This window comes from Phyllobates terribilis, unplaced genomic scaffold (genome assembly GCF_046119375.1).
Source record: "Phyllobates terribilis strain yellow unplaced genomic scaffold, ASM4611937v1 Scaffold_11__3_contigs__length_659146591, whole genome shotgun sequence".
Taxonomy (NCBI): Eukaryota; Metazoa; Chordata; class Amphibia; order Anura; family Dendrobatidae; genus Phyllobates; species Phyllobates terribilis.
The window spans coordinates 179,296,196-179,440,374 of NW_027362771.1; positions in this window are offsets into that span (position 1 = coordinate 179,296,196).

A 144,179-nucleotide genomic window follows, 5' to 3' on the forward strand; every position below is an offset into this window, starting at 1 on the left:
AGAGAGGCTGATCACAAAGCACAGGCTCAAGGGTTCAAACCCAGAGGCACGAGATTAGGCTTAACAGAATTGTACAGCACACAATTGTAAGAAAATATGTTTTTGTTGAAATAGACTTGTCAGGAAAACTGAAATGTCCTCTTTAAATATGTTAATTTATTTTTATTATTCCAAAATAGCAATATATTCTTATTCATAAATGACTCTCATTACATGTTTCTGTATTCTGAAAATGTAATTTGGAAATCTCAATACATCTATGGGTGCAATTTGATAAGCCTAATCTGTTACTAGGCTTCAGGAGAAGTTAACAATTCTACTTTACCCTTGCAGTCGATTCCATTATGCCATTTATAGGTCATGTATGTCATTTGTAATTAGTAACTATTATAATTATTGAACCTTATTGACCCAGCCACATTTTTTGTATACTACAGTAGTTGATTTCCCTGTTTTGCTTTTGGTAATTTAACAATAATTTAATAGGTGTTTTCTACAGTAAGTGAGCCCTGAGTTTTGCTGGCAGAAAAGAATGAACCTTTGAACTTTTGTATCATGTGTCAGAAAATTGTTTATTGTTCTATACAGTTTTTGACAGCTGCTTAAAGCAAGTCATTCGCTGTGAAATACATTCTATAGCCCTGTGGATATGTCTATTTCTTAATAACTTATTTTTACCCTTAAACAAGAAACCTGATAAACACCAAGTTAGATATTTTATAGAGGATCTTGTCTTAGACCTCTTCATAGTATGTAACATAAGAAAATGTCATAAAAATAGCAAAATGTCAAGCGTAGTAATTACCAAAAATGAGATGATTAAAGGGATATTCTCAAGTTGTTTCTTGAGCAGACCAGAGCTATGCAGTCCCCCTACTTCCTTGGGTGGTGGTTTCTCCTTCTTAGGTGACAGTTGTTGTGACTAGCATCGTCCTGCCACAAAACATTAAAGGTCTATATTAACACATAGTTATAACATGGCATTTGAACAGGCACACGGTTCAGGAAAGAGAGAGCTATGATTAGGAGAACTGCTCTGGAAACTGTTGATTCTGGGTACTGGAAATTGTGACTATGAAGGACTGATAAAAGCCCTGTCAGGAACTGAGAGGGAGGGGGAGAGAGGTAAGCAACTAACTGCTATATATGAATCAATGGCTAAAGAGAGCTGACTAGGATGTTAGGAGTTAACTCCTCTCCTGGAATATAACTACTGCGCACACTTGGCCAGACTCTTTTGGCCAAGGTCCTTGGAAACCAGCAGTATACTATTTAAAATAAAAGCTCACATAGCAGGAGAATGAAAGAAGATAGAAAAAGCAAGTTAATGCAAACTTGCTTATTTTCATACTGTCTACTAACTTTAAAAATTGCATAACATGAGAATTTCCCTTTAAAGGGAGTCTGTCCACATAGAATGACTGTACAAACCAAGCAAAGGTACTTAGTACACCCGTTGCGTACACTTTCCCACCTACACTGACCGCCTGTACTTGGTTTGAATACTCATTCTGTGCTGACAGACTTTTAGCTGAATAAGAAAGAGCCCAGCTGCACAAAAACCTGTGAATATGTAACTAGGAATCAGGACTACTTTAGGCTGTGTGCCCACGATGCGTTTTTTAAGCGTTTCTGCAGCGGCAAAAACGCTGCAGAAACGCTTAAAAAATGCATGGTAGAAGGCCTGCCATGTTCCCCAATGATAATCCGCATGTGCTGAGCACATGCTGCGGAAATTTCCGCTGCGGATTATCATTGCAGAAAAAAACGCAGCATATCCATTAATTTTGCGGAAGCGCTGTGTTTTCGCCGCCATTGACTTGCATTGGAACGCATGGATTCCGCATCACTCCATATGTAGAGGCGCATTCCATGCGTTCCAATGTGCGGATGGTACCCGGGTGTGGAGGACAGGAGACTCTCCTCCGGACCCGGGTACCATAGAACCTGTGAAAAAAAGAATAAAATAAAAAATAAGTGTTATATTTACCTTCTGATGGCCCCCGCTGCGCACGTCCTCCCATGCCGGCAGCTCGCAATGGACTGAAGGACCTGCGCTGACATCATAGTTTCCCATCTGAAAACACTGGTGGCAGAGGTCACAGTTCGTTGGACAAACAAGGAGTACAGGCGAGAGAGACACAACTCCAATCCAGGAAAACACTGTCAAAATTCTGGGAGAGTTTTCTCAGCCCCTCTCATTGCACAGGCCCTGAGGCGCGGGGTTCTCTCATAAGAAGTGCAAAGTTTGGGAAGATGCTGAGGGAGTACCTTGCTGACCGTACCAACATCCTCCATGATTCCTCTGTGCCTTATAATTATTGAGTATCCAAACTGGACATGTGGAATGAACTGGCTCTCTACACCTTGGATGTCCTGGCCTGCCTGCCCTACCGCTAGCATTTTATCAGAACGTGTTTTTACTGCTGCTGGTGGAATTATAACTGAAAAGCGCATCCGCCTGTCAACTGAAAATACTGACAGGCTGACTCTTATAAAAAATGAACAAGGGCTGGATTGGGCCAGACTTCTCAACATCACCGAATGATGTGTCTTTTTTTGGAGGTGCATTCCCATGCACCTCTTCACACCCACACATGGGTATACACTTCCTGATTTTAGCTATTTGCTCTTGTCCTCCTCCTTCTCCTCATCCTCATCCTCCACCACCATATCTGCAGTGTGACCGTGGTCCATGATGCAACACCCACATAATTTTTTTAAAGGGTTTTTATGATGCCCGTAAAAAAAAAAAATGATACAGTATGTTCATGTATAACCCCCAGGGGTAAATGTTTGTCAGCCCATACACTTAGTGCATGGACATTACAAGTATAGTAGACCCGCTCCTTTCTAATGGGAACATTTATTTATGAGGCCCTCCTCCACATCTTTTCCAAGGGACATTGGAGTGACTCCCAATTTTTGGCAGCCCTTGCATTCACTGCATAGGCAAACACAAAGGAAGACCCACTTCCTAATAATGGGAACATTTTTTCATGAGGTCTTTTACGTCTCTTCCAAGGGGCATTGGAGTGCCTCACAATTTTTGGCAGCCCTTGCATTCACTGCAAAGGCCAACACTATGGGAGACCCACTTCCTAATAATGGTAACATTGTTTTCAGGAGGCCATCTGACCTCCATGTCTCTTCCAAGGGGCATTGGACTGCCTCCAAATGTTTGGCAACCCTTGCATTCATTGCATAGGCAAACACAATGGGAGACCCACTTCCTAATAAAGGGAACATTGTTTTCAGGAGGCCCTCTGACCTCCACGTCTCTTCCAAGGGGCATTGGAGTGCCTCCAAATTTTTGGCAACCCTTGAATTCACTGCATAGGCAAACACAATGGGAGACCCACTTCCTAATAATGAGAACATTGTTTTCAGGAGGCCCTCTGATCTCCACGTCTCTTCCAAGGGGCATTGGAGTGCCTCCCAATTTTTTGCAGCCCTTGCATTCACTGCATAGGCCAACACTATGGGAGACCCACTTCCTAATAATGGGAACATTGTTTTCAGGAGGCTCTCTGACCTCTGCATCTCTTCCAAGGGGCATTGGAGTGCCTCCAAATTTTTGACAACCCTTGAATTCACTGCATAGGCAAACACAATGGGAGACCCACTTCCTAATAATAGGAACATTGTTTTCAGGAGGCCCTCTGACCTCCACGTCTCTTCCAAGGGGCATTGGAGTGCCTCCAAATTTTTGGTAACCCTTGAATTCACTGCATAGGCAAACACAATGGGAGACCCACTTCCTAATAATGAGAACATTGTTTTCAGGAGGCCCTCTGATCTCCACGTCTCTTCCAAGGGGCATTGGAGTGCCTCCCAATTTTTTGCAGCCCTTGCATTCACTGCATAGGCCAACACTATGGGAGACCCACTTCCTAATAATGGGAACATTGTTTTCAGGAGGCTCTCTGACCTCTGCATCTCTTCCAAGGGGCATTGGAGTGCCTCCAAATTTTTGACAACCCTTGAATTCACTGCATAGGCAAACACAATGGGAGACCCACTTCCTAATAATAGGAACATTGTTTTCAGGAGGCCCTCTGACCTCCACGTCTCTTCCAAGGGGCATTGGAGTGCCTCCAAATTTTTGGTAACCCTTAAATTCACTGCATAGGCAAACACAATGGGAGACCCACTTCCTAATAATGGGAACATTGTTTTCAGGAGGCCCTCTGACCTCCAGGTCTCTGCCAAGGGGCATTGGAGTGGCTCCCAATTTTTGGTAACCCTTGCATTCACTGCATAGGCAAACACAATGGAAGACCCACTTCCTAATCATGGGAACATTTTTTCATGAGGCCCTCTCCATCTCTTCCCAGTGGCATTGGAGTGCCTCCCATTTTTTTGCAGCCCTTGCATTCACTGCATAGGCCAACACTATGGGAGACCCACTTCCTAATAAGGGGAACATTGTTTTCAGGAGGCCCTCCTCTAAGTCTCTTTAAAGGGGTATTGTGGTGCATCCAAATTTTGGGCAGCCCTGCCACTCACTGCATACGCAATAACAGTATAGGAGACTCACTTGTTAATAATGGGAACAACAAAGCACCTGATGGCCCTATAAAAATAGGCTTTGTGACTTGTAGAGACCCTCCTTCATAAATGAAACAGGATGCGTTTGATTATGTCTCACACACCACATGGCCAGATAAGGTTGTAAAATGTTAAAATTACATTTCCCGGTGAATACATTTGTCATGGTTGAAAGCAATGCAAAAGTGCAAAAACGCATCAAAAACGCTACGTGTGAACATAGCCCAAGGTGTGGAGGAGTATTTTTGTTTTTGGTTATTTATTTTGCCTTATATACAAGTCATTACCCTGGAAAGGATGCTCCTTAACATATTTCCCAGGAAAATCCATTTTGGTTTTGTTTTTGTATGTTTTATTGTGAGTCCGTAAAAGTGGCGTAATACCTCTGACAACATTGTTCACAGCAGTGACCTGGGAGTCAGAAATGCTTCCAGGGGTCTTCCCCATGCTGTTCCCATGTCATTTAAGCACTGTTCCCATCGATTTGGGCAATTTTTAGTATTTCAATGTGCTTGACCCGAGCAACGAGCACCCGAGCATTTTAGTGCTCGCCCATCACTAGTCTTCACACAACCACCCAAGGTGAGCAAACCTATTGTTTTCACTCTTTCCTATATTAGTGTTTTACCCTATTATGTGCTTCTCCCTTCACAGTCACTGTTTATTCACACTTTGCAGGGAGGCATGGTACACCACTTCTGAAGCCGGAGCAGTGCAGACAGGTGGTCGGTTGAATAGCTGATAATGCTTCCAGCAGGCTTGGCAGCATCAGTAAGTCTTCCACATGGCCCAGTCTCACCAGCCTAAAATCTGGATCACTTAATCCTCACCCTGATCTTCCTCCCTCCCACCATATTGAGTCCCAGGAGACTAGTGATCCCACACTAGGACACTCCAAGGAGCTCTTAACCACATTTTCTTGATTGTGGCCTCTCAACCTGCATGCTCCAAGAAGGACAAGAGGACATACTGTTTAGTGATGAACAAACCTTAGAGCAGTCACGGCCACAAGAACATGATGGTGGAAAATGGCATATTTTTGGCTAAGGAGGAAGATGATGTTGAGACACAGTAGCTGCTAAGTCTTGCTGTTGCTAAGTCACGAAGTTAAGAGGAACAGAGTGTGGTGGTGGAAGACGAGGTGGTGTATGACGAAATGACCAACCCAACCTGGGAAGCTATCATTCAGAGCGAGGCCAGCAGTGCTGAGGGGGAGAGATCGGCAGCACCAAAACATATAGGAAGAGGCAGTGTAGTGACCAGAGGGAGAAGGCGGGAAACTGTTCTGCAGAGCAGCGATACTAGTGAAAATATCCATCAAAGAGTTAGGTGTTCCCCAGTCTGGGACTTTTTTAAAGACAGTTCAGAGAGTTGGCCATTTTCAACCTGTTCCATGCCAAGATTAGCAGGTGCCTGACTACTAAGAACCTAACCACCATTAATATGATCAGGCACATGTCATCTAAGCACTTGACTCAATGGGCCGAACGCCTAGGTCCACAACTGGTGCCTGTGGGTGACACTACTGCTTTTTCCCCTGTGTGTTGTCCCTATCCAAGACCTTGGAATAAAAAAGAAAGTTCCCAGCCACCGATCCACAGGCCCGAATGCTAAACAGGCACATTTCCAGGCTGCTTGCTGTGGAAATATTGCCTCGGTACTTGGTCACCAGCCGCCACTTTTTCTCCCGGTGTGGTGTCCACACCTTGTACCAGCACATGTCCAGGAACATCACCTGTGCCCTTACCAGCACAGTTACTAGCATTGTCCACTTAACGACTGACACGTGGACAAGAGCTTGTTGCCAAGGATGCTACATTTCCCTGACAGCACACTGGGTGAACATTGTGGAGGCTCAGTCCCACCCTAGCCCTACTTCTATCAGGGTTTCCTCCACTTCCTACACTAGTTCCGGCACCCCTTCTTGCTTCTCCTCATCCTCAATCTCAGATGTGCTATCTCAGAGCACGTCGTTCACATCAGCTGGAAGCTCTGCAGCACTGCATCTGCAAAGCGGCAACAGGCTCTGCTGAAGCTAATTTGTCTAGGAGATAAACCGCACACAGCGGTAAAAGGAATAAAGGAATAACAGACCAAACAGATCTGTGGTTTTTGCCGTTGAACCTCCAACCAGGCATGGTTGTGTGTGATAATGGGGATAACCTAGTGGCAGCTTTACAGCTTGGCAAGCACACACATGTACCATGCTTGGCACATGTGCTCAACTTTGTAGTTCAGCAGTTTCTTAAAACTTACCCAGATTTGCCAGAGCTTCTGGTCAAGGTATGCCACGTCAGTGCCCATTTCCACAAGTTGGCTACAGCTGCTGCCGCCACTCTGGCAGTGCTACAGCAGTGCACGCAACTGCCAGCTCACCACTGGAACTCCACACCGCACATTATTATTATTATTATTATTACCTATTTATATAGCGCTATTGATTCCATGGTGCTGTACATAAGAAGGGGTTGCATACCAAATACAAATATCACTTACAGTAAGCAAGCTAACAATGATAGACTGGTACACAGAGAAAAGGACCCTGCCCATACGGGCTTACATTCTACTGGAACGTGGAAGGAGACAGTAGGTTGTGGGGATTGCAGTAGCTCCAGTATTGTTGAGGTGGCAGCAAGCAAGGTCATTGCAGGCTGTAAGATTGTTTGAAGAGATGGGTTTTCAGGTTCAGTCTGAAGGATCCAAATGTGGCGGATAATCGGATGTATTGAGGCACAGAATTTCATAGGATGGGGAATATTCGGGAGAAATCTTGGAGGTGATTGGGTGAGGAACGAATAATTGTGGAGGAGAGAAAGAGGTCTTGGGAGGACCAGAGATTACTTAAGGGAATGTTTCGGGAGATTAGTTCAGAGATGTACAGAGGAGAGAGGTTATGGATGGCTTTGTAGGTCAATGTTAGTAGTTTGAACTGGATACACTGGGCAAATGGGAGCCAGTGGACGGATTTGCAACGGGGGTAGCAGAGGAGTAGCGAGGTGAGAGATGAAACAGTTGCAGAGTTAAGTATGGACTGGAGGGGTGCGAGAGTGTTAGCAGATAGGCCACATAGAAGGATGTTGCAGTAGTCGAGGCGGGAGATGATGAGGGCATGCACAAGCAGTTTAGTAGAGTGAGGGTTGAGGAAAGGACGGATTCTGGAAATATTTTTGAGCTGGAGGCGATAGGAGGTGGCGAGAGCTTGGATGTGGAATTTGAAGGACAGGGCAGAGTCAAGGGTTACTCCGAAGCAGCGGATTGCCAGCACAGGGGAAAGTGTGATGTCCTTTATTGTGATAGAAAGATCAGGTGGGGAAGATATGTGAGATGGGGGAAATATGATGAGCTCAGTTTTGTCCACATTGAGCTTGAGGAAGTGGGAGAAGAAGAAGGAGGAGGATATGGCTGCTAGACATGCTGGGATTCTGGACAGCAGAGAGGTGACGTCTGGGCCAGAGAGGTAGATCTGGGTGTCATCAGCGTACAGATGGTACTGGGAGCCATGGGATTTTATGAGCTGTCCCAGGCCAAGGGTATAGATTGAGAAGAGTAGGGGTCCTAGGACAGAGCCTTGAGGGACTCCAACAGAGAGGGGGCGGAGTGAGGAGGTAGTGTGGGAGTGTGAGAGGCTAAATGTGCGGTTAGAAAGGTATGAGGAGATCCAAGACAGGGCAAGGGTTTTGACGCCAAAGGAAGAGAGGATCTGTAGTAGGAGGCAGTGGTCAACCATGTCAAAAGCAGAGGACTGGTCAAGAAGAAGGAGTACAGAGAATTGTCTGTTAGCTTTGGCTGTAAGTAAGTCATTGGTGATTTTGGTAAGGGCAGTTCTGGTGGAATGGTGGTGGTGGAAGCTGGATTGTCGATTGTCGAAGAGAGAGTTAGATGAGAAGTGAGAGGAAAGTTCAGCGTGAAGGTGTTGCTCAAGGAGTTTGGAGGCAAATGGGAGCAGTGATATGGGGTGGTAGCTGGACAAGGCAGTTGGGTCTAGGGATGGCTTTTTGAGGATGGGCGTGATTGTGGCATGTTTGAAGGCAGCGGGGAAAATACCATAAGTTAGTGATAGGTTGAAGAGATGGGTTAGGGATGGGATGAATGTGGGGGTGAGGTTGGGGAGGAGGTGGGATGGTATGGGGTCGAGTGCACAAGTGGTGAGGTGTGATTTGGAGGGGAGACGAGTGAGGTCTATTTCCGTGATGTTGAGAAGTGAGGTTATGGGGGAAGGGCAATGGTCTGGAAAACAAAGGGGTTGTGGTGGTTGGACAGTAAAGATTTGCCTTGTTTGGCCAATCTTGTTTTTGAATGTGTGGCAAACTCCTCAGCAGAGATGACGGAGGTCGGAGGGGTCAGTGGAGGGAGGAGGAGAGAGTTAAAAGTAGAGATGCGCAGTGTTTGACTCGAACTGTTCGCCAATCTCAAATTCAAGCTGTTTTGAGCGGTGTTCGAGCCGTTCGGCGAACATGAACGATTTGAAAAAAATCCAGCTGTTCGAGGTTATGTTCGATAACTGTTCGTGCACCAAAATCATAACTGGATTTTTTCACAGTAATGCTGATAATCAATGTTAATACGCAGTTTGAGTGTACAGCGGGGCGGGGGGGGGGCAGGGGATGGATCTCTGCATAAATAATGAAGATCTCCATTTTTTTTTCTCTTTCCCGCATTTACAGTGGGGAGGTGCAATCTGTCAGCCTATCAGCAGCGCACACACGGAGCGAACTGCTTTTTTTCACACAAGCAAGGGCATGTGTCATTGGCTGTGTATGTCACATGTCCTTGCCCTATAAGACCCAGCCATTTTCCCCGTCACCACCATTTTCTCACTGCTGCAGCTGCGTGTTAGACGGCACCGCTGTTGCTGTGTGTGCTATACTTTCAGTGTTAATTTCAAGCCAATTTTCCCAGAAATATACAGATAGCTTGGGAGTAGGGAATAGTTGTGATTGCAGTCCTTTTGAGGACTAGGTTACTGCATTTCCTATGACTTTTAGCAGGCACGTCTGTTCTCTTAAATAGACAGTTTGGGAGTAGGGACTAGTTGTAATTGCAGTCCTTTTAAGGGCTAGATTACAGCATTTCCTAGGACTTTTTGCCCAGCAGGTCTGTGCCAGTGCTGTGCAAGTGTTTTTCACAGCATTTGGCTAAATCTAGCTAAGCAAATCCTTTTTGGCCTCTTACAGTGCGTGTTAGTCAGTGGAGTAGCGTATCTGTGTTGCAAGCTACACCACCTGTGTATAGAATAAATTTTTTTTTACTGCACCTAGCCAAGTAAGACCTTTTGGGCATAGCATCATTCTATTAGGCCATCTATACTAAGCTCCACCAGCTTGCAAATTACTAATAATTTTTATCTGCATCTAGCTCGGAAAATAATTTTGAGCTTGTAGCAGTGTGTGGGACTTATTCTATTAGTCCATCTATACTAAGCTCCACCAGCTTGCAAATTACAAATAATTTTTAGCTGCATCTTGTCTGGAAAATAATTTTGGGCATAGTAGTAGTGTGTGGTACTCATTCTATTAGGCCATCTATACTAAGCTCCACCAGCTTGCCAATTACAAATAATTTTTAGCTGCATCTTGTCTGGAAAATAATTTTTGGCATAGTAGCAGTGTGTGGTACTCATTCTATTAGGCCATCTATACTAAGCTCCACCAGCTTGCAAATTACTAATAATTTTTAGCTGCATCTTGTCTGGAAAATAATTTTGTGCATAGTAGCAGTGTGTGGTACTCATTCTAACCAACCGTTTTAAGCAACTCTTGGGCAATTGATGCCACTTAAGTGGTGTCTGTGCCACAATTTTTTGGAAAAAATGGAGACTCTTTTTGGAGTCCCCTTGCTTTGTTTGACGTGACGTTGCCATCGTCAATTAGAGGTGGGTTGGGTCTCTCCCCCCCCCTTTTAACCGTAAGAAAATACATACACTATGGCTTGGGGTAACACAGATGGTTGAGTCTGAAGAGCTGTTTACTCAGAGGTCTGCTCCAAAGCTTCAGTGTCTGCTAGTCAGGGTAGTAACCCAGCTGCGAAGCAATCTGCACCGCCTGTGTATCTAATAATGATTTTTAAATGCATCTAGCCTAGGCCAACTGTGGGGACCCGTAACCAAACCCATACGCTCAGCCCCCTTAACGCCCCCCTTTCATTGACAATACAATCATGTAACTCTTACAACTTAATGGGTGAGGATCGGTCACAGCTTTATTAACTGTTTATACTCATTCCATTAGAAATGCATTTTATTTCTAAAATAATTCAGCTTGTTGCAGCATGCCATGTGTCTCCAGTCTCCACAACGGCAAGTTGGCCAACAAGTGTAACTCTCCAACATGTCCTTTCTATTTCCAGGCCACTGAGGATCCTGCTTACTCGTATGCAGGACTCCGACCCCCATCCATCACTCTTAACGCTTGTTCCACTCCGTCCTGGAGTCTTAACAGTAATATGTCCAGTCCAATATCCATGTGAACACCGTCGGGCCGTATGAGGCCTGCTTTATCTCCTTCCAGTTGTCGGTGTCTTATCACTACACAGCCTCTGTCGCTTATAAATTTTGCCATCTGAATATTTATTACCTGCCTTGTCCATTCGATGGCCGTGATGTCTCACGCACCTTGCCATACCGTTCTCGGCACAATCTCTGACCATACTATAGTTAGTTTTGTGAAAAATTCTCTGAAGCACTCAGTGTCTAGTTTCATTATTGCCATTAGTTATGCGCTCTTATGATAAGCTATGTTGTTTCCTGCGGCCTGTATAACTAAGATGACCGGACCTCTTGCCTCTCTCCCTACCTTGATTACCTCCATTAGAACCTGTGGCCATTGCAGGCCTCTAATACCTCTCCAGTTCAAATATGTGTTAAGAAACTCCAATTCCCTCCCGCCTGGGCGGACTTTCACCCTTCTTTCTGCACAATATATATACAAGTTCTTAATCATTGCATAGCAAAAAAACAGCAAGGAAGTGGTATTTATATGTCATGTCCTGCTATGCAACTGTTCAAGGCTGAGTTAATCAGAAATTTAAACACACATACCATGTTAAAATCGTATAGCATAGAAACAATGCATATAAATGTAAATAATCAAAAAGAAAAAGAAAAGAAGAAAAAAGGAACATATATATAATAATAATCTATAAATGATCACTCATAATGATACATCAAATCATGTCTGATGTTTAAACCTGCTGGTACACGTGTATTTAAAGTATAAATCCACCAACTTTCTCTATTAAGGAGCTTTCTCCTACAATCATCCACCAAATCTCCACCAATCGCCACGGCCCACGGAGGGGCCACCACAGTAAGTGAATGCTTCCTTATTTAGTATAGAGTCTACCAATACTTTGGGCGTATTAGCCCAGCTGCGAAGCAAGCTGCACCGCCTGTGTATCTAATGAGAATTTTTAACTGCATCTAGCCTAGGCAGACTGTGAGGACCCCCCACCAAACCCAGATGCTCTGCATCTAACCCAGCCAATCATTTGATAGTATTGCTAGTAGCAGAGTCGCATAGGCTCTAAACCTTGCATAGCCTGTGCATTTTTTCAGATCGCTAAGGATGACCCAACTCGTGTTATCTGTAACATTTGTCACCAAAAGCTAAGTAGAGGCCAAAAAATACATAGTTTGAGTACTTCATGCATGAACCGTCACATGGATATGAAGCATAAGTTGCAGTGCGAAGCTCACTGTGCTACAATGCGGCCTAGCGGGCCGGGACAACCACCATCAGCCCCACCTGTGTCATCCTGGGGAGACTAAAAGCTACTGCGTAGTCTTTTCAAAAAATTTGAGGGAATTACAACGTGAATGGTTTGGAAGAGGTATAAGAGTTTAGGTAGGACGTTCATTTTTAGTATACTTATTCTGCCGAACCAGGAAAAATCCTTCACCCTCCAAGAAGTAAGATCTTTATGGAGTTGTTCAATAAAGGGCCCAAAAGTAAGATAAAATAGGCGGGAGAGGTCTCTATGAATACGAATTCCTAAGTATTTGATACCCTGTGAGGGCCAGGCAAAGGGAAAATTGGACTGGATGGAATCCTGTATGGATTTGGGGAGGGAGGCATCGAGGGCCTTAGACTTCGCTGCATTGATTTTAAAATTTGACCATGTAACAAAGTGATCTATTTCAGCCATAACAGCAGGGATGGATATATGTGATTGAGTGATATATACTAGGACATCATCAGCAAATGCAGAGCACTTGTACTCGGTGCCTCCCACCTCAATCCACCTAATATTGGGGTTATCGCGAATTGATGAGAGCAGGTGCTCCATCACTAGGATGTATAAGAGAGGGGACAGAGGACATCCCTGCCTTGTCCCATTGGTGATTATGAAAGGTGATGAAAATGTTCCATTTATCTTCAGCCTAGCTGACGGATTGCGATACAGGGCCATGATTTTGGCTATAAAAGGGTCCCCTAGACCCCTACCCCAAGCTTTTTAAGAGAATTATAAATGGCATGCCAGGAGACTCTATGGAATGCTTTCTCAGCATCCAACGAGAGTATCTAATTGCAAATTTTTAACTGCATCTAGCTCAGGCAATACTTTGGGCCTAGTAGCAGTGTCTGCTAGTCAGCGGAGTAGCCACCGCCTGTAGATCTAATTACAAATTTTTAACTGCATCTAGCCCAGGAAATACTTTGGACCTATGAACAACAAAAGACAGGAATGGAGCTTTACAAAATGCAAATAGAAAAGAAATTTTATTACTGGTATAAATGCATTAAAAGATACATATAGGATCCATAAGAGGAAACATGAATCATGATGTGTGCAAAAGGAGCAGAAAACCCCCCCAAAAACAACAGGCCTCAGGTAGGCATCATTAAAATGCAAGATATGATGTACAGCAAGTAGTAAACACTAAGCACACCCAACCACTCAAGACATGAACAGGGGAGCAAAAAATATTGCTACAGTACCCCATAATCTATACAAAATCTAGAAGCAATAGTGGACAAAAGGCAATGCAAGTAGATACACATAAGGCTGAATAATAAAACATCAAAAAAGTAGTAAAGGCACTAACCCAAGGGCTGAAAGTTCCCCGAATGGGGAAAGGGAGAGTACAAAAAGTGCAAAAAACACCTACCCAACGCGCGTTTCGCGTGGACAATGCGTTGCTTTCTCAAGGGAGAAAGTTTTTTGCACTTTTTGTACTCTCCCTTTCCCCATTCGGGGAACTTTCAGCCCTTGGGTTAGTGCCTTTACTACTTTTTTGATGTTTTATTATTCAGCCTTATGTGTATCCACTTGCATTGCCTTTTGTCCACTATTGCTTCTAGATTTTGTATAGATTATGGGGTACTGTAGCAATATTTTTTGCTCCCCTGTTCATGTCTTGAGTGGTTGGGTGTGCTTAGTGTTTACTACTTGCTGTACATCATATCTTGCATTTTAATGATGCCTACCTGAGGCCTGTTGTTTTTGGGGGGGTTTTCTGCTCCTTTTGCACACATCATGATTCATGTTTCCTCTTATGGATCCTATATGTATCTTTTAATGTATTTATACCAATAATAAAATTTCTTTTCTATTTGCATTTTGTAAAGCTCCATTCCTGTCTTTTGTTGTTCATGTGTTCTGGAGCTATGTTGCTGGTTTGACACGTGTGTGCTTGTGGATTTCCATGGGCACTGGCGTGCCTCCAGCAATAATGTTTTTGGGTTTGATTTTGCTAATACTTTGGACCTAGTAGCAGTTTCTGCTAGTCAGCGGATTATCCCAGCTGTTAAGCAAGCTACACCACCTGTAGTTTGGACACTTAATTTTTTTGAAGGAAATGCTTCGGGCCCCAGGGACACTCAGTGAAGAGCATCGGGGAGGCACCCCAAGGCACTGGGGCTGGGACTGGCGGTAGGACGCCTTGTGGTGGACCGCCAAGCTCGATTCTTATAAAAGCGTTTTAACTGCAGCAGCTTTAGTGGACGCTACTGGAGCTGGAATTCCCGCGGCTGCTGGCATCAGACTTGCCCTCCAATAGATCCTTGTAAAAGGATTTAAAGTGTACTCATTCAAATTACAGAGACAATTTAAATTAAAAAGCTTAGACCTGCCTCCACCGCAGGGGGGCTCGCTCGACCCACCAGCGGACAGGCACCAGTATTGGGAGGGGGGGCTGGCCGTCAGAGTTCACTGCAGCTCTGGCACAAACCCGGCGACACGGAGGTCGCACGGGCAGGAACGGACTGGCCGTGTCAGCTTCGCACTTTTTTGGTTTTAGAAGGGCATGACATGCATATATCTGTGTCTCCCCCTCCTTTTACTCCTCCACCTCTTTTCTTTTCGCATGACTATATGTACTTGTCACTTTTCCATGTGTTAGTTGTGTCTTCTGAGCAGTTTGCCAGGTTTTGGACACCTTTGAAGGTGTTTTCTATGTGTTTCTATGTGTTTTTGTTTGCCTGCCATTGGTTTTAACGGTGTTCGAAGGTGTTCGACGAACAGTTCGGCGAACATACGGGTGTTCGACGAACCGAACCGAACTCGAACACTACGGGGGTGGCTCAACTCTAGTTAAAAGTGTTGAAAAGCTGTTTGATGTTGTAGGATAGGGATGATATGAGTGTTGTGAAGTAAGGTTGTTTAGCAGAAATGAGGGCTGATTTGAATGTGAGTGCTGCTTGTTTGAATGCAGTGAAGTCATCTTGAGAATGTGTTTTCTTCCAACGCTGCTCTGCAACCCTGGACGCTTGTCGAAGCTGTTTAGTGAGGTTGTTGTGCCAGGGTTGCCTATTGACTCATCACGCTCTGCCATGCACAAGAGGGGCAGCCGAGTCAATAGCTGATGTGAGAGTGGCATTGTAGAAAGCAGTGGCGCGGTCTGTGTTGTGGTGTGAAGATATGGATGTCAGTGGTAGAATAGAATCAGAGAGTGTGTGGGTGTCTAGATGTGCATGCTTTCTGTGGGTGTGTGCTAGTTACTGGACATGGGTGACAGGTGAGGAAGACAGGGATGAGAAGGTGAGTAGATGTGGTCAGATAAGAGTAGGGGGGAGGTTGTGAGGTTAGATAAAGAGCAGAGTCGGGTGAAGATGAGGTATAGTGTGTCCATCTTTGTGGGTGGCTGAGGAGGACCACTGAGTAAGTCCAAAGGATGAAGTAAGCGACAGGAGTTTGAATGCTGTTCACTGGTGAGTGTCAGTGGGGATGTTGAAATCGCCCATGATGATTGTGGGAATGTCAGCAGAAAGAAAGTGAAGAAGCCAGGTGGAGAATTGGTCAATAAAGGCAGTGACCGGGCCTGGAGGTCGGTATATGACAGCCACTTGGAGGTTGGAGGGAGAGTAGATGCCGACAGAGTGGACTTCAAAAGAAGGGAGAAAAAGGGAGGGTAGAGGTGGGGTAGGGCTAAGGCTATGTGCCCACGATGCAGAAATGAAGCAGAAAATTTCTGCATCATTTCTGCATCTCCCTGGCAGAAAAAACGCATGCGGATTGTACATGCGTTTTTCCTGCGGAATACATGCGGATTCACATGCGTTTCCACATGCGTTTCCGCATGCAGATTGACAAGCGCTTTCCAGGCGATTTTAGCATCACCTGGAAAGTGCTTGACAACTAGGTCACACTATATAAATCCATGCAACTGGCATGGATTTATATAGTGTGACCGTAAAAGAATGTTTAAAAATAAAAAAATAAAGCTATACTTACCCTCCAATGGCCCGGCGTGTGCTGCCGCGTTCGTTCCTGGCTTGTTCCTGGCTGCCGGGATATCGCGAGACACTGCGCTGAAGGGCCTGCGGTCACATGACTGTGACGTCACCTCAGGTCCTTCAGTCTTGCACGCAAGCAGAGGGAAGGAGACCGGGGGCCGTCGGAAGGTGAATATAATCTTTATTTTTTATTTTATTCTTTTTTTTACAGGTACAATGGTACCCAGGTCTGGATGAGAGTCTCCTCCCCTCCAGACTTGGGTACCATCCGCACATTGAAATGCATATAATCTGTGAGTACAAATGTACTGACACGGATTATGTGCGTCTCAATGCAGGTCAATGGCGGCGATTACGCCGCGCTTCCGCAAAATTAATGGACATGCTTTTTGAGCGCAGCATAAACGCTGCGGAAAAATTCGCAGCATGGGCATTGAAAGTGCGGAATTGCATAGGGGACCATGGCAGAAGGCTTACCATGCGTTTATCATGCTTTTACGCTGCGGAAATTTCCGCACCAAAAACGCATGAAATACGCATCGTGGGCACACAGCCTAAAGGTGCAGTTGTTAGAAAGGAGAAGACCCTCTCCTCCACCATGTCTTACCAGGGCGAGGAGTGTGGGTGAAGTGCAAGCCACCGTAACCCAGCACAGCAGGGGAGGCTGTGTTGGAAGGTGTCAGCCATGCATCTGTGATGCCCAGGAAGTAGAAATTGAGAGAGGTAAAGAGGTTGTGGAAAAAATGGAGCTTGTTGCAGACAGAGCGGGCATTCCAAAGTGTTCCAGAGAGAGGGAGCAGGGGGGAGGGCATCTGGGGCACAGGTTTTATGTAGGAGAGGTTGCGGTAGTTTGCAGTTGGTTTGAAGCGATAGGTGGGGGAATTGGTGGAAGGTGCAAGCTGTGGGGGACCAGGATTGGGAGATATGTCGCCAGCAGTGAAGAGAAGCAAAGAGAGGGAGAGCAGGTTGGAGAAGGAGAGTGTCTGGCTTGTGTTATGTTTTGGTAGGATAGATCTGAGATTGAGGAGCAGGTCTGTAGATGAGGTCATGTGGGGAGGTAAGAGGGAAAGAGAGATGATGCTTTGGTTAGAGGGTGCTGGGGTTTGGGGATAGCGAAGGAGAGTGAGGATTAGTGGGGCAAAAACAGAAAGGGCATATGTAAGCATAATGAAAGTTAAGTGTGAATGAGAAAGAGAAACTAAGTACAAATACTATATAGTTACTTGTACCTTCTGGTCACTTCTGGCCTATTTCTGGCATATTTCATTTTTAGACCCTTAAAAGTGACCCAACATCGCCAGACCAGTCTTTGTCAGACCTGGCTCGCTTGATTTATGGAGCTCTGAACAGCACATGAGGTGGGTCAGGTGTGTGCAGGAGGGGAGGAGCCGCATGAAGACTGCTCACAAAAGCATGGGTGGAGGGGAGGATTAATTAGGACACAGAGGCTAAATGTATTCAGGAAACAGACAGATAGGGACCAGTGTGTATTGGGATCAAAGGATTGAGGTGATAAACGTGTAGATGGGATCAAACATACCAAGAACAGATAGAATGAAATTAGCAGGGATCAGTGGATACACAGCAGATATTGGATGCAGGAAACATACTGGGAGACAGATAGATACAGTTTGGAAAAGACGGTCAGATATGCTGCGTGGGGTTTGCAGATTGGGTCAGATGACGTCCCAGGAGACAGATAGATACAGTTTGGAAAAGACAGTCAGATATGCAGCGTGGGGTTTGCATATGGGGTCAGATGTGGGTGAAGCAGAACAGGCTGTTGAAGCCACTTTCACTGCCAATAGAGCATCACACAGTTCGTGCCTGACATTTGTGTTCTATATTGTTATACTGTACTGATGCTAAGAATCCTACACTGTAAGGATAAATAAAAAAAGTCTGAAACTGTTGCCAAAAAAGGGATAATTTTTGGATGGCCTTTTAAAAAGCTATTGCTTCTTCACTGCCTAAACACACTATAGCTGAGCTCAAAAAAGGGTACATTTTTGAATGGCTATAATAATAATTTTATTTAGATAGAGCCAATATATTCCGCAGCACTTTACAATTGAGCAGGGACATGTACAGAGAATAAAGACATTACAAAGTGTCACATAGTTTAACAGTTACAGGAGGAGTGAGGGCCTGTTAAAAGACTTTATTTCTTCATGGCTGGGCCATACTGTCTTTGTGCAGTGGATAATAAATTTTACTATATTTATAACACAAATGTTTTTGCTCTAAAAAATTTTGAACTTGTTGTTATGACTGAAATAAGTTTCTTCATCCTTTTGTCCATTTCAGTGTGAAACGCGCGTCAGGTGTGGTGGGTCACCGGAGCAATAATTGAGGTAAAGTGTGCTGTACTCTTATGTAAGTTTACTTAGACGTTATTTATTACTTGTATCCATCCTATACTGTCTATATGGAGGATACTATGTAATTTTGTTTTCTATTCCTGTTTACAACAGGTAGATAAACTGTACTTAGTAAATGAAATTGATATGTTGTAAATCAGCTACATAGCACAAATTTTACATTGTATTACATTGTACTATTATCCAGCTACACCCACCCTGTGCCTTACGTGTGTTATGTCTCACATTCTTTTATATAGTTTTACAATGTTAATTTTTAAAAATATTTATCAATAAAATGTGTTTTATCAAGGAATATTTTTGGCCTTCTATAAAGCTTTCTCTTTTGGTGATGCTTATGCTATTCTTGCCTTATGACCCCATATTTTGGATAATTTTTGGTGTATTTATTGTTGTGTTAATGTTTGGTTACAGGCAAGATTGAGGAGAATTTTGTCTGCAGTAACTGCCATGAGAAGAAGGAAGGAAAAAAAATCAACATATTAAAATAATAAAAAAACAACAAACAAACAATGAGGGATTTCTTTTTCACTAGGAGACAAACATAGTACAATGAAGTACAAGATATTGTTATGCAAAATTTTTCATTGGCATAACAGTATGTGATTAAATACAGTAAACTTGCATAGAAGAATGGTATTGATACTGAGGCTTTTTAAATGAAAGGTAAGCAAAGTAAAATAAAAAGCAAAGTAAAGTAAAAAGAAGCTGGATACAAGGAATGTAAATAAACAGAGTTGCAAAAGAAATCAAACCCCTGTCCACAAGCTTGCTTTCCACAGAAATTTGCTGCATGAACACTGATTAAAAACAGCTAGAGAATTATAGACAATATGGGGCTGATGTACAGTATTGTCATGGATAAATGACACATGTAGGAGTTTAATTATCCAAATATAATGTAAAATATGATATGTGCATTTTTATACTATTTAGCATATGACATGCCGTGATGAATAGATACAATGCAAACGCTTTATAACATAGGCTTGTAGTGTATATTTATCTCTGAGCATCGGGGTTCTACATTCAATGTACATTTATTTCTTCAAAGAAATTATAGAAGTGAAGCATACGAGGGAATATGGTTTAACTGAAAAAAATTGACTGCATTTGACAATTGCCTCAGGCTTTCATTATAGCTGGAAGATTCTGAAGAGCCTTACTAAGGTAAAAAGAGATGCTCCATTATATCGTAAAAAGAAATTATTACTATGGTGGAAAGCCGAAGCATAGTAAATATATATTAAGCAAGCTTAATCCTACTCTGTGCTCTAAATCATCATAATCACATAAATCAGATTATAGTCATTATTCCTATGTGTGTACAGGAAATTAACTAAACTGTGTTGCTTCCTATAGGATACATTCTTAAGAATATTGGTAGACTTTACTCTGAGTTTACACTTTGAATTTTCCGTTGAAACGAACATCCTAATGAAAATGATCAAAGTGTCATTCCGAGATCTCACATGCAATATATTTCTGACATGGGTAGTTTTTTTTCCACCATAGCAGCATCAATGCAAAAGAAGAACAAAATACTGCTTCTGCTCTACTTGTCATCTGTAAGATAGCTTTTTATGGACACTGATCGCTGCTCCAGTGCTGCACCCCTGATCTTTGTTGAGACGCAGTGGTGTACCGCCAATGGCGGCAGGCCACGCAACTGCTATGGGGCCCGTGAGCCGGGGGGACCTGGAGTCAGTCCCCACCTCCGACCAACTAGCACCATTCCCCCCCGCAGATGCTGGTACAGTTGAAAGCAATGATGAAGGAGGGAGCGTCATGTGACACTCCCTCTCCCATCATTCCCCCTCTGTGTCTAATGCAGCATGCGTGATGACGTCACTTCATCGCGCTCCACGATGTGTCAGACAATGCAGCTGCTGAGGTTAGTAGGCGCACTTCAGAGACTGAAGCAGCGGGGGAATAAGGAGCAGTGAGTATTGTATTTATTTATTTTTTAAATCAGTGAATACATGGTGGCCATAATACTGGAGGACTCAGGGTTGCATTTTACCCTATGGGGGCTGCATTTTACCCCATGGGGGCTGCATTATACTGTGTGGAGGACCATGGGGAATGTATTATACTGTGTGGAGGACCATGGGGAGTGCATTATACAGTGAGGAGGACCATGTGGAGTGCATTATACTGTGTGGAGGACAATGGGGAGTGCATTATACTATATGGGAGGACAATGGGAAGTGCATTATACTATATGGGAGGACCATAGGGAGTGTATTATACTATATAGGAGGACCATAGTGAGTGCCTTATACTATATGGGAGGACCATGGGGAGAGCATTATACTGTATCTGAGGCCCATTGGGAGTGTACTATACTGTATAATAGAACCATGGGGAGTGCATTTTAATGTATGGGAGGACCATGGGGAGTGCATTATACTATATGGGATGACCGTGGGGAGTGCATTAAACTGTATGGGAGGACTATGGGGAGAGCATTACACTATATGGGGGACCATGGGGAGTGCATTACACTGTATGGGAGGACCATGGGGAGTGCATTATACTGTATGGGAGGACCAAAAGGAGTACATTATACTATATGGGAGAACCATGGGGAGTGCATTATACTATATGGGGGGACCTTGGTGAGTGCATTATACTGTATGGGAGGACCATGGGAAGTGCATTATATTATACGGGAGGACCATGAAGAGTGCATTATATTATATGCAAGCAATTATACAGTATGAAGGTTTGTGTGGGGTCCATCATACTGTATGGAGGGCTAGTGGGGGGCCATTATATAGTGTGGTATGGTGTGGGACCATTATACAGCATGGAGGGCTGTGTGGGGGTCACATTTGGGGGATCATATTGTGATGGATCAGCATACTTTGCTGGGGGGTGTACAGTAGGGCCATTATACTGTACATGTGGAGGCTAATGTGGAGGAATTCACCATGTGGGTATCATACTGTTTTTGGGGGGCACTTTTGTTGGCATCATACTTTATGGGGGCAATGAAAGAGGAATCTAGGACTTCAGCAAGAGGAAAATTAATATGTAAAGGCCGGAAAGTTGTGGAATATGCTCTTATGTGACTCCGACAAATATTTAATTTTTTAATAAAAAAATTGGGGGATGGGGGGGTCCAAATTAGAACTTCTGCTATGGGGCCCCATGATTTCTATGTATGCCCCTGTTGAGACAGCTGCAGTGCTGTTGTCCTGTCTGCAGCCTGTGTTCAAAGCAGACAACCACTTGGATCAGCATGATACCAAGATAAACATCATAAGAACGTTTAATCCAGTGATTGGCTGCAGTAGCCACAAGCTGTAGGCAAGACATCACTGTTACAGCCATGTCAACAAAGTCCGGGGGAGTAGCAAAGAGGCAGCATTGGGAGGACAGATTGTGGATAACGCTATTTTGTTATTTTTCAACAGGGACTTAAAAAATGTAAATATAGACAGCCCCTATAACACGTTGGTGACATTCGCCATACTTTTACAGTGGATATGTGCAGGGCCCCGGGCGAAAGAGTTTCAGTGGGCCCCTTTAACACATACCACGATTCATGATGAACAGATACCGCAGAGAAGTATAGGTATAGTACAATGCAAAGATTTCACTTCTTACATTACATGAGATATATCTATTGTAAATTCCACAATCACTCTACACAGTATACTGGCCCCCATAAAATGCTCCATACAGAATACTGGCCCCCAAATAACGCTCCATACGGAACACTGGCCCCCATATAACGCTCCATACGGAATACTGACCCCCATATAATGCTCCATACAGAATACTGGCCCCCATATAATGCTCCATACAGAATATTGGCCCCCATTAAATGATCCATGCAGGATACTGGCCCCCATATAATGCTCCATGCAGGCTGTTCCCCCCACATAATGTCCTTTGCAGGCTGTTCCCCCTTTATAATGCCCCATGCAGGATTTTACCCCCCATAAAATGCCCCATGCAGGATGTCACTCCCCCCATATAATGCCCCATGCAGGATATCACTTCACCCCCCATATAATGACCTATGCAGGATGTCCCCCCCATATAATGCCCCATGCAGGATGTCCCTCCCCCCTATATAATGCCCCATGCAGGATGTTACCCCTCATATAATGCCCCGTGCAGGTTGTCACCCCCCCCATATAATGCCCATGCAGGATGTCCCTTTCCCCCCCATATAATGCCCCATGCAGGATGTTCCTTTACCCCACCATATAATGCCCCATGCAGGATGTCACCCCCCTCTTTGTAATGCCCCATGCAGGATGTCACCTCCCATATAATGCCCCATGCAGGATGTCATCCCCCCTCTTTATAATGCCCCATGCAGGATGTCACCCCCCCATATAATGCGCAATTCAAGATGTCACCCCTCCTCTTTATAATGCCCCATGCAGGATGTCACCCCCCATCTAATGCCCCATTCAGTATGTCACCCCCCCATATAATGCCCCATGCCTCCATACATGAAAAAAAAAAAATCAATTACTCACCTCACTCCTCCTCACCTGCTGCCGCTGCTCAGGTCCGGACTAAAGCGTCGCCGGCGTCTTCCCACTCTGCGCTGCCTATGACGGCTCAGGGGAAAAGTCACAGGGAGCGCACAGCAGGAAGACAGCGGATCTGCGGAGGAATGGGGAGAGGTAAGTATCCGGCTGCCAGGGCCCTGAACAAGCGGAGGGGAAGGCCGGGAGCTGGGCTCTCCTCTGCCCATAGCCCGGCGGGGTGCCTGACCGCCTTTTCAGGGCCCCGGCACCTGCCCGGGTGCACCGGGTGCTGACACCGGCCCTGGATATGTGCACTTACTGCATGGAGTAAGCTCAAGAGATGAGCCTACCCCAGAGCAGGTGCTGTGGCACCCCTGAGGGTCCGACCACCACAGGGATGCTGCACTTCTTTAATGGAGTGTAGTGTTCCTCCTCTGAGGTAAGGCCAGTGTGATAGTCGTGACCTAACCTTTTGCATCCAACACCACACTTCTCCACCAGAGGGAGCTAATATGCACTAGGTGCTGCTCTCCTGGTTACAGGGAGACTGAGGAACACAAAGTGGTAGGAACCAGTTAGTGGGTGAGGGTGGAGGACTTACAAGTTAGTTGCACTTTAGAATTCATATTTAATAAAAAGCCATCTTGGTTCTTGGTCCTTCTGCTAATTCTCCCTAGTTAATTAGTTGGTCTTACTGTGCTGTCAAATTACTGTGTGTAATGTGACCTCCCTCCGGGAGCGCAGATCCTGTGTGGGCCTGCGCCGGTAAGGGACACAGCCCTCGTACCCTGGCCTTGGAACGAGAGGTAGGTTGCAGACAAGGAATGTCTCAACCCGGCCGAGGACCAGGATCAAGGAGGCCCGGGAGCTTTAGAGTGTGGCTCCCCAGCAAATGGGTCCCGGGGAGGATGCAGACGGAGCGGAGTACGCCACCTGTCCTTGCCTACCTGATCTATTCAGAGGGATTCCGGCTGCAAGAGGGGTACCGGCCCCCGACACCCGACCTGGTACTTCATGTCCTGGACGGGAAAGCCCGGTTAGACCCTGAGGATCCCACCGGGCATCGGATGGAGAGGAATTGCCACCCGTGCTCTAGTCCTGAGGGGAGCTCAGAGGGAGACCTGGCCTATCTACACATGCACAGACGGGAAAGGGTGAAGTCTGTAGTGTAGGAACACTCTGGTGTAGGGTCGCTACCGAACACTGGACTTTCTCGGAGGTAGTCGGACCCCCGTACCTGGTGGCCGCAGGACTCCGTGGGGAGCAGGGAGTCGCCTTCCCGCTGTCATCTCTAAGTGAGTAAAGCCTTGGAAGTACACCCCTATGGCCTCCAGACTGTTCATTATGCGCCATACCATGCGACGCGGTGCCCGTACTCAGCCATATACAACAGTTTATGTTTCTGTCAATTTTGGCAGCAACATTTAAAAGGTTAGGAATGGAGAAGGGAGGGCGATTAGAGGATGCCAATGGGTTGTCATTGCAGCCAGCGGCTTATTGAAGGCCCCTGTGTCTACGATTATACCACAACTAATAAGCCTGGATACAGGAAAAAAAATTTAAAAATATAAAAATCAACATATTTAATTTCACTGCACACATAATTGTCTGAACTATTGATTTTTTTAATCCCAAACGGTAAACACCAAAACAGCAAAAAATCAAAAAGATAAATATACCTCTTGTTGGTCATGTCTCCAGTAAATTATAGATTAAGGGAAAAAAAATCAGCTTTCTAACTAATATTAGGGAGCAACATGTCGATTGGACTATTCAGTTATATTATGTAAGAGGACAGCCGGAGTTCTGGAAAGACAGAGCTTCTGCTGACGTGTGTCTCAGTAAATACTCGTATTCCACATGAACTAACAATGCTGGATCATATTTTTAGAACTTTGTGCTGTGCGGTTCCTCTATTTTTCCTGTTGAAAATTTAAGAATACTCCCCAACCAAACAAAATGATATTGATTCATTCCTTTCATCCACCAATCTTCCCAAAATTAACCCTAATGACTTAGATAAATTAACCGCCCCGTTCTCCGAAAAAGAAATCGAAGATACCATCCAAAATCTAAAAGACCATAAAGCTCCTGGCCCTGATGGTTTTACTATCGAGTACTTTAAAATTTTTAACAAACACTTGATCCCAAAAATGACCCAAATATTCAACTTAGCCTCTTCCCAAGGATCTTTCCCTGCAGAAATGCTCAAAGCCAACATTATATTAATCCCCAAATCTAAAGACAAATTAGATCAGGTCAAAAGCTTCAGGCCAATTTCACTGATTAATACAGTCCTTAAAATTTACTCTAAAATTTTAGCAAATAGATTAAAAAATTCCCTCCCATACCATATAAACAACGACCAAATTGGTTTTATTGGTGGCAGACAGGCCATGGAAGGAACAAGGAGAATTATAAATATTGTTAAATTGATCAATTCCTCGAAGCTTGCAGCAATTTTCCTTACCCTTGATGCCAAAACGGCTTTTGACAGACTGAACTGGAGCTATTTAAATTCAACACTCCTTAAATTCGGCTTTAACGACAAGTCACTTCTTTTTATTTCATCTCTCTACTCAAATCCTAGTGCTAGTATCTACGTAAACAATCATCTCTCAAAACCATTTAAGCTATCCAACGGCACCAGACAAGGGTGTCCGTTATCCCCTCTCCTTTTTGCTCTTCCAATGGAGCCTCTAGCTCAAACAATAAGGGCCAATCCAAAAATATCTGGAATCTCGATTCCTTCTCGTCAATATAAAATTGGTCTCTTTGCGGGTGACCTTTTTTTGGCTCTCTCTGATCCTGTCAATTCTATTTCTGAATTCACCAAAATACTCAACACATTTTCAAAAATCTTATATTTCAAGAACAATGAAAACAAATCTAAAATTCTACATTTCAATCTCAATGGCCACTCCATAGATAAAATTAAAAACCTCTCATCTTTTTCTTGGTCAGAAAATGAACTCCCGTATTTAGGTATCTCAATTACCAAAAATATTAACTCTATGATCTCTCTCAACATTGATAACTTAAGCACTACCATAGCTAAGGATTTACTGGTCTTGGGTAATCATGATCTTTCGTGGCTGGATAAAGTATTAATAATTAAATGTATTATCCTTCCCAAAATTCTATATCTTTTTAGAACACTTCCTCTTACAATTCCCTCCTCCTCCTTATTGAGACTACAAAACCAAATTAATTCCTCTATCTGGAATTATAAAAAAGCTAGAGTTCCTACCAACATCCTATACAAAAAAACAAACAAAATGGCGGCGCCAGTCTCCCTAACATTACAGCTTATTATTTGGCCAACTTGATCAAACTGAGCTCTTACTGGTTCGCTCCTGATAACCCTCCTGCCTGGTACAACCTGGAATTACACCAAAACAATAACCAAAACAATAACTCCCCTCCTTGTGACTTATTATATAAACAATTATTTAAAAACTCTTCCAACTACTCTAATAACCCTATTTTCCAAGCTACTATTTCTGCTTGGGATAAAATTTCAAAGCCCAGAAGGAAAGCAAAAAAACTCGACATCATTAAAACTCTTCCCTTATCATTCATAGCCTCTCTTAACAACTCCCTAATCCCCTCTCATTGGTCGAATCTTGGCCTTAAAAAATAAAAGATTTATATAACGGTGATAATATCTGTTTATATACTGAGTTAAAAGCCAGATTTAGCCTACCAACATCTGACTTTCTTCATTTTGTGATCCTAAAACAATTCTTAATCAATAAACCAAAAATCTCCGAACATTCAGTTAAACTCCTCTGCAATATTAACCACAACCTGTTTTGGGGCACAAAAAATTTATATTCCTGGTTTAACAACGACATTGAATTCGTTGAAAATTCATACTTCGCCAAATGGGAATCTGACTTAAAAATTTCTCCAGATTTAGACCAATGGGAAGACGCTATAAATTACTCCTACTCAGCTACTATATCAACATCTCTTCAAGAGTCTTATTATAAAATTTTGACTAGATGGTATTACACCCCCTCTAGATTACCTCATATTAGTTCTGAATCATCTCCATTGTGTTGGAGAAATTGCGGTAATAAAGCCGACCTACTACACATCTTCTTGTCCTGTCTGAAAATCAAAACCTTATGGGATCAAATCTCTTCCCTCATAAACCGATTACTCAACAGGTCACTAAAAATCACCCCACAGATGGCCCTACTATCTATTGATTTAGAATCGCTGGAACCTCATTGCAGGTGTCTCCTCATACACATATTTCTTGTTGTCAAAAACTCATTGGCCTTCTTCTGGAAGAAAACAGACATTCCCAAATTATCAGATATTATCAACAAAATCTCTACACACAGGGAATTTGAACTTAGATTTGCTATTATAAATAATTGTCTGCCTAAACATACCAAGAAATGGTATCTTTGGTCTGACACTCTTAAAACTCCTTTGCTTGTAAAAGAAGATTTGTACTCTGTTTTTGGGTGAATATTGATTGTTTACTATTTGTAATTGTTCTTTAATGATTACTACTAATGTACTAAGGTATGTTTTGGATACTACACCTTCATTTTATCATCTCTGTTTGCTTTATTGTCCTCCCTTATTTCCCCCCCATCCCCACCCCTTTTTCTTCCCAACAGCCCCCCCCCCCATTCTCCCACCTCTCCCTCACTCCTTTATCCTTTCCCCTGTTTTATAAAAAAATTACCAATAAAAATTATTGGAAAATAAAATTTAAGAATAAAATGAAAACTAGGTTTTACCCATATAGCAAGGAGAATAGTAACACCCAGTTGTTATTTTATTCATACATTTCTAGAAGGAATAATATATCATTTAAATAGTACCTATATTTTCTTTTTCAACATCTTCACACCTCCCTACAAGTCCTGCAGATCAATTGGTGAATCAAGCTCCTAGACACCTCCTGATTGAACAAAAAAACACTTTGAGGGCTCGTTCACACTGGCGTATAACATGGCCAAGTGCTGTTCGATGTTTTATTGGATTACACTTGACCAGTGTTATTCTATGGGAGAGTGCAGATCAGCAATATTTTTCTCATGCCGATTTGGCATGAGAAAACTATTACAGCATGCTGTGAGTGCACTTGATAATCGGATTATGCACATCCGTACAAGTTTATGGGTGCGTGTGAAACACCGGACTGCACTCAGATGTCATCTGAGTGCAGTCTAACATCCACGGACACAGAGAATGGAGAAGATGCTGAAATTAAGTTCTTCGTCTTCATTGCACCTGTGTTGTGATTTTCCCATTAGAGAGAATCGGATCACACTAAGATAACACTCGACTCAAACTCTGACAGAGCGGTGTAAAGGCACACTGAGCCCATAAACCACTGTAGCATGTGCTAACGCAGGAGCTCAGCACTTCTGCCTGCTGGATAGTGCACTTTACAGAGTGTTTCTTTTTGAGAGAGAGATCAGTTGAGTCTCGAGACTGGAACTGATTTGCAGGATATGTTTACTGAAGGATAATGATACATGTATGAAAAGATAAGATACTTCAAAATTATTATATTATTGCTCCATGATCAGACATTTGGAGGCTATTCAGTTTGTGCTATTGTACCATCTCACAAAGTATTATCAAGCCATCTATTAGATGCCATAATTTCCAGGGATCTATCACTATGACACATCCTCTTTAATCATAGTTATGGACTATTGGGGACATATTGACTATGAACACCAGCAGCATTTGCTGATTATTCGCCTTTTTACTCACTTAATGGAAACATCATACGATTCAGCGCATTGATATAGAATCATTACAATGAATGAAACTTTAATCCTGATTCATCATTTTCAGTTATTTTGAAATTACTCTTTTTGTCTCGTTGTATTCATTTCCCTTTTTTTGCACCATATTCTTCAAAAAGGTTGAAAAATTTTGCACAAAATCATAAATGCTGTTTTTTTTGTCTTTTACTTTTTGGGGTAAAAGTCACATGATTCTTTTAAAATGTCGCACATTAGTCTTCAACTGCACAAAAATAAAATCAAACAGTACTGGAGTACAACTGCACAAAAAATTGCAACATTTCAAAAAGTCACAAATTAATTACACTAAAACATGGATAATAAAACCAAGCATAGAGTGCCAATAAAAAATAAATACAAAACAGACAAAACCAATGTTAACTTAAAAAAGGTGTGAATTAAATAATTACTAAGGCTAAAAAAAGCATTGTTAGAACCATTTTTCACTCCAGAAAAAAGGTGCAAAGTCATTTATGAATTGGGGTTTTAGGGCTTTAATATATACACTGTACAATGCTTTCTAAATAACAGTATTCTATACAGTGCATTATAATTACTTAATGATACTTTTTGGAAATGGAGTGCAAACAAAATATTATTGTCCTTTTATGAAGTCATAAACACCATATAAATGGATGGATTCACCATCTAATAGAGAGCAGAATATGATCTGAAAGAAGATCCACAGGCCTAGAAATTGAATTTCTCCTGCCTGAGTTCTATCTCATTATGTTATCCATCTGCACAATGTTTACCAATATTAAAGGCCGTGACTAGGACAGAAGCCAATTAGATGTTTTCGTTCCCATGTGCGTAAGTTGCAACCTGGGTAACTGGAGATTATATCCTCTGTTATTTTTTATTTGATTTTTGAATTACAAAGAATATAGATGCATTATTGATATGATATTATTGATCTTAACCTGTGTGAGCAGCTGAAGGGTGTTAAGCTACACAGTCCATGTGTTATACACTGCTCAAAAAAATAAAGGGAACACTCAAATAACACATCCTTGATCTGAATGAATGAAATATTCTCATTGAATACTTTGTTTTGTGCAAAGTTGAATGTGCTGACAACAGAATCACACAAAAATCATCAATGGAAATCAAATTTATTACCCAATGGAGGCCTGGATTTGGAATCATCCCCAAAGTTAAAGTGGACAAACACACTACAGGCTGATCCAACTTTGATATCATGTCCTTAAAACAAGTCAAAATGAGGCTCAGTATTGTGTGTGGCCTCCATGTGCCTGTATGACCTCCCTACAACGGCTGGGCATGCTCCTGATGAGGTTGCGGATCGTCTCCTGTGGGATCTCCTACCAGACCTGGACTAAAGCATCCACCAACTCCTGGACAGTCTGTGGTGCAACGTGACGTTGGTGGATGGAGCAAGACATGATGTCCCAGATGTGCTCAATCGGATTCAGGTCTGGGGAATGGGCGGGCCAGTCCATAGCTTCAATGCCTTCATCTTGCAGGAACTACTGACACACTCCAGCCACATGAGGTCTGGCATTGTCCTGCATTAGGAGGAACCCAGGGCCAACCGCACCAGCATATGGTCTCACAAGGGGTCTGAGGATATCATCTCAGTACCTAATGGCAGTCAGGCTACCTCTGGTGAGCACATGGAGGGCTGTGCGGCCCTCCAAACATTCTGTCTATTGCAATCCCCATTAGGAAATGAGCTCCATTATTGACAATGCTATCCAGTGTACATCTTGCCACATGTATGCATTCCTTGAACAGCCGGTCGGGGTTGCTTACTGCTGCGCGAGATGTGTGCACGTTGTGCGTTTGGATGCCCAGGTACTGGATCTAAATGAGCAGCTGGCAACACTGAGATCCATTGACAATCTGGAAAGGAGTCTGCTGCTCACTGAGCAGCAGCTCACTGGGGTAGATGTGGGGGAGGGTGGTAGTCGGGAGCTGCAGGACAGTGAGGCCGCTAGTTGGGTGACAGTTAGAAGGGGGGGTAGAGGGAAGAGTGCCTGGGAGGCTAGTCCTGATCTGGCACACCCCAATAAGTTTGCAAAGTTGGCAGATGGGGGGAGTGACGGTACAGGGGTAGCACTTCTGCAGCAAGGCATGTCCCCTGAAAGTCGGATGAGTGTCAGCTCCAGTAAAGAGGGAAATAGGAGAGCAGGGCAGGCCAGGCAGGTGCTGGTAGTGGGGGACTCAATTATTAGGGGAACAGATAGGGCAATCTGTCACAAAGACAGGGATCGTCGAACAGTGTGCTGCCTACCTGGCTTTCGAGTCCGGCACATCGCTGATCGGGTTGACAGATTACTGGGAGGGGCTGGTGAGGACCCAGCGGTCATGGTGCAGATTGGCACAAATGACAAAGTTAGAGGTAGGTGGAAGGTCCTTAACGATGATTAGGCTGTAAGCTGAAAGCAAGGACCTCCAAGGTGGTATTCTCTGAAATACTACCGGTACCACGTGCCACGCCAGAGAGGCAACGGGAGATTAGGGAGATAAATAAGTGGCTCAAGAACTGGTGTAGGAAGGAGGGATTTGGGTTACTGGAGAACTGGGCCGACTTCTCAGTTGGCTACAGACTCTATGCTAGGGACCAGCTGCACCTCAATGGGGAGGGTGCAGCTGTGCTGGGGGAGAAAATGGCTAGAAGATTGGAGGAGTGTTTAAACTAGGGATTGGGAGGGAGGGTATTCATTTTATAGGTGGGTAAGATAATGCAGATAGTGACCTGGGCACAAATAAAGAAATTGGGGGTGGGGTTAGAACAGTCAATAAAGTAAGAAGGAATAGAGGTACAGAGAGATACATAAAATGCATGTACACTAATGCCAGAAGCCTCACCAACAAAATGGAGGAATTAGAATTAATTTTGTTGGAAAATAATTATGACATGGTAGGGATATCTGAGACGTGGCTGGACGAGAGCCATGACTGGGCAGTTAATTTACAGGGCTATAGTGTGTTCAGAAATGACCGTACAAACAAGCGAGGGGGGGGTGTTTATTTGTAAAATCATCCTTAAAACCCGTCTTGCGGGAGGATATATGTGAATCTAATGAAAATGTAGAGTCCCTGTGGGTGGAGATAAGGGGAAAGGGAAAAATAATAAATTACTGATAGGGGTTTGTTATAAGTCTCAAAAAATAATGGAAGTAGCGGAGAATATCCTCTTAAAGCAAATAGATGAAGCAGCGACTCAAGGAGAAGTCATTATTATGGGAGACTTCAACTACCCTGAAATACATTGGGGGACAGAAACATGTAGTTCAAGCAAAGGTAATAGGTTTTTGACAACTATGAGAGACAATTACCTTTCACAACTGGTTCAGGACCCAACAAGAAGGGGGGCACTGCTAGACCTAATATTAACCAATAGGCCAGACCTCATATCAAATATACGAGTTGGGGGTCACTTGGGTAATAGTGATCACAAAATAATACGTTTTCATGTAACCTTTAATAAGATGTGTAGTAGAAGGGTTACAAGGACACTAAACTTCAGGAAGGCAAATTTCCAACGGTTGAGAGATGATCTTAGTGCAATAAACTGGGACGATATCCTGAGGCATAAAGCTACACAAAGCAAATGGGAGACATTTATTAACATCCTGAATAGGACCTGTGTACAATATATACCCTTTGGGAATAAACATGCTAGAAATAGGAGGAAACCACTATGGCTAAATAGAGCTGTAAGGGGCGCAATAAGTGACAAAAAGAAAGCATTTAGAGAACTAAAGCAAGTAGGTAGTGATGAGGCATTAAATAAATATAGAAAATTAAATAAATTATGTAAAAAACAAATCAGGGCAGCAAAGATTGAAGCAGAGAGAATCATTGCCAGAGAAAGTAAAAATAACCCCAAAATATTCTTTAACAACATAAATAGTAAAAAACTAAAAAATGATAGTGTTGGCCCCCTTAAAAATAGTCTGGGTGAAATGGTGGATGAGGATGAGGAAAAAGCCAATATGCTAAATGATTTTTTTTCAACCGTATTTACACAAGAAAATCGCATGACAGGAAACATGATTAGTGATAACAAAAATTCTCCATTAAATGTCACTTGCTTAACCCAGCAGGAAGTACGTCGGCGTCTAAAAATCACTAAAATTGACAAATCCCCGGGCCCGGATGGGATACACCCGCGAGTACTGCAGGAATTAAGTAACGTCATAGATAGACCATTATTTTTAATCTTTAAAGATTCCATAATAACAGGGTTTGTACCGAACGACTGGCGTATAGCAAATGTGGTACCAATATTCAAAAAGGGGACAAAAACTGAACTTGGAAATTATAGGCCAGTAAGCTTAACCTCTACTGTGGGTAAAATCCTGGAGGGTTTCCTAAGAGATGCTATAATAGAGTATCTGAAGAAGAATAACCTCATGACCCAATATCAACATGGGTTTACGAGGGACCGTTCATGTCAAACTAATCTGATCAGTTTTTATGAGGAGGCAAGTTCTGGACTGGACCAAGGAAATGCAGTGGATGTTGTGTATATGGACTTTTCAAAAGCTTTTGATACAGTTCCACACAAAAGGTTAATACATAAAATGAGAACAATGGGGATAGGGGAAAATATATGTATGTGGGTAAATAATTGGCTCAGTGATAGGAAACAAAGGGTGGTTATTAAGGGAATACACTGAGACTGGGTCTCAGTTAACAGTGGGGTACCACAGGGGTCAGAATTGGGCCCCCTTCTTTTTAACATATTTATTAATGACCTTGTAGGGGGCATACAGAGTAATATTTCAATATTTGCAGATGACACTAAACTCTGCAGGGTAATCAATACAGAGGAGGACAATTTTATATTACAAGAGGATCTATGTAAACTAGAAGCTTGGGCTGATAAATGGCAAATGAGCTTTATTGGGGATAAATGTAAGGTAATGCACTTGGGCAGAGGAAACAAAATGTATAATTATATGCTGAATTGTAAAACACTGGGCAAAACTGTAACTGAAAAAGACCTGGGTGTATTGGTGGACGACAAGCTCACGTTTAGTGGCCAGTGTCAGGCAGCTGCTGCAAAGGCAAATAAAATAATGGGATGCATTAAAAGAGGCATAGATGCTCATGAGGAGAACATAATTTTACCTCTATACAAGTCATTAGTGTGACCACACTTAGAATACTGTGTACAGTTTTGGTCTCCGGTGTATAAGAAAGACATAGCTGAACTAGAGAGGGTGCAGAGAAGAGCGACCAAGGTTATTAGAGGACTGGGGGGTCTGCAATACCAAGACATGTTATTACACTTGGGGTTATTTACTGTGGAAAAAAGGCTTAGGGGTGATCTTATTACTATGTACAAGTATATGAGGGGACAGTACAAAGACCTTTCTACTGATCTTTTTACTCTGAGGCCAGAGACGGGGACAAGGGGGCATCTTCTACGTCTGGAGGAAAGAAGGTTTAATCATAATCACAGACGGGGATTCTAAACTGTAAGAGCAGTGAGACTATGGAACTCTCTGCCGCATGATGTTGTAATGAGTGATTCACTATTAAAATTTAAGAAGGGCATGGATGCCTTTCTTGAAAAGTATAATATTACAGGTTATATATACTAGATTCCTTGATAGGGCGTTAATCCAGGGAACTAGTCTGATTGTCGTATGGAGTCGGGAAGGAATTCTTTTCCCCAACGTGGAGCTTATTGTTTGCCACATGTTTTTTTTTGCCTTCCTCTGGATCAACATGTTAGACTATGGGTTGAACTGGATGGACTTAGTCTTCCTTCAACCTTAAAGACTATGTTACTATGTTACTATGTAATATGTATGCTTCTTTTAGTAAGGCTGTGTGCCCACTATGCGTTTTTTAAGCGTTTCCACAGCGGCAATTCCGTTGCAGAAACGCTTAAAAAACGCTTGGTAGAAGGCCTGCCATGCTCCCCAATGATAATCCGCATGTGCTGTGCACATGCTGCGGAAATTTCCGCTGCGGATTATCATTGTGGAAAAATCCGCAGCACTACCAATTATTTTGCAGAACTACGGCGTTTTTTCCGCCATTGACTTGCATTGGACCGCATGGAATCCGCATCATTGCATCTGCAGATGTGTATTCCATGAGTTTCAATGTGCGGATGGTACCGGGGTTTGGAGAAGAGGAGACTCTCCTCCGGACCCGGGTACCATAGTACCTGTAAAAAAAAGAATAAAATAAAAAATATACATTATACTTACCTTCTGATGCCCCCCAGTGTCCTTAGCGATGTGTCTTGGCTTGCCGGCAGCTCGCGACCGCTGACGTCGGCGGTCGCGTGACCCGTCACATGACTAAATGATGTCATGGCAGGTCCTTTTCAGACCATCGCGAGCTGCCGGCAAGCCAAGACGCATCGCTAAGGACACGGGGGGCCATCAGAAGGTAAGTATAATGTATATTTTATTCTTTTTTTTACAGGTACTATGGTACCCGGGTCCGGAGGAGAGTGTCCTCTTCTCCAAACCCGGGTACCATTCTTTTACGGTCACACTATATAAATCCATGCCGGTTGCATGGATTTATGTAGTGTGACCAAGTTGTCAAGCAGTTTCCAAGTGATGCTAAAATCGCTTGGAAAGCGCTTGCCAACCCGCATGTGGAAATGCAAGCAAAAATGCTTCACTTCCACTTGTCCCTGGCAGGAAAAACGCATGTAAAATCCGCATGCGTTTTTTCTGCCAGGGAGATGCAGAAACGCTCAGGAAAAATCCGGAGCATTTCTGCATCGTGGGCACATAGCCTAAATTTAGTTTTTAGTTTAAGTTAAAGGAGATGTCTCACTGTTATATGGTGCGTTCCTACTTGATTGACAGTTTGGACCTGTGGCGAGGTCTCACAGTTGGTCCATAGCGTGTGCCCCTTGATGATGCAAGCACCAGCAGCTTAGCCTCTGCAGTATCAAAGAATCACAGTGGGATTGAAGCTGTTGGATTCAGAAATCTGGTCATCTGCAAGCAGCACTTACCAACTCATCGCCCACCGCTAGTACTCTGCAGAGGTGGACGGTAACTTAAGTATCAAGTAGCAAACATTGAAATAAAAAAGCACTCCCGTGAAACTTTTTGTGCTCTAAAGCTGTGTAAATGTATACATAATATAGTTAAAGTGTTTTAATATTCTTACCAATCCTCATGTTCCCCAATTTCCAGTGACCTACCAGTCCTCTTCTCACTCACAAGACTGCAATTTTGTATATCTGAATCACATAGAGGTTTATGTATGAATTAGAAGTTGCTTTTACAATGCGAGTCTATTGAGCGTCAGAATGAGGCTCTATATACTTAGATTGAAAAAATGATTTCCGGGTCACACATAGGTCCTGATTCATAGGCCTTGTAATGAATCAGGAGCGCCTGACAAGTGTCCTCCTAGCACCTCACCACAATAATTACTCCAGTCTGGGCCTTCACTAAGAATCCTGGCATAAGGAACACGACAGCTCATCAAAAATTAGACAAGATGTGAGGTCATCCCCCCAGCAATGCTCATTTTGATGGAATTGGGCAACACTGTGGAGAAAAGGCCTCCTACGTTTTTGAGCAACTTTGAATTGCGCAAACATTTTTTGATTTTTCCAAGCAATTTATGTTTTTGGAGTAGTGCTTTGAAAAATCAGAGCCATAGGCCCAAATGTGAGCTGGTATGTCGAAATACAAGTTACAGAAGAAGACTGGATAGGCGCTAGAAACTGGAGAAGACAGTGATTAATCAGTTTGTTACCAGACTTACTGTTACAGAAGATATATTTTTACTGGTTTAGGAAATAAAAAGTTTTGTGGGAATGCTTCCTTAAAAGTCTTTCCATTCTTTAGAATTAAGGAGAGATTTGTAATAAGAAATAAGCGCTTTGCAATTTTAATTATTTATGATGACAATAACACTCTAAAAGAACATAATTAGTGATGAGCGAAAGTGCTCGCCACTGCTCGGTACTTGCCCGATCATCACTGTGCTCGACAAGCTTAGAGCTCGGCGAGTATTTCCAGGTTGCTCGGGCGGGAACTCGGATCCCTGCCCTGCATGTTTGGTGCTCTTTAGAGAGCCAATGAACATGCAGGGATTGCCTGCCACACACTGTAATGCCTTAGCCATGATGGTTGTGGGCATTACAGTAATTGGCTGGCCGCACAGCGTCATCAGATCTATATAAGACCTGGCGCCGCTATGCTCATCACAGTGTACCCCAGAATCAGGCAGAGTAGGGAGATGTGCTGCCGCGTCAGGGAGAGATTTGCTTCTTTATAGTTAGTATAGGTATTCCACAACATATATACAGTGGGGAAAAAAAGTATTTAGTCAGCCACCAATTGTGCAAGTTCTCCCACTTAAAAAGATAAGAGAGGCCTGTAATTGACATCATAGGTAGACCTCAACTATGAGAGACAAAATGAGAAAACAAATCCTGAAAATCACATTGTCTGATTTGGAAAGAATTTTTTTTCAAATTTTGGTGAAAAATAAGTATTTGGTCAATTACAAACAAGCAAGCTTTCTGGTTCTCACAGACCTGTAACTTCTTCTTTAAGAGGCTCCTCTGTCCTCCACTCATTACCTGTAGTACTGGCACCTGTTTGAACTTGTTATCAGTATAAAAGACACCTGTCCGCAACCTCAAACAGTCACACTCCAAACTCCACTATGATGAAGACCAAAGAGCAGTCGAAGGACACCAGAAACAAAATTGTAGCCCAGCACCAGGCTGGGAAGATTGAATCTGCAATAAGCAAGCAGCTTGGTGTGAAGAAATCAACGGTGGGAGCAATAATTAGAAAATGGAAGACATACAAGACCACTGATAATCTCCCTCGATCTGGGGCTCCACACAAGATTTCACCCCGTGTGGTCAAAATGATCTCATGATCAGTGTGCAAAAATCCCAGAACCACATGGGGGGACCTAGTGAATGACCTGCAGAGAGCTGGGATCAAGGTTAAACAGGCTACCATCAGTAACACACTACGCCGCCAGGGACTCAGATCCTGCAGTGCCAGACTTGTCTCCCTGCTTAAGCCATTACATGTCCGGGCCCGTCTGAAGTTTGCTAGAGAGCAATTGGATGATCCAGAGGAGTATTGGGAGAATGTCATAGGGTCAGATGAAACCAAAGTAGAACTGTTTGGTAGAAGCACAATTCATCGTGTTTGGAGGAGAAAAAATGCTGCGTTGCATCCAAAGAACACCATACCTACTGTGAAGCATGGGATGGCAACATCATTCTTTGGGGCTGTTTCACTGCCAAGGGACCAGGATGACTGATCCATGTACATGAAAGAATGAATGGGGCCATGTATCGCGAGATTTTGAGTGCAAACCACCTTCCATCAGCAAGGGCATTGAAGATGAAACGTGGCTTGGTCTTTCAGCATGACAATGATACCAAGCACACTGCCAGGGCAACGAAGGAGTGGCTTCGTAAGAAGCATTTCAAGGTCCTGGAGTGGCCTAACAAGTCTCCAGATCTAAACCCTATAGAAAACCTTTGGAGGGAGTTGAAAGTCCGTGTTGCCCAGCGGCAGCCCCAAAACATCACTGCTCTAGAGAAGATCTGCATGGAGGAATAGGCCAACATATCAGCAACAGTGTGTGCCAACCTTGTGAAGACTTACAGAAAATGTTTGACCTCTGTCATTGCCAACAAAGGATATATAACAAAGTATTGAGATTAACTTTTGTAATTGACCAAATACTCATTTTCCACCAAAATTTGAAAAAAAAATTCTTTCCAAATCAGACAATGTGATTTTCAGGATTTGTTTTCTCATTTTGTCTCTCATAGTTGAGGTCTACCTATGATGTCAATTACAGGACTTTCTCATCTTTTTAAGTGGGAGAACTTGCACAATTGGTGGCTGACTTTTTTTCCTCACTGTATATATCCAAGTGAACTAACAGTCCTTTTGAGGACTAATTCAGCTGCATATATTCAATGGTGATAGCAGGAGTTAGGCAGGGTATGTGGCAAACTGCAGTGCATGATACAGCGCAAGAGGGTCCATTGAACGTCCTGTTAGTATAGGTATTCCACAACATATATATATATCCATCTGAACTAACCGTCCTTCTGAGGACTAATCCAGCTGCATATAATCAGTGCTAGGCAGGCAGGCAGTGTATGTGGCAGACTGCAGTGTATGATACAGCACAAGAGGGTCCATTGAACTTCCTGTCTGCTGCTGCTATAATAATTACAGATATTTGTTGACATAGCCCCCAGATATCAGGGGCAGGGCAATTTTTTTTTATCTTAATCCTGGTTATTTGCTGAAAAAGCAATCCAAAGTACACCATTTTTCTGCTCCATTTGCTTGTTCTCACTGCAGAATAAAGCCAGATCTGTTCCATATTTCAGTGATAAAAATCCAGAAATTTAAACTGGACGTGGAAAATATTGGCCTCCTTTTCCATTCTGTTGCAGTATGTCTCTGTTAGACATATCACCTATAAGACTGTTCCAAAATCAGACATTTCTTCCATTTTCATTCCGTTGCAGTGTGTTGGTCAAGCTATTCACACTAGGTGTCTGTGAAGAATAGTATTAGCAAATTACAGGCCTGCTATTTAAAACCGTGGCTCTCTGTCAGACATAACACCTATGAGTATTCCAAAATCAGCCATGTCTTCCATTTTCATTTTGTTGCAGTGTGTCGATCAAGCTATTCACACTAAGTGTCAGTGAAGAATAGTATTAGTAAATTACAGGCTTGCTATTTAAAACCGTGGTTCTCTGTCAGACATATCACCTATAAGACTGTTCCAAAATCAGACATTTCTTCCATTTTCATTCTGTTGCAGTATGTCGGTCAAGTTATTCAAACTAGGTGTCTGTGAAGAATAGTATTAGTAAATTACACTCCTTGACGAAGCGGAAGCGAAACGCGCGCAGGTGGAGGGAGATGTGGTGAGCCACACAGGTTGGTTTTTTACCGGTGCATGGGCTGATCTTGCACATCTGACTAGTGGACTATTAGTAGTATGCTTCCCTGTTTGCCTGGTTATAGCAATGAGCACATATGAGTATATGGTCACATACTGCTCTGCATGTAATGACCTGCTTTGGATATGTGTAATGGTAATTTGATCTCACTGTGAGGCATTAATTCATCATTTTGAGTATATTTAAAACAGTATTGCACATATGCACTTTAACCTGATGTATTGGTATTAATATACAGGGATATACTGCTTTAAATGCAATGGTCTGCTTTGGGATATGTGCAATAGTGTATATCTTGGGTGGTTTATTGATTATTAGCCATCAATTTAATTATATTTAAATGGTATTGCACATATGCACTTTAAACCAGATAAACTGATTATGAAATGGTATCTTGAATATTATATCGGCTGTTTTTTCCTGTTGAATTTATGTATGTACATTATCTAAAAAAGGAAAAAATTCCCATCACAGTCCAGCATGTAGGTGTGCATTTCATTAGCTCAGCATGAATTATTTTTGTGGCACGCTCATCCCTCTCCATTAATGTGTTTTATGTCACTTTTTCCTTCTTGTCACCATTCTGTTCTTTTACATGTTTTTAGTGAGTATTTAATATTTATATATCACGTAAGGCTTTCTATGTGCCTAATTTAGAATAATTGTATATGAGGTTTTTAGAAAATTACAGGCCTGCTATTTAAAACCGTGGTTTTCTGTCAGACATAACACCTATAAGACTGTTCCAAAATCAGACATTTCTTCCATTTTCATTCCATTGCAGTGTGTCGGTCAAGCTATTCACACTAGGTGTCTGTGAAGAATAGTATTAGCAAATTACAGGCTGCTATTTAAAATCGTGGTTATCTGTCAGACATATCACATATAAGGCTGTTCCAAAATCAGACATTTCTTCCATTTTCATTCTGTTGCAGTGTTTCAGTCAAGCTATTCACACTAGGTCTTTGCGTGGAATAATATTAGTAAGGGGCATTGAAGTTCCTCCAAATTTTTGGCAGCCGATGCATTCACTGCATAGGCAAACAGCATTGGAGACCTACTTCCTAATAATGGGAACATTGTTTCCAGGAGGCCCTCTGACCTCTACGACTCTTACAAGGGGCATTGGAGCCCCTCCAAATTTTTTGGCAGCCATTGCTACACTGCATAGGCAAACAGCATTGGAGACCCACTTCCTAATAATGGAAACATTGTTTTCAGGAGGTCTTCTGACCTCTACGTCTCTTGGAGTGCTTTTTGACAGCGATTTCAGTCACTGCATAGACAAACAGTATGGGAGAACCTCTCCTTTTTAATGGGAATATGTCATTGCTGAGGCCCAGCTCTATGTGTCTTTAAATTGTTAGTGGGGTTTTTCCTAAATTTTGGCAGCCATTGGACTCACTGCATATCCTATAACTGAATAGCAGACCCTCTCCTTTCTAATGGGAACATGTCGTTACTATGGAACAGCTCTATGTGTCTTCAAATTGTTAGTGGGGTTTTTCCCAAATTTTGGCAGCCCTTGCAGTCACAGCATGGGCATTATCACTATAGGAGACCCGCTCCTTTTTAATGGCAGCATTTTTTTTACTGAGACCCTCCTCTATGTCTCTTCAAAGGGGTATTGGGTTGCATCAAAATTTTTGACAGCCCTTGCAGTCACTGCATACAGCATCAAACACGCTACGTGTGAACATAGCCCAAGATGAGGAGGAGAATTTTTGTCATTACCCTGGAAAGGATGTCCCTTCACATATTTCCCAGGAAAATCCATTTTGGTTTTGTTTTTGCATGTTTTATTGTGAGTCTGCAAAAGTGGTGTAATACCTCTGACAACATTGTTGACAGCATTGCCCTTGGAGTCAGAAATGCTTCCAGGAGTCTTCCCCATGCTGTTCCCGTGTCATTTTAGCACTGTTCCCATTGATTTGTCTGAAAAATGCTTGAGTTTCCCATAGACTTACACTGAGCACTCGAGCATTCAAATTTCCTCGACTCGAACAACGAGTACCCAAGCATTTTAGCGTTGTTCATCACTAAACATAATATCTTATCATCTACAAGAAGAATGTCCTTTTGGCATGCAAGTGGTTGGTATATACCTTTTATAAAAGTGGAATCAAAAGAGTATTCTATGTGGCTTACTTTTCTTACAATATGAGGTAATGGCACACGCATGCAATTGTACAACAGTTGCTTTGGTCTTGTGAATTGTAACACTAGAGTGCAGCATAAAGTAGAGTAAATGGATGGCCTCTTTCTAGGCGTACATAAAACTGCCAAATGTGTAATGGAACAAATAATAGGTTTGCAGTTTTCTTTAAAGGTGTTTTGTTATAAATTACACAATAGGCCTACCTTATAGTTCAGCATTTTAAAAGGAATAATATTCTTTATGTTGGTTGCCACATACTTTTAACACAGGAAGAAAGCTTATAAAGGCATTATTATATATTACTTTGACAAAATTGCAACCTGTATTAAGGTTTTTTGTTTTCTTTCTTGAAAGCCAACAAAGAGAAGACACAGCACCATGAACATGATAGGCTCACATTGTTGTGTAGCTATTGTACATAGCCACTTCCCTCACAGCCGGTGATTTTTATCCTCTCTTCCTGAATGAATGGGATATTTAAAACTACAATTGAAACATAATAAATGAAATCCTGTGTGGTACATTGATTCATCTAGAAAAAAAAAACTATTTTTTATTCCTTAGTCCCAGAAACAAAGCATTAGCCCTGTCAATGTCTATACCTTCTAATTAACATTTCCACCATATGGTTGTCAGTTGTGGGAGATCAAAACTGTTGTTTGGCTGCTTCAACATTTCCACTTCTCAGTTCTTTATTTTATCAGATGAATTGGATAACCACTGCCACATAACAGCAGCAATCTTTAACAAAAAAAAATTCAATAAATTGATTGCATTCAATATTAATTATAACTCTCCATATTGTAATGTGCTTGCATGCATTGTTTCTCTCTTATTATTGTTTACTATTTTTCCGTAACTCACTTATTGTTAAAAAAAACAAAGAAGACAAAGAAGAACAAATGTTTTCTTGTAATGATTTTACCAAAATATCCTTTCTTTTGCTAAACATAACATCATTTCTATTCAAAGCAACTGGTATGTATTTGTGCATGAATATATCACCATATAATTAATTGTTCTGATCGAGCACTGAAATGCTTGAGTGCTCGGTACTCGAAACGAGCACGCCGGATGCTTGGAATTGCTCGACTTGCGTAACCAGCATAATAGAAGTGAATCTGATACTTGAGCATTATTCCGGATGACAGTCTCTCTCTCTCTCCCTCTCTCTGTCCCCAGAGTTCTAAAACTTGCAAAGAGTCCAGGTGACAGAGGAGTCCCTGCACTCCAAGTAGGGGAATACCCCGCTTCAGTGTAGTTCAGATTATTCAGATGAGCTTCTTACGGGGACCCACGGTACTCAATGGCAAAATCCACCACGCGATACTCGGCTCTGCTCAATACTGTATACGATATATACAGTTCTAATAATATATTATCACATAAATAATATATATGTATACTATATATATATTATAAATGATAAATTGAATAATAAATGCACTTCATAATGTTATGTTTAAAATCTACCATTCTGTTACGGATGCAATTAAAGGGAATCTGTCAGGATGTTTATTGTAACTAAACAGAATGCATGACTGTATATGTCATAGAAATACAAGTTCATGCATACCTGTATGTCCTTACATAGTTACATAGTTAAAATGGTTGAAAAAAAAGAAAAATGTGCATCAAGTTCAACCGAGGGATGGGAAAGGACAAAAGGAAGGGACACTTGCACAACCACAATGTATGATCCAGTCTGCCCGAAAAGAGCTAATTAGTGTTGAGCGAACATGCTCGACACTGCTCGGTACTCGCCCGAGCATCACGCTACTCGGGATGTTCGGCGAGCACCGAGCATTTCCGGGTTACTCGGGCGGGAGCTCTGGTCTCCGCCCAGCATGTTTGGCGCTCTTTACAGAGCCAAAGAACATGCAGGGATTGCCAGCCAGTCACTGTAATGCTGCAGCCATGTTGGTTGTGGGCATTACAGTGATTGGCTGGCCGCACAGCGTCACCTCGAGTATTTAAAACCGGGCGCCGCCATCTTGGACACAGTCGCTCCGGATTAGACAGTGTAGGGACAGCGCTGCTGATTTAGGGAGAGATATAAACTGCAAAATAGTTAGTGTAGGGTCTGTAAAGGCTGCCAGAACAAACAAGCAGTCCTTTTCAGGACTAATATCCATCCCAGATACCAGGCAGGCAGGCTGTATAGGAGACACAGTGGTTATACCAGCAAACGCTGCATTACAGTCCTGTGTGCTCCTATTGCTGAAATTGCTGGACTTAGCACCAGGTATCGGGGGCCAGGAAAAATCCTTTTTTTTTCATCTAAATCCTCCTTTTTTTTCCCTCCTTCACATTGTGCAAATACCCATCTTATTAACCTTTTGGTGTGTCCCCCCCCCCCAAAAAAAAAAGCGTGTCTTTGATTTTTCAGACACAAATATAACTGTTGAAAATAGTCTGGTGTAGGCTAGAGAAACAGTAGTGTTGTTTTGCACTTCCACGGTTCAAACCTCTGTATTATCCATTTTGGGCCATTTGTATCTAAAAAAAAACAGTTTGAGTGTGTCGCTCACTGTTCAGCCGCAAATCTATATATTTAAAAAAGTCTGGTATACCCTAGTAAACAATAACTGTGGTTTTGCCATCCCACGGTAAAAAATCTCTATTATTCAGGTTTTGGTATATTTTCCGTAAAGAAAAACAGTAGTGTCTCCTGACTGTTGTGACACAAAAATATATCTGTTGAAAATAGTCTTGTGTAGGCCCGACATCCCAGTGTGGTTTCGCAGTTCCATGGGTCAAATCGCTGTACTATCCAGTTTTGGGCCTTTGGTATCTAAAAAAAAAGCTGTTTGAGTGTGTCGCTCACTGTTCAGCCACAAATATCTCTATTTAAAAAAGTGTGGTATACCCCAGTAAACAATAACTGTGGTTTTGCCATCCCACGGTAAAAAATCTCTATTATTCGGGTTTTGGTATATTTTCCGTAAAGAAAAACAGTAGTGTCTCCTGACTGTTGTGACACAAAAATATATCTGTTGAAAATAGTCTTGTGTAGGCCCGACATCCCAGTGTGGTTTCGCAGTTCCACGGGTCAAATCGCTGTACTATCCAGTTTTGGGCCTTTGGTATCTAAAAAAAAAGCAGTTTGAGTGTGTCGCTCACTGTTCAGCCGCAAATAACTCTATTTAAAAAAGTGTGGTATACCCCAGTAAACAATAACTGTGGTTTTCCTCTTCCACGGTTCTAATCTACTCTTTATTACCCTTTTTCCATTGATAGTGCAAGTGTAAGCTATTTTACTTCATTTACAATGGGCAAGGCGCGTGGCAAGGGACGTGGAAGTGAACGTTCTGGTGATGGTTCGTGCAGAGGACGGGGCCGTGGCCAAGGTGAAAATGTGCCACAACCAACAGCCACATCTTCTCGCTCCCACTTCTTGACCGAATTACTAGGGAAGCACAGAACAACACCAGTATTGAGAAATGATCAGTGTGAACAGGTTATTAATTGGATAGCAGATAATACTTCCAGTTACCTGGGCACCACCACCTCCGGTCTGTCTTCCACACGGTCAACTCTTAGTAGCCGTGAGTCTCGACCGCATACTCCTCCTCACCCTGATGCTCCTTCCTCCCATCATGCCGAGTGTCGTCAAACAGCAAGTGATCCCACACTTGGACACTCTGAAGAGCTGTTCACTGGTCCATTTCCATATTTGGGCCCCTCGCCTGATACCCTTGAAGTGGTGGAAGAGGAGATCCCATGTTGCGATGCCCAAATATTTGAACAGCCACGGCCACAGGAAGTTGACATTGGCAATCTGTCACAAGAGGTGGGCGATGACGAGACACAATTGCCAGGAAGTGAGGAGGAGGATCGTGGTGCGCAAGTGGAAGAAGAGGAGATGGTGGATGATCTAGTAACTGACCCAACGTGGAAGGAGGACATGCAGAGTGAGGCCAGCAGCACACAGGGGGAGGGAGGCAGAGTACCCCAACAGGCAAGAAGAAGCAGTGTGGTGGCCGCTGACAGAAGGCAGGCAACCGTTCTCCGTAACACCAACACGAGGGACGTTGCCAGTACAAGAGGTAGGTCTTCCAGAGTCTGGAATTTTTTTAAAGACTCTGCTGATAACCCCAAAAAGGCCATATGTTCCACCTGCCATGCCAGCATCAGCAGGGGTGACAAAACTACCAGCCTGACCACCACCAGCATGATCAGGCACATGGCAGCAAAGCACCCGACTTTGTGGGGCGAAACCCAGGGTCCACGACCAGTGTCAGCGGGTGTCACCACTGCCTCTTCCACTGTTGTGCGTGCAATAGAACCCCCTGTTGTGTGTGCAAGGCAATCCCCTGTCCATACTGCATGCAAAGATGCCCCCTCCTCTCAGTCTTCACTTGTTATGGCAGTTTCTCAAGAAACAGCATCAACGTCCACGTCCACGTCCCACCGCAGCGTTCAATTGTCCATATCCCAGACCTTTGAACGAAAGCGGAAATTCGCAGCTAACGCCCCACAGGCCACAGTCCTAAATTCGCACATTTCACGACTGCTTGCGTTGGAAATGCTGCCTTTTAGGCTGGTGGAGACGGAATCCTTCCGCAATCTTATGGCGGTGGCCGACCCTCGGTACTCGGTCCCCAGCAGACACTATTTTGCCCGGTGTGCCATCCCCGCACTACATAAGCACGTGTCCCAAAGCATCTGCCATGCCCTCAACAACGCAGTTACTGGGAGAGTCCACCTGACAACGGACACGTGGACAAGTGCTTGTGGCCAGGGACGGTACATCTCTCTGACGGCACCCTGGGTAAACATAGTGGAAGCCAGGACCCAGTCGGACCTTGGGACGGAACACATTCTCCCCACACCGAGGATTGCGGGCCCTATGTCAGTCAGAGTTGCCCCCACAGTGTACAGCTCCTGCGCATCCTCCTCCTCCTCCTCCTCCTCATGTTCAGCCTCCATCTCAGATATCACCACTAGAGATGAGCGGTGTTCGACTAGAACTGTTCGCCAATCTCAAATTCGAGCTGTTTTGGGCGGTGTTCGAGTTGTTCGACGAACCCGAACGATTTGCAAAAAATTCGGCTGTTCAAGGTTATGTTCGATAACTGTTCGTGCACCAAAAGCGTGTCCTGCATGTCTGGTGCTATTTAGAGCACCAATCATGCAGGGATTGTCTGCCACTCACTGTAATGCCACAGCCATGGTGGTTGTGGCATTACAGTGATTGCCCAAATCGATGGGAACAGTGCCAACAGTGAAACATGAAAAGCCGGCAATTCAGCAGCGGCATACACCGGTACCCGACAATTTAGAACCGAAAGAATAGAGCTTCACACATAGATTAGATAGATATAAACATGTCAGCCATATATATACGAAGTACAGTGAAAGTGCTGCTTACTGTACTTGTCATTTAGCGTAAAGGATTTATCAAAAAAAATATTAGTGTTTTCATGCACCGTCTCTTTAAAAAAGCCGGCCGGCAATTCAGCATCTGTACCCGACAATTTATAATAGAAAGAATAGAGAATCACACATAGATAAGATAGATAGAAACATGTCAGTCACATATATATGAAGTACAGTGAAAGTGCTGCTTACTGTACTTGTCATTTAGCGTAAAGGATTTATCAAAAAAAATAATAGTGTTTTCATGCACTGTCTCTTTAAAAAAGCCGGCCGGCAATTCAGCATCTGTACCCGACAATTTATAATAGAAAGAATAGAGCATCACACATAGATAAGATAGATAGAAACATGTCAGTCACATATATATGAAGTACAGTGACAGTGTTGATTACTGTACTTGTCATTTAGTGTAAAGGATTTATCAAAAAAAATAATAGTGTTTTCATGCACCGTCTCTTTAAGAAAGCCGGCCGGCAATTCAGCATCTGTACCCGACAATTTATAACAGACAGAATAGAGCTTCACACATAGATTAGATAGATAGAAACATGTCAGTCACATATATATGAAGTACAGTGATAGTGTTGGTTACTGTACTTGTCATTCAGTATTAAAATAAAGGATTTATTATTAAAAAAATTGGCGTGGTGTTCCCCTTAATTTTAGGCTCTAGCGGAGGTTAAGCAGACAGCTGGGGCAGATGTTTGAAGCCTGGGAAGGGGGTAATACCCACGGAGCTTCCCAGGCTACTAATATCAGCCCCCAGCTGAATACATAGCCTTTACTAGCTATTAAAATGGGGGACCCCCCCAAAAAAATGACGTGGGGTCCCCCCTAATTTAATAGCTAGCAAAGGCTAGGCAGACAGCTGGGGGCTGATATTAATAGCCCAGGAAGGGAGCCATGAATATTGGCCCCCTCCCAGGCTAGAAACACCAGCCGTCAGCCGCCCCAGAAATGGCGCATTCATAGGATGCGCCAATTCTGGCACTTAGCCTCGCTCTTCCACGCTGCCCTGGTGCGGTGGCAGGGGGTAATAGGGTTGGGGTTGATGTCAGCTTATAATGCCAGCTGACATCAAGCCCAGGTTAGTAATGGAGAGGCGTCTATAAGACACCCCCATTACTAACCCCATAGTCAAAGTTAAAAAAACACAAACACCCAGAATAAAGTCCTTTAATTGAAATAAAGACACAATTCTTTATTGTTCTAAATTAAACCATACTTACCATCACGCCCATTCCAGCTGAAGCCAACGATCTCCTGCAATAAAAGAAAAATAATAAAGCAACCTCATCCTTATCTTTCCATGGTTCCCACGACAGCTTCAGCTCTGCTACATCGAGATGACAGGCTGGACCGCAGCAGAACGCTGCCATCCAGCCTGTCATCCCGCAGACACTGAGAAGAGAAGGCTTGCTTGCGCTCCACATTGTCTCTCTGTGACGGCATAAAGATGAGCCGAGGTCATGTCCAATGAACTCGGCTCACCTCATGCATGTCACTTACAGCGTGGGAGAATTCTCACGCTGAAGCGCTGAGTGCAGGAGAATTTTCCCACGCTGTCAGTGAGGTGCATGAGGTGAGCTGAGTTCATTGGACATGCGCTCACCTCATGCACGTCACTGACAGCGTGGGAGAATTCTCCTGCACTCAGCACTTCAGCGTGAGAATTTTCCCACGCTGTCAGTGACGTGCATGAGGTGAGCCGAGTTCATTGGACATGACCTCGGCTCATCTTTATGCCGTCACAGAGAGACACTGAGGAGCGCAAGCATGCCTGCGCTTCTCAGTGTCTGTGGGATGACAGGCTGGATGGCAGCGTTCTGCTGCGGTCCAGCCTGTCATCTCGATGTAGCAGAGCTGAAGCTGTCGTGGGAACCATGGGAAGGTATGGATGAGGTTGGTTTATTATTTTTCTTTTATTGCAGGAGATCGTTGGCTTCAGCTGGAATGGGCGTGACGGTAAGTATAGTTTAATTTAGAACAATAAAGAATTGTGTGTTTATTTCAATTAAAGGACTTTATTCTGGGTGTTGTGTTTTTTTTAAATACTTTACTAGAACTTCATGGCGGTCATGTCTAATACTGGCGTGACCCCATGAATTTTGGGCTTGGGGCCAGCTGATAATACCAAGCTGGCCCTAACCCCTTTATTACCCAGTGAGCCACCGCACCAGGGCCCTGGATGAGTTGGGTACAGCGCCAGAAGATGGCGCTTCTATGAACGCGCCATTTTCCGGGGTGGCTGCGGACTGCAATTTGCAGCGGTGGGGGCCCAGAAAGCTTGGGCCTCCCTGCGCTGCAGATTCCAGCCCCCAGCTGCCTAGTTGTACCTGGCTGGACACAAAAATAGGGCGAAGCCCCACGTATTTTTTTTTTAATTATTTCATGAAATTCATGAAATAATTAAGAAAAAAAGGCCTTCCCTATATTGTTGTGTCCGGCCAGGTACAAATAGTCAGCTGGTGGTTGGGGGCAGCCCGTTCCTGCCTGCTGTACCTGGCTGGACACAAATATAGTGCGAAGCCCCACTTCAATTTTTTTTAATTATTTCATGAAATTCATGAAATAATTAAGAAAAAAAGGCCTTCCCTATATTGTTGTGTCCGGCCAGGTACAAATAGTCAGCTGGTGGTTGGGGGCAGCCCGTTCCTGCCTGCTGTACCTGGCTGGACACAAATATAGTGCGAAGCCCCACTTCAATTTTTTTTAATTATTTCAAGAAATTCATGAAATAATTAAGAAAAAAAGGCCTTCCCTATATTGTTGTGTCCGGCCAGGTACAAATAGGCAGCTGGTGGTTGGGGGCAGCCCATTCCTGCCTGCTGTACCTGGCTGGACACAAATATAGTGCGAAGCCCCACTTCAATTTTTTTAAATTATTTCAGGAAATTCATGAAATAATTAAAAAAAAATTGACGTGGGGCTTCGCACTATATTTGTGTCCAGTCAGGTGCAGCAGGCAGGAACGGGCTGCCCCCAACCACCAGCTGCCTATTTGTACTTGGCCGGACACAACAATATAGAGAAGCCCTTTTTTTCTTAATTATTTCATGAAATAATTTAAAGAAAATTGACGTGGGGCTTCGCCCTGTTTTTGTGTCCAGCCAGGTACAACTAGGCAGCTGGGGGCTGGAATCCGCAGCGCAGGGAGGCCCAAGCTTTCTGGGCCCCCCCCGCTGCAAATTGCAGTCCGCAGCCACCCCGGAAAATGGCGTGTTCATAGAAGCGCCATCTTCTGGCGCTGTACCCAACTCATCCAGGGCCCTGATGCGGTGGCTCACTGGGTAATAAAGGGGTTAGGGCCAGCTTGGCATTATCAGCTGGCCCTAAGCCCAAAATTCATGGGGTCACGCCAATATTAGACATGACCACCATGAATTTCTAGTAAAGTATTTAAAAAAAACACAACACCCAGAAAAAAGTCCTTTAATTGAAATAAACACACAATTCTTTATTGTTCTAAATTAAACCATACTTACCATCACGCCCATTCCAGCTGAAGCCAACGATCTCCTGAAATAAAAGAAAAATAATAAAGCAACATCATCCTTACCTTTCCATGGTTCCCATGACAGCTTCAGCTCTGCTACATCGAGATGACAGGCTGGACCGCAGCAGAACGCTGCCATCCAGCCTGTCATGCCGCAGACACTGAGAAGCGCAGGCATGCTTGCGCTCCACAGTGTCTCTCTGTGAGGGCATCCAGATGAGCCGAGTTAATGTCCAATGAACTCGGCTCACCTCATGCACGTCACTGACAGCGTGGGAAAATTCTCCTGCACTCAGCGCTTCAGCGTGGGAGAATTCTCACACTGAAGCGCTGAGTGCAGGAGAATTCTCCCACGCTGTCAGTGACGTGCAGGAGGTGAGCTGAGTTCATTGGACATGAGCTCACCTTATGAACGTCACTGACAGCGTGGGAAAATTCTCCTGCACTCAGCGCTTCAGCGTGGGAGAATTCTCACGCTGAAGCGCTGAGTGCAGGAGAATTCTCCCACGCTGTCAGTGACGTGCAGGAGGTGAGCTGAGTTCATTGGACATGAGCTCACCTTATGCACGTCACTGACAGCGTGGGAGAATTCTCCTGCATTCAGCGCTTCAGCGTGAGAATTTTCCCACGCTGTCAGTGACGTGCATGAGGTGCGCCGAGTTCATTGGACATGAACTCGTCTCATCTTTATGCCGTCACAGGCAGACACTGCAGAGCGCAAGCAAGCCTGCGCTTCTCAGTGTCCGCGGGATGACAGGCTGGATGGCGGCGTTCTGCTGCGGTCCAGCCTGTCATCTCGATGTAGCAGAGCTGGAGCTGTCGTGGGACCCATGGAAAGGTAAGGATGATGTTGCTTTATTATTTTTCTTTTATTGCAGGAGATCGTTGGCTTCAGCTGGAATGGGCGTGATGGTAAGTATGGTTTAATTTAGAACAATAAAGGATTGTGTCTTTATTTCAATTAAAGGACTTTATTCTGGGTGTTTGTGTTTTCTTTTAACTTTGACTATGGGGTTAGTAATGGGGGTGTCTTATAGACGCCTCTCCATTACTAACCTGGGCTTGATGTCAGCTGGCATTATAAGCTGACATCAACCCCAGCCCTATTACCCCCTGCCACCGCACCAGGGCAGCGTGGAAAAGCGAGGCTAAGTGCCAGAATTGGCGCATCCTATGAATGCGCCATTTCTGGGGCGGCTGACGGCTGGTGTTTCTTGCCTGGGAGGGGGCCAATATTCATGGCTCCCTTCCTGGGCTATTAATATCAGCCCCCAGCTGTCTGCCTAGCCTTTGCTAGCTATTAAATTAGGGGGGACCCCACGTCATTTTTTTGGGGGGGTCCCCCATTTTAATAGCTAGTAAAGGCTATGTATTCAGATGGGGGCTCATATTAGTAGCCTGGGAAGCTCCGTGGGTATTACCCCCTTCCCAGGCTTCAAACATCTGCCCCAGCTGTCTGCTTAACCTCCGCTAGAGCCTAAAATTAAGGGGAACCCCACGCCAATTTTCTTTAATAATAAATCCATTATTTTAATACTAAATGACAAGTACAGTAAGCAACACTATCACTGTACTTCATATATATGTGACTGACATGTTTCTATCTATCTAATCTATTTGTGAAGCTCTATTCTGTCTGTTATAAATTGTCGGGTACCGATGCTGAATTGCCGGCCGGCTTTTTTAAAGAGACAGTGCATGAAAACACTATTATATTTTTTAATAAATCCTTTACACTAAATGACAAGTACAGTAAGCAACACTGTCACTGTACTTCATATATATGTGACTGACATGTTTCTATCTATCTAATCTATGTGTGAGGCTCTGTTCCTTCTTGTCTAAATTGTCGGGTACCGGTGTATGCCGCTGCTGAATTGCCGGCCGGCTTTTTTAAAGAAAGCGTCTTCTGAGCAGTTTGTCAGCTTTTGGACACCTTTGAAGGTGTTTTCTATGTGTTTCTATGTGTTTTTGTTTGCCTGCCATTGGTTTTAACGGTGTTCGACGGTGTTCTAAGGTGTTCGACGAACAGTTCGACGAACAGTTCCTCGAACATCCCGGTGTTCGACGAACCGAACCGAACCCGAACACTACGGGGGTGGCTCAACACTAATCACCACATCAGTTACAAGCTGGAAGCATTGCAGTACTGCCTCCGCCAAGCGTCAACAGGCTGTGCTGAAACTCATAAGCTTAGGTGATAAACCTCACACTGCTTGTGAGTTGTGGACAGCTGTGAAAGAGCAGGCAGATCTGTGGCTGAGACCGCTGAACCTACATCCCGGCATGGTCGTGTGTGACAATGGCCGTAACCTGGTGGCGGCTCTGAGATCACACACGTACCATGCCTGGCTCATGTGCTTAACCTCGTGGTTCAGCGGTTTCTTAAATCATACCCCGAGTTGCCAGATCTGCTCGTGAAAGTACGCCGCCTGTCAGCTCATTTTCGTAAGTCGGCTACAGCTTCCGCCGCCCTTGCTGTGTTGCTGCCGCGTTTGCAGCTTTCGGCACACCGACTGGTGTGTGATGTCCCCACACGTTGGAACTCTACCCTCCACATGTTGCAAAGGATTTGTGAGCAGAAGAGAGCAGTTGTGGAGTACCAGCTGCAACAAGGCCGTCGATATTCAGGTCAGACTCCACACATAAGACCTCAGGAGTGGACATGGATGTCTGACATATGTACCATCCTGACAAACTTTGAGGAGGCCACCAAGATGGTGAGTGGCGATGACGCCATCATTAGTGTCAGCATCCCACTTGTCTGTCTTTTGCAACGCTCTCTGCAGAGAATTAAAGAGGAGGCATTGCAGCCAGAGTATGATGAGATGGATCAAGAAGCCATAGCGGGCGATTGCACACAGCCCAGCCTCATCTCATCCCAACTTGCATTGGGGGACAATGAGGGAGAGGAGGAGGAGGTGGAGGAAGAATAGGAGCTGCTGTCATGCGTTGTAGACGGTAGTACCTGTACAAGTGTCATACCGTCGGTTCAGCGTGGGTGGCCTGAGGACAGGGGGGAGGAGGAAGAGGAGGAGGAGGAGGAGAGCATGGTCAGTCGTCATCTTGGTGAGGACACGGAAATCTTGCCCGTTACCAGTTTGGCACGCATGGCTGACTTTATGTTACGCTGCCTTAACCGTGACCCTCGCGTTGTCAAAATGTTGGGTGACAGTCATTACTGGTTGGTGACACTTGTAGACCCTTGCTACAAGGAGAACTTTCACTCTCTTATTCCTGAGGTGGAGAGATCTACAAAAATGGGGCAGTACCAGAAGTCCCTTGCTGCAGAACTCTTAAAAAAATTCCCATCTGAACAAGCTAGCGGCAGAGGTCACAGTTCGTTGCCCAACCAAGGCGTACAGGCGAGAGAGATGCAACTCCAATCCAGCAGAGGCAGGGGAAGACTGTCAACGTTCTGGGACAGTTTTCTGACTCCCGCCCAGCTTACAGGCCCTGAGGCGCGGGGTACTCTCACAAGGAGTGGAAAGTTTCAAAAGATGGTGAGGGAGTACCTTGCCGACCGTACCAGCGTCCTCCATGATTCCTCTGTGCCTTTTAATTATTGGGTATCCAAGCTGGACACTTGGAATGAACTCGCTCTGTACGCCTTGGAGGTCCTGGCCTGCCCTGCCGCTAGCGTGTTATCGGAGCATGTTTTTAGTGCCGCTGGGGGAATTATAACTGATAAGCGCACTCGCCTGTCAACTGACAATGCTGACAAGCTGACCCTTATCAAAATGAACAAGGGCTGGATTGGGCCAGACTTCTCATCACCACCAAATGACAGCAGAGTAACATAAAGTCAAATCCACTGTGTTATTTCGGTTGGTGTATTCACATGCACCGCTTCACACCCACACATGGGTATACGCTTCCTCGTTTTGGCTGTTTTAACTTCTTCTCCTTATCCTCAGCCTCCACCACCACTATACCACCAGGGTGCCAGCATTGCAAGTTCCTCCGTCCTTATTTTTGGCAGCTTTTGCTTGCAAGGCATAAGCAAATACTATGGGACACCCACTCTCCAATACTGGGACTTATGTTTGTAATATGCTGTACTGCATGGCTCTTGTAAGGGGCATTGCAAGTTGCTCCATCCTAATTTATGGCAGCTTTTGCTTGCAAGGCATAAGCAAATAGTATGGGACACCCACTCCCCAATAATGGGACTTATGTTTGTAATATGCTGTACTGCATGTGACGCGCCCCCTGGGCCGTGTGTACACGTGTGTGGGATACCCGGTGCCGGGTCTCTGGGGTCTGTAGTCTCCGTGGCGGTGACCCGGTCCCATGTCTCAGGCTGGTCAAACCAGTGGCAGTCTTTCTTAGATTTTGAGGTTAATTGTCCGACTGCGCCACCCGTGGATTGCGGTTAGGGAGTACCACCGCTGCGAGGCAGACCGCTGAGGCTGGTGTTGTGTGCGCAGCAGAGAATGGGATAACTCCCCACGGGAGGAGTATAGCCTCAGGGCAGTGAGTGTGGATGATGGGGGTGATGGTGCACGAGCGCACCAGGAACGACTCAGAATCTTTGCAGTGCAGTTCAGGGTCTTTACTGATGATTATAAGATAGACCCTCCCGGGAGTACTGGCTAGCATAAGAGGCCTGGTCAGTCTGTGAGTAAGCAAGAGTTCCCTTGGCCAGATGGAGTTGTAGGCCTCCCCGTCTGTCTGCACTCTTCCTGGCTACCTTGCTGTAAGCGGGTAGAAGTAGCCCACGTCCCTGAGTGTACCGTGTAGTGCTCACCCGTATGGCTGGTGACTTGGGGCCTTCTGTTAGCCTCCGCTCCACGACGACGGTGCTGGTCCCTTGCTTGTGACTGAGCCTCCGGGCTTCTATGGCCAGAGGACCTGAAATCCCCTGCCGGCTGTTTTCTGCTGCTGGATATATAAGTCCTCACAGCCTCAGACTCCTGTGTCCGGTTCCTATTGTCTTCTGCCAGGGCGAGCTCTGCTCAGCTTCCAGCCCCTGGTCTTTAGCTCCTAGCTCCTACAGAGCTCCTTGCTGTTACTTTCCCTTGCTCTCACTCTGACTCTGACTGTGCTCTGTTCTCTGACTCACTCAACCCCGCCCCAGATCCAGTTTATAAGGGCAGAATTCTCCCCTCCCAAGACTGGGGCAGGAGGATGTTGCATGTTTAAGGGATCCTGACCAGGAAACCTCCCACTTGCTCTCCGACGTAATATCTCTATTACTGTGGTGACCAGACTCATGGGGTGCAACACATGGCTCTTGTAAGGGGCATTGCAGTTCCTCATAATTTTTGGAAAGCCTTCCATTCACTGCTTAGGCCAACAGTGCACAGGAGACCCAGTTGCTATAAATGGAAAAAAAGGTTTAGTTAACGCCCTCTGACCTCCATGTCATTTCCAAGGGGCATTGGAGTGCCTCGAAACTTTTGGTAGGCATTGCACTCACTGTATGCCCTATAACTGTGTAGCCGAACCGCTCCTTTTGTTACAGAAACATATCCTACAAGACATATCTGGTTGACTGGCCTGATATTGATGTGAATGGTCCCGGTTCCTCCTGCTCTTTCTCCTTTGCCACTACCTCATCCATCATTTATCACCTGAAGCTTTGTTTTAACGGGAGTCATAGAACTTGGATAGTAGCAGGAAAACATCCAGCAATCCTCGGAGGAGGTAGGATATGCGCCAAAACGCTGACCACCTTAGGCCTAGCCGCTACTGCATACATGCCCTTGCATTACAACAAAACAAAGCAGATACTAACTTCTATCATCCTCATTATGCTCCTCACCTTGGCACTCTCAACTCCCCTGATGTAGAAGCCAGGGCCCACCGGAGGAGTCTGATAGTCCGGTGGGCTCGGCCAATGCTGCCCTAAAGCAGGCCAGGCTAAGAAAAGTGTGGGAAAGGTTACCGGGACAAATAGGGGTGGCTGGGGACCGAGTATGGACACCCGGCCACCCCCTGGAGGCTGGGGAGCAAGCGGGGACACCCGGCCACCAGGCGGCTGGGGACTGAGTATGGATACCTGGCCGCCGACACAGCCATGGCGTGGTGGCCAGATTCCGCCTCCACATGCCTAAAAGGCCCAATTTAAAGTGCAAGCAAGCAAGCAGTATGGTATTGCAGCCTGGGGGTGGGTGGGTGGCAGGCTGCATACTTGCGCTTGCATTGCAAGGAATGGGAGAGGTACAATTGAACACTGCCCTGGGACAAGGACTTGAATGGGGATAGTTGCAAGTCTGCAACGACAGGTGCAAGGTGGGAGGCATCTTCGCATGTACCATGAACAGGGGTTTGGCATGCACACACTACAGCGGAATAGGCTCTCCTTCCCACTAAATGCACTGGGGAGGGCACAGGTAATGTTTTGGTATGCGCGCTTAATCTTATGTATAAGGCACACCAGGACAAATAGGGGCGGCTAGGGACTGAGTATGGATACCTCGCTGCCGAAGCAGCCATGAGGTAGTGGCCAGCTTCGGCCTCCTCCAAACTAAAAGGCCCCATTTCAAGAGCAAACTAGCAGTATGGAATTGCAGTCTGGGGGTGGGTGGGTGGCAGGCTGCACACTTGCACTTGCATTAAAAGAAAACATAGCAGATGCTAACTTCTGTCATCATCATCATGCTCCTCACCTTGGCACTCTCAACTCCACCGATGGAGAAGTCAGGGCCCACCGGAGGAGTCTGGTTCTCTGGTGGGCTCGTCCAATGCTGCCTAAAGCAGGCTGGGCTAAGAAAAGTGTGTGGGGGGATGTTCCAAGGAGAAATAGGGGTGGCTGGGGACCGTTTATGGACACCCGGCTGCCCCCAGGCGGCTGGGGACCGTGTGTGGACACCCGGCCGCGGGGCGGCTGGGGACCGAGTATGGACACCCGGCCGCCGGGCGGCTGGGGACTGAGTATGGATTCCAGGCCACCAACACAGCCATGACGTGGTGGCCAGATTCCGCCTCCACATGCCTAAAAGGCCCAATTTCAAGTTCAAGCAAGCAAGCAGTATGGTATTGCAGCCTGGGGGTGGGTGGGTAGCAGGCTGCATACTTGCGCTTGTATTGCAAGGAATGGTGGAGGTACAATTGAACACTGCCCTGGGACTAGAACTTGCATGGGGATAGTTGCAAGTCTGCATCTTCTGATGCGGCAAGGATCACTTATGATGGGCACACATTTAGACAGTGACCTGGGAGTCAGAGATGCTTCCAGGGGTCTTCCCCATGCTGTTCCCATGTCTTTTCAGCACTTTATGCATGTGTCACACAGCACATAGCCAGATAAGGTTGTAAAATGTTAAAATGACATTACCCGGTGAATGCATTTGTCATAGTTGAAAGCAATACAAAAGTGCTAAAAGGCATAAAAAATGCTACTTGTGAACATAGCCGAAGGTGTGGAGGAGTATTTTTGCTTTTGGTCATTTATTTTAACTTATACACAAGTCTTTTCCCTGGAAAGGATGTTCCTTAACATATTTCACAGGAAAAAAGTTTCACTTTCGTTTTTGAACGTTTTATTGTGAGCCCGTAAAAGTGGCTTAATACCTCTGACCACGTTGTTGACAGCAGTGACCTGGGGGTCAGAAATGCTTCCTGGGGCTATCCCCATGCTGTCCCCATGTCATTTGAGCACTGTCACTATCGTTTTGGGCACTTGTTAGGCTTTTAAAAGACTGCCGGGGGTGCCACCGCAAAAATGCTCGAGTCTCCCATAGACTAACATTGGGCTCGTTGCTCAGGTCGAGCACCCGAGTATCACGGCGAGCTCGGCCTGAGCTTCGAGCACCCGAGCATTTTAGTGCTCGCTCAACACTAGAGCTAATCTTTATCTCCTGATCCCAATTGTTGATCCACTGGACCAAACATTCAGAAAATAACTTTATTCTTTTACATATGTAGTTATGTTATTTTCTTCTTTAAAAAAAAATAAAAATAAATAAAAAGTATCCCAAGATTTTTTGAAACCATCATGAAGAACCTAGCTAGTAATTCTACTTTCTTTTTATTTTCAATGACCAATTCCCCGTTAACAATATTTAGGGGACACACCGATGCGAATCTTGGCTTTTGTGTATTTAGATACAAGCAGCCCATGTTCCGAAACAAACAAATTTCAGAAACTAGAAAAGTGTGCTCTACATAATAAAAACTAACTCAATTACCCAATTCTATTTACTTTCAGCATTTTTACATGATAAACAACAAAGTTGTCATAATTAATAAATTAGTAAATGGCATTACGGAAAACAAAAATAAAATTTAGAAGATTACAGAGACGTTGACCAATTCAAAAAGTAAATTGCCCAGGGCAGATCGCGTGGAAATCTCTCTGTATGCTGCTCCTCTGGCTTACTGAAGTATGTGCAGCTGATGTTTTTCTCGGACTCACCTCAACATTAAGCTCTTTATATAGTAAGATTGAAATAATTTCTTGGGATTTGTCTTTTCTTGGCTACCTGCTGTTCATGTTCTACTTTAGGTGATTTGTACAAATTCTATGCAGCTTTTTATAGTTTATAAATGCTAGAGCTGACCCCTTAGATTTATATATTATCAATGCCAATTTTTTGTCATTAATATCCTTCCCAACCGTATGTGTAAGCCATGTTGGGTTTAATTTTTGTCATCTATACTTGTTTCCTATAGGAATACTTTGTGCAGTCTGATTGACCAATATACAGTAGACTTAATGTACTCCATTCTATTATTTTGTTGTATCACTATCACTATCTGATAGTAGCTACTTCAAGACAATGTTCTGAAATGTAACCTTCATCCTGTGAAAATTGGTCTTTTAAAGTGAAGAGTTTTTTCCCTACCCAACCAAGTATGTTTTAATAGTGTAAGCAAAAGCAAATTATATTGTAGCCATTGGTTCCAAGGGTTTCGTGCATAGTGTCATTTCAACCAAGCTTTGCATTGTTAGAAATGACCAGATCCAACAAAGCCTCACCTCTTGTGTCTTCCATGAACTGGCCCATAAAAGTACCCTAAAACAAGCTGATTTTTTCTACTTTGCAGTTGAAGCAGAACAATGACTCAAATCAATATCTGAGTAATTAACTCCTTCCAGACATAAGACATAATAGTATGATTTGTGTCAGGACCTCATTTATTGAGCGAGTAAGTGCTCAAGAGCTGAGCCCACACCATACATTTCAAATGCTAGCTGTAATACACAGCTGGCATTTCCCTGTAGATACATCAGCCAAAGCATGCTCCGATCATTGCAGTTTCACCGCTTAAATGCAGCTTTCAATCTCTGACAGTGTCACTATAATGGCCTGGTCCTCAAGGCTTTCAGTCACTGGCTTCCACAACGCGATTGCAGGGAACTGATGTGCTGTAAGCCTACTGAAGGCCCCATCATCACCATCTTGGTCCTCTTATAAAGCCCAATCTATGGCTGGACTTCATAAAATAATGTATTTTTCACTACAAATTGTAATACTTCAGGTTCCAGTCCCCTAATGGAGCTAAAAAATAAAGTAAAAACAAAAATTAAAAAAAAAAAAAAATTAAAAAAAAAAATAAAAATAAAAATTCAAATCACCCCTTTTTTCCCCCAATAAAAATAGTGAAATAAAAAAACATATTTGCTTTCAACATGTCTGCAACATGGCTCTCGAAAGAAGGGATGAAAAAGAAACAAAAGCGCAATAACGGAAAATCACCACTGTAGCAGACTGTGCAGCCTATACCATCTGATTATTCTGCCAAACGCCAATTCCTCAGTGATGCTGTGGGGTCTATAGTCTACACCAAAAATTTCTCTGCAGTGTTTACCCTTGTTTTTCCAATATGGGAGATTTTTGGCACATGCACTGCACAACTAGTATTTTTCATAAATGTATGCATTTCCTTTACTGTTAGATCAGCCAAAAGGACATGGAATCATATATCCACCATCTATAGTAATCAATGAAATTTTATTAAAAAATATAAAAACAACAAAATACATACAGAGAATATTGAAAGATTCAAGGTGAAGACTCAGGTGTACAGAGGCTGGGGTCTAATCACATAAAGTAAGGCAGGGCAGCATAGGACCAACATATATAGTATGTATATAATGTATATACTATCCAATGATAATAAACACAAAGCTCAAGTAATCCTGTGCCTAGGAATCAATGTATCATGGGCAAGGGTACAGAATCACCATAAATAAGGTGAAATTACAAAGTAGATAGTATAAAAAACATCCAAAGGTGCTATAATAATGTAAAGTATCATGGCTTATCCATATCCCTTTGTCAGATGTCGTGCCTGCAACCCTAACACACGTTTTGCATGGGCTTCCTTAGGGGGTTGAAATAGATTGTGTGTGGACTAACAATATATATGATCCTCCACAGGTATAATGAGTTAAGGCACATAAAGTGGCGCATGAATGCTAATACACACGCTGGGGAGCGAATCGCTTCCTGTCATCTGTGCGGCACTGAGTTTGTAGAGTTTACCTCTGTTTGTAATTCCACCTGTCTTTCCAAACGAGTGTAAAACCAGTAAGATTTTCTGTTCAGCCTGAGTCCAACCATGTCTCAGTAACACCAACTACGTGTATGTGTTCCTCCAGTATCAAAGACTAGATTCCTGCCATTTGTCAACATACACTTTGGGTTTCCATCCATTTTCCCTCATTTACTTTCAGAAATGCTAATTCCTGACATTTTGTGGGTATATTTGGTTGCAGTATTGATAACACATGGATATCCTTATTTACTGACCTAATCGTCCCTCCACCATACTGTTTTTCCAATATTGTAGAATTTTGGCATATACACTGTGTTCCAAATTATTATGCAAATAATATTTTCTCAGATTTTCCCAAATTACCTATATGAATTGCAGTCATTGTAATTTTCCAGTCAAATAACTATTAGAGTACAATAGAAAGGTTTTTGTACAAACTGCCTATGATAACAGTATATTTTTTAAAAAATAAAACACTCAAACTGCACTCAAAATGCATGTTCCAAATTATTATGCACAGCAGAGTTTTCAACCTTTTCATTTTAATAAAGAACAAAAAAATGGTCATTTTTGAAATTATAAGCATTAGCAGGTTATTACAAACTGAAATCAAACAGTTTTCAACTCAAAACTTTATTCTAGGTGATGTAACATTTTCAAGATGCATTTTCATGCATGATAATGCCCCGTCTCATGCTGCACATAACACATCTGCATCTCTGGCTGCTGTGGGCATAAAAGGGGACAAACTTATGGTGTGGCCCCCATGCTCCCCTGACCTCAACCCCATTAAGAACCTCTGGAGCATCATCAAAAAGAATGTCTATGATGGCGGGAGGCAGTTCACATCTAAGCAACAGCTCTGGGAGGGTATTCTGTCCTCATGCAAAACAATTGAAGCAGAAACCATCCAAAACCTGACAAATTCAATGAATGAGAGAGTTCAGAAGCTCCTTTCGAACAAGGGGTTCTATGTGCAAATGTTACATCACCTAGAATAAAGTTTTGAGTTGAAAACTGTTTGATTTCAGTTTGTAATAACCTGCTAATGCATATAATTTCAAAAATGACCATTTTTTGTTCTTTATTAAAATGAAAAGGTTGAAAACTCTGCTGTGCATAATAATTTGGAACATGCATTTTGAGTGCAGTTTGAGTGTTTTATTTTTTTAAAAATATACTGTTATCATAGGCAGTTTGTACAAAAACCTTTCAATTGTACTCTAATAGTTATTTGACTGGAAAATTACAATGACTGCAATTCATATAGGTAATTTGGGAAAATCTGAGAAAATATTATTTGCATAATAATTTGGAACACAGTGTAGACATGCACTGCACAATTTTCAGAAATTCCTGAAGCTCCTTTATTGTTGCGGTATGCCTATTGACAGCCTCTGGGAACAATTTTATTCTTGTCTTTTCAACAATTTTTGAGGGACATCCAGTTCTATGTAATGTCATTGCTGTGCCAAATTTACGCCGCTTCTTGATGACCATCTTCACAGTGATCCATGATGTATCTAATGTCATGGAATTGCTTTTGTATCCTTCTATTTTGCCCAGTACTGTATACCTCCAACATACAGAACAAATACAATCTGAATACACCTGAATGCGAGTCCATCTTAGTTAGATCTCAGTTCACTGTTTTATATGTATAGCAGTTCACTGTGAAAAGAGATTGAGCTTTGTGTTGATATGAATGAGAAAAAGTTTATATAATCTATAATAAATACAAATCTAATTGACGATTTGTTTGTGGCTCTTAAAGATTGTTGTGTTAAACAAATGGATCCAAGTTATCATATTCAGTCTTACGTTCTTATTTATTGAAAGCTCAAATATTCCCTGCTGTGTTCATTTTGCAGAGAATTGTCTTGATAAAACAGCATGGTTTTAATGAGCATATATGGCAAGCTATATATACCTGATTAGCTTTCTAACAGTGCATGGAATAATCCTCATGTGTCTGTCTGTCCATTACATGCTCAAATAATGATGGCTTATCTTTCCTTTAATGAATGGTGGAAAAAGTTTGCCTCCAGCAGACAATTAGGAAACTTCAGCAGTATTTCAATAGCAACAAAAGTGACCTAAGTACATTAAAAAGTATAAAAGTAGATGTACAGTAGACTTCTGTTTCCAATTATAATGGGTTTAGCCACTTTCACGTATTTTATATGTTTTGGCAATTTTTTTTTCTGTTTTTTAGTTTGCCACTGTTGGCAGAGTTTACGATTTCCAAATGTTTTTTGTCCAATTCATCATTTGCGACATTTTGAATGTAACAAAATTTGCCACAAATGTAATCCAGCCATCGCTCATCCTGGAGTAATTTTATGTACGTCTGATATTTTGGGGATTTTTTTTATGAGAAATGCTTCTTATTGCCCTAGAACAGATCAAAGAAAATAATAAAGACCATTTTTTACTTTGTGCAAAATTCATGAATCTTATACACCAGTTTGAAGAAGGCTAAAGGGTGACTCCAGGAAAATGTCTGTTATCTATAAAGAGGGGAAAGCATCCACAGGTTCACAGAATCCATGAAAAAATAGCTACCGGAGTAGCGTTTCCCTTCTACAGACCTCAAAAGAGCCACAGCTACTGCTTCTGTGATACGGACATATGGTATATATACTCACTCTACAACATACACACACCATCTACGCTATATATACATAATCTATACCATATACATATTGTTTACTCTATATACAGTAGAAGAATGTAGAGAGCTCTCCAGTCTCTCTCCTTCTCTTCAATTTTTACAGACTCCAAAGGGGCCAGGACCCTTGGTCACATGACCAAGATGTCACCAAATGTCATTCAACCCTTCTAAACTCAGAAACTACACTGATATTGCAGTACAGGCGTTATCTGTCATGGGGGTACCGTGACAAAGAGGGGCCAGAAGATTGTGGATTCTGGTTACACAAAAAACCCTGCACGTATTAGTTCTGCTTCACCTTCCTTTTAGCAGTGAAAATCTTCCTTGCTCTGTTAATGCAAGGGTTAATCAGTTCTGTCATCTCCTGGAGCTCTCTGTCCTGAATTGTCTCAGCTCTTCTATGTTTGCCACTCCTCTCAGGTATATATGCTCAGTTTGCTCATCCCTTGCACTAGGGAATTGTTGGTGATAGTTTACAACTTCCTGGCTCGGTGAAGAAGGAGAGTTCTGAATAGAGATGAGCATTGTTCTACTCGAACTGTTCGCCAATCTCAAATTCGAGCTGTTTTGGGCGGTGTTCGAGCCGTTCGGCGAACACGAACAATTTGAGAAAAATTCGGCTGTTCGAGGTTATGTTCGATAACTGTTCATGCACCAAAATCATAACTGGATTTTTTCTCAGTAATGATGAAAATTAATGTTAATACGCAGTTTGAGTGTACAGCGGGGCGGGGGGAGGGGCAGGGGATGGATCTCTGCAGGAACAATGAAGATCTCCATTTTTTTTTCTCTTTCCCGCATTTACAGTGGGGAGGTGCAATCTGTCAGCCTATCAGCAGCGCACACACGGAGCGAAGTGCTTTTTTTCACACAAGCAAGGGCATGAGTCATTGGCAGTGTATGTCACATGTCCTTGCCCTATAAGACCAAGCCATTTTCCCCGTCGCCACCATTTTCTCACTGCTGCAGCTGCGTGTTAGACGGCACCGCTGTTGCTGTGTGCGCTATACCTTGTTAATTTCAAGCCAATTTTCGCACAAATCTACAGATAGCTTGGGAGTAGGGAATAGTTGTGATTGCAGTCCTTTTAAGGACTAGGTTACAGCATTTCCTATGACTTTTATCAGGCAGGTCTGTGCTCTTAAATAGATAGGTTGGGAGTAAAGACTAATTGTAATTGCAGTCCTTTTCAGGACTAGGTTACATCAGTTCCTATCAATTTTTGCCAGGCAGGTCTGTGCCAGTGCTGTGCAAGTTTTTTTCACAGCATTTGGCTGAATCTAGCAAAGCTAATCCTTTTTGGCCTATTGCAGAGTGTGTTAGTCAGTGGAGTAGCCTATCTGTGTTGCAAGATATACCACCTGTATATAGAATACCAATTTTTTTACTGCACCTAGTGAAGTAAAATCTTTTGGGAATAGCATCATTCTATTAGTCCATCTATACTGACCTCCATCAGGTTGCAAATTGAATATAATTTTTTTCTGCATCTAGCTCTGAAAAAATATTGGGCTTCTAGCTGTGTGTGGGACTTGTTGTATTAGTCCATCTATACTGACCTCCATCAGGTTGCAAACTGAATATATTTATTTCTGCATCTACCTCTGAAAAAATATTGGGCTTCTAGCTGTGTGTGGGACTTGTTCTATTAATCCATCTATACAGACCTCCATCAGGTTGCAAACTGAATATATTTTTTTCTGCATCTACCTCTGAAAAAATATTGGGCTTCTAGCTGTGTGTGGGACTTGCTGTATTAGTCCATCTATACTGACCTCCATCAGGTTGCAAACTGAATATATTTTTTTCTGCATCTACCTCTGAAAAAATATTGGGCTTCTAGCTGTGTGTGGGACTTGTTCTATTAATCCATCTATACAGACCTCCATCAGGTTGCAAACTGAATATATTTTTTTCTGCATCTACCTCTGAAAAAATATGTGGCCTTCTAGCAGTGTGTGGGACTTTCTCTATTAGTCCATCTATACTGACCTCCATCAGGTTGCAAACTGAATATAATTTTTTTCTGCATCTAGCTCTGAAAAAATATTTGGCCTTCTAGCAGTGTGTGGGACTTTCTCTATTAGTCCATCTATACTGACCTCCATCAGGTTGCAAACTGAATATATTTTTTTTCTGCATCTACCTCTGAAAAAATATTGGGCTTGTAGCTGTGTGTGGGACTTGTTCTATTAATCCATCTATACAGACCTCCATCAGGTTGCAAACTGAATAAAAAATTTTTCTGCATCTACCTCTGAAAAAATATTTGGGCTTCTAGCTGTGTGTGGGACTTGTTCTATTAGTCCATCTATACTGACCTCCATCAGGTTGCAAATTGAATATAATTTTTTTCTGCATCTAACCCAGCCAATAGTTTTGGCCTAATACCACAGTTTGGCCACTCAGCTCTGCTCGGTTCCCATCCATTGTTTTTTTGTGCAAACAACTCCAGAGTTGTGAATTAGTTAACCACCAAAATGAGTGGAAAAAGGCCTGCTGCTGGTGGAAAGGGGAATAGGCGTGTTGGGAAGGGGAAAAAAGGTTGTGTCCGTGGGGTATGTGTTAAAGCAACAGTAACATCTGCAGAAGAAAGACCATCTTCCAGCCAAACTAAAATGTCTACTTCTTTTAGCGGACAATGTGATAAGATCCCTTTCTTACGGCCACGCCAATCGCTACAAATTCCAGATGAGGCACAAAAACAGCAGGTGTTTCAACGGATATCAAGTGCTCCTTTAAGTGGGCTCTCCTCCACATCAACTTCAACATCACAAATACTCCAGTCCTCAAAGGTGTCACCCCAATCACACTTGCTTCCTCACAGCTCCCAAATCTCCAGCTGCCCGTCTGAGTATGAGGTAGAACAGATGGTTGAGTCTGCAGAGCTGTTTACTCATACTATAGCCTGGGAATCAGAGGTCGACTCCAGCGCTTCTGTGAATCCAGACGAGGAAATGATCTGCACTGATGCCCAGAATCTTTATGAGTCGGATCCAGGACCAGACGCAGAAGGTTCTGACCATAATGTAGACCCTCATTCCCAAACTGTAACTCCTGTTGGTGGAGACAATGAGGAAGACGATGATAAGACTCAAATACCTGATTGGAGCGACAACTTTAGTTTTTTGTCAGGGCAGGAACAGGTTGGCTCTGAGGACGACGGGTGTGATAACGCACAGGGTGATGATGATGAGGTTGGAGATCCCACTTACTGTCAACCCACAGTCAGCCAAGAGATGAGGTCAGCAGAGGAGGTGGAGGAAGATGCTAGTGACGACGAGGTCAGGTTGCGCCTTCCTGGACAGAGACGTAGTACTGGAAGCACGTCAACAACTGCATCCTCAAACACAACTCTGCCTCTCACCACAAGTCGTGGTGGCTCTTCAGGTCTCATGGGTGCTAAGCCTTGCATAGCCTGGGCATTTTTTCAGATCGATAAAGATGACCCAACTCGTGTTATCTGTAACATTTGTCAGCAAAAGCTAAGTAGAGGCCAAAAAATACATAGTTTGAGTACTTCATGCATGAACCGGCACATGGACATGAAGCATAAGTTGCAGTGGGAAGCTCAGTGTGCTACAATGCGGCCTAGCCGGCCGGGCCAACCACCGTCTGCCATATCTTGTGCATCCGCGGCCTCTTCATCCTCTGTGACTGGGGGGACAGCAGTCACACCTGTTTTGGGGCGCAGACCTGCCACCTCTTTACCCGCAACAGCCAGCGTGATTGGCAGGTCATCATTTTCTTTGGAGGTGGTAACACCAGCTGGTGTTGAGCGCTGTCCGACATCGATAGCACCACCTTTGGATCAAGGCAACCTAACATGTCCGCCTGCATCTTCCTCACAGACCGGCAGTTTGCCGGGGACACCCTTATCAACCCCGTCTAAGCACAATAGCCAGACCTCGGTCCCTCAGATGTGGACAAGTAAAAGACCATTTCCTCCTAGCCATGAGAAAGCTAAGAGGTTGAATTTCACCATCTGCAAGCTCTTGGCTACAGAAATGCTGCCTTTCCGCCTGGTGGACACAGAGGATTTTCGAGACCTTATGTCCGTCGCAGTGCCCCAGTACCAGATGCCCAGTCGGCACTACTTCTCAAAGAAAGGTGTGCCTGCGCTCCACCAGCATGTCGCACACAACATCACCGCTTCTTTGAGAAACTCTGTGTGTGACAGGGTGCATTTCACCACAGACACTTGGGCGAGTAGGCATGGACAGGGGCGTTACATGTCGCTGACTGGGCACTGGGTAACTATGGTGACAGCAGGACAAGGGGCTGCTGTCCAAGTCTTGCCGTCCCCACGAGTTGTGCGTCAATCCTCTTTATGTCAAAGTTCCTCCACTGCTTCTGCCTCCTCAACCTCCTCTCGGTCTTCCACCTGCACCCAAAGCCTGTCTGGTCATGCCACAAGCTTTCTAACTGCGCAGAAGGGATCCTGCACACCTCCTTACTATGCTGGCAGTAGGGCTCAACGTCATCAGGCGGTTTTTACATTGAAATGTCTGGGAAATGTGAGTCACACTGCTGAGGAGTTGTGGTCAGCTCTGGAGAACCAATTTCATGAATGGTTGTCTCCACTGGACCTGAAACCAGGGAAGGCCGTGTGCGACAATGCTGCAAACCTGGGTGCGGCCCTTCGCCGGGGCAATGTCACACACGTGCCTTGTATGGCTCACGTGTTGAACCTGGTTGTCCAGCAATTTTTAGCCCACTATCCCAGACTAGATGGCCTTCTGCAGAGGGCACGGTCGCTGTGTGCTCACTTCCGCCGTTCGCATCCCGCAGCTCAGCGACATACATCTCTACAGAAGTCGTTGGGCCTGCCACTTCACCGGCTAAAATGCGATGTGCCTACCCGGTGGAATTCAACTCTGCACATGTTGCAGCGACTGTGGCAGCACCGACAAGCCCTGGTGCAATACGTTCTGACGTATAGCCTGGGCCAACGAGATCCAGAGGTGGGGCAAATCACGCTGGAGGAGTGGTCTCAGATCAGGGACCTATGCACCCTTCTGCACAGTTTTGAAATGGCGACGAAGATGTTTAGTGCTGACGATGCCATTATCAGCATGACTATTCCGGTGATTTACATGCTGGAGCACATGTTAAACAGAATTCGGAGTCAGGTGGTGGCACAAGAGGAGGTGGAGGAAGTAGAGGAGGAGGAGTTGTATGCGGAAGGGCTAACATCTGCAAGGTCCAGACGGTCGGCAGCACCAAGGCGGCAGGCATGTGAGGGTGGGGGAGATGGTTTTACCAGGGCGCATGGTAGCAGCCAAACTAGTGAGGAAGGTGCAGGAGCCCAGGAAGAAGTGGAGGACGAACTAATGGAAGACTCATCAGATGAGGGAGACCTTGATCACATTTCTGTTGTGCGAGGTTGGGGGGGAGAGGACAGAGGAAGGAAGCATGATTGTTACCTCGCCACCAACACAACAGGGACTTGGTGCTCCTGGATGCGCAACACACATGAGTGCCTTCTTGCTGCACTACCTGCAACATGACCCTCGAATTGTGAGAATTAGAAATAATCCTGACTACTGGGTTGCCACACTGTTAGATCCCCGGTACAAAAGTAAATTTGCAGAAATTATTCCTGCCATAGAAAGGGATGCACGCATGCAGGAGTATCAGCAGAGACTGTTGCAGAATCTTACATGTGCTTTTCCACAAAATACCAGTGGTGCACGTAGTGAATCTCACAGTTCCAACTTGCCAACCGTGGGACCGTCAAGTGTTCAGCACTCAAACCGTAACAGAACCACAGTATCTGCTGGTAACATCAATTTTGCGGAATCATTTCACCACTTTTTTAGCCCATCCTTTGCAAGGCCACAGGAGACAAGAAGTCTGACACATAGTCAACGCCTAGAGATGATGGTACAGGAGTATCTCCAAGTAAACATTGAAGCCATGACTGTGTCACTGGACCCTTGCTCTTTTTGGGCTTCCAATCTGGATAAATGGCCGGAGCTAGCCACTTACGCCTTGGAGATCTTGTCATGCCCCGCAGCCAGCGTTCTGTCTGAACGTGTGCTCAGCGCTGCTGGTGGTGTGCTGACAGATAAGCACACGCGGCTCTCCACTGATAATGTAGACAGACTCACGTTCATAAAGATGAACAAATCATGGATCCGAAACGACTTTTCTACCCCTGTGTCATCCTGGGGAGAGTAAAAGCTTGATGATTGGTTAAAATCACCCTACCAACCGTTTTAAGCTTTCAAATTACTAATCATGTTTATCTGTATCTTGGCTGGAAAATAATTTGGGCTTTGTAACAGTGTGCAGCACTGATTCTATTAGGCCATCTATAATAAGCTCCACCAGATTTAAAATTACTAATCATGTTTATCTGTATCTTGACTGGAAAATAATTTGGGCTTTGTAGCAGTGTGCAGCACTGATCCTATTAGGCCATCTATACTAAAGCTTCACCAGATTTAAAATTAATAATAATTTTTAGCTGCATCTAGCCCGGAAAATAATTTTGGGGCTCCGAGATGCGCAAGACACATAAGTGCCTTCTTGCTGCACTACCTGCAGCATGACCCTCATATTGTCAGAATTCGAAGTAATCATGACTACTGGGTTGCCACACTCTTAGATCCCCCAAACTTTTCGATCAACCTTTTCATTTTAATAAAGACCAAAAAAATGGTCATTTTTGAAATTATAAGCATTAGCAGGTTGTTAGAAACTGAAATCAAACAGTTTTCAACTCAAAACTTTATTCTAGGTGATGTTACATTTTCACATAGGACCCCTTGTTCGAAAGGAGCTTCTGAACTCTCTCGTCCATTGAATTTGTCAGGTTTTGGATGGTTTCTGCTTCAATTGTTTTGCATGAGAACAGAATACCCTCCCAGAGCTGTTGCTTAGATGTGAACTGCCTCCCGCCATCATAGACACTCCTTTTAATGATGCTCCAAAGGTTCTGAATGGGGTAGAGGTCAGGGGAGCATGGGGGTCACACCATAAGTTTGTCCCCTTTTATGCCCATATCAGCCAGAGATGCAGATGTTTTATGTGCAGCATGAGATGGTGCATTATCATGCTAAAAAATGATCTTGCTGTGAAATACACGGTTCTTCTTCTTGAACCATGGCAGGAAGTGCTGTTTGAGAAAATCCACATACATTATGGAGTTCATCTTTAGCGCCTTCAGGGATCCTAAAGGGGCCGACAATCTCTCTCCCCATGATTCCAGCCCAAAACATTACTCCACCTCCTCCTTGTTGGCGCTGTAGCCGTGTTTGCGTGTGGTGTCCATCAACCAGCCATCCTCCACTCCATCCATCTGGACCATCGAGCGCTGCACGGCACTCATCCGTGAACAAAACAGTTTTGAAATCAGTCTTCATGTAATGTTTGGCCCACTGGAGCCGTTTCTGCTTGTGTGAAGTGGATAGAGGAGGTCGACAGGATGGCGTATGCACAGCTGCAAACCTCTGAAGGACCCTGCATCTTGTTGTTCGGGGGACGTTGGAGGCACCAGCAGCTTCAAAAACTTGTCTGCTGCTATGAAAAGGCTTTTTTGCCGCTGCTCTTTCAACCTGACGTAATTGCCTGTAGGAAAGAGTCCTCAATTTGACCTTATCAGCACGCACACGTGTGTACTGTGAATCAGCTACATACTTCTTGATTGTCAAGACACTTCATCCTGATCATCGCACAATGTTGATTGTAGTCATGCCTTGACCTAAACACTCCACAATTTGTTGCTTCTCAGCAGCCGACACATCCTTTTTCTTTCCCATTTTGGCAGAAAATGTAGGCTGCTTAATAATGTGAGACAGCCTTCTTAAGTAGTCTTGCCTTTCATTGGACACACCTGCCAAACTAATTAGCACAGGTGTCTGCAATTGCTTACAGTGATATAAAGAGCCCTGACACACATCACCATCAATGAGTTTAACTGACAAACAAACAAATTCTTCCCTTATCACTCCTAAACACTTTTTGCATAATAATTTGGAACACAGTGTACATGTGCTTTTCCACAAAACACCAGTGGTACACGTAGTGAATCTTACAGTTCTAACTTGCCAACCGTGGTCTGTATGGAGTTGTTCAATAAAGGGCCCAAAATTAAGATAACATAGATGGGAGAGGTCTCTATGAATAGGAATTCCTAAGTATTTGATACCCTGTGAGGGCCAGGCAAAGGGAAAGTTGGACTGGATGGAATCCTATATGGATTTGGGGAGGGAGACATCGAGGGCCTCAGACTTCGCTGCATTGATTTTAAAATTTGACCATGTAACAAAGTGATCTATTTCAGCCATAACAGCATGGATGGATATATGTGATTGAGTGATATATACTAGGACATCATCAGCAAATAGAGAGCACTTGTACTCGGTGCCTCCCACCTCAATCCACCTAATATTGGGGTTATGGTGAATTGATGAGAGCAGGTGCTCCGTCACTAGGATGTATAAGAGAGGGGACAGAGAACATCCCTGTCTTGTCCCATCGGTGATTGTGAAAGGTGATGAAAATGTTCTGACGCGCCCCCTTGGCCTTTGGACACCCGGAGCCGGACCCTTTTTGGTGGATGCTGGTAGTTGTAATCTCCGTGGCGGCGACCCGGTTCCGTGGCTCAGGGCGGTCAAACCAGTGGCGGAACTATTTATGTGGTTTTGATGTTTAAATGTCCGACTACGCCACCCGTGGATTGCGGTCAGAGTGAACCGCCGCTCCAGGGCAGACCGCTGAGGCTGGTGTTGTGGGTGCAGCAGAGCGTAGCATAACTCCCCACGGGAGGAGTATAGCCTCAGGGCAGTGTATGCGGAGGATGGGTGTGATGGTGCAGGGCAGCAGCAGTAACGACACGGAGTCAGTGATGCAGTCCAGGGCCTTTACTCACAGTTCTTATTATCCAGACCACGTCTGCAGGTAACGGCTGCCCACGTCGTACTGTGCTCACCAGGTGAGGGGCTCAGACAACTCCCAGATAACTTTGGAGCGCTTCACAGGACCCCCTTTGTGTGTCCTTTGTCTGGCCTTTCTTACCAACCCTTCTGTCTGGCTGCCTCGGGCCTCCTCTTGGTAAACTTGGCGCCAGTTTCCCTGACCCTATGTGGTGCCTTCCTAGCGGGTGTAGCGAGGGGCTGCGCCACATAAAATGTCACAGCCTCCTGTTTCTAGCTGAGGGTCGTTTCCTGCCTCCACTAGTTTCGGGGACCGGTCTCCCCCTTTGGCCTGACCCCTCCACGCAGGTGGATTCGGGCGTGCGGTGGCGACTCGCCCGTCCGCACCCCTGGGATCCCTTCGTTCCTCGTTCCTGGAGCCTTCTCCGCTCCTCTTCCTTCCTTCTCCCTCTTCCAGGCCTGGGCCTCTGTTACTAGGCCCGCCTCCGGAGCAGAGCTCATGCAGAGCCCCTGCTCCCTGCCACTTCTGCTCAGACTTCTCTGCACTGAACTAAGATGGTGCCCACCTTTTATACTCCCTTCTCAATGCACCCAGGAACTGCTTCCTCCCTGCTCCTGCACTACAGGGTTCCCCTTCCTCAGTGTTCCCTCCCCCCACTCCAGCCAGGGACAGGGACTGTCGTGCCCATCTCAGGGGCATATTGGTCGCCCTGCCCAATGGCAATGTGGTGTAATGCATGCAGGTGTCGGGTCCTGATCCACACTACATCCTTACCTGAGAGTGAGATATCACACCTCTGGGTGAGGTGCAATACCTCTGTAGCAACCGAGCCCTCAGGGTGCTACAGTTCCATTTATCTTCAGCCTAGGTCACGTATTGCGATACACTGCCGTGATTTTGGCTATAAAAGGGTCCCCTAGACCCCTACCCCAAGCTTTTTAAGAGAATCATATATGGCGTGCCAGGAGACTCTATGGAATGCTTTCTCAGCATCCAACGAGAGTATCTAATTACAAATTTTTAACTGCATCTAGCCCAGGAAATACTTTGTGCCTAGTAGCAGTGTCTGCTAGTCAGCGGATTATCCCGGCTGTTAAGCAAGCTACACCACCTGTAGTTTGGACACTTAATTTTTTCAAAGGAAATGCTTCGGGACCACGGGATACTCAGTGAAGAGCATCAGGAGGCACCCCAAGGCATAGGGGCTGGGACTGGCAGTAGGATGCCTTGCGGTGGACAGCCGAGCTCGATCCTTATAAAAGCTTTTTAACTGCAGCAGCTTTAGTGGACGCTACTGGAGCTGGAATTACGCGGCTGCTGGCATGAGACTTGCCCTCCAATAGATCCTTGTAAATGGATTTAAAGTGTATTCATTCAAATTAGAGAGACAATTTAAATTAAAAAGCTTAGAGCTGCCTCCACCACAGGGGGGCTCGCTCGACCCACCAGCGGACAGGCACCAGTATTGGGAGAGGGGGGCTGGCCGTCAGGGTTCACCGCGGCTCTGGCACAAACCCGGCGACGCGGAGGTGGCACGGGCAGGAGCGAACTGAACGTGTCGGCTTCTCACTTTTTGGATTTTAGAAGGGCATGACATGCCTATATCTGTGTCTCCCCCTCCTTTTTCTCCTCCACCTCTTTTCTTTTCGCATGACTATATGTACTTGTCACTTTTCCATGTGTTAATTGTGTCTTCTGAGCAGTTGAAGGTGTTTTCTATGTGTTTCTATGTGTTTTTGTTTGCCTGCCATTGGTTTTAACGGTGTTCGAAGGTGTTCGACGAACAGTTCGACGAACAGTTCGGCGAACACACGGGTGTTCGACGAACAGTTCGGCGAACACACGGGTGTTCGACGAACCGAACCGAACTCGAACACTACGGGGGTGGCTCAACACTAGTTCTGAATTAGTAGCAGTTAGTTGGTGTAGTTTACAGGAGATATCTACGTGGATCTGGTATTGTGTGTGTATTCTAATCCTCTTTCCCATTTGTTTTATCCCTCCTTCTGTTCCCTTGATTTCCACTCATTTTTTTTGTGAAAGTGTTTGTATGATTTTAGTATTCTTTTATCCCTGTCTGTTTCCCCTGTCTGTCAGATTTGTATACCCTATACACTTCTGTTTCTGCAGTTTCTGTTTTTTTCAAAGCAAGCATTCCCTCCAAAACTGCAGCTGTGCAATGTCTGGCTGTGCGGGGTTGTTAACTGCAGCTCCAATTTTTTTCTTGACAATTGAATCAAAAATCACAGACATCTCAAATTTTTTCCAAACATACACTCTACCATTTTTTATAGGCCACGGTCCCCCAAACCATGCCCTTTTGGGTTGTATTAACATGTGCATTCTTTGATGCAGTTTTTGAGCCAAAGTCAAAAGTGTATGTAAAAGGAAAGAAAAATAAAAGGCAAAGACTTATACTTCTCCTTCCTGCTGGATCTACGTCTAGCTTTGACTAAGAAAGCAGCATAAAAAACCTGCTTCTTTTCAGCCTAGTACAATAGGCTATTGTAAAAAGATAAATAAATAAATAAAATCATATACAGTCATGGCCAAAAGTTTTGAGAATGACACCAAAATTATATTTTCACATGATCTGCTGGCCTCTGGTTTTTATTAGTGTTTGTCTGATGTTTATATCACATACAGAAATATAATTGCAATCATATTATGAGCACCAATAGGTTATATTGACAGTTAGAATGAGTTAATGCAGCAAGTCAATATTTGCAGTGTTGCCCCTTCTTCTTCAAGACCTCTGTAATTCTCCCTGGCATGCTCTCAATCAACTTTTGGACCAAATCCTGACTGATAGCAGTCCATTCTTGCATAATCAATGCTTGCATTTTGCCAGAATTTGTTGGTCTTTGTTTGTCCACCCGTCTCTTGATTGACCACAAGTTCTCAATGGGATTAAGATCTGGGGAGTTTCCAGGCCATGGACCCAAAATCTCTATGTTTTGTTCCATGAGCCATTTAGTTATCACCTTTGCTTTATGGCAAGGTGCTCCATCATGCTGGAAAAGGCATTGTTGGGCGCCAAACTGCTCTTGGACGGTTGGGAGAAGTTGCTCTTGGAGGACATTCTGGTACCATTCTTTATTCATGGCTGTGTTTTTAGGCAAGACTGTGAGTGAGCCGATTCCCTTGGCTGAGAAGCAACCCCACACATGAATGGTTTCAGGATGCTTTACAGTTGGCATGAGACAAGACTGGTGGTAGCGCTCACCTCTTCTTCTCCGAATAAGCTGTTTTCCAGATGTCTCAAACAATTGAAAAGGGGATTCATCAGAGAAAATGACTTTGCCCCAGTCCTCAGCAGTCCACTCCCTGTACCTTTTGCAGAATATCAGTCGGTCCCTGATGTTTTTTCTGGAGAGAAGTGGCTTCTTTGCTGCCCTCCTTGAAACCAGCCCTTGCTCAAAGAGTCTCCGCCTCACAGTGCGTGCAGAAGCACTCACACCAGCCTGCTGCCATTCCTGAGCAAGCTCGGCACTGCTGGTAGTCCGATCCCGCAGCTGAAACAGTTTTAAGATACGGTCCTGGCGCTTGCTGGTCTTTCTTGGGCGCCCTGGAGCCTTTTTGACAACAATGGAAGCTCTCTCCTTGAAGTTCTTGATGATGCGATAGATTGTTGACTGAGGTGCAATCTTTGTAGCTGCGATACTCTTCCCTGTTAGGCCATTTTTGTGCAGTGCAATGATGGCTGCACGTGTTTCTTTAGAGATAACCATGGTTAACTGAAGAGAAACAATGATACCAAGAACCAGCCTCCTTTTAAAGTGTCCAGTGATGTCATTCTTACTTAATCATGACTGATTGATCGCCAGCCCTGTCCTCATCAACACCCACACCTGTGTTAATGGATCAATCACTAAAACGATGTTAGCTGCTCCTTTTAAGGCAGGACTGCAATGATGTTGAAATGTGTTTTGGGGGTTAAAGTTCATTTTCTGGGCAAATATTGACTTTGCAAGTACAGTAATTGCGGTTAAGCTGATCACTCTGACATTCAGGAGTATATGCAAATTGCCATTACAAAAAATGAAGCAGTAAACTTTGGAAAAATTACTATTTGTCTCATTCTCAATACTTTTGGCCATGACTGTAGTCTGTCAGGATGCTGACATATAATGCCTGGAGAACCAAATGGGGAGTCTGTGAGAAATATTGTATATGCCAGTGTGTCCATAAAAACATGGGGGATATAATGAAAAAGAAGAGCCGACATACTCCTAGGCTTATATATTCATATCTACATTGGAGCCTCCATTAGGTAAAATGCCTTTTTTAGGAAGCTCAATTGCAGATTTTGTCAGTTTTACTGTTACACTATTTTTCTACTTAAATGACAGACTACCTAACAGAACCATGATGGATCCCATTGTAAGTCAGTGGGGTCCATCATGTAACAGATCCATCCCTGCCATGAATCCCATTATCGTGTTTCTAGTACAGAACAGAATAGCATTCAGAATGCTTGTGTGATCCCCACGTTACACTTTACAGATGTACCCGCAGTGGACACAGAGCTGCACAATCTAGACAGATCAGGGAACCTCTCAGGCAATTCATTCTGACCAAACTGCGGGCAGCGTGAATCACAGTTTGGCTGCTCGATTGCAGCCAGGTACATTATTGTCTGATATCAAGCATAAAGAAAAGAGAAGGCGGCACTCACCAATCCAATAAAAAGTAATAGTCCTTTATTCCTTACTTCGGGACATGGACAAGGTGTGCAGGGTAGCTGAGGAGTGCGGAGAGAGAAAGAGACAGTACAACAGCCATTTTGCGTTAATACAATGCTTCTCCGTGTGTGGTTGGCACCAAAGATCTCGATCTTGGTCTCATCAGACCATAGAACCTTGAACCAGTCTGTCTCAGAGTCCTCCAAGTGATCATGAGCAAACTGTAGACGAGCCTTGACATGACGCTTTGAAAGTAAAGATACCATACAGGCTCGTCTGGAACAGAGACCATTGCGGTGGAGTATGTTACTTATGGTATTGACTGAAACCAATGTCCCCACTGCCATGAGATCTTCCCGGAGCTCCTTCCTTGTTGTCCTTGGGTTAGCCTTGACTCTTCGGACAAGCCTGGCCTCGGCACGGGAGGACACTTTCAAAGGCTGTCCAGGCCGTGGAAGGCTAACAGTAGTTCCATAAGCCTTCCACTTATGGATGATGCTCCCAACAGTGGAGACAGGTAGGCCCAACTCCTTGGAAAGGGTTTTGTACCCCTTGCCAGCCTTGTGACCCTCCACGATCTTGTCTCTGATGGCCTTGGAATGCTCCTTTGTCTTTCCCATGTTGACCATGTCTGAGTGCTGTTCACAAGTTTGGGGAGGGTCTTAAATAGTCAGAAAAGGCTGGCAAAAGAGATCTTTAATCCACACATGTGAAGCTCATTATTCTTGGTGCCTGAACTACTTCTTAATACTTTAGGGGGACCAAACAGAATTCTTGTGGTTTGAGGGGTTGAATAATAAATGACACTCTGAATTAACTTTTAACGTTTTTTTAAAAAAAAAAATTTGCTGCAGTGCATTTCCCACTTCCAGGCTGATCTACAGTACAAATGTCACAATGCCAAGTTAATTCCGCATGTGTCAACCAGCTAAATCTGCAGGGGGTTGAATACTACTTGTAGGCACTGTATACATCACTAGAGACAGTGGGCTAAGGATTATACATCACAGGTGACTTCGGGCTGCAGTATATGCATAACAGGAGACATCGCCTGCTTCCATCTCCATAAGTGTCCATTGCTTAAGTGTGAAAAAGAAGAATTATCTCAGAATTTGATATGATGCATACAGACTATATCTTGTCATCTGCCACCATCGCACTCTAATCAGCATCTCTGTTTATCCATTCCTCCTACAGGTATGTCACCCAGCTTTTCCTGTGCTGTGATCTCCCCTACATCTGCCTCTTGCATTGTCTTGGTATGTCACCCAGCTTTTCCTGTGCTGTGATAATAATATCTCACCTACATCTGCCTCTTGCATTGTCTTGGTATGTCACCCAGCTTTTCCTGTGCTGTGATCGCCCCTACATCTGCTTCGTGCATTGTCTTGGTATGTCACCCAGCTTTTCCTGTGCTGAGATCGCCCCTACATTCACTTGATGTATTCTTCAACTACCCACTGCTCCCCTACCCCCCTTTCCCACTTTTATGTATTACCTCCTTGTTTATTCTGCCCTGAAAATCCAGCACCTGGCTCAGCATTAATCAGCTGATCAAGATCACAAGAGTACAGACTACTCCCCTCTGGTTCACACCTGAATGCATTCTGTAGCAATTAGATTGTGAGCTACTTATTTGACTTTAGTATGCAACCATTGCCTTAAGTGTCCATTGCTTAAGTGTGAGAAATAAGAATTATCCCAGAATTGAACCAGAAGGGAACTGAATGTAACCGAATACTTGGGCACTGTAAACAATGTTTGTGTTTGTTTTCACTCTCACCCCCATAATCCTTCACTTTTTACAACCAACCCTAATCTCTACACCTAGAAAGGAACTCTTTATCTTTCCCTCAATCCTCCCCATTCATCTCACCTCCTCCTCAAAACTATTCTTCAACATTCAATCTTGTGTCTCTAAGCACAGACAGCCACCTCATGCTCTCTCCTGCTCACACCTACTAACACTTTCTCTGCTAGTCCTCACTGCTAGCGATATCTCTCCAAATCTTGGCCCTCCTCACCACATCCCCACAGTCACTGCCACCTCCTATCCACAATCTATCACAAACTCTCTAAACCCTTCTAACCTTATACACATCTGCCCAGCCCCCGTTTCTCTAGTCCCTCTAACTAGCTCTATGGAATGCTCGCTCCATCTGCAACAAACTTTCCTACATTCATGATCTTTTCATCACTAACAAACTTTCCTTCCTCCTTCCATCACCGAAACCTGGCTCACCCCCTCTGACACAGCCTCTGCAGCTGCACTTTCGTATGGTGGATTCCATCTTTCTCACACCCCCACCCCCGGCGGCAAGCATGGTGGAGGAGTAGGTTTTCTCCTGTCAGATAACTGCTCCTTCACCCAAATCCCACTGCCACCCTCCATTACTCTCCCCTCTTTTGAGATGCACTGTGTGTGCATCTACTCCCCCTCCAATCTCCAACTGGGTCTCATTTACCGCTCCCCAGGACCAGCCATCACCTTCTTTGACCACTTCACCACCTGTCTACTTCATTTCCTTTCAGCTGACATCCCCACTATCATCATGGGCGACTTCAACATCCCCATTGACACTTTCCTCTATGCTATCTCTAAGCTTCTATCCCTTACTTCCCCCTTCGGCCTTGCTCAATGGTCTTCCAAAGCCACTCACAAAGCTGGCCACACTCTGGATCTCATCTTTGCCTGCCTCTGTTCCCTATCTAACCTCTCTAACTCACCTCTCCCTCTTTCTGACCACAAGCTACTTACATTCTCTACCCTCTCCTCTCCAGGGTCACAATCCCCACTCCACAAACTTGCACACCCTCACAGAAATCTTAAACATCTTGATCTACACTCACTCTCTGAATCCCTTCTTCCTCTTACATACATTAGTTCCTTACATGATGCAGATCTTGCTGCCAGTTTATACAACACCACAACAGCTGCAGCTCTCAATTCGGGCGCCCCCCTCACACATACCAAAGCTCGCACAATCAACAGGCAACCCTGTCACACCAGCCTAACTAAAGAACTGCAACGGGCCTCCAGGGTTGCTCAGTGTAGATGGAAAAGGTCCCATTCCAATGAGCACTTCATCGCATTCAAACAGTCCCTCACTACCTTCAAGTCCACACTCACTGCAGCAAAACAAACATACTTATCATCTCTCATATCCTCCCTGTCTCACAACCCTAAACAGCTATTCAACACCTTCAATTCTCTCCATCCTCCCCCAGCACTTCCTCCCCCTCCTATCACCTCAGCCGAAGACGTTGCCTCATTCTTCAAGCAAAAGATTGACACCAGCAGACAAAGCTTTTGCCTAAAGTCCCCCACAGCCCCTCCCTCCTCACATCTACTCAATCCTCCTCCTCCAAAACCAGATTCTCCACCATTACGAAAGATCAACTTTCCTCTTTACTCTCCAAATCACACCTCATCGCCTGTGAACTTGACCTAATTCCATCCCACGTCATCCCCAACCTTACCACAGTCTTAATCCCTAACCCACCTTTTCAACCTGTTACCAACAACTGGTGTCTTCCTCTCATACTTCAAACATGTGTCGATCACACCCAGGCCCGGCGTCAGCACCCAGGCAAGTGCCAGGGCCCTGAGCAGGCGGGGGGGGCCCAATCACTGTCGGGCACCCCTGCGTGCTATGGGACCCGTGAGCTGTGCGGTGCCGGTGCTAGCGCCCCCCCACCCCCACTTGCTCAGGGCCCCGGCAGCCGGCGGCACAATACTTACCTTTCCCCGTGCCTCCGAAGCAGGTCCAGTGTTTTCCGCGTCCTCTGACTGTGACGTCTCAGATCAGAGGGTACGGTGACATCTTTTCACCACACTCTCTCCTGAGCCGTCACAGTGCAGAGCGGGAAGATGCCGGCGATGCTGAGGAGTCTGGAGCAGCGGCAGCAGGTGAGAAGTGAGGTGAGTATTTGATTTTTTTCTTTATGTATGGACGCATGGGGCATTATATGTTTGGGGGTGGGGGGTGATGACATCCTGCATGGGGCATTATATGGGGGGGGTGATGACATCCTGCATGGGGCATTATATGGGGGGATGTTGACATTCTGTATGGGGCATTATATGGAGGGGTGACATCCTGCATGGGGCACTATATGGGGAGTGATGACATCCTGCATGGGGAAATATATGGGGGGGGGAATGACATCCTGCATGGAGCATTATAAGAAGGGTGACATCCTGCATGGGGCATTATATGATGGAGGGTGATAACATCCTGCATGGGACATTATATGGGGGGTGATGCACGGGAGAAATCTTGGATGCGATTGTGGGAAGAGGAGATAAGAGGGGAGTAGAGAAGTAGATCTTGTGATGATCGGAGTTTGCATGCGGGTAAGTACCGGGAGACTAGGTCACAAATGTATGGAGGAGACATGTTGTGGATGGCTTTGTATGCCATGGTTTGGGTTTTGAACTGGAGTCTCTGGGCAATGGGGAACCAGTGAAGGGATTGAGAGAGAACAGAGGCCAGGGAATAGCTAGGGGACAGCTGGATTAGTGTCACGGGTGTGTCGCCACGAAGATCGTCATGATTACACAGCCTGACTTCTCGCAGCTGACTTTTTGGTGCTTTGTGTTTTTCGGCAGTGAGGGAGTTAATTCTCTCTCTCTCTGTGCTAGACGAGGTCCAGCCTGCTGGTCTGTTAGGGAAGTGTCGGTGAAAGCATTTCATGCAGACTAACAGAGCGGATCGTGGTATTTGGAGTTTCAGAGATAAGTGTATTCGGAGAGTTTTTTCCCTTCCTCGCTTTATCATTTATCTCCTTTCCCGTTGGTGTTCCCTCTGTTGTAGTTGTGTAGTTTTTGTATGCAAGGTGGTTTTGGTTTTTCCCTTGTACTGTCTCGTTCGTCTAAGTACTGTGTGTGGGGATATTATTACTTGTCCCCTTTTGTTGTGATCGGGGTCCTTCTCAGGACTAGATTATTTAGGTGCAGGGATCCTCAGGAGGTAGGGGTTACGCTGGCGGCCTGTACCTCTGTACCTTTAACAGTACCTCCAGGTTGAGGGATTAGTCAGGGCCCCAGCTTAGGGTCAGCTTAGGCCCCCTACCTCCAGTATACAGAGACAGCGTGAGAATTAGTCGGGCCGCAGAATTTAGGATAGATTGGAGGGGTGCAATAGTGTTAGAAGGGAGGCCACAGAGCAAGAGATTGCAGTAGTCGAGGCGGGAGATGATGAGGGCGTGCACTAATGTTTTTGCAGATTCGTGGTTGAGGAATGTGCTGATCCGGGAGATATTTTTGAGTTGGAGTTGGCAGGAAGTGGAAAGGGCTTGGATATGTGGTTTGAAGGAGAGATTAGAGTCCAGGGTTACCCCAAGGCAGCGAGCTTGCGGGACTTGGGAGAGTGGACAATGACAGGAAGAGGGTGATAGGAGCCCAACAACTAGGGAAAGGGGGAGTGGAGACCTCTAAGGCAGATGTAATATTACCTTGACTACCTTATCGTCCCTATATAGGTTCCGCACCTATCGCCGAGCAGGAAACCTAATCCCTGAATGTCCCTAGAGCTAGGCCCTATGTAGGGAGGGGATTGGGTGAACATTTGTCAGGCCCCACTGTAACTAAAGACAACAAGATAAACAAACAAAGGGGATACACTTAGCTTAAGAAGATACCAGAGAGAAAACGTCAACTGTCCTCCAAGGGAAGTCCAAGAAAAAACTAGCCAACTATTAGTACTCCAGGCATGGACAGTGAAACATAGAACTATGACCGGCGACTCTCTGGAGACACTGAGAGTTTTTAACTACCAAGCAAGGGTGCGTCAATCAGCAGCAGAAGGTGGAGGTCGCCGCTGGGTCCTAAAGGAAGAAGGATATCACTACACTACAGAGATGAGAGGATCATGAAGACATCTGCAATGCCAAAAGCAGTGACCTTCTACTGCCGGATCCAGAGCGACTGTCACACTTGATACACCCGTGACAAAAACCTGCAGTAACCACCACTCCACCATACCTTCCCTCACCTACTGTATCCTCACCCATCGTGTGTAGACTGTGAGCCCTCACGGGCAGGGTCCTCTCTCCTCCTGTACCAGTTGCCATCATGTTTTGTTCAAGATTATTGTAATTGCTTTTGCTATGTATACCCCTTTTTCACATGTAAAGCGCCACGGAATAAATGGCGCTATAATACTAAATAATAATAATAATAATGGGGTTGTGGTATAGACATCAAAGGAGACATGTGGTTGCCGCATTTACATCACAGGAGACATGGGGCTGATGCATATACATTACAGGAGACACTTTGAGGCTGCGGCATGTACATTACTATAGAGATATGGTGCTGGAGCATATACATCACAGGAGATGCTGGGGCTGTGGTATAAACATCACAGGAGACTTGGGGCTGTGTTATAAACATCACAGGAGACGCTGCTGCTATTTTCTTCTTTGGGATAGGAGTACATCGCGTGCTAACTCCATCCACGAAGTACGTCCAGACACTGCCACTAGCCAGCCTAAGGATGTAATCTTTCATTGCACATTGCAATTCAGTATTCAGTAATGGAGCTGTGTGCGCGTGCTTGCAGAGTAAGAAGAAATTAAAGGTCCGGCACCGGTCAAAATGCAGCTGCCAGCCCAAGCACTGCCGTCCACGGAAAATGTATCTAGGGGCCGGAGAAAATATCATTGATGGTCGCAAATGGATTTCAGGGCTAAGGTTTCCCACCCCCGCATTAGAATAAGATGTTAAGCAAAATTGTAATGGGTCGCTTTAAAGATATTTCAGAAGACATTTGCAAATAACTTCATTACTCCATTTACTAGTGACATGGTGACAATCAGTATTTATTGAGTTATAAAGGTGGCTAGGGAACATTTTTTTCCATTGCTTCACATGATACAAAAGGAAGGCGTTCATAAGAAAGTACCAATTTTCTATTGGCTTAAACAGTTCCTGGAATAAAATTAACTATTCAATTACCAATTTTGTAATAGATCTATAGATTAACAGTTTCTGGAAAAAGATTGACAAGTCAATTAGCTTTTAAATTGATCAAACCAAGAAGATAATATACAGGTGCATCTCACTAGATTAGAATATCATCAAAAAGTTAATTTATTTCAGTTCTTCAATGCAAAAAGTGAAACTCATATATTGTATAGAGTCATTACAAACAGAGTGATATATTTCAAGTGTTTATTTCTGTTAATGTTGATGATTATGGCTTACATCAGATGAAAACACAAGAGTCATTATCTCAGTAAATTAAAATAATCAACAAAAAACACCTGCAAAGGCTTCCTAAGCGTTTAAAAAGGTCCCTTAGTCTGTTTCGGTAGGCTCCACAAACATGGGGAACACTGCTGACTTGACATATGTTCAGAAGGCATTCATTAACACACTCCACAAGGTCCCAGAGTTCCAATTTTCATTTTGAAATGAAGGTCCCAGAGTCTGGAGGAAGAGTGGAGAGGCACACAATCCAAGCTGCTTGAGGTCTAGTGTGAAGTTTCCACAATCAGTGATGGTTTGGGGAACCATGTCATCTGCTGGTGTAGGTCCACTGTGTTTTATCAAGACCAAAGTCAGCGCAGCCATCTACCAGGAAATTTTAGAGCACTTCATGCTTCCCTCTACCGACAAGTTTTTTGGAGATGTAAATTTCATTCTCCAGCAGGACTTGGCACCTGTCCACACTGCCAAAAGTACCAATACCTGGTTTACAAACAACAGTGTCGCTGTGCTTAATTGGCCATCAAACTCGCCTGACGGATGCGACAATACTAAATAAGCACACTTTTTAAAATTATTTTGCTTTTTTATTCATGTTTTCCATGATCTCTCATTCTTTTTTTATTTATTTTTTTACAATTTTTTATTGAACATCTTTTACTTTTTTACTTAGTCATGCTATGGGATTTGAACATTTTACACACTGATTTCTGGTCTAATACACAGCAATACTTATGCACTGCAGTACTTTAGACCTAACAGTATCACACTGAAACACGACCTGTTAGACACTTTTTTAGTAAGGTCTAACATGCCACAATAACTAGCAGACCCATAAGACATTGCTTGGCCTAAGGTCACCATTGAAATCATTGGCACCCCATCATCGTGTCAGAAGGGAAGTTGTTCTGGTGAGAAAGGGAGCTTCCTCCCACTATGAACCATCTAAATGCACCTAGAGCAGAGCTGGGCAAACTGCAGCCCACAGGCCACATCTAGCCCTCTGGCTGTTCTAGTCCAGCCTGTGGACCAAGACAGCCGAAGGGCTAAAACAGTGGCCCACGGGCTGCACCATGCTGTCACCCTCTGTCCATCAGCCGCTCACTGTCACCACTATCCACATCTTCGAGATGCAGATAGCAGTGAATACGTTGGTGGAGAAGGGGCTGACAGCACTCCTTCTTCCACCAATAATTGTATGCGACTGAGCTAGCTGACCCAATGATATCACTTCATCACATCAGCTGTGTGGAGGCTCAGTGCACCGAGACCGGAGGAGATAGCTGGAGAAATGGGAGTGAGGTATGTGTTTTTTTTCCATATGTGTATGGGATGTTTGCGTGCAGGTAGGAAGCTATGTAGGGCTCATACTGTATATGGAGGGTTATGTTGTGGCTCATGATGTACAAGGAGTCAATGTAGGGGCTCATACTGTATGTAGAAGGCTAAGTGGGGGCTCATACTGTATATAGGAGGCTATGTGGGGGCTCATACTATATACAAGAGGCTATGTGGGGGCTCATACTGTATATAGGAGGAAATGTGGAGGGCTCATAGTGTATATCTGGGGTTACGTGGCCGCTCATATTGTATACAGAGAGTCTATGTGGGGGCTCATACTGTATATAGGAGGCTATGTGGAGACTCACACTTTATATAGGCAGCTATATAAGGGCTCAAACTGTGTTTATGGTGTTATGTGGTGACTCACAATATATATAGAGAGAGAGGCTATGTAGGGGCTCACATTGTATATAGAGAGTCTATATGGGGACTCATACTGTATATAGAGGGGCTATATGGGGGCTCACACTGTATACAGGGGGGCTATGTGGGGGTTCATACTGTATAAAGGGGACTTTGTGCGGGCTCATATGGTATATAGGGGGATGTCGGCATACTTAATTCTGCTCAGTATTAAGTGATACAATTAATATTAATATAAAATAATTATAATTCATATGTTAATATTAATATTGAGCAGAATTAATTTTGGCCTATTGATTCGGCCCTCCTTAACAGTCATGGTCTCTTCTATAGCCCCTTGGGAAAATTAATTTCCCACCCCAGACCTAAAGATTTCGGTGCTGGCAAGAATCTTGACTGTTGCTGTAGGAGCTTGGCTATCAGTTAGGCTGAGCTCCCAGCAGTGATTGAGTGAGTGCTGTTTCTGAGCCCAGATGATCACCATGCTGTACATTACCATGCAAAAGTATTTGTCTTCCACAACCTTACCTTTGTAGCAAAGTTTGGCTGCTCCTCACCCATATTTCATCCTTCTACACAGCTGTTTCTCTTTTAGTTAATGACTGTGTTTCAACCTACGTGTGGAAATATTAGTCATTATCACATATTTGTTTTAATTGGTTACTCATACACCTGTCTACAATATTACAAAATCCCTGAATTTGTGCAAATGTACCTACATTTGATGCTAATTTGAATGCAAAGGGTGGTCACACCAACTAACGACTTCATTTAGATTTCTCTTTTGTTTATTCACTTTGGCATTTTATTAGTTGATAAAAAATAAGCTATTTTCACTATTTTTTACTGAAAGCATTCCTACTTTGAAGCATTTTTCCCCATAGCTGCCTAAAACTTTTGTACAGTACTGTCCTAGTAGATCATATTGCGGGAACTCCTTCCAGATTATGACAAACATGTACATCAAATGTTATCAAGTGGTTAAAGGGACAAATTGACTGTTTAAATTGAAGGTTCATTTATACAAACTTCGCTGCTGCACAATATGACCACCAATCTGCAATCTCTTTGCTGATCAACATTGGTTTAATAGCCTGTTCACACAGACAGGTCACTCAAGGCTATCTTCACATATCCAGTAATTATCCATGAGAATGAATCCAGCAGTAATCAGTTTGCAAAAAAGTTGTGCAGACAACTTGTCCGATTATGAAAAACTGATTTCAACGGGATCCGTTTTTTTAAAACTAAAATCTACTGGATCATTTTGAATTCGAATAAAACGGATGGCTATTTAACAGATCCATTTTCCATAGACTTCAATGTTAAAAAATAGATCCAGTTGCAATAGATTTTTTTTAGCCTGACAAAAAAGTTGAACCTGCGCAACTTTTTTGTCAACAGATTGCTGCTGGATCCGTTCTAACGAATGATTACTGGAAATCTTAACATAGCCTAAATGATGCACACTGAAGGATTTGTAAAATATTGTTCAGTGTGCCTGGGCTGCCATTGTTCTCTTCTCAGTAACGCAAGTTCTTTTTATGCAGGACGATGCTCTGCTGAGAAGGATGATCTTTTCTGAAGCACAAAGGATCATTTCACCCAACAAACATGCGCTTTTGTACATCAGGCGCTCCGTAGCTGCTTATACTGCACAAATATTGGAAAATAACAGTTCCTGCAAATGCTCATTCATGATAATCTTGCAGTGTAAATCGGCTCTAGACACTGGAGCTTGCTCAACCCTTTGTAGCCAAGCAATTCAGTGTACCTTTCTACGCACTTGTTTTCCATCTTTCACTGTCCTCCTCTTCCAGCTCATGCAAAACCAGAGCTGTCAATCAAAAAAGACAAAGAGGGTCAGCAGAGGTTGATGCAAAACAAATAGGGGAAGGTGCACTGAACAACTGGCCACATCAAGGGGGCACCAGCACATGTGCTTGGCTTGAACAGTCACTTTCTGCTGACAGACTCCCTTTAAAGGGACTCTGTCAGCATAGAGTGACTTTTCAAACTAAGTCCCATCTCTCGGTGCTCCATGGAGGGGCCAATCATTTATGTACCCCTTACCACCTGCTTATTTCCCTCAATCTCTACCACCTACCTCTTTGATTGACAGCTCTAGCTTCATAGAGTCAGAGAAGGGCAGAAATAGAGGGTAAATAAGAAGGTGGGGAGGTGTCTTTAAACGATTGGCCACCCCATGGAGAACATAGTGCCTGTACTTGGTTTGAACAGTCAATCTGTACTGACAGTCCCTTTAAAGAACTTTCCTACACTGTGATTGATGGCTTGGATTGGTGTATGACTATCAGTACCCAGTAGATGACTGTAATTTTTTTCTAACTTGGTGACTGATCATAATTACTGTGACCTGGGGCAGTCCTTGCTTAGTGTTAGTAACAGATACATGACCTGAAATGTACTTCTATTTACTCACCTGTCCTTACAGGTGTTAAATTATAGGGTAAGAAGTGAAGTCCAATGGTTACTTGGAAACCTGGTTGCCATGGAAACTAGAGATTTGACCATAAGAAGGCACTTTATTATTTATTATACTTACCATAGATCTTGTTACATTTAAGACACATTGTTAAATTACATTAGATTACATTAGAAACCTTAGTGTGCCGGACTAAAGTGAGAATATAAAGTCTTTCTGGGCAACTTGCTATTATTTTTCACACATTTTTCTGTAATAATATTAATAATATTGTATTGCAAATGAATATGTATAACTTGTAAATAATTGCCAACCTTTTCCTCTACTCCGGCTGACTTAGTAAGCCGCATTACAAGAGACGGGTTCATTTTGTAAGCTGTTAACACATGAAGATCTTCCCAATGATCTCTTGGCTTCTGCTTCTCTTGGATAATATTAGATGCATTACATATGCCCTAGTTGTTTTACTCAGTTTTGTTGTGATGAGAATCTACACATGAATAATGCACCACCAACTCCCAAATGGACAGGAGTAAAAAATTATAACCCACTTTTAATTATTTTTCTGTGTTTTTCTTCTATCTCAGCAAATACCTGTAAAATGTGTAAAAATCATGAACAAGTTTAGGAAAAGTTAACAATATAAAGGATATAAATGCGTCGAATCACTCATTGGCAGATTACCTGATTTGCTGGAATAAAATAATCTGCCAGTTCCGCTTCTAAGATTTTTTTTCTTTCTTTAAAATCTTGATCTGAATATATAAAGTAGGTCATCCATGAGTATAATGCACTGAATATATATGAGACATGCACAGGGTATATGTCCAGCCATCAAACCAACCATATCATCTATTTTTATCTGTAAATTTATATTTTATGATATTTATACTGTAAAGAATCCAAAAATACTTTGGTCAAAACTAGCACAATACTTGCTTGGGTTTACCTTGTTAGAATGTAGGCATGTATGAATTGTATACATTATATATCATGGTCTTTGAGCACATAGGAAGAAAATATCAATACCATGATTTACACCAACTTGACCTATTATTTCTAGATGTTTGTTTCAGTTTGCATGTACAGTAAGCACATGAAAGTAATCATATTGTGGAATATGACTAAGGAGGAAAAAGAGTACACATAGTACTCTTTGTATTAAAAACCTCATTAGAATTCATTGCTGAGTGTTGATATGAGAATGTGCCTATAGGGAGCTTCTATTTCCTATAGAACCTATTTAAATGTTAGATCTTTGCTGAAGCACTAATGAGCGAGAAGCGAGAATCCAGTATCATGGTGATATAGCATATTTTTTGCATCAGATGTGGAAAATCCGCAAGTGAAAAATGCACACCTTTTTAGTACGTTTCCACAGCAGAAATGCATCAAAAAACTCATGTAATCCAAACATGATTGTATAAAGTTTTGGCAAAGCCAAATACCTGGAAGCACCAAAAACAATGCAGTGTACTTTAAAAGATGATATACTAAAAATACAAAAACCACAACACTAAAAATACTCTAAAAACGAATCTCTCATCCGAGAGACACGGGATAATTATGCAGATTAAGCTGTGGTCAAACTCTGATGAGTTTGATCCAAGTGTCAACTTAGTGCGATCTGTTTCTCTTGGATGAGAGATTCGAAGCACAGGTGAGAAGAAGATGGACTCCATTCTGTGAGTCAGAGAAAATCGTATGTCATCCGAGTGCAGTCCGATATTTTCCACGCACCCATAGATTTGAATGGGTGAGTGACATCCAATTTCAAAGTGAAATCTCCGCATGCTATGATTTTTTTCCACTGACAGATTCTGTCAGTGAAAAAAATTGTGCATCAGCAGTACCCAATGGAATAACATGGGTCAGAGTGCTGTCCGTTAAAAAATTAAAAAAATCAGATAGCACTCGTCCTATGTACAGTACAGACCAAAAGTTTGGACACACCTTCTCATTTAAAGATTTTTCTGTATTTTCATGACTTTGAAAATTGTACATTCACACTGAAGGCATCAAACCTATGAATTAACACATATGGAATTATATACTTAACAAAAAAGTGTGAAACAACTGAAAATATGTCTTATATTCTAGGTTCTTCAAAGTAGCCACCTTTTGCTTTGATGACTGCTTTGTACACTCTTGGCATTCTCTTGATGAGCTTCAAGAGGTAGTCACCGGAAATGGTTTTCACTGCACAGGTGTGCCTTGTCAGGTTTAATAAGTGGGATTTCTTGCCTTATAAATGGGGTTGGGACCATCAGTTGTGTTGTGCAGAAGTCAGGTGGATACACAGCTGATAGTCCTACTGAATAGACTGTTAGAATTTGTATTATGGCAAGAAAAAAGCAACTAAGTAAAGAAAAACAAGTGGCTATCATTACTTTAAGAAATGAAGGTCAGTCAGTGCGAAAAATTGGGAAAACTTTGAAAGTGTCCCCAATTGCAGTTGCAAAAACCATCAAGCGCTACAAAGAAACTGGCTCACATGAGGACTGCCCCAGGAAAGGAAGACCAAGAGTCACCTTTGCTTCTGAGGATAAGTTTATCCGAGTCACCAGCCTCAGAAATCGCAGGTTAACAGCAGCTCAAATTAGAGACCAGGTCTATGCCACACAGAGTTCTAGCAGCAGACACATCTCTACAACAACTGTTAAGAGGAGACTTTGTGCAGCAGGCCGTCATGGTAAAATAGCTGCTAGGAAACCACTGCTAAGGACAGGCAACAAGCAGAAGAGACTTGTTTGGGCTAAAGAACACAAGGAATGGACATTAGACCAGTGGAAATCTGTGCTTTGGTCTGATGAGTCCAAATTTGAGATCTTTGGTTCCAACCACCGTGTCTTTGTGCGACGCAGAAAAGATGAACGGATGGACTCTACATGCCTGGTTCCCACCGTGAAGCATGGAGGAGGAGGTGTGATGGTGTGGGGGTGCTTTGCTGGTGACACTGTTGGGGATTTATTCAAAATTGAAGGCATACTGAACCAGCATGGTTACCACAACATCTTGCAGCGGCATGCTATTCCATCCAGTTTGCGTTTAGTTGGATTTTTTTATTTATTTTTCAACAGGACAGTGACCCAAAACACACCTCCAGGCTGTGTAAGGCCTATTTGACCAAGAGGGAGAGTGATGGGGTACTACGCCAGATGACCTGGCCTCCACAGTCACCAGACCTGAACCCAATCGAGATGGTTTGGGGTGAGCTGGACCGCAGAGTGAAGGCAAAAGGGCCAACAGGTGCTAAGCATCTCTGGGAACTCCTTCAAGATTGTTGGAAGACCATTTCCGGTGACTACCTCTTGAAGCTCATCAAGAGAATGCCAAGAGTGTGCAAAGCAGTCATCAAAGCAAAAGGTGGCTACTTTGAAGAACCTAGAATATAAGACATATTTTCAGTTGTTTCACACTTTTTTGTTAAGTATATAATTCCACATGTGTTAATTCATAGTTTTGATGCCTTCAGTGTGAATGTACAATTTTCATAGTCATGAAAATACAGAAAAATCTTTAAATGAGAAGGTGTGTCCAAACTTTTGGTCTGTACTGTATGCGGTCAAGTAAGCAATCCCTTACAATTTATATTGTTTCCTCTGTTCTTCAGTAACTGTAGTTTAATCAAATTTACTAATTAGGATCTTCGGTAATCCCTTGGTGTGGTCAACCAACTCAGTGCATCATTCTACCCACTGGTTTTGTATCATTGCCTTGACTTCTTCATTGCTGATTTACAGCTTGCCTAAAGAGATCACTGTGTGCAGAAAGCTCAGGCAAGCCCGTGCTGTAGCTCACTAATGAGGAAGGTGGGGAAAAGCAAAATTACTGAGCACTGAACTGCTTAAAGCACCAATCCAGCTTTTTTTTATTTCATTTCAGCGCTTGAATGGTGCCACTAATCTGTGTTCAGTGCCCCTAGTAATAAATTTACCAGCCGCCGATTTCTGCTCTTATCGGCACTGCTTTGGTTAAGCTCCACCATCTTGACCACAATTTCTCTCATAGATTTACATTGAGAAGTGATTTCTGGCTCGCTCAGCAAACACTGGAGGGATCTGGCAGATGTACATAAAAAGTCCTAGATCTTTGACTTCAGCTCATGAAAAATGGGCACAAAAACAAAAGTGTTGCGTTTATATTTTTGTTCAGTATATATCAAAGCCTTTGTTGTGGCCTATGCCAGATTAAGCCAGTATATTTATTTATTTATTTTACTCTCTTATATAGCGCCATTAATTCCACGGCGCTTTACAGACATTATTACTGATCACTGTCCCCATTGGGGCTCACAATCTAAATTCACTATCAGTATGGAGTGTGGGAGGAAACTGGAGAACCCAGAGGAAACCCACACAAACACGGGGAGAACATACAAACTCCTTGCAGATATTGGACTTGGTGGGATTTGAACCCAGGAGCCCAATGCTGCAAGGTTGCAGTGGTAACCACTGAGCCGCCTTGCTGACATAATTACAATAATTATTATTCTTGTTTTGACTAGCATTAATATTTGCTTAATAATGATAGGAATTGTAACAACAATATCCTTTAATTAGCTAGCAACCATTCATCCATAAAAGTTTAACCTTAAGGCTATGTGCCCACGATGCAGAAATGCAACCGGCATGGATTTATATAGTGTGACCGAAAAAATGGTAAAAAATAAAAAAATAAAAATATACTTACCTTCCGATGGCCCCTGGTGTTTTTACTCGATCCGTCCTGGCTTTCTGGCAGTTCGCGGTACACTGAAGGACCTGCCAATGTCAGCGGTCGCGTGACCCGTCACATGACTAAATGACGTCAGCACAGGTCCTTCAGTCCACCGCAATCTACCGGCAAGTGAAGACAAGCACACCGGGGGCCATCAGAAGGTAAGTATAATATTTATTTTTTATTTTATTCTTTTTTTACAGGTTCTATGGTACCCGGGTCGGGGGAGAGTCTCCTTTCCTCCAGACTCGGGTACCATCTGCACATTGAAACGCATGGATTCCGCATGTACAGATGCAGTGATGCGTAATCCAAGCGTTCCAATGCAAGTCAATGGCGGCGAAAACGCCACGCTTCCGCAAAATAATTCGCAGCGCTGCGGATTTTTCCGCAATGATAACCCGCAGCGGAAATTTCCGCAGGATGTGCACAGCACATGCGGATTATCATTGGGGAACATGGCAGGCCTTCTACCATGCGTTTTTTAAGCGTTTTCTGCAGCGTTTTTGCCACTGCGGAAACGCTTAAAAAATGCATCGTGTGCACACAGCCTAAGTCTGAATTTCATATATAATATAATTATGTTGGTACATCCAATAAACGTCCTATAGTTAATCTGTCCTCTTGCTCAGACATATTAATTTTCATTTCCTTCTCATATTTGACTGTACAGGGATTTGATAAGATCAAAGTTAATAAAAGCAATGTATAAACATATTCTGTAGGTGTAATACGATGGCAAGATGTTACAGTGTAAAAAGAAAATCATCCATATCTGGTTTCACATTTAATCTAAATGACTTGTTAGAGGAGTTTCAATAATATTGGAGGTTTTTACCGATCATTTTGTTCTCCTATTTCAATGCTCACTCTGCAGTCTGCTCCCCATCACCAACCTACTAGACTACGGTTAAATGGTTGCTTTAAAGTACTTCAGAAATCAAAGGAATCTTATTCTGCAGTTAGAATTAGTACATTAATAACAATTTCTGTTTAGGCGAACGTAAAAATAGCTATTTTCATTGTTAGGGATCAAGAGCGGAGCCTGTGGACTAAATTACAGATCTTGTACCTTAAAAGCTGCAAAATGGTTTTGCTAAAGTATTGATTTCTGAGTGCTGTTTTTACAATGGCTTAAAAATACTTTTTATGTAGTTGGTATCAAAAAGTAAATATCTCATGTAAAAAAACCATATGAGTTCTTACTAATCTAGGACATTGCAGGCATTTACTTAGCTAAGATCATGTAAGCTACTCCTGTCCACATGCCTAATTGAGCATTTTGGGCTTTATAGAGGGGATTTGGCCTTTTACAGTTTTATGTGGGAAAATATGCAGAATAACATATTGTCTAACATACTCCTAATACTATATTGTACAGTATAGACAAGCTATGTTAGTACTATGTATAGTATATTTAAAGCATGTGCATTATCAGTGTAATACAAGCATGGACGAGCCAAGTAGTCAAGTGTCAAAACATATTGGCTTGTAAAAGTATTCACTCCGCTTCGCATTTGTCGTGTTTTGCTACCTCACAACCTTAAATTTCACTGTTTTTTTGAAGGTTTGCATTAGTTGATGTAAGGAACATGCCTACAACTGGGAACATTTGGTTTTCTTTTTACTTTGAAGCACACAAACAAATAGGACAAAATAACTGAAAACTTCAGTGTGCATATCTGTTCACCTCCCCCTAAAGTCCATACTTTGTAGAGCCTTCTTTTGCATCAATTACAGCTGCAAGTCAGTTTGGATAAGTCTCCATGAGCTTTCCACATCTGGCCTCTGGGATTTTTGCCCATTCCTCAAGTCAAAACTGATCCAGCTCCTTCAAGTTACATGGTTTCCTCTGGTGAACAGCAATCTTCAAGTCTAACTACAGATTCTCAATTGGATTAAGATCTGGGCTTTGACTAGACCACTCCAAAACATTTAAACGTTTCCCCTTAAACCACTCGAGTGTTGCTTTAGCAGTATGGTTTGGGTCATTGTCTTGTTGGAAGGTAAACCTCCGTCCCAGTCTCAAATCATTGACAGACTGAAAGAGGTTTTGCTCAAGAATATCCCTGTATTTCGCACCATCCATCTCCTCCTCATCTCGAACCATTATTCCTGTCCCTGCTGCTGAACAACATCCCCACAGCATGATGCTGCCACCACCATGTTTCACTGTGGAGATGGTGTTCTCGGGGTGATGAGCTATATTGGTTTGGTGTCAAACATAGCATTTACCATGGTGGCCAAAACAAGCTCAATTTTGGCCTCATCTGATCACAGCACCTTCCTCCATACATTTAGGGGGTATCCCACATGTTTTTTTGGAAAACTCAAAAGCCTTACTATTTTTGTGTGTAAGTAAAGGCTTTTTTTCTGCCCACTCTTCCATAAAGGCCACCTCTATGGAGTGTATGGCTTATTGTTGTCATACGAACAGATATTCCAGTCTCTGCTTGGGAACTATGCAGTTCCTTCAGGGTTACCCTTAGGCAATGTGCCCACGATGCAGAATTGAAGCAGAAAATTTCTGCAGTATTTCTGCATGTTCTTACCAGTAAAAATGCATGCGGATTTTAACACGCGTTTTTGCAGCATTTTTGAAGCGTTTTGACATGCAGATTTGCCATGCGCTTTTCTAATGCATTGAGTAGGCAATTCCGCATGTGTAAACGCACAAATAATGGACATGCTGCGGATTTTTGCGCACAGAAAATCCGCTGCGGAAAAATCCTCACCATGGGCACAGAACATGCGGATTGTCATTGGGGACCATGGGGCACGGATTACCAAGCGTTTTAAAAGCGTTTCCGCTGCGGAAATTCCACAGCAAAAACGCTTGAAAAACGCATCGTGGGCACGCAGCCTAAGTCTCTGTGCTGCCTCTCTGATTAATGCTCTCCTTGCCTTGTCTAAGAGTTCTTGTGGGCGGCTTTCTCTTAGCAGGTTTGTTGTGGTACCATGTTTTTTCCATTTGATGATAATGGATTTGGTGGTGCTCCAGGGGATCATCAGAGATTGGGATATTTTTTTAAAACCCAACCCTGACTTGTACTTCTCAATAACTTTGTCCCTGAATGGTTTGAAGATCTCCTTGGTCTTCATGGTGTTGTTTGGTTAGTGGAGCCTCTTGCTTAATGGTGTTGCAGCCTCTGTGGCCTTTCAGAAAAGGTAAAGTGTCTATACTGACAGACCATGTGACACTTAGATTGCATACAGGTGGACTTCCTTTCACTCAGAATGTGACTTGATAAGATAAGAAGATAATTTCTTGCACCAGAAATTTTTAGGGGTTTCATCGCAAAAGGTGTGAATACATATGCACTTGAAAATTTTTAGTTATTTGATCCCATAAATTTAATTTATGCCTATATTTTTACTTAGACAATTTAGTGCTGATGCATCACACATAAATTGGAATATAAAAATGTTTAACCACAGGTTGTAATGTAATATTACAGGTAAAAAGCCAAGATGGGGTGGGGGATACTTTTGCAAGCCACTGTGTATATATATATAATATATATGACACTTAATGAAGCATTCTAATGCAGCAAAACATACAATGCATCTAAACATTGAAAATATGAGCAGAAATTAATTTACAGCAATTATACAGGACTGAGAGGTCTAATTTCTTATAATTTGCAATATATTCTATGTAGTACTTCAGCACTGAGGAGTAGTCCCTAGGGGTTGCTAACCTATTTGGAGCACAGATGTGGCATGGGTACATAAAATTTTTCATATATTAATTACTTATCCATATACTGTATGCGCCCCAGGTAATATAAAAGAAGAGCTATACCTATGCTTCAAATAATCTACTCTCGGCACCGTAATTGCGTAAATTGGTCACACAATTAGCATTTATATTGTCAGCATACATTACAATGTTAATTTAGTTTTTTTTCCCCATGAATCCAAGGTAGAAGTCAGAGCAACACAAAAAGAAATCCAAAACTAAAGCATTATTTTAATGTCCAGGTAGAATATAACCTAAATCTAAAAATTATAGTTTTCAAGTGACCGGAAACGCACCTCACATATCACCTGCCATAGAAAAAGGGCCTCAAGAGTCCGTATTTCAGGGAGGAGGAGAAAAAGACCCAATCTTAATTTTTGCTATAGTCACGTTTCTCTTCCCTTCTGTATGCCCCTGTTTGTGCCTCTTAAGTCTGACATAGATGATTTTCAAGGAAACAGCTCCTTTTTATCATCTGCCATGTAAAAGCAAAGGCTCTCTGAGCCTCAGGATAAATTCCTGCTTGCATATAGGTGATAAGAGCTGCGCTTGCAACAGTCCTCCTTTCATGTCCAACTGAGAATCTACACAAATTAAATAGTTTACCTTGGACAATCACAGAGCAAATACGTCTCCACCGCAAAGAATATTATAGCAAGATGCTTCGCAAATTTTTAATAACTGAAAACATTACTACAACAATGCAGCACCGATTAAAGTTTTAAAAATGTATTTGTTTAATGCTTCTGAAATGGAATTGTAAAGTTATATGACCCTGGCTATTACAGTGTGCTGTTGGCAACTGAATTATTTATTTGTGCCAGTTACAATGAATAGTTGATACTGAAGCAGTGAGTAAAAGGTTACACTTAATAAAACTGTTCAGTTTACATTTCATTGTAACAAATAGGTCAGGTGAGAATCAAGACTTTGACACTTGGAGAAAGTTACCATTTGATACCAATGGGCTATTTCACAGTGACTAATTCTGTTTAATTGAATTATCATACAGTTTTCCAAACAATCTAGAAAATAATATTTTGAAAATGAAAATAGATTTTATTGGCAGCCAACAGGGAAGATACTGGATGGAGTGTATATCTCTCCCAGAAAGGTAAGCTGGGTGAGTTATTAAAAGCCGGGTAGTACTGGTTGGTGCAGCAGCTTAGGTGCTGAGTAGTGATGAGCGAGTATGTTTTGTTAACCCTTTCGCCGAGTATACTCGGGCGAGCACTGAGTATTTACCGCGTGCTCGGTGATATGTTTGAATCACTCCCTTGTGCATGATTTGTGACTTTTTGACAGCTTTGGTACATGTGAGGAATGTCTGCTTCTTACATATTCCTCACATGTATTAAAGCTGTCAAACCGTCGCAAATCATTCACACTAGTGCTGAGTAGTGATGAGCGAGCATGCTCGCTACTGCTCGGCGCTCACCGAGTATTTCCGGGGTTGCTCGGCGGGAGCTCAGGTCCACTCCCTGCATGTTTGGTGTCCTTTACAGAGCCAATGAACATGCAGGGATTGCCTGCCACGCACTGTAATGCCGCAGTCATGTTGGTTATTATTATTATTATTTATTATTATAGCGCCATTTATTTCATGGCACTTTACATGTGAAAAGGGGTATAATACAAGATCAGTTACAATAATCTTGAACACAATGTGACAGCGACTGGTACAGGAGGAGCGAGGACCCTGCCCGCGAGGGCTCACAATCTACAAGGGATGGGTGAGGATACAGTAGGTGAGGGTATAGCTGGTCGTGCAGCGGTATGGTGGAGCGGTGGTTACTGCAGGTTGTAGGCTTGTCGGAAGAGGTGGGTCTTCAGGTTCCTTTTGAAGGTTTCCACGGTAGGCGAGAGTCTGATACGTTGGGGTAGAGAGTTCCAGAGTAAGGGGGAAGCACGGGAGAAATCTTGTATGCGATTGTGGGAGGAGGAGATAAGAGGGGAGTAGAGAAGGAGATCTTGTGAGGATCGGAGGTTGCGTGCGGGTATGTAACGGGAGACTAGGTCAGAGATATATGGAGTAGACAGGTTGTGAATGGCTTTGTATGTCATGGTTAGGGTTTTGAACTGGAGTCTCTGAGCAATGGGGAGCCAGTGAAGAGATTGACAGAGAGGAGAGGCCGAGGAATAGCGGGGGGACAGGTTGATTAGTCGAGCAGCAGAGTTTAGGGTAGATTGGAGGGGTGCGAGAGTGTTAGAGGGGAGGCCACAGAGGAGGAGGTTGCAGTAGTCAAGGCGGGAGATGATGAGGGCGTGCACTAGTGTTTTTGCAGATTCATGGTTGAGGAATGTGCGGATCCGGGAGATATTTTTGAGATGTTGGTTGTGGCATTACAGTGATTGGCTGCACAGTGTCATCAGGTCTATATCAGACCTGGCGCCGCCATGCTCGTCACAGTCACTCCGGAATCAGACAGTGTAGGGAGAGATACTGCTGAGCTAGGGAGAGATTTGCTTGTTTCTAGTTATTGTAGGTGTACCAAACTATATTAAAGACACATACTGTATCTATCTCAACAAACAGTCCTTCTGAGGACTAATCAATCTGCAGAGATATCAGGCAGGCAGTGTATATAGGCAGGCAGGGTATATAGCAGACTGCAGTGCACATAGCACAAGAGGCTCCATTCCAGTTTTGTCTGCTGCTGCTGTTAGATATTTCTAGAAATAGGCCCAGGTCTCAGGCGCCAGGAATAATTTTTTTTTGGATCTTAATCCTCATTATTTGCTTAAAAAGCAATCCAGAGGATACTTTTTTTCTGCGCCTTTTGCTTGTTGGCACTGCAGAATACAGCCAGGTCCTTTCCATATTATAGCGCTAAAAATCCAGCTATTTAAAACTGTGGTATGTCAGTCACACAGATCACATATAATTGCGCTGAAAATACTGCCATTTCTGGCCTCCATTAAAAATTAGTTTCAGTGTGTCAGTGAAGCAATTGACACCAGTTTGCTGTTCAAAATAGTTACCTACAGGCCAGGTATTTAAAACTGTGTTTTCTATGTCACACTGATCACATATACGTTTTCAGAAAATACTGCCATTTCTGGCCTCCATTATAAAAAAAATTCAGTGTGTCAATGAAGCAATTGACAACAGTTTGCTGTTCAAAATAGTTATTTAAAACTGTGGCTTGTCAGTCACACGGATCACATATATGTTTTCAGAAAATACTGCCATTTCTGACCTCCATTAAAAATTTGTTTCAGTGTGTCAGTGAAGCTATTGACACCAGTTTGCTGTTCAAAATAGTTACCTTTTCCATTTATAGATTCGGGCCTCTCGCCCGGTCCACTTGAAGCGGGGCAAAAGGAGATCGCATGTAGCAATGCCCAAATATATGAGCAGCCACGGTCACACAAAGTCGACGGTGGGAAACTGTCACAAGAGGTAGACGATGATGAGACGCAATTGCCAGAAAGTCAGGAGGAAGACCAGAGTACGGAAGTGGAAGACGAGGTGGTAGATGATATAGCTACTGACCCAACCTGGCAGGAGGACATGCAGAGCAAGGAGAGCAGCACACAGGGGGAGGGAGGCAGAGCACTCCAACAGGCAGGAAGAAGCAGTGTGGTGGCCGCAGAAAGGAGGCAGGCAACCGTTTCCCGTAACAACAACATGAAGGAAGTTGCCAGTACAACTGTTAGGTCTTCCCGAGTCTGGCTGTTTTTTAAAGACTCTGCCGATAACCCCAAAATGGCCATTTGCACCACCTACTAGGCCAACATCAGCAGGGGTGGTAAAACGACCAGCCTGACCACCACCAGCATGATCAGGCACATGTCAGCAAAGCACCCGACTTTGTGGGCTGAACCCCAGGGTCCAGAAATAGTGTCTGCAGGTGACACCACTGCTTCTTCCGCTGTTGTGCATGCAAGCCTATCCATGATGCTTGCTATGATGCCTCCTGCCCTGCACCTGTCATTGCACACTCTCAAGTAGCAGCATCAGGAAGCACATCCATGTCCTTGTCCCAGCGCAGCGTTCACTTGTCCATACCCTAGTCCTTGGAATGCAAGCGCAAATACGCAACCAACGCCCCACAGGCCACAGTACTAAATTCCCACATGTCGCGACTGCTTGCACTAGAAATGTTGCCTTTTAGGCTTGTGGAGACGCAAGCACTCCGCAACCTGAGGGCGGCGGCCGTTCCTCGGTACTCGGTTCCCAGCCGCCACTATTTCTCCCTGTGTGCCGTCCCCGCATTACACAAGCACGTGTCGCAAAACATTAGCCGTGCCCTCAACAACGCAGTTACCGGGAAAGTCCACCTAACCACGAACATGTGGACAAGAGCTTTTGGACAGGGACGGTACATCTCGCTGACGGCACACTGGGTTAACATAGTGTAAGCCGGGACCCAGTCGGACTTTTAAACAGAATACGTCCTCCCGACCCCAAGGATTGTGGGTCCTAGCTCATTCAGGGTTGCCCCCACAGTCTACAGCTCCTTCACCTCATCCTCCTCAGCATCCTCCTCTTCAGCCTCCATCTACGAAATGAACACATCAGTCACAAGCTGGAAGCACTGCAGCACTGCCTCGGTCAAGAGGCAACATGCTGTGTTGAAGCTAATATGCTTAAGTGACAAACCATACAATGCTGAAGAGTTGTGGACAGCTCTGAAAGAGCAGGCAGATTTGTGGCTCAAACCGCTGAACCTACAGCCAGGCATGGTCGTGTGTGACAATAGACAAAACCTGTTGGGGGCTCTGAGGCGAGCTCACACGCATATCATGCCTGGCCCATGTGATTAACCTTGTGGTTCAGCGATTTCTCAAATCCTACCCGGAGCTGCTGGATCCGCTTTTTAAAGTACGCCGCCTGAGTGCCCATTTTAGAAAGTCACCTACAGCTTCCGCCGCCCTTGCTGTGTTTCAGCAGTGTTTGCTGCTTCCGGCTCACAGACTGGTGTGTGATGTCCCCATGCGTTGGAACTCTACACTGCAGATGTTGGGAAGGATTTGTGAGCAGAAGAGGGCAGTTGTTGAGTACCATCATCAACAAGGCCATCGGTATGCAGTTCAGACTCCACACATAAGACCTCAGGAGTGGACATGGATGTCAGACATATGTACCATTCTCTAAAGCTTTGAGGACTCCAACGAGACGGTGAGCGGAGATGGTGCCATAACTAGTGTCACCATTCCGCTTCTCTGTCTTCTGAAACGCTCTCTCCTCACAATCAAAGAGGATGCATTGCAGGCGGAGCACGACGAGATGGAGCAAGGAATCATGCAGTGTGATTACACACAGCCCAGCCTCATCTCATCCCAACATGGAATGGGTGACAATGAGGAAGAGTAGGAGGAGGAGGAAGAAGAACAGGAGCTAGTTTCATGCGCTATTGAAAGTACTATCTGCAGAGAGCAGACCCTCTCCTTTCTAATGGGAACATGTCTTACTCGTTATTGAGGCTCTGCTCTATGTGTCTTTAAATTGTTAGTGGGGTTTTTCCTAAACTTGGTCAGCCGTTGGACTCACAGCATAACCTATAACTGTATAGCAGACCCTCTCCTTTCTAATGGGAACATGTCGTACTCGTTACTGTGGCCCTGCTCTATGTGTCTTTAAATTGTTAGTGCGGTTTTACCTAAATTTGGTCAGCCGTTGGACTCACTACATACCCTATAACTGTATAGCAGACCCTCTCCTTTCTAATGGGAACATGTCGTACTCGTTACTGTGGCCCTACTCTATGTGTCTTTAAATTGTTAGTGGGGTTTTTCCTAAAATTGGTCAGCTGGTGTTAGACTCACTTTATATCCTATAACTGTATAGCAGACCCTCTCATTTCTAATGGGAACATGTCGTACTCATTACTGTGGCCCTACTCTATGTGTCTTTAAATTCTTAGTGGGGTTTTTCCTAAATTTGGTCAGTCGTTCGACTCACTGCATACCCTATAACTGTATAGCAGACCCTCTCCTTTCTAATAGGAACATGTCGCACTCGTTACTGTGGCCCTGCTCTGTGCGTCTTTAAATTCTTAGTGGGCTTTTTCCTAAATTTGGTCAGTCGATGGACTCACTGCATACCCTATAACTGTATAACAGACCCTCTCATTTCTAATGCAACATGTCGTATTTGTTAGTAAGGCCCTGCTCTATGTGTCTTTAAATTGTTAGTGGGGTTTTTCCTAAATTTGGTCAGCCGTTGGACTCACTGCATACCCTATAACTGTATAGCAGACCCTCTCCTTTCTAATGGAAACATGTCACACTCATTACTGTGGAACTGCTCTTTGTGTCTTTAAATTGTTAGTGGGGCTTTTCCTAAATTTGATCAGCCGTTGGACTCAACGCATACCCTATAACTTTATAGCATACACTCTCCTTTCTAATGGGAACATATCGTGCTTGTTACTGTGGCCTTGCTCTTTGTGTCTTTAAAATTGTTAGTGGGGTTTTTCCTAAATTTGGTCAGCCGTTGGACTCACTGCATACCCTATAACTGTATAGCAGACCCTCTCCTTTCTAATGGGAAAATGTCATACTCGTTACTATGGCTCTGCTCTATGTGTCTTTAACTTATTAGTGGGGTTTTTCCTATATTTGGTCAGCCGTTGAACTCACTGCATACCCTATAACTGTATAGCAGACCCTCTCCTTTCTAGTGGGAACATGTCGTACTCGTTACTGTGGCCCTGCTCTTTGTGTCTTTAAATTGTTAGTGAGGTTTTTCCTAATTTTGATCAGCAGTTGAACTCAATGCATACCCTATAACTGTATAGCAGACCCTCTACTTTCTAATGGGAACATGACGTACTCGTTACTGTGGCGCTGCTCTATGTGTCTTTAAATTGTTAGTGGGGCTTTTCCTAAATTTGATCAGCCGTTGAACTCAACGCATACCCTATAACTGTATAGCAGACCCTCTCCTTTCTAATGGAAACATGTCGCACTCATTACTGTGGAACTGCTCTTTGTGTCTTTAAATTGTTAGTGGGGCTTTTCCTAAATTTGATCAGCCGTTGGACTCAACGCATACCCTATAACTTTATAGCATACCCTCTCCTTTCTAATGGGAACATATCGTGCTCGTTACTGTTGCCCTGCTCTTTGTGTCTTTAAAATTGTTAGTGGGGTTTTTCCTAAATTTGGTCAGCCGTTGGACTCACTGCATACACTATAACTCTTATAGCAGACCCTCTCCTTTCTAATGGGAAAATGTCGTACTCGTTACTATGGCTCTGCTCTATGTGTCTATAAATTAGTAGTGGGGTTTTTCCTAAATTTGGTCAGCCGTTGAACTCACTGCATACCCTATAACTGTATAGCAGACCCTCTCCTTTCTAGTGGAAACATGTCGTACTCGTTACTGTAGCCCTGCTCTTTGTGTCTTTAAATTGTTAGTGAGATTTTTCCTAATTTTGATCAGCAGTTGGACTCAATGCATACCCTATAACTGTATAGCAGACCCTCTCCTTTCTAATGGGAACATGACGTACTCGTTACTGTGGCGCTGCTCTATGTGTCTTTAAATTGTTAGTGGGGCTTTTCCTAAATTTGATCAGCCGTTGGACTCAACGCATACCCTATAACTGTACAGCAGACCCTCTCCTTTCTAAAGGGAACATGTCGTACTCGTTACTGTGACCCAGCTATATGTGTCTTTAAATTCTTAGTGGGGTTTTTCCTAAATTTGGTCAGCCTTTGGACTCACTGCATACCCTATAACTGTATAGCATACCCTCTCCTTTTTAATGGGAACATGTCGTACTCGTTACTATGGCTCTGCTTTATGTGTCTTTAAATTGTTAGTGGGGTTTTTCCTAATTTGGTCAGCCGTTGGACTCACTGCATACCCTATAACTGTATAGCAGACCTTCTCCTTTCTTGTGGGAACATGTCGTACTTATTATTGTGGCCCTGCTCTATGTGTTTTTGAATTGTTAGTGGGGTTTTTCCTAAATTTGGCCAGCCGTTGGACTGACTGCATACCCTATAACTGTATAGCAGAACCTTTCCTTTCTAATGGGAACATGTCATACTCGTTACTGTGGCCCTGCTCTATGTGTCTTTAACTTGTTAGTGGGGTTTTTCCTAAATTTGGTCAGCCGTTGAACTCACTACATACCCTATAAGTGTATAGCAGACCCTCTTCTTTCTAATGGGAACATGTCGTGCTCATTACTATGGCTCTGATCTATGTGTCTTTAAATTGTTAGTGGGGTTTTTCCTAAATTTGGTCAGCCGTTGGACTCACTGCATATCATATAACTGTATAGCAGACTCTTTCCTTTATAATGGGAACATGTTGTACTCGTTACTGTGGCCATGCTCTATGTGTCTTCAAATTGTTAGTGCGGTTTTTCCTAAACTTGGTCAACCGTTGGACTCACAGCATAACCTATAACTGTATAGCAGACCCTCTTCTTTCTAATGGGAACATGTCGTACTCGTTACTGTGGCCCTGCTCTATGTGTCTTTAAATTGTTAGTGCGGTTTTTCCTAAATTGGGTCAGCCGTTGGACTCACTACATACCCTATAACTGTATAGCAGACCATCTCCTTTCTAATAGGAACATGTGGTACTCGTTACTGTGGCCATGCTCTATGTGTCTCTAAATTGTTAGTGCGGTCTTTCCTAATTTTGGTCAGCCGTTGGACTAACTGCATATTCTATAACTGTATTGGAGACCCTCTCCTTTCTAATGGGAACATGTCGTACTCGTTACTGTGGCCCTGCTCTATGTGTCTTTAAATTGTTAGTGGGGTTTTTCCTAAACTTGGTCAGCCGTTGGACTCACTGCATACCCTATAACTGTATAGCAGACCCTTTCCTTTCTAATGGGAACATGTCGTACTCGTTACTGTGGCCCTGCTCTATGTGTCTTTAAATTGTTAGTGGTGTTTTTCCTAAATTTGGTCAGCTGTTGGAATAACTGCATACCCTATAACTGTAGAGATGAAGAGGTAGTTATACAGCAACTCGTGAAAGTGACTTAAAAAATAGCCTTTATTTTGAAAAAATTAAAACCATGAGACCATGGTGCAAATAAAAGCGTACGGAGGCTTACGCGTTTCGGATACGTAGATCCTTATTCATAGCATAATACAATGCTGAAATGGAAAAACTTTTAAGGCATTTGGAGAAAGTAGCTGCCCATCAACATCACCTGTTCAGAAGCTTAATTACACATGAGTCCAGAGTCTCAGAAAACTCAGTTTTAAACCTAAATGAACTGACTGTTTCTATTTTAAAGGGGAAAAAAAAATTTGGGGAAAGTTGCCAAATAATTACAAACTCCATAAATATAACTCGCTATATATAAGTCACATAATATTGACCTAGAACAGATATTTATAATGAATATAGCAGGAAATCAGCTAATATCAAATAGTGCAGGTGGAAATAGCCCTATAACTGTAGAGCAAACCCTCTCCTTTCTAATGGGAACATGTCATACTCGTTACTATGGCCCTGCTCTATGTGTCTTTAAATTGTAAGTGGGATTTTTCCTAAATTTGGTCTGCCATTGGACTCACTGCATAACTTATAACTGTATAGCAGACCCTCTCCTTTCTAATGGGAACATGTCGTACTCGTTACTGTGGCCCTGCTCTATGTGTCTTTAAATTGTAAGTGGGATTTTTCCAAAATTTGGTCAGCCATTGGACTCACTGCATACCCTATAACTGTATAGCAGACCCTCTCCTTTCTAATGGGAACAAGTCGTACTCGTTACTGTGGCCCTGCTCTATGTGTCTTTAAATTGTTAGTGGTGTTTTTCCTAAATTTGGTCAGCTGTTGGACTAACTGCATACCCTATAACTGTAAAGATGAAGAGGTAGTTATACAGCAACTCGTGAAAGTGACTTAAAAAATAGCCTTTATTTTGAAAAAATTAAAACCATGAGACCATGGTGCAAATAAAAGCGTACGGAGGCTTACGTGTTTCGGATACGTAGATCCTTATTCATAGCATAATACAATGTTGAAATGGAAAAACTTTTAAGGCATTTGGAGAAATAGCTGCCCATCAACATCACCTGTTCAGAAGCTCAATTACACATGAGTCCAGAGTCCCAGAAAACTCAGTTTTAAACCTAAATGAACTGACTGTTTCTATTTTAAAGGGGAAAAAAAAAAATTTGGGGAAAGTTGCCAAACAATTACAAACTCCATAAATATAACTCGCTGTATATAAGTCACATAATATTGACCTAGAACAGATATTTATAATGAATATAGCAGGAAATCAGCTAATATAAAATAGTGCAGGTGGAAATAGCCCTATAACTGTAGAGCAAACCCTCTCCTTTCTAATGGGAACATGTCATACTCGTTACTATGGCCCTGCTCTATGTGTCTTTAAATTCTTAGTGGGTTTTTTCCTAATTTTTATCAGCCGTTGGACTCACTGCATAACCTATGACTGTATAGTAAACCCTCTCCTTTCTAATGGGAACATGTCATACTCGTTACTGTGACCCTGCTCTGTGTGTCTTTAAATTCTTAGTGGGGTTTTTCATAAATTTGGTCAGCCATTGGACTCACTGCATACCCTATAACTGTATAGCAGACCCTCTCCTTTCTAATGGGAACATGTCGTACCTTGTTACTGTGGCCCTGCTCTATGTGTCTTTAAATACTTAGTGGGGTTTTTCCTAAAATTGTCAGCCGTTGGACTCACAGCATACCCTATAACTGTATAGCAGACTCTCTCCTTTCTAATGGGAACATGTCGTACCTTGTTATTGTGGCCCTGCTCTATGTGTCTTTAAATTCTTACTGGGGTTTTTCCCAAATCTTGGCAGCCCTTGCAGCCACACCATGGGCATTACCACTATAGGAGACCCGCTCCTTTATAATGGGAACATTTTTTTTTTACTGAGACCCTCCTCTATGTCTTTTCAAAGGGGTATTGGGTTGCGTCTGAATTTTTGGCAGCCCTTGCAGTCACTGCATGTGCAATAACAGTATAGGAGACCTACTCATTAATAATGGGAGCAACAAAGCATAGCCGGCTGATGGCTCTCTAACAATAGCGAGGGCCGAATGTTGGCCTTTTAAGAATAGTAAGGGCCACCTGATGGCCCTAGTAAAAATATCCTTTGTGACTTTCAGAGTCCCTCCATCATTAATGAAACAGGATGTGTCTGATGATGTGTCACACACCACATTGCCAGATAAGGTTGTAAAATGTAAAATGACATTTCCCAGTGAATGCATTTGTCTTAAAAAATAACGTAAAAAAAAAAAACAGGAGGATCTTTCTTTAGTATAAAAAAAAGAGTCGCCAATGTAACCTCAATGTAATCACATTGTTCAGCTCCTGAACCTCCTCCTCCATCTCTGAAATGATCAAATCAGTCACAAGCTGAAAGCACTGCAGCACTGCTTTGGCCCAGCGACAACAGGCTGTGCTGAAGATAACATGCTTAATGCTTAGGTGACAAACCGCCCAGCGCTGCAAAGTTGTTGAAAGCTGTAACACAGCAGCCTGATCTGTGGCTCTCAACTCTGAACATACAGTCAGGCAAGGTCATGCGTGACAATGGGCAGAACCTAGTGACGTAGAAATGACAGCCGGAGTAGATACGGTTTCCCTCTATGCCAGTAATTTCACCAAGCTAAAGAATATAGCTGTGGTGAAATATAACTCCCACTGAGAATCTGTTTCAGATTGAAAAACATTGGGCCCACCAGAGGATTTGATTCTGAGGGCTCACCTTTCGTCCCCGCTCAAGAGCCCCATAGCAGCAGCAAAATTAGCAGCTGTCGTTCACCCTCTGATATCTAACAGGCTGGAGAAACTTGAACCTGCTGCTACTCTATCTTCAGCTCCTTTGTGAGAAACTAATGTATTTGTGCAGTTATTCAGTCTACCAAATAAAATTCCTGAGAAGGAAATAGGGGATGGATTCGCTACTGGTACTGGGAGCAGTGATAATACCATGGCTTCGTGCCATAGTTTATTGGAAATATTCCAGGCTGGTAGGAGGCAAGCAGATTTCCACAGAAAAGTACCAGCAGTAATATTCAAGGACCCGCGCTTGTAGAAGGCGGAGACAATACCGGGAGAAATAGTGGCAGCTAGGGACCGAGTATGGACACCCGGCCGCCGGCGGCATGAGGTTGTGAAAAGCTTCCGCCTCCACGAGCCTAAAATGCCACATTTCAAGTGCAAGCAGCTGTCAAAAATTTGGCAGTATAGTATTGCAGCCTGTGGGCGGGTGAGTGGCTGGCTGCATACTTGCGCTTGCATTCCAAGGAATGGGGTAGGGACAGCTGAACTGAGACAAGGACGTGGACGGTGATTGTTGCAAGTCTGCAACGACAGGTGCATGGCAGGAGGTATCTTCACATGTGCCAAGGATCACTTATGATGGGCACACTTTTAGGCAGTGACCTGGGAGTCAGAGATGCTTCCAGGGGTCTTCCCCATGCTGTTCCCATGTCTTTTCAGCACAGTATGCATGTGTCTGATGATGTGTCAAACACCACATGGCCAGATAAGGTTGTAAAATGTAAAAATGACATTTCCCAGTGAATGCATTTGTCTTGGTTGAAAGCAATGCAAAAGTGCAAAAAAGCATCAAAAGTGCTACATGTGAACCTAGCCCAAGGTGTGGAGTATTTTTGGTTTTGGCTATTTATTTTGCCTTATATACAAGTCATTAACCTGGAAATGATGTTCCTTAACATATTTCCCAGGAAAATCCATTTTGGTTTAGTTTTTGTATGCTTTATTGTGAGGTCGGAAAAGTGGCATAATACCTAGGACAGCAGTGACCTGGGAGTCAGTAATTCTTCCAGGGGTCTTCCCCATGCTGTTCCCATGTCATTTGAGCACTATTCCCATCGATTTGGGCAATTTCTAGGCCCTCTGCAGACCGTCGGGGGGAGCCGCCTGAAAAATGCTTGAGTTTCCCATAGACTTATATTGGGCTCATTGCTCGGGTCGAGCACCCGAGCATTTCAATTTGCTCGACCCAATCATCAAGCACATTTTATTCATGGTAGGTCCGGGCCGGTTTTTATTGGAATGGTGAGTAGGATTTGGTAGTGGGACTCATCACTCCCACTCCAGCTCCAATATGGGTAGTACTGAAGGCTTAGCCATCTCAGCTGAGTGAGGTCGCCTCATTACAACTAAGAGAAGGCTGAAGAAAAAGCTTCAGAGAGGAACACAGCCTCCAGACTGATATGGTATATTACTGAGAAGGATATGTATGGCTGTTAAATGTGCTAAGCGCTGAGTTGCTGGAGAGCCAAGCCTCCCACACATCCCTGGTAGCGTCAGTCAGAGGTATGATGTATTTGATAGTGCCTAGCCGGGCAAGTCTTTGTTGTTTTTCAGTTGCTTTAGGCTATGTGCGCAAGTTTAGGATTTGAATGCAAAAATTTCTTCAGCATTTCTGCATCTCTTGGCAGGAAAAATGCTGCTGTAAGATACTTGCGTTTAGCCACGATTTTGACGTGTTTTTGATGTGTTTTTAATACGTTTTTTGTATGCATTTTGGGACAACAATGAATGCTTTTTGGAGCTAAATAAAGATATTTGAAAATAGAAATGTGGGACATTGCTTCAACCCTTGGATTACTCTCAGACCTGGGGTGAGTATATTGGTTAATTTAAATGATTAAAGAGTGTGTCTGTTGTATTTCAAATAAAGTGTTTACTCTGTGTGTGTGTTATTTAACTCTTTACTTTAATTAGCTTTTAGTAATGAAAAGGTCTGATTGACACCTTGTCATCACCAAACAAAATGGCTAAGTGTCAGCTAATCCCATACACCCAATCTCATTAGAATTTCCATTCAAGTCATTTCTGGGGCAGCTGAAAGCTGATATTTTTAGGCTAGAAAGGTGCCATTAGGCAAACATGTTCCCTGGCCATTAATAGCTCACAGCTGTTTCGTTAGCCGCTACGTCCCCACGAACAGCAACAAGCAGCGCTTTGGACGCAGTGCATTTTCGCTGCGTCCAAAATGCTGTGTTCTAATGCTGCACTTTTGTTGTCAATACAAGCGGATCCACCTCATATAATGACATTTCAATCGGTCAAAATCTGCAGTGGAGACTAGCGTGTCCGCTACAGAAATTTACATGCTGCGGGTGAGTTTGGGTATGTGGCCACGGTCAGGTGCCGCTGCGGGTTTGAAAATGTGTATTTATACAGCGTTGAACCCACAGTGGCCAGATGTTAGAGCATAGTGGGCTCCCTCGTCATTTTTGTAGCCAGCAGAGGGAAAGACGACTGCTGGGAGCTAATATTAGTAGCCGGGGAAGAGGCCATTAGCCAAAAATGTTCCCTGGCTATTAATAACAGCGCACAGCTGTTTGCTTAGCCTTTACTGGCTAGATTAAAGGGGGACCCCAGAAAAAAATTGATGTAGGGTCCCCCTATAAAATCTAAGCAGAAAAGGCTTAACAGACAGCTGCGGGCTGATATTAATAGCAAGGGAAGGGGCCATGGATACTAGCCCCTCCACGGCTAATAATATCACCCCTCAGCAGTCCCAGAAAAAGCACATCCATAAGATGCGCCAAATCTGGCGCTTAGTCTCCGCTCTTCCCATTGCCGTGTAGCCGTGGCGAGTGAGGTAATGCGGTTGGGGGTCATGTCAGCCTTGTATTGGCGGCTGATGTGAAGCCCAGGTTAGTAATGGAGGGCGTCTATAAAATGCCCCCATTACTAACCCCGTAGTAAAGTTTTCAACGCTTTTTCAATAAAGACATGGTGGGAATAAAGTATTTTATTGAAATAAAATAACACAGGGCTTTAATATTTTTTTTATTGTGCTCTCAATCCCCGACGCCCTCGTCTCCTGAAAAAAATAAAAAATAAAAAACAACCATATCCCTCACCTGTCCGCTGTCATCACGTAATCCAGATTGTCCCTCGGCGATCCGGGTCACTTCTACAGCAGCCACATCAATCACTGATGGGACTGCTGTAGAAGTCAGCAATGTACACTGACAGGAGTGTAATCACTCCTGTCAGTGTACATGGCTCTGCTCCAGGCTGAGGTCAGGTGAGGACGGCGAGACACCGGGGGGACGCCGGACAGAAGAGGATAAAGGTGCTTTTTAGTTTAATATTTATTTTTACTTTTTTTTTTTACACAGCGCGCAGCCCCGTCTCGGCTGAGCAGACTACTGCTCCCCTCAGACGCGCCGTTCTCGCTGTTATCAGCAGGAGCAGCGGTCGGATGATGAGCGAAGTAATCTTCTTCCCCTGCCCGGGTACCATTCTTTGAGCATTTTAGCTCTTCAGAAACGCTACAAAGAATGGACATGCTGCATATTATAACGCAATGGCAATCCTGAGCGGAAATTTCCGCATCATGTGCACAGCACATCAGGATTGTAATTGCATTAGCTGGCAGACGGATTACCTGGCATTTTGGTGCATTTCCACGTGGAAAAAACACAGTGCTCAGTGTGCACTTAACCTTATTGTTTGCTACACTTTGGCTGAAAATAAAGTCCCGCGTTTTCCTTATATGGACTGTTTCTGTCTATATCACTGCCATGCCACCCTACAACACCCCTTGTGCGTTACAATTTATAGTGCTGCAATTTTAGAAAATCACTACTAGAGTAACTAAGCTGACCAGAAAGCATACTGTAGCAGTATCTATCTACAGTAACGTGTATTCTAATCATGCAGATCTGACCTTCCATTATTCTCTATGCAGGGAGGATGTAAATGAAGAAAACATGAGCAGGAACATTCTACCCATGTGTCTGCTCTTGTACTGCCCAGGAAATAGAAAAATAAAATTGCAGTCTGATTTACATGTAGCAACTGTAATCTAAAGCACATTTTCAGTGTATAATAAGTGATGTACACTGCAAAGTGTCAGCATATTCTATGTGATGTATAATACAAAGTCCTAGTGCAGGGGTGGGCAATTAATTTTCCATAGGGGCCACATGAGAGACCGTGACCATTGTGGAGGGCAGAACCAATACCCTGAAATTAACTCTGCTCAATATTAATAGTAACATATTAATTAAAATTACTTTATATTAATATTAATTGTATCACTTAATATTGAGCAGAATTAAGTATGCAGACATCCCCCTATATACCATTTGAGCACACACACAGCCCCCTATATACTGTAAGAGCCTCAACACAGCTTCCCCATGTCCAGCATGAGACCTCCATAGCCTCCTCATGTCCAGCATGAGACCCCAATAATAGCCTCCACATGTCCAGCAAGAGACCCCCATAGCCTTCCCATGTCGAGCAGGAGACCCCCATAGCCTCCGCATGTCCAGCAGGAGATCCCCATAGCCTACCCATGTCCAGCAGGAGACCCCCATAGCCTCCCCATGTCCTGCAACTGACCCCCATAGCCTCCCCATGTCCTGCAACAGACACCCATAGACTCCCCATGTCCAGCGGGAGACCCCCATAGCCTCCCCATGTCTAGCGGGAGACCCCCATAGCCTTCTCATGTCCAGCAGGAGACCGCCCATAGCCTCCCCATATCCTGCAACTGACCCCCATAGCCTCCCGTATGTCCACAGGAGACCCCCCATAGCCTCCCCATGTCCTGCAACTGACCCCCATAGGCTCCCCATGTCCTGCAACAGACACTCATAGCCTCCCCATGTCCAGCGGGAGACCCCCATAGACTCCCCATGTCCAGTGGGAGACACCCATAACCTCCCCATGACCAGCGGGAGACCCCCATAGCCTCCCTATGTCCAGCAGGAGACACCCATAGCCTCCCCATGTCCAGCAGGAGACCCCCATAGTCTCCTCATGTCCAGCAGGAGACCCCCCTAGCCTCCTCATGTCCTGCAACTGACCTCCATAGCCTCCCCATGTACTGCAACTGATCCCCATAGCCTCCCCATGTCCTGCAAGAGACCCCCATAGCCTCGCCATGTCCAGCGGGAGATTTCCATAGCCTCCCCATGTCCAGCGGGAGACCCCATAGCCTCCCCATGTCCAGCAGGAGACACCCATAGCCTCCCCATGTCCAGCAGGAGACCCCATACACCCACAGCTGTCTCACTTGCTGATTGGTGGAAGAAGGGGCCGTTGGCGCCATCTTCCACCAATGCAATCACCGCTGTCTGCATCCTGAGGATGCAGATAGCGGTGACAATGGGCTGCGGCGACGGACAGGCGGGGGATCGCGTGGTGCGACCAGTGTACCACTGTTTTCACCCTGCAGCTGTCTCGGTCCGCGGACGGATGTAGCCCGAGGGCCTCACTTTGCCCAGGCCTGTCCTAGTGTATCCCAGCAGAATCTATGTGATATGTACAGCAGAGTCTCAATGTATACTATGTGATGTATAGAGCAGAGTCTCAATGTATCTTATGTGATGTATAAAGAATTATTTATTTATTTATTTTACTCACTTATATAGTGCTATTAATTCCACATCGCTTTACACATATTATGGTATTATCAGTGTATTCAATGTAGTGTACAGGAGACTCTCAGTTTATCCTATGTGATATATACAACAGAGTATCAGTATCTCCTATGTGATGTACATAGCAGAGTCTCAATGTATTCTACTGTATGTGATGTATACAGCAGATTCTCAGTGTATCCTATGTGATATACAGTATACATCAGAGTTTCAGTGTTTCCTATGTGATACATATAGCAGAGTCTCTGTAATGGGGCCGTGTGGTGGAACCTCTGTGCCCTGCAACACGGAGGGACCCCGAGGGGCAGGTGTTATACTGAAGACAACCTTGTATTAGAGCAGGTGGCTCCCACGGGTCAGATAGCTGGGACTGACCGGAGTAGCGGGTGGACACAACAGGTAGGTAGCAGTCTCTGGGTGAGCAGGCGGGTGGTCACGGGAAGTGACGGAAGAGCAGGTAAGAGTCTCTTGGCTGGCAGGCAGGTGGTCACGGCAAGTGACGTCGGAGCCTCCAGGTAGGCTAGCAGGCGGGTAGCAGGTGAGCGCTCCCAGGTGAGCGGGTAAGAGTCTCTTGGCTGGCAGGCAGGTGGTCACGGCAAGTGACGTCGGAGCCTCCAGGTAGGCTAGCAGGCGGGTAGCAGGTGAGCGCTCCCAGGTGAGCGGGTAAGAGTCGCTTGGCTGGCAGGCAGGTGGTCACGGCAAGTGACGGCGGAGCCTCCAGGTAGGTTAGCAGGCAGGTAGCAGGTGAGCGCTCCCAGGTGAACGGGTAAGAGTCTCTTGGCTGGCAGGCCAGTGGTCACGGCAAGTGACGGCGGAGCCTCCAGGTAGGCTAGCAGGCGGGTAGCAGGTGAGCCCTCCTAGGTGAGCGGGTTAGCAGGTACGGCAGGTAGCAGGCAGGTAACTGGCAGGTGCTTCCTGTTCCGCAGGTAGACTTGCCCATAGACAGACTGGCGGATGCAGGAGACAGACTGTTGGGCAGAAGGGAAGACAAGCAGGCAGACAGGACTGGAAGTCAGGCTGGCAACGGGACCTGAGGGCTGAAGCAGAGGTGAGTATACTTTGCAACAACTTTGCTCGGGCACCTCCATTTTGGAGGAGGTGCCTTATATATGGGAAGTCCTCCGGCTATTGGCCGGGGACTCCTTAGGACGGCGCGCGGTCCCTTTAAGAGAGGGGGAGCGCGCGCGCGCCCTAAGCACAGTGCCCGAGAAGGAGCGCGCGCCGGCAGCAGCGAGGGAAGGAGCGCAGGAGGACGCCGTGCTCTGGGCAGGAAGGTGTGAGGGACGGCGTCTCTGCTTAGCAGGAGGCAGAGACGCCGATGCAACAGTCTCAATGTATTCTATGTGCTGGATAAAGCAGAGTCTCAGTGTATCTTATGTGATTTTATGCAGCAGAGTCTCAGTGTGTTCTATATCATACATACAGCAGAATCTCAGTGTATTCTATGTAATGGATACAGTAGAGTCTCATTGCTTCCTAGGTGATATATACAGGAGAGTTTCAGTGTATTCTATGTGAAATATACAGTAGCATCACTGTATTCTGTGTGATGTATACAGCAGAGTCTCAGTGCATCTTATGTAATGTATACAGCAGAGTTTCAATGTATCCTATGTGATGTATACAGCAGAGTCTTGGTGTATCATAAATGATGTATATACAGCAATCTCGGTGTACCCAATGTGATTTATACAGAAGATGCTCAATGTATCCATTACTATGTGTTACGGAACCAGGTGGTGGAACCTCTGTGCCACAGTGCAAGGAGGGACCCAGAGGGGAGTAACTAAGTATCAACTCAGACCGACCCTGGTCGTACGGCGGCTAACGACTCCATGACCAGGGAGGGACCGAGCAGAGGGACCAGGTGCTACTCTGGGGACGACCTTGTAAGAGAGCAGGTGGCTCCCACGGGTCAGCAGACTGGGACTGACCGGTATAGCGGATGGACCCAACACGTAGGCAGAAGACTGGCGGACTGGAAAAGTAGTCAGGCTGGCAACTGGACCTGAGGGCTGAAGAAGAGGTAAGTATGCTGTGCATCAACTATTGTTCGGGCACATCCATTTTGGAGGAGGTGCCTTATATATGGGAGGTCCTCCGGCTATTGGCCGGGGACTCCTTAGGACGGCGCGCGCGGCCCCTTTAAGAGATGGGGAGTGCGCGCCCTAAGCACAGTGCCCGGGAAGCTGCGCGCGCCGGCAGCAGCAGAAAGAGGAGCACAGGAGGACGCCGCGCGGGGAGCGGGGAGGTGAGAGGGACGGTGTCTCTGCCTGGCAGGGGGCAGAGACGCCTATGCTACAGTACCCCCCCTTTACGCCCCCTCTTTTTTAGGCCAGAAAGAAATTTTTCAAGGAGAAGCGTGGCATGGATGTTCTCCCTGGGTTCCCAAGTTCTCTCCTCTGGGCCAAACCCCTTCCAATCCAACAGAAAAAAGGTTTTTCCTCTTACCCTTTTGGTGGCCAGAATATTCTCTACCTCAAAAACGTCCTCAGCGGAAACCGGAGCAGGGGAAGAACCTGGATTGTTGGAAAAAGAATTAAAGACAACTGGTTTGAGGAGAGATACGTGGAAGTAGTTGGGAATCCGTAAGGTGGCTGGGAGTTTTAACTTGTAAGCCAAGGACTTCAAATGGACCGATGAACCGAGGACCCAACTTGTAGGAGGGTATTTTGAGTCAAACATGTTTGGAGGAGAGCCAAACCTTTTCTCCCGGATGGAATTGAGGCGGATCCAGACGTCTCTTGTCAGCATGTCTCTTCATCCGCTCGGAGGACTGAAGAAGTGCGGACCTAGTATTCTCCCAAATGGTGGAAAATTTGCTGACCCGAGACTCCGCGGCAAGGTTGTCCACAGAAGCGGAGACGGGAAACGGAATCCGGGGATGTTGACCATAGACTATAAAGAACAGAGACTTGGAAGACGATTCGCTCTCATGGTTGTTGTAGGAGAATTCGGCCCATGGCAGGAGATCCACCCAATCAGTATGGTGAGCATTAACAAAGTGCCAGAGGTAGCTGGTAAGGATCTGGTTGATCCGCTCCACTTGACCATTGGACTGTGGATGGTAAGCGGAGGAGAAATCCAGGGTGACATCCAGCAGCTTACACGTAGCTCTCCAGAAACGTGAGGTGAACTGAACCCCTCGATCTGACACGATGTGGAGGGGTAGGCCATGGAGACGGAAGATGTGAAGGAAGAAGTCCTTAGCTAGCTCTGATGCAGATGGGAGACCAGGCAGAGGAATGAAGTGGGCCATTTTAGAGAAGCGGTCGGCTACCACCCAAATGACTGTACAACCGGCAGAGACAGGGAGATCTGTAATAAAGTCCATAGCAATGTGTTGCCACGGGGCATCAGGTACGGGAAGGGGCAGGAGATGACCGGCTGGTAGATGTCTAGGAACTTTGTTGCAGGCACAGGATGAACAGGCTGAGACGAAGTCTACCACATCCTTGCGCAGGGTAGGCCACCAGTAATACCGGTGTTAGAACTCTCCTGTTAGTTTTTTTTTAGTTTGCTGGTCACATGACCATTTTTGCCTATTTAATCCGGCTCCGCCCTCCTGGCCTTGCTGGACTTCATTGTATTTACTACTCTTGAGCTAGCTTGGTGCTCTGTTACCGTTCTCTGTTAGTTTTGCTAGGTCTTCTGACCTCTATGCTTTTTGTTGTGTGTTTGTCTTTGACTGCTACTATTTCTGCTAGGAGGTGTCCAACTTATCCCAGTCCCTAGTTCTTGTAAGGATCCCTCCCTCACATCTATAGGTCTTCGTACAGACTAGCCGAGGACTTTAGCGGGTCTGATCGCAGGATCAGGTTCCCCGTTACATCGTAGGGATCTAGTTTAGTTATATTGTAGGGTCAGATCTCCTGTCTTTCCTTAGTTCCTGTAGCAGATCATAACAACCGGGAGATGAGCAGGAAGGTCTTCTTTTGGCCAGCATGGTCGGCTAGTTTAGATGAATGACCCCAGCGAAGAACCTTCTCACGATCTGGTACTGCTGCAAACGTCTTACCGGGTGGAAGACGAGTCGGATCCAAGGGGGCCACATTCATCACTTTGGAGGGGTCAATAATGTGCATAGGCTCCTCCTCTTGATCGGAGGACAGGAAGGACCGGGACAAGGCGTCCGCTTTGACATTCTTGTCCGCCGGGCGGAAATGTAGGACGAAGTCGAAGCGGGCGAAGAACAAAGACCACCGGGCCTGACGCGGATTGAGTCTTTGGGCATTTTGGAGATATGCCAGATTTTTGGGATCCGTATAGATGATCACCGGGTATAGAGCCCCCTCAAGCAGGTAGTGCCACTCCTCCAGCGCCAATTTAACGGCTAACAATTCTGGGTCTCCAATGGAGTAGTTGCGCTCAGACGAGGAGAAGAGTTTGGAGAAGAAGCCGCAGGTTACCATTCTCCCGGATGAAGACTTTTGGGTGAGCACCGCTCCGGCTCCGAAGGAGGAAGCATCAACCTCCAGGTAGAATTGTTTGTTGCAGTCCGGACGGTGCAGTACTGGGGCAGAGGAGAAGGCTTGCTTTAAGGAGAGGAAGGCCTCCTCAGCTTCGGGCGACCATATCTTAGGATTTGCTCCCTTACGGGTGAGCGCAGATATAGGAGCAGTCCGGGAAGAGAAGTGCGGAATGAAGAGACGATAGTAGTTGGCGAAGCCCAGGAACCGCTGAATCGCCTTCAACTCCTCCGGACGGGGCCACTTAAGGACAGCAGAGAGTTTCTCGGGATCCATTCGTAAGCCTGTCTGGGAGATAACGTAGCCCAGGAATGGAAGAGAGGTCTGCTCAAAGAGGCACTTCTCGTATTTTGCATAGAGGTGGTTCTGCCTGAGCCTAAGCAGGACCTGACGAACATTCCTCCAGTGTGTGGGAAGATCCAGAGAGAAGACCAAGATATCGTCCAGGTATACCACCACGCAGGAGTAAAGAAGATCACAGAAGACATCGTTGACCTATTCTTGGAAGACAGCGGGAGCATTGCAGAGACCGAAGGGCATCGCACGGTATTCATAGTGACCGTCCCGGGTATTGAATGCCGTCTTCCACTCATCTCCTTGACGGATTTGGACCAGGTTATATGCTCCACGTAGATCCAGCTTGGAAAAGATCCTGGCGCCCTTAAGGCAATCAAACAACTCGGAGATGAGCGGCAGGGGATATTTTTTTTTTACCGTGATCTGATTGAGTCCTCTATAATCAATACAGGGGAGTAGCAAGCCATCCTTCTTCTTGACAAAGAAGAATCTGGCTCCAGCCGGGGAGGTAGATTTCCGGATGAATCCCCTAGCCAGATTCTCCTCAATATACTCAGACATGTCCCGGGTTTCGGCCGCCGTCAATGGGTAAATACGCCCATGGGGTGGAGTGATGCCAGGTACCAGGTCGATCGGGCAATCATATGGCCTATGAGGTGGCAGTGTCTCTGCTTCCTTTTTACCGAAGACATCCGCGTAGGACCAGTAAGGAGCCGGTAGACCGGGTAAATTAGCTGGGGTAGGTGGTGGACGAGTCGGGCGAACCGGAATCAGGCAGGTCCTATGGCAGTCCTGCCCCCACCGGAGTACTTCACTGGATTGCCAGTTCAGCACGGGTTCATGTGTCTGGAGCCAGGGTAGACTTAGCAATAGGGAGTGAGAGAGTCCGGGCAGCACATGGAAGGAGATTTTTTCTGAGTGCAGCATTCCCGCCTGCAGGGTTAGGGGCTCAGTGACGAGCAGGATGGTCATCGGAAGGAGTCTTCCATCCACGGAGGCGACGGACAATGGTTCAGCCAGAGGTTTGGTGGGAATTCGGTATCTCTCTACCAGGGACTGGGAAATGAGGTTTCCAGCAGCTCCAGAATCCAGATGAGCAATTTCAGAGAGACAGTTCTCTCCCCAGGAGATAGAGACAGACAAAGTCAGGGACGGAGAGGGCTTACTTTTGCCTACTATGACCTCTCCGAGCGGTCCTAGACACTGAAGTTTCCCGGCCTCTCCGGGCAGGAACGGATCAGGTGCTCTTTACTGCCACAATAGAAACAGCTCCCCTCGGCTCGACGTGACTCTTGGCGACATTTGGCCATCTTGGTCTGGTCGATCTGCATGGGTTCGGGCGAGTGCGCCCGGGGAGTGACTGGTTGAGAGGCAGGTCTCTGGAAAGTAGGAGCAAGGCGAGGAAACTTTCTCTCCCGGGTAGTCTCTTTGGTACGTTCTTGGAAATGGATGTCAATCCGGGTAGCTAGTGACACCAGGTCATCCAGGGTGGTAGGAATGTCCCGACCGGCTAACTCGTCCTTAATCCGACTGGAAAGACCCTCCCAGAAGACGGACACCAGAGCCTCGTTGTCCCAGGCAAGCTCAGAAGCGAGGGTGTTGAACCGTATGGCATATTGACCCATGGTGAGACTCTCTTGGCGGAGACGTAGCAGAGAGGAGGCTGAAGAGGTTTTTCATCCTGGTTCATCGAAGACTCTCCGGAAAGCAGCGAGGAAAGACGATAGGTCGAACAACAGGGGATCCCCTCTCTCCCACAAGAGATTTAGCCATGCCAGTGCTTCCCCAGTGAGATGGGACATGATGAATGCCACCTTGGCCCGGTCGGAGATGAACTGATGTGCCAAGAGTTCAAAGTGCAGGGTGCATTGGTTTATGAAACCCCGAGCTAGAGCGGGGTCGCCTCCAAAATGAGGAGGTGCAGAAAGCCGGGGACCTGGGTTGGATGCCGTGGTATTGGTGGACAGCGGCGCTGCTGGAGCGGATGTTGCTCGACTAGGGGCGGGCACAGGTGGTACGGACAGCATGTCCAGGCGAGTGTTTACAGACCACAGGTAGGTCAGGATGGTTTCCTGTTGGGATCTCTGACGAGAACCCTCCTGGTACAGGTCAGCAAGCGAAGGGGCCTGGGGGCCACCGGGTTCCATGGCCCGAGCAAACTGTTACGGATCCGGGTGGTGGAACCTCTGTGCCGCGGTGCAAGGAGGGACCCAGAGGGGCAAAACTAAGTATCAACTCAGACCGACCCTGGTCGTACGGCGGCTAACGACTCCGTGACCAGGGAGGGACCGAGGAGAGGGACCAGGTGCTACTCTGGGGACGACCTTGTAAGAGAGCAGGTGGCTCCCACGGGTCAGCAGACTGGGACTGACCGGTATAGCGGATGGACCCAACACGCAGGCAGAAGTCTCTGGGTTAGTTGACAGGTGGTCACGGCACGTGACGGCAGAGCAGGCTGAAGTCTCTAGGTTAGCAGACTGGTAGTCACGGCAAGTGACAGCAGGAGCCTCCAGGTAGGCTATCAGGTGGTCACGGCAAGTGACGGCCAAGCAGGCTGAAGTCTCTACGTTAGCAGGCGGGTGGTCACGGCACGTGACTGCAGAGCCTCCAGGTAGGCTAGCAGGTAACTGGCAGGTAACAGGCGAGTGCTCCCAGGTGAGCGGGCTAGCAGGCACAGCAGGTAGCAGGCAGGTAACTGGCAGGTGCTTCCTGGTAAGCAGGCGGACTTGCCCATAGACAGACTGGCGGGTAGAACGGAAGACAGACTGTCAGGCTGGAGAGTAGTCAGACTGGTGGACTGGAACAGTAGTCAGGCTGGCAACTGGACCTGAGGGCTGAAGCAGAGGTAAGTATGCTGTGCATCAACTATTGCTCGGGCACCTCCATTTTGGAGGAGGTGCCTTATATATGGGAGGTCCTCCGGCTATTGGCCGGGGACTCCTTAGGACGGCGTGCACGGCTCCTTTAAGAGAGGGGGAGCGCACGCGCGCCCTAAGCACAGTGCCCAGGAAGCAGCAAGAAGAGGAGTGCAGGAGGACGCCGCGCGGGGAGTGGGGAGGTGAGAGGGACGGCGTCTCTGCCTGGCAGGGGGCAGAGACGCCGATGCTACACTATGTGATGTATACAACAGAGTCTTAGTGTTTGGTCTCCTGACAATCTTCTGTAAAATATACAGTAGCTGGTGGCGGCACATGCATAGATTGAGATACCAACTACTCGACCATTGTGTTCACAAGTAGGATACAGATATTCACCTGAGGAGACAGATACAGATGAAATCGAGGTTGGGAGGGGAGTGCAATTGGGGGGACGGGGGTTGCTGAGTGGTATGGCTGAGGGTTACTATTTCCAGACATATGGCTGTTTCGGTCTGTAGGCCATACATTAAGAGCTAAAGGGCCAGATGTGACCTGCAGGCCGCATTTGCCCATATCTGCTGTACTATAACATCACAATATGTAATTTCAATACTGCAACATCACTGTGTTTATTATCTCTGCTCTGTGACATCACTGTATGTATTATCTCAATACTGTATCATCAGCATATTTATCTCTGTCCTGTGACATCACTGTGTGTTATCTCAATACTGTAAAAGGAAGAGAAAGGCAATACATATCACAAAGTGCACACCTACATAAAATATAAATCTTAGTATAGAATACTTAATAAACAAATGCTACACATTCAATGATTAAAAACAATTAAAACCTGAATTCCAATATCTCAAGCCCATGTCACAATCTACCTAATGATGTCCTAGTCTAGTGCAGTGGTGGTGAACCTATGGCACCCGTGACACAGGGGGAAATCAGAGCCATATTTGTGGGTATGTGCGCAGTCACCCCATCTCTACAGCATCCAGAAGCATTATGATCACGGTAGCAGAGGGTGCGACCGCGACCAGGTCCATGCGGAAGGGGAATCAGGCACTCCCCATAGACCTATGGGGAGGGCATTATACTGTACTGAGACCTATGGTGAGTGCATTATACTGTATTGAGGCGTGTGAGGAGTGCATTATACTATATAGAGGCCTATGGGGAGTGCATTACATTGTATAGAGGCCTATGGGGAGTGCATTACACTGTATAGAGGACTATAGGGAGTGCATTATACTATATATTATAATTTACTCCCTTTAGGCCTCTATACAGTATAATGCACTCCCAATAGGCCTCTATATGTCACACATTACACCACTTCTCCCATAGAAGTGGACGGAGCGGGGTCACACATTACATGTAGTGGGGAAAAAAAGTATTTAGGCAGCCACCAATTGTGCACGTTATCCCACTTAAAAAGAAGAGAGAGGCCTGTAATTGACATCATAGGTAGACCTCAACTATGAGAGACAAAATGAAAAAACAAATCCTGAAAATCACATTGTCTAATTTGGAAAGAAATGTTTTTCAAATTTTGGTGGAAAATAAGAATTTGATCAATTACAAAAGTTCATCTCAATACTTTGTTATATATCCTTTCTTGACAATGAGAGAGGTCAAACGTTTTCTGTATATTTTTCATGTATCTGACGATATATGGCCCCATTGATTCTTTCATGTACACGGATTAGTCGTCCTAGTCTCTTGGCAGAGAAACAGCCCCAAAGCATGATGTTGCCACCCCCATGCTTCACAGTAGGTATTGTGTTCTTTGGATGCAACTCAGCATTCTTTCTCCTCCAAACACAACGAATTGTGTTTCTACCAAACAGTTCTACTTTGGTTTCATCTGACCATATGACATTTTCCCAATATTCTTCTGGATCATCCAAATGCTCTCTAGCAAACTTCAGATGGGCCCGGACATGTAATGGCTTAAGCAGAGGGAACACGTCTGGCACTGCAGGATCTGAGTCCCTGGCGGCGTAGAGTGTGACTGATGACAGCCTGTGTAACGTTGGTCCCAGCTCTCTGCAAGTCATTCACTAGGTCCCCCCGTGTGGTTCTGGGATTTTTGCTCACCGTTCTGGAGATCATTTTGACCCCACGGGGTGAGATCTTGTGTGGAGCCCCAGATCAAGGGAGATTATCAGTGGTCTTGTATGTCTTCCATTATCTAATTATTGCTTCCACATTTGATTTCTTCAGACCAAGCTGCTTGCCTATTGCAGATTCAGTCTTCCCAGCCAGGTGCAGGGCTACAATTTTGTTTCTGGTGTCCTTCGACAGCTCTTTGGTCTTCACCATACTGGAGTTTGGAGTGTGACTGTTTGCGGTTGCGGACAGGTGTCTTTTATACTGATAACAAGTTCAAACAGGTGCCAGTACTACAGGTAATGAGTGGAGGACAGAGGAGCCTCTTAAAGAAGAAGTTACAGGTCTGTGAGAGCCAGAAATCTTGCTTGTTTGTAATTGACCAAATACTTATTTTCCACCAAAATTTGAAAAAAAATTATTTTCAAATCAGACAATGTGATTTTCAGGATTTGTTTTCTCATTTTGTCTCTCATAGTTGAGGTCTACCTATGAAGATAATTACAGGTCTCTCTCATCTTTTTAAGTGGGAGAACTTGCACAATTGGTGGCTGACTAAATACTTTTTTTCCCCACTGTACATAAGATACTGTGTATCCAATCCCATCCTGTGTGATACATTCTGCTGAGCTTAATATCTAATCCCATAATGTGATAAACTACACTGAGCCCTGTATCTAATCTCAGTTTGTGCTACTTTAAGAGTATCTAATCATGTAAGCGATACACTCCATGTATCTAACCCCAGCTTATGATACAGCGAGCAGCACTAACTAACAGAATCGGTGCTGCTTGCTGGCCGCTCTCTGTGACGCTGTCAACTTGTCAGTATCACTGGCAGTCACCAACGAAATAGCCAACGAACGAAACACAGGGACGTACATAGAAATCATGAGGCCCCATAGCAGAAGCTTTAATTGGGCCGCCCACAAAAAATAAATAAATATTCGTCTGTGTCACATAAGAGCAGATCTCACAGTTTTCCAGCCGTTACATAGTAAATTTCCTCCTGCTGAAGTCCTAGATTCCTCTTTCATTGCCCCTATAAAGTATGATGCCAATAAAAGTGCCCCCCAAACACAGTATGATACCCCCATGGTGCATTCCTCCACATTAGCCTCCACATGCATGCAGAGTATAATGACCCTACTGTACCCCACGTCAACTCCCAAGGTAAAGTATGGTGACCCCAGCACAGTATGATCCCCCAACTGTGACTCCCACACAGCCCTCCATACAGTATCATTGGCCTACATACAGTATAATGGCCAGCACTAGCCCTCCAAACAGTATAATGGCCCCACACAGCCCTCCAAACAGTATGATGAACCCCACACAAACCTTTACACCGTATAATTGCTTTCATACAGTATAATGGCCCCCCACATCGCCTCAAAATATTATAATTGCCCCACATAGCCTTCCATATAGTATAATACGCCACCCATAATCTCCCATATAGTAAAATGCGCCCCCCATAATCCTACATATAGTATAATGCGCCCCCCATAATACTCCATATAGTATAACGAACTTCCCATGATCTTCCACAGAATAAAATGCATTCCCCATAATCCTCCATACAGTATATTACACACCCTATAGGGTAAAATGCAGCCCCCAGATAGTATAATGCACCCCACAGTCCTGCAGTATTATGGGCACCACGTACTCACTGATTTTAAAATACCATATATTTTAAATAAGCCGACCCGAGTATAAGCCGAGGCCCCTAATTTTACCACACAAACAACTGGGAAAATGTATTGACTCGAGTATAAGCCTAGGGTGGGAAAGCAGCAGCTACTGGTAAATTTCCCCATCCTGGTACGCATGGATCCCTCATCACCTATCTTGGTATGTATGGCACGCCTCATACCCCAATCCTGGTACGTATGGCCCCCTCATCCCCCAATCCTGGCATGCTTGGTTTCCACATCCCCCAATTATGGTATGTGTGGCCCCCTCATCCCCCAATCCTGGTATGTGTGGCCCCCTCATCCCCCAATCCTGGTATGAATGGCACCCCTCACCCCCAATCGTGATATGCAGGCACTCCTCATCCCCAATCCTGGTATGTATGGCACCCCTCATCCCCCAATCCAGGTATGCATGGCACCCGTCATCCCCAATCCTAGTATGCATGGCTCCCTCATCCCCCAATCCTGGTATGCATGCCACACCTCATCCCCAAATCCTGGTATGCATGGCCTCCTCATCCCCAATCCTGGTATGTATGGCCTCTTCATCCATAATCCTGGTATGCATGGCCCACTCATCCCCAATCCTGGTATGCAATGTCTCCTCATCCCCAATCCTGGTATGCATGTCCTCCTTATCCCCAATCCTGGCATGCAAAGACCCCTCATCCCCAATCCGGGAATGCATGGCATCCCTCATCCACAAACATGGTAAGCATGACCTTGTCATCCCCCAATCCTGGTATGCATGCCACCCCTTATCCCCAAACCTGGTATGCATGGCACCCCTCATCCCCCAATCCTGGTACGCATGGATCCCTCATCAACAATCTTGGAATGTATGGCACCCCTCATCCCCCAATCCTGGTACGTATGGCCCCCTCATCCCCCAATCCTGGTATGTGTGGCCCCCTCATCGCCCAATCCTGGAATGTGTGGCCCCTCATCCCCCAATCCTGGTATGCGTGGCCTCCTCATCCCTAAACCTGGTATGCATGGCCTCCTCATCCCCAATCCTGGTATGCTATGCCTCCTCATCCCCATTCCCGGTATGCATGTCCTCCTCATCCCCAATCCTGGTATGCATGGCCCCCTCATACCCAATCCTGGTATGCATGGCACCCCTCTCCCCAAATCCTGGTATGCATGTCACCCCTCATCCCCAACCCTGGTATGTATGGCACCCCTCATCCCCCAATCCTGGTATGCATGGCACCCCTCATCCCCAATCCTAGTATGCATGGCAACCCTCATCCCCCAATCCTAGTATGCAAGGCCTCCTCATCCCCAATCCTGGTATGCATGACCCCCTCATCCCCAAACCTGGTATGCATGGCATCCCTCATTTCAAAACCTGGTATGCATGGCCTTGTCATCCCCCAATTCTGATATGCATGGCACCCCTTATCCCCAATCCTGGTATGCATGATACCCCTCATCTCCTTCACCTGGTATGCATGGCCTCCTCATCCCCCAATCCTGGCATGTGTGGCCCCCTCATCAACCAATCCTAGTATGTGTGACCCCCTCATTCCCCAATCATGGTGTGCATGGCACCCCTCACCCCCAATCCTGGTATGCATGGCACCCTCACCCCCAATCTTGGTACGCATGGCACCCCTCATCCCCAATCCTGGTATGTATGGCACCCTCATCCCCCAATCCTAGTATGCATGGCACCCCTCATCCACCAATACTGGTATGTGTTGCCACCTCATCCCCAATCCTGATATGCATGGCATCCTCAACCCCCAATCCTGGCATGCATGGCACCCCTCATCTCCCAATCTTGGTATGCATGGCCTCCTCATCCCCAATCCTGGAATGCAAGGCCTCCTCATCCCCAATCCTGGTATGCATGGCCTCCTCATCCCCAATCCTGGTATGCATGTCACCCCTCATCCCCAACCCTGGTATGCAATGCGTTCTCATCTCCAATCCTGGTATATCTGGCCTCCTCATCCCCAATGCTGGTATGAATGGCACGCCTCATCCCCAATCCTGGTATATATGGCCTCCTCATCCCCAATCATGGTATGATTGGCCCTCTCATCCCCAATCCTGGTATGCATGGCACCCCTTATCCCAAATCCAGGTATGAATGGTACCCATCATCTCTCAATCCTGGTATGCATAGCCTCCTCTTCCCCAATTCTTGTATGCATGGCCTACTCATCCTCAATCCTGGTATGCATGGCACCCCTCATTCCCAAACCAGGTATACATAGCCTTGTCATCCCCCAATCCTGGTATGCATGTACTCCTTATCCCCAATCCTGGTATGCAAAGACACCTCATTCCCAATCCGGGTATGCATGGCATCCCTCATCCACAAACCTGGTAAGCATGACCTTGTCATCCCCCAATCCTGGTATGCATGCCACCCCTTATCCCCAATCCTGGTATGCATGGCACCCCTCATCCCCCAATCCTGGTACGTATGGCCCCCTCATCCCCCAATCCTGGTATGTGTGGCCCCCTCATCCCCCAATCCTGGAATGTGTGGCCCCCTCGTCCCCCAATCCTGGTATGCGTGGCCTCCTCATCCCTAAACCTGGTATGCATGGCCTCCTCATCCCCAATCCTGGTATGCTATGCCTCCTCATCCCCATTCCCGGTATGCATGTCCTCCTCATCCCCAATCCTGGTATGCATGGCCCCCTCATACCCAATCCTGGTATGCATGGCACCCCTCTCCCCAAATCCTGGAATGCATGTCACCCCTCATCCCCAACCCTGGTATGTATGGCACCCCTCATCCCCCAATCCTGGTATGCATGGCACCCCTCATCCCCAATCCTAGTATGCATGGCAACCCTCATCCCCCAATCCTAGTATGCATGGCCTCCTCATCCCCAATCCTGGTATGCATGACCCCCTCATCCACAAACCTGGTATGCATGGCATCCCTCATTTCAAAACCTGGTAAGCATGGCCTTGTCATCCCCCAATTCTGATATGCATGGCACCCCTTATCCCCAATCCTGGTATGCATGGCACCCCTCACCCCCAATCTTGGTACGCATGGCACCCCTCATCCCCAATCCTGGTAAGTATGGCACCCTCATCCCCCAATCCTAGTATGCATGGCACCCCTCATCCACCAATACTGGTATGTGTTGCCACCTCATCCCCAATCCTGATATGCATGGCATCCTCAACCCCCAATCCTGGTATGCATGGCACCCCTCATCCCCCAATCCTGGTATGCATGGCCTCCTCATCCCCAATCATGGTATGATTGGCCCTCTCATCCCCAATCCTGGTATGCATGGCACCCCTTATCCCCAATCCAGGTATGAATGGTACCCCTCATCCCTCAATCCTGGTATGCATAGCCTCCTCTTCCCCAATTCTTGTATGCATGGCCTCCTCATCCTCAATCCTGGTATGCATGGCACCCCTCATTCCCAAACCAGGTATGCATGGCCTTGTCATTCCCCAATCCTGGTATGCATGGCACTCCTTATTCCCAATCCTGATATGAATGGCACCCCTCATCCCCCAATCCTGGTATGCATAGCCTCCTCTTCCCCAATCCTGGTATGCATGGCCTCCTCATCCCCAATTCTGGTATGCATAGCCCCCTCATCCCCAAACCTGGTATTCAATGCCTCCTCAACCCCAATCCTGGTATGCATGGCCTCCTCATCCCCAATCCTGGTATGCATGGCCCCCTCATCCCCAATCCTGGTATGCATGGCACTCCTCATTCCCAAACCTGGTATGCATGGCTTGTCAAACCCCAATCCTGGTATGCATGGCACCCCTTATTCCCAATCCTGGTATGCATAGCACCCCACGTCCCGAATCCTGGTATGCATGGCCTCCTCATCCCCCAATCCTGGTATGTGTGGCCACATCTTCCCCCAATACTGGTATGTGTGGCCCCCCTCATCCCCCAATCCTGGTATGCATGCCCCCTCATCCCCAATCCTGGTATGCATGGCATCCTTCACCCCCAATCCTAGTATGCATGTCACCCCTCATCCCCAATCCTGGTATTTATGGCACCCCTCATCCCCCAATCCAGGTATTCATGGCACCCCTTATCCCCAATCCTGGTATGCATGGCACCCTCATTCCCCAATACAAGTATGCATGCCAACCCTCATCCCCCAATCCTAGTATGCATGGCCTCCTCATCCCCAATCCTGGAATGCATGGCCCCCTCATCCCTAATCCTGGTATGCATGGCATCCCACATTCCAAAACCTGGTATGCATGGCCTTGTCATCCCCCAATCCTGGTATGCATGGCACCCCTTATCACCAATCCTGGTATGCATGACACCCCTCTTCCACTAATTCTGGTATGCATGGCCTTCTCACCCCCAATCCTGGTTTGTGTGGCCCCCTCATCAACCAATCCTAGTATGTGTGGCCCTCTCATTCCCCAATCATGGTGTGCATGGCACCCCCCACCCCCAATCCTGGTATGCATAGCACCCCTCATCCCCCAATCCTAGTATGCATGGCCTCCTCGTCCCCAATCCTGGTATGCATGGCCCCCTCATCCCCAATCCTGGTATGCATGGCCTCCTGATCTCCAATTCTGGTATGCATGACCCCCTCATTCCCAATCCTGGTATGCATGACACCCTCATCCCCAATCCTGGTATGCATGGCATCCCTCATTCCAAAACCTAGTATGCATGGCCTTGTCATCCCCCAATCCTGGGATGCATGGCACCCCTTATCCCCTAATCCTGGTATGCATGACATCCTCATCCCCAATCCTGGTATGTGTGGCCCCCTCATCAACCAATCCTAGTATGTGTGGCCCCCTCATTCCCCAATCATGGTGTGCATGGCACCCCTCACCCCCAATCCTGGTATGCATTGCACCCCTCATCCCCCAATACTAGTTTGTATGGCACCCCTCATCCCCCAATCCTGGTATGCATGGCCTCCTCATCCCCAATCCTGGTATGCATGTCCTCCTTATCCCCAATCCTGGCATGCATGGCCCCCTCATCCCATTCCTGGTATGCATGGAATTCCTCATCCTCAAACCTGGTATGCATGGCCTTGTCATCCCCCAATCCTGGTATGCATGGCACCCCTCATCCCCCAATCCTGGTGCGCATGGATCCCTCACCAACAATCTTGGTATGTATGGCACCCCTCATCCCCCAATCCTGGAATGTATGGCCCCTCATCCCCCAATCCTGGTATGCATGGCCTCCTCATCCCCAATCCTGGTATGCATGGCCTCCTAAACCCCAATCCTGGTATGCATGGCCTCCTCATCTCCAATCCTGGTATGGAATGCGTCCTCATCCCCAATCCTGGTATGCATGTCCTCCTCATGCCAAATCCTGGTATGCATGACCCCCTCATCCACAATCCTGGTATGCATGGCATCCCTCATTCCAAAACCTGGTATGCATGGCACCCCTCATCCCCCAATCCTGGTACGCATGGATCTCTCATCACCAATCTTGGTATACATGGCACACCTCATCCCCCAATCCTGGTACATATGGCCCCTACATCCCCCAATCCTGGAATGCATGGCCTCCTCATCCCCCAATCCTTGTATGTGTGGCCCCCTCATCAACCAATCCTAGTATGTGTGGCCCCCTCACCCCCAATCCTCGTATGCATGGCACCCCTCACCCCCAATCTTGGTACGCATGGCACCCCTAATCCCCAATCCTAGTATGTATGGCACTCTCATTCCCCAATCCTAGTATGCATGGCACCCCTCATCCCCCAATACTGGTATGCATTGCCACCTCATGCCCAATCCTGATATGCATGGCATCCTCAACCCCCAATCCTGGTATGCATGGCACCCCTCATCACCCAATCTTGGTATGCATGGCCTACTCATCCCCAATCCTGGTATGCATGGCCTCCTCATCCCCAATCCTGGAATGTGTGGCCCCCTCTTCCCCCAATCCTGGTATGCATGGCCTCCTCATCTCCAATCCTGGTATGCATGGCCTCCTCATCCCTAATCCTGGTATGCTATGCCTCCTCTTCCCCAATCCAGGTATGCATGTCCTCCTCATCCCCAATGCTAGTATGCATGGTACCCTCATCCCCCAATCCTGGTATGCATGCCTCCTTTCATCCCCCAATCCTAGTATGCATGGCCCCTTCATACCCAATCCTGGTTTGCATGGCACCCTTCACCCCCAATCCTGGTATGCATGTCAGCCATCATCCCCAATCCTGGTATGTATGGCATCCCTCATCCCCCAATACAGGTATGCATGGCACCCCTTATCCCCAATCCTGGTATGCATGATACCCCTCATCCCCTAAACCTTGTATGCATGGTCTCCTCATCCCCAAATCCTGGTATGTGTGGCCCCCTCATTAACCAATCCTAGTATGTTTGGCCCCCTCACCCCCAATCCTGGTATGCATGGCACCCCTCACCCCCAATCTTGGTATGTATGGCACCCTCATCCCCCAATAATAGTATGCATGGCACCCCTGATCCCCCAATACTGGTATGCTTTGCCATCTGATCCCTAATTCTGATATGCATGGCATCCTCAACCCCCAATCCTGGTATGCATGGCAACCCTTATTCCCCAATCTTGGTATGAATGGCCTCCTCATACCCAATCCTGGTAAGCATGGCCTCCTCATCCCCAATCCTGGTATGCATGGCCTCCTCATCCCCAATCCTGGCATGCATGGCCCCTCATCCCCAATCCTGGTATGCAATGCCTTCTCATCTCCAATCCTGGCATATATGGCCTCCTCATCCCTAATCCTGGTATTCATGGCCCTCTCAAATCCAATCCTGGTATGCATGGCACCCCTCGTCCCCTATCCTGGTATATATGGCCTCCTCATCCCCAATCCTGGTATGATTGTCCCCCTCATCCCCAATCCTGGCATGCATGGCACCCCCTTATCCCCAATCCTGGTATGAATGGCAACCCTCATCCCCCAATCCTGGTATGCATAGCCTACTCTTCCCCAATCCTGGTATGCATGGCCTCCTCACCCCCAATCCTGGTATGTATGGCACCCCTCTCCACCAGTCATGGTATGCATGGCACTCCTCATCCCCCAATCTTGGTATGCATGGCCTCCATATCCCCAATCGTGGTATGCATGGCCTCCTCTTCCGCAATCCTGGTATGCATGGCCTCCTCATCCCCAATCCTAGTATGCAATGCGTTCTCATCCCCAATCATGGTATATATGGCCTCCTCATCCCCAATCCTGGTATGCATGTCCCCCTCATCCCCAATCCTGGTATGCATGGCCCCCTCATACAAAATCCTGGTATGCATGGCACCCCTCACCCCCAAACCTGGTATGCATGTCACCCCTCGTCCCCAATCCTGGTATGTATGGCACCCTTCATCCCCAATCCTAGAATGCATGGCACCCTCATCCCCCAATCCTGGTGTGCATGCCACCCCTCATCCCCCAATCCTAGTATACATGGCCTCCTCATCCCCAATACTGGTATGCATGGCCCCCTCATCCCCAATCCTGGTATGCAATGCCTCCTCATCCCCAATCCTGGTATGCATGTCCTCCTCATGCCAAATCCTGGTATGCATGACCCCCTCATCCCCAATCCTGGTATGCATGGTATCCCTCATTCCAAAACCTGGTGTGCATAGCCTTGTCATCCCCCAATCTTGGTATGCATGGCACCCCTTATCCCCAATCCTGATATGCATGATACCCCTCATCCCCTATACCTGGTATGCATGGCCTCCTCATCCCCAATCCTGGAATGCATGGCCCCCTCATCCCTAATCCTGGTATGCATGGCATCCCACATTCCAAAACCTGGTATGCATGGCCTTGTCATCCCCCAATCCTGGTATGCATGGCACCCCTTATCACCAATCCTGGTATGCATGACACCCCTCTTCCACTAATTCTGGTATGCATGGCCTTCTCACCCCCAATCCTGGTTTGTGTGGCCCCCTCATCAACCAATCCTAGTATGTGTGGCCCTCTCATTCCCCAATCATGGTGTGCATGGCACCCCCCACCCCCAATCCTGGTATGCATAGCACCCCTCATCCCCCAATCCTAGTATGCATGGCCTCCTCGTCCCCAATCCTGGTATGCATGGCCCCCTCATCCCCAATCCTGGTATGCATGGCCTCCTGATCTCCAATTCTGGTATGCATGACCCCCTCATTCCCAATCCTGGTATGCATGACACCCTCATCCCCAATCCTGGTATGCATGGCATCCCTCATTCCAAAACCTAGTATGCATGGCCTTGTCATCCCCCAATCCTGGGATGCATGGCACCCCTTATCCCCTAATCCTGGTATGCATGACATCCTCATCCCCAATCCTGGTATGTGTGGCCCCCTCATCAACCAATCCTAGTATGTGTGGCCCCCTCATTCCCCAATCATGGTGTGCATGGCACCCCTCACCCCCAATCCTGGTATGCATTGCACCCCTCATCCCCCAATACTAGTTTGTATGGCACCCCTCATCCCCCAATCCTGGTATGCATGGCCTCCTCATCCCCAATCCTGGTATGCATGTCCTCCTTATCCCCAATCCTGGCATGCATGGCCCCCTCATCCCATTCCTGGTATGCATGGAATTCCTCATCCTCAAACCTGGTATGCATGGCCTTGTCATCCCCCAATCCTGGTATGCATGGCACCCCTCATCCCCCAATCCTGGTGCGCATGGATCCCTCACCAACAATCTTGGTATGTATGGCACCCCTCATCCCCCAATCCTGGAATGTATGGCCCCTCATCCCCCAATCCTGGTATGCATGGCCTCCTCATCCCCAATCCTGGTATGCATGGCCTCCTAAACCCCAATCCTGGTATGCATGGCCTCCTCATCTCCAATCCTGGTATGGAATGCGTCCTCATCCCCAATCCTGGTATGCATGTCCTCCTCATGCCAAATCCTGGTATGCATGACCCCCTCATCCACAATCCTGGTATGCATGGCATCCCTCATTCCAAAACCTGGTATGCATGGCACCCCTCATCCCCCAATCCTGGTACGCATGGATCTCTCATCACCAATCTTGGTATACATGGCACACCTCATCCCCCAATCCTGGTACATATGGCCCCTACATCCCCCAATCCTGGAATGCATGGCCTCCTCATCCCCCAATCCTTGTATGTGTGGCCCCCTCATCAACCAATCCTAGTATGTGTGGCCCCCTCACCCCCAATCCTCGTATGCATGGCACCCCTCACCCCCAATCTTGGTACGCATGGCACCCCTAATCCCCAATCCTAGTATGTATGGCACTCTCATTCCCCAATCCTAGTATGCATGGCACCCCTCATCCCCCAATACTGGTATGCATTGCCACCTCATGCCCAATCCTGATATGCATGGCATCCTCAACCCCCAATCCTGGTATGCATGGCACCCCTCATCACCCAATCTTGGTATGCATGGCCTACTCATCCCCAATCCTGGTATGCATGGCCTCCTCATCCCCAATCCTGGAATGTGTGGCCCCCTCTTCCCCCAATCCTGGTATGCATGGCCTCCTCATCTCCAATCCTGGTATGCATGGCCTCCTCATCCCTAATCCTGGTATGCTATGCCTCCTCTTCCCCAATCCAGGTATGCATGTCCTCCTCATCCCCAATGCTAGTATGCATGGTACCCTCATCCCCCAATCCTGGTATGCATGCCTCCTTTCATCCCCCAATCCTAGTATGCATGGCCCCTTCATACCCAATCCTGGTTTGCATGGCACCCTTCACCCCCAATCCTGGTATGCATGTCAGCCATCATCCCCAATCCTGGTATGTATGGCATCCCTCATCCCCCAATACAGGTATGCATGGCACCCCTTATCCCCAATCCTGGTATGCATGATACCCCTCATCCCCTAAACCTTGTATGCATGGTCTCCTCATCCCCAAATCCTGGTATGTGTGGCCCCCTCATTAACCAATCCTAGTATGTTTGGCCCCCTCACCCCCAATCCTGGTATGCATGGCACCCCTCACCCCCAATCTTGGTATGTATGGCACCCTCATCCCCCAATAATAGTATGCATGGCACCCCTGATCCCCCAATACTGGTATGCTTTGCCATCTGATCCCTAATTCTGATATGCATGGCATCCTCAACCCCCAATCCTGGTATGCATGGCAACCCTTATTCCCCAATCTTGGTATGAATGGCCTCCTCATACCCAATCCTGGTAAGCATGGCCTCCTCATCCCCAATCCTGGTATGCATGGCCTCCTCATCCCCAATCCTGGCATGCATGGCCCCTCATCCCCAATCCTGGTATGCAATGCCTTCTCATCTCCAATCCTGGCATATATGGCCTCCTCATCCCTAATCCTGGTATTCATGGCCCTCTCAAATCCAATCCTGGTATGCATGGCACCCCTCGTCCCCTATCCTGGTATATATGGCCTCCTCATCCCCAATCCTGGTATGATTGTCCCCCTCATCCCCAATCCTGGCATGCATGGCACCCCCTTATCCCCAATCCTGGTATGAATGGCAACCCTCATCCCCCAATCCTGGTATGCATAGCCTACTCTTCCCCAATCCTGGTATGCATGGCCTCCTCACCCCCAATCCTGGTATGTATGGCACCCCTCTCCACCAGTCATGGTATGCATGGCACTCCTCATCCCCCAATCTTGGTATGCATGGCCTCCATATCCCCAATCGTGGTATGCATGGCCTCCTCTTCCGCAATCCTGGTATGCATGGCCTCCTCATCCCCAATCCTAGTATGCAATGCGTTCTCATCCCCAATCATGGTATATATGGCCTCCTCATCCCCAATCCTGGTATGCATGTCCCCCTCATCCCCAATCCTGGTATGCATGGCCCCCTCATACAAAATCCTGGTATGCATGGCACCCCTCACCCCCAAACCTGGTATGCATGTCACCCCTCGTCCCCAATCCTGGTATGTATGGCACCCTTCATCCCCAATCCTAGAATGCATGGCACCCTCATCCCCCAATCCTGGTGTGCATGCCACCCCTCATCCCCCAATCCTAGTATACATGGCCTCCTCATCCCCAATACTGGTATGCATGGCCCCCTCATCCCCAATCCTGGTATGCAATGCCTCCTCATCCCCAATCCTGGTATGCATGTCCTCCTCATGCCAAATCCTGGTATGCATGACCCCCTCATCCCCAATCCTGGTATGCATGGTATCCCTCATTCCAAAACCTGGTGTGCATAGCCTTGTCATCCCCCAATCTTGGTATGCATGGCACCCCTTATCCCCAATCCTGATATGCATGATACCCCTCATCCCCTATACCTGGTATGCATGGCCTCCTCATCCCCCAATCCTGGTATGTGTGGCCCCCTCATCAACCAATCATAGTATGTGTGGCCCCCTCATTCCCCAATCATGGTGTGCATGGCACCCCTCACCCTCAATCCTGGTATGCATGGCACCTCTCATCCCCAATCCTGGTATGTATGGCACCCTCATCCCCCAATCCTAGTATGCATGGCACCCCTCATCCCTTAATACTGTTATGCACTGCCTCATCATCCCCAATCCTGATATGCATGGCATCCTCAACCCCTAATTCTGGTATGCATGGCCTCCTCATCCCCAGTCCTGGTATGCATGGCCTCCTCATCCCCAATCCAGGTATGCATGGCCTCCTCATCCCCAATCATAGTATGCAATGCGTTCTCATCCCCAATCATTGTATATAAGGCCTCCTCATCCCCAATCCTGGTATGTGTGGCCGCCTCATCAACCAATCATAGTATGTGTGGCCCCCTCATTCCCCAATCATGGTGTGCATGGCACCCCTCACCCCCAATCCTGGTATGCATGGCACCCCTCATCCCCCAATACTAGTTTGTATGGCACCCCTCATCCCCCAATCCTGGTATGCATGGACTCCTCATCCCCAATCCTGGTATGCATGTCCTCCTTATCCCCAATCCTGGCATGCATGGCCCCCTCATCCCATTCCTGGTATGCATGGAATTCCTCATCCTCAAACCTGGTATGCATGGCCTTGTCATCCCCCAATCCTGGTATGCATGGCACCCCTCATCCCCCAATCCTGGTGCGCATGGATCCCTCACCAACAATCTTGGTATGTATGGCACCCCTCATCCCCCAATCCTGGAATGTGTGGCCCCTCATCCCCCAATCCTGGTATGCATGGCCTCCTCATCCCCAATCCTGGTATGCATGGCCTCCTAAACCCCAATCCTGGTATGCATGGCCTCCTCATCTCCAATCCTGGTATGCAATGCCTCCTCATCCCCAATCCTGGTATGCATGTCCTCCTCATGCCAAATCCTGGTATGCATGACCCCCTCATCCACAATCCTGGTATGCATGGCATCCCTCATTCCAAAACCTGGTATGCATGGCACCCCTCATCCCCCAATCCTGGTACGCATGGATCTCTCATCACCAATCTTGGTATACATGGCACACCTCATCCCCCAATCCTGGTACGTATGGCCCCTACATCCCCCAATCCTGGAATGCATGGCCTCCTCATCCCCCAATCCTTGTATGTGTGGCCCCTCATCAACCAATCCTAGAATGTGTGGCCCCCTCACCCCCAATCCTGGTATGCATGGCATCCCTCACCCCCAATCTTGGTACGCATGGCACCCCTAATCCCCAATCCTAGTATGTATGGCACTCTCATTCCCCAATCCTAGTATGCATGGCACCCCTCATCCCCCAATACTGGTATGCATTGCCACCGCATGCCCAATCCTGTTATGCATGGCATCCTCAACCCCCAATCCTGGTATGCATGGCACCCCTCATCACCCAATCTTGGTATGCATGGCCTACTCATCCCCAATCCTGGTATGCATGGCCTCCTCATCCCCAATCCTGGAATGTGTGGCCCCCTCTTCCCCCAATCCTGGTATGCATGGCCTCCTCATCTCCAATCCTGGTATGCATGGCCTCCTCATCCCTAATCCTGGTATGCTATGCCTCCTCTTCCCCAATCCAGGTATGCATGTCCTCCTCATCCCCAATGCTAGTATGCATGGTACCCTCATCCCCCAATCCTGGTATGCATGCCTCCTTTCATCCCCCAATCCTAGTATGCATGGCCCCTTCATACCCAATCCTGGTATGCATGGCACCCTTCACCCCCAATCCTGGTATGCATGTCAGCCATCATCCCCAATCCTGGTATGTATGGCATCCCTCATCCCCCAATACAGGTATGCATGGCACCCCTTATCCCCAATCCTGGTATGCATGATACCCCTCATCCCCTAAACCTCGTATGCATGGTCTCCTCATCCCCAAATCCTGGTATGTGTGGCCCCCTCATTAACCAATCCTAGTATGTTTGGCCCCCTCACCCCCAATCCTGGTATGCATGGCACCCCTCACCCCCAATCTTGGTATGTATGGCACCCTCATCCCCCAATACTAGTATGCATGGCACCCCTGATCCCCCAATACTGGTATTCTTTGCCATCTGATCCCTAATTCTGATATGCATGGCATCCTCAACCCCCAATCCTGGTATGCATGGCACCCCTTATTCCCCAATCTTGGTATGAATGGCCTCCTCATACCCAATCCTGGTATGCATGGCCTCCTCATCCCCAATCCTGGTATGCATGGCCTCCTCATCCCCAATCCTGGCATGCATGGCCCCTCATCCCCAATCTTGGTATGCAATGCCTTCTCATCTCCAATCCTGGCATATATGGCCTCCTCATCCCTAATCCTGGTATTCATGGCCCTCTCAAATCCAATCCTGGTATGCATGGCACCCCTCGTCCCCTATCCTGGTATATATGGCCTCCTCATCCCCAATCCTGGTATGATTGTCCCCCTCATCCCCAATCCTGGCATGCATGGCACCCCCTTATCCCCAATCCTGGTATGAATGGCAACCCTCATCCCCCAATCCTGGTATGCATAGCCTACTCTTCCCCAATCCTGGTATGCATGGCCTCCTCACCCCCAATCCTGGTATGTATGGCACCCCTCTCCACCAGTCATGGTATGCATGGCACCCCTCATCCCCCAATCTTGGTATGCATGGCCTCCATATCCCCAATCCTGGTATGCATGGCCTCCTCTTCCGCAATCCTGGTATGCATGGCCTCCTCATCCCCAATCCTAGTATGCAATGCGTTCTCATCCCCAATCATGGTATATATGGCCTCCTCATCCCCAATCCTGGTATGCATGTCCCCCTCATCCCCAATCCTGGTATGCATGGCCCCCTCATACAAAATCCTGGTATGCATGGCACCCCTCACCCCCAAACCTGGTATGCATGTCACCCCTCGTCCCCAATCCTGGTATGTATGGCACCCCTCATCCCCAATCCTAGAATGCATGGCACCCTCATCCCCCAATCCTGGTGTGCATTCCACCCCTCATCCCCCAATCCTAGTATACATGGCCTCCTCATCCCCAATACTGGTATGCATGGCCCCCTCATCCCCAATCCTGGTATGCAATGCCTCCTCATCCCCAATCCTGGTATGCATGTCCTCCTCATGCCAAATCCTGGTATGCATGACCCCCTCATCCCCAATCCTGGTATGCATGGTATCCCTCATTCCAAAACCTGGTGTGCATAGCCTTGTCATCCCCCAATCCTGGTATGCATGGCACCCCTTATCCCCAATCCTGGTATGCATGATACCCCTCATCCCCTATACCTGGTATGCATGGCCTCCTCATCCCCCAATCCTGGTATGTGTGGCCCCCTCATCAACCAATCATAGTATGTGTGGCCCCCTCATTCCCCAATCATGGTGTGCATGGCACCCCTCACCCTCAATCCTGGTATGCATGGCACCTCTCATCCCCAATCCTGGTATGTATGGCACCCTCATCCCCCAATCCTAGTATGCATGGCACCCCTCATCCCCCAATACTGTTATGCACTGCCACATCATCCCCAATCCTGATATGCATGGCATCCTCAACCCCTAATTCTGGTATGCATGGCCTCCTCATCCCCAGTCCTGGTATGCATGGCCTTCTCATCACCAATCCAGGTATGCATGGCCTCCTCATCCCCAATCATAGTATGCAATGCGTTCTCATCCCCAATCATTGTATATAAGGCCTCCTCATCCCCAATCCTGGTATTCATGGCCCCCTCATGCCCAATCCTGGTATACATGGCACCCCTTGTCCACAATCCTTGTATATATGGCCTCCTCATCCCCAATCCTGGTATGCATGGCCCCCTCATCCCAATTCTGGTATGCATGGCACCCCTCATCCGCAATCCTGGTATGCAAGGGCTTTTCATCCCCCAATCCTGGTATGCATGACCCCCTCATCCCCAATCCTGGAATGCAGGGTATCCCGCATTCCAAAACCTGTTATGCATGGCCTTGTCATCAACCAAACCTGGTATGAATGGCACCCCTTATCCCCAATCCTGGTATGCATGATACCCCTCATCCCCTAAACCTGGCATGCATGGCCTCCTCATCCCCCAATCCTGGTATGTGTGGCCCCCTCATCAACCAATCCTAGTATGTGTGGCCCCCTCATTCCCCAATCATGGTGTGCATGACACCCCTCACCCCCAATCCTGGTATGTATGGCACCCCTCACCCCCAGTCATGGTATGCATGGCACCCCTCATCCCCCAATACTGGTATGCATGGCACCCCTCACCCCCAGTCATGGTATGCATGGCCTCCATATCCCAAATCCTGGTATGCATGGCCTCCTCATCCCCAATCCTGGTAAGCATGGCCTCCTCATCCCCAATCCTAGTATGCAATGCGTTCTCATCCAAAATCCTGGTATATATGGCCTCCTCATCCCCAATCCTGGTATTCATGGCCCCCTCATGCCCAATCCTGGTATGCATGGCACCCCTTGTCCACAATCCTTGTATATATGGCCTCCTCATCCCCAATCCTGGTATGCATGGTCCCCTCATCCCCAATTCTGGTATGAATGGCACCCCTCATCCCCAATCCTGGTATGCATGGCCTTTTCATCCCCCAATCCTGGTATGCATGACCCCCTCATCCCCAATCCTGGTATGCATGGTATCCCGCATTCCAAAACCTGGTATGCATGGCCTTGTCATCCCCCAATCCTGGTATGCATGGCACCCCTTATCCCCAATACTGGTATGCATGATACCCCTCATCCCCTAAACCTGGCATGCATGGCCTTCTCATCCCCCAATCCTGATATGTGTGGCCCCTTCATCAACCAATCCTAGTATGTGTGGCCCCCTCATTCCCCAATCATGGTGTGCATGGCACCCCTCACCCGCAATCCTGGTATGTATGGCACCCCTCACCCCCAGTCATGGTATGCATGGCACCCCTCATCCCCCAATACTGGTATGCATTGCACCCCTCATCCCCCAATCTTGGTATGCATGGCCTCCATATCCCCAATCCTGGTATGCATGGCCTCTTCATCCCCAATCCTGGTATGCATGGCCTCCTCATCCCCAATCCTGGCATGCATGGCCCCCTCATCCCCAATCCTGGTATGCAATGCCTTCTCAACTCCAATCCTGGTATATATGGCCTCCTCAGCCCCACTCCTGTTATTCATGGCCCTCTCATATCCATTCCTGGTATGCCTGGCACCCCTCGTCCCCAATCCTGGTATATATGGCCTCCTCAACCCCAATCCTGGTATGATTGTCCCCCTCATCCCCAATCCTGGCATGCATGGCACCCCCTCATTCCCAATCCTGGTATGAATGGCACCCCTCATCCCCCAATCCTGGTATGCATAGCCGCCTCTTCCCCAATCCTGGTATGCATGGCCTCCTCATCCCCAATCCTGGTATGCATGACACCCCTCATTCCCAAACCTGGTATGCATGGTCTTGTCATCCCCCAATCCTGGTATGCATGGCACCCCTTATCCCAATCCTGGTATGAATGGCACCCCTCATCCCCCAATCCTGGTATGCACAGCCTCCTCTTCCCCAATCCTGGTATGCAATGCCTCCTCAACCCCAATCCCTACATGCATGGCCTCCTCATCCCCAATCCTGGTATGCAGGGCCCCCCTCATCCCCAATCCTGGTATGCATGGCACCCCTCAATTCCAAACCTGGTATGCATGGCATTGTCATCCCCCAATCCTGGTATGCATGGCATCCCTTATTCCCAATCCTGGAATGCAGGGCACCACTCATCCCCGAATCCTGGTATGCATGGCCTCCTCATCCCCCAATCCTGGAATGTGTGGCCCCCTCATCCCCCAATACTGGTATGTGTGTCCCCCCTCATCCCCCAATCCTGGTATGCATGGCCCCCTCATCCCCAATCCTGGTATGCATGGCACCCTTCACCCCCAATCCTGGTATGCATGTCACCCCTCATCCCCAATCCTGGTCTGTATGGCACCCCTCATCCCCCAATCCAGGTATTCTTGGCACCCCTCATCCCCAATCCTAGTAAGCATGGCACCTTCATCCCCCAATCCTTGTATGCATGCCACCCCTCATCCCCCAATCCTAGTATGCATGGCCTCCTTTTCCGCAATCCTGGTATGTATGGCCCCCTCATCCTCAATCCTGGTATGCAATGCCTCCTCATCCCCAATCCTGGTATATATGGCCTCCTCATCCCCAATCCTGGTATTCATGGCCCTCTCATATCCAATCCTGGTATGCATGGCACCCCTTGTCCCCAATCCTGGTATATAGGGCCTCCTCATCCCCAATCCTGTTATGCATGATACCCCTCATCCCCTAAACCTGGCATGCATGGCCTCCTCATCCCCCAATCCTGGTATGTGTGGTCCCCTCATCAACCAATCCTAGTATGTGTGGCCCCATCATTCCGCAATCATGGTGTGCATGGCACCCCTCACCCCCAATCCTGGTATGTATGGCACCCCTCACCCCCAGTCATGGTATGCATGGCACCCCTCATCCCCCAATACTGGTATGCATGGCACCCCTCATCCCCCAATATTGGTATGCATGGCCTCCATATCCCCAATCCTGGTATGCATGGCCTCCTCATCCCCAATCCTGGTATGCATGGCCTTCTCATTCCCAATCCTGGCATGCATGGCCCCCTCAT